The 144,179-nt window shown below is 38.9% G+C and overlaps 7 protein-coding genes across 15 annotated transcripts in view; 1 reads left to right on the top strand and 6 right to left on the bottom strand.

Moving 5' to 3' along the window:
* Positions 1-16,540, top strand: part of ackr4a (atypical chemokine receptor 4a) — a 21,433-nt gene extending 4,893 nt beyond the window's left edge. For 4 of the 7 annotated variants that reach the window (XM_038717642.1, XM_038717641.1, XM_038717640.1 and 1 more), the window contains 2 exons: positions 12,973-13,069; positions 15,212-16,540. In XM_038717642.1, coding sequence (XP_038573570.1) covers positions 15,227-16,324 — 1,098 coding nt within the window. In that variant the 5' untranslated portion in view covers positions 12,973-13,069; positions 15,212-15,226 and the 3' untranslated portion in view covers positions 16,325-16,540. Of the gene's footprint in view, positions 1-440; positions 1,304-6,821; positions 8,474-12,959; positions 13,070-15,211 lie in introns of those variants that run through there. The other 3 variants (XM_038717644.1, XM_038717643.1, XR_005444260.1) reach the window with 3 other exon arrangements.
* Positions 16,541-19,270: 2,730 nt separating this feature from the next.
* On the bottom strand, positions 19,271-28,721 carry e2f5 (E2F transcription factor 5). The gene is made up of 9 exons (XM_038717646.1): positions 28,610-28,721; positions 28,391-28,526; positions 26,363-26,472; positions 25,904-26,065; positions 25,185-25,293; positions 23,680-24,010; positions 21,782-21,919; positions 21,435-21,473; positions 19,271-20,329 (listed from the first exon to the last, which is right to left on the bottom strand). The coding sequence occupies exons 2-9, from the start codon at positions 28,517-28,519 to the stop codon at positions 20,253-20,255; spliced, it is 1,095 nt and encodes a 364-aa protein (XP_038573574.1). The 5' UTR covers positions 28,520-28,526; positions 28,610-28,721; the 3' UTR covers positions 19,271-20,252.
* Positions 28,722-29,383: 662 nt separating this feature from the next.
* On the bottom strand, positions 29,384-45,980 carry lrrcc1 (leucine rich repeat and coiled-coil centrosomal protein 1). The gene is made up of 20 exons (XM_038717639.1): positions 45,743-45,980; positions 45,529-45,639; positions 44,634-44,839; positions 44,428-44,493; positions 44,157-44,324; positions 41,589-41,755; positions 39,677-39,892; positions 39,001-39,200; positions 38,011-38,182; positions 36,778-36,926; positions 35,507-35,711; positions 35,077-35,216; positions 33,648-33,849; positions 32,948-33,133; positions 32,471-32,645; positions 31,780-31,943; positions 31,381-31,589; positions 30,998-31,135; positions 30,144-30,279; positions 29,384-29,654 (listed from the first exon to the last, which is right to left on the bottom strand). Exons 2-20 carry the CDS (start codon positions 45,570-45,572, stop codon positions 29,544-29,546), a joined length of 3,054 nt encoding a protein of 1,017 aa, XP_038573567.1. The 5' UTR covers positions 45,573-45,639; positions 45,743-45,980; the 3' UTR covers positions 29,384-29,543.
* A 7,150-nt stretch (positions 45,981-53,130) lies between these two features.
* On the bottom strand, positions 53,131-93,990 carry LOC119901886 (RNA-binding Raly-like protein). Of its 3 annotated transcripts, none has more exons than XM_038717637.1 (9): positions 93,779-93,990; positions 80,966-81,240; positions 62,905-62,980; positions 60,699-60,746; positions 59,716-59,909; positions 58,147-58,260; positions 57,739-57,896; positions 56,000-56,037; positions 53,131-53,768 (listed from the first exon to the last, which is right to left on the bottom strand). In XM_038717637.1, exons 2-8 carry the CDS (start codon positions 81,219-81,221, stop codon positions 56,005-56,007), a joined length of 879 nt encoding a protein of 292 aa, XP_038573565.1. In that variant the 5' UTR covers positions 81,222-81,240; positions 93,779-93,990; the 3' UTR covers positions 53,131-53,768; positions 56,000-56,004. The 3 variants fall into 3 exon arrangements, with proteins under 3 accessions (XP_038573565.1, XP_038573564.1, XP_038573563.1); XM_038717636.1 differs by having other exon boundaries at positions 53,131-53,935; positions 80,966-81,243; positions 93,779-93,989; XM_038717635.1 differs by having other exon boundaries at positions 53,131-53,935; positions 93,779-93,989.
* Positions 93,991-114,235: 20,245 nt separating this feature from the next.
* and2 (actinodin2) lies at positions 114,236-116,826 on the bottom strand. The gene is made up of 3 exons (XM_038717634.1): positions 116,667-116,826; positions 115,262-116,149; positions 114,236-115,045 (listed from the first exon to the last, which is right to left on the bottom strand). Exons 1-3 carry the CDS (start codon positions 116,808-116,810, stop codon positions 114,644-114,646), a joined length of 1,434 nt encoding a protein of 477 aa, XP_038573562.1. The 5' UTR covers positions 116,811-116,826; the 3' UTR covers positions 114,236-114,643.
* A 9,186-nt stretch (positions 116,827-126,012) lies between these two features.
* LOC119901884 (COP9 signalosome complex subunit 9-like) lies at positions 126,013-133,317 on the bottom strand. The gene is made up of 3 exons (XM_038717633.1): positions 133,106-133,317; positions 132,087-132,159; positions 126,013-126,569 (listed from the first exon to the last, which is right to left on the bottom strand). Exons 1-3 carry the CDS (start codon positions 133,199-133,201, stop codon positions 126,532-126,534), a joined length of 207 nt encoding a protein of 68 aa, XP_038573561.1. The 5' UTR covers positions 133,202-133,317; the 3' UTR covers positions 126,013-126,531.
* Positions 133,318-133,866: 549 nt separating this feature from the next.
* On the bottom strand, positions 133,867-136,784 carry apoda.1 (apolipoprotein Da, duplicate 1). Its single transcript, XM_038717632.1, has 5 exons — positions 136,697-136,784; positions 136,298-136,432; positions 135,011-135,132; positions 134,806-134,891; positions 133,867-134,682 (listed from the first exon to the last, which is right to left on the bottom strand). Exons 2-5 carry the CDS (start codon positions 136,412-136,414, stop codon positions 134,447-134,449), a joined length of 561 nt encoding a protein of 186 aa, XP_038573560.1. The 5' UTR covers positions 136,415-136,432; positions 136,697-136,784; the 3' UTR covers positions 133,867-134,446.
* Between the last annotated feature and the right edge of the window lie 7,395 nt (positions 136,785-144,179).

Here is a 144,179-nt window from a genome sequence, read left to right as displayed (position 1 = left end):
CAACCCGCTCTACCTCCTGAGCCACAGCCGCCCCAACGTTTACAAATCCAGATGTGAAAAATTTGTTGCATCTTTCCCAAAACGACTCATGGCTGTATTAGATCAAAAGGGTGCTTCTACTAAATACTGAGCAAAGGGTCTGAATACTTATGACCATGTGATATTTCAGTTTTTCTTTTTTAATAAATTTGCAAAAATTTCTATATTTCTGTTTTTTTCTGTCAAGATGGGGTGCTGAGTGTACATTACTGAGAAATAAAATGAACTTGCAATGAAACAAAGAGTGAAAAATTTAAAGGGGTCTGAATACTTTCCGTACCCACTGTATATATATTTTTTTACTTATCAACTGCTGGATTGGTTAGCTGAATGATTGATACTCCTATTTATTCTTGCCCTCCTTCTCATTGACTTTTCCTTTTTGTTTCTGTCACCATCAGAAGAAGAAAGATGAAGATGAGTGAGCTGAAGAAAGACATGAATTATTACATATTTTCTTTAAGCAAGTTTAAAAGTTTTTTTTCATTGCCATTTAGCGTTAACAAAATGTCCACATTTTAAAGGGTCAAAAGTATATTGCAAACAGCGGTGGAATGTAACTAAGTACATTTACTCAAATACTGTATTTTATGAGGTAATTGTATTTTGCTTGAGTATTTCCATTTTATGCTACTTTATATTTCTACTTCAATACAATTCAGAGACAAATATTGCACTTCATTCTCCTTGCTCCCCTTCATTTATTTGACCTCTTTTCAGATTAATTATACAAAATGTAATCAATAAACAAATTTGCTACTTATTATTATCGGATAAGATAAGACTCACAAGTAAAACTCACAAATAATTATAATCCAGTAATGTAATATACATTATGCTTTTTGTACTTTAAAGTATATTTTTATGCTAATATTTTGTACTTTTACTTATGGAAACGTTGAATGTGACAGAAAGGACTTTTACTTTTGTTTCTACTTGCTACTTAAGAAAAAGGAGTAGAGTACTTATTTCTGTGTTGCCAATAAGAAGGCATGACACAGACACAGTTCCAAAATGTGATGACAGTGCCTCGCCTGCCAGCTTCCCCTACTAGCTAAATTTCAAATGCTTTGCAGTAATGTTAGTTTACCTGTTCAACAGGATGAAAGACAACTTTGTGTCAATTTTGTCAGTTTCAGAACAAAGCGGAGGTCTCTCTGTGACTCAAGCTTTTCTGATGTTGAATGTGTTTTCACCCGAAGTCAATGTGATTATCGTTTGTCCAGACAAGATTCAGCAAATAAAACTTTATTGTTGTTTGTTACGTGGAGTCTGTGTTATGCTGGGATCTGGCGATTTTTTGGTTTTAGCTGACGCCATCTCATTAGCTGTTAACTACATAAGCTGTGTTTCGACCAAAGGAACTAGCTATACCCCGGAACTAGGAACCTTTGGAGGAACTCACTGTTTTTCCACCGGAGGGACCAGGATTTATATGTATTTTCTGAAAATACCGGTACTTTGGGGGGGTACTGCAGTAACTCAAGCCACCGAATGCAAAACCGTGGTCAGGTCAGCCGCCGCCATTTCTGTTGCGCCTAAAGCAGTGTTATTATGGTAAGGATGAGGTGCGAGCAAGCGGCAAACTTCCGGTCTCCCGCCTGAGGCCAATACGCAAGCATCTGAAACTGCAATTCATTGAGTGGCCACTTGAGGCTGGCTGCAGAAGGGAGTCAATCTCCATTGACCCCCAAGTTAAAATGTGGGTCAATGGAGAATTTTGCCCTTTGTGACTGTGAGGGTGGTGATTTTTTTTATTTTTTATAACTCACCTGTTTAAATTATATTAAGCCTTAAAGTTCTGCATTATTATGGGCGTGGCCGCTTTGTCTGACAGGCACCTTTAGCCGCTGCCACTGCTAGCATGCGGTCCGCCGTCTGTTAGCCACACTCAGCTACACAGAGCTCTGAGGCTCAGCCTGTCGGAGCTTTTTGGACATTTCTACATGCAGATACCGGATGAATAATGGCAGGCTGGCTGTGCAGTTCATTGGAGAGGGAACCTCCAGGAAATCAGTGTTCTACATGGTGAGTGAAATTCCTGTATTTTATTTATGTGTTAACATTTAACAGGTATCGCTGTCAGCATATCGCTTGTTAGCTTAACGTTAGCTCGTTACGCCAATTAGCCAGATACGAGCAGCCCCAAGCTGCTAAGTTAGTGTGTTCTAACTGTAGCTTTTAATGAGTCAAAGACAAGTCAGCAAGAAGAGAGAAGCCAAAATGTAAAGTTATTAGATTAACCGTAGTATTAGACATTAGGGTGATAATACTTTGAAGTAAAGGCGTCTGTGTGAAGTTGTAAGTAAAGTCTCGTCTCAGCTCTGAGTTAGCTGACATTATTTTAACGGTAACTTTTACTAACAGGCGATGTGAGATTTAACTACGTCCTGTAACGGAATCACTGTTCAGTTAGATACTAGTCAGATACTATTATAAGTGGCTGCACCTGATCCCGATGGACACAAAGGGTTTAAAGGCAGAGAGCCGAGGGGGGAGCGGCTGTGGAGTTCTGCCTGAAACTGTCACACTGAGGAGCACCGATGCAACTATTTGAGCTCGCCATAAGCCATCCACCTCCAAGTGTAACGTTACTGTTTAAAAACGATAACGTTATACTATTCTTTGCGGAGTTCATGTGGGGATGATTGATTCAAAGTACATATTAAAGGCAGTTTAGAGTCAATAAGTTTTTACACTTAGTAGATGTAGCATTCCTTGAGATTCAGCAAACAATCTGAGGTGATAACTGTGTTTGATCAGCGATGTTTCTGATAAGGAGCTTAAGAGGTGGATGCATAATTCGGCAGAACAGCTGCTGTAGGTTACATGCAGAGATTTTCATCCACCTTTAACTAGGGCAATGGTTTCGTTAAGGTGAGAAATTAGGTGTGTGAGAGCCGCCTCGGAGTTTGTTTGGTGGATTAGAATTTGCCAAAAAAGGTAGTACAGTTCAATAAGAAATGTAAAATAAGATCCTTATAATGAATGTTCAATAAGATCTGGCTTGAGTAGTTATTATTGCACAGTGTCCAGCAGAAAAACGTATATTGCACATATTAGTTAACAGTGTATTTCACATTGCCACCCCTAATTACTGTCACATGCCAGAGAGGTTATCATGCTGAGGTGATCTCAGAGTTCAGTAGCTTTATGGCTCTTTGGAAGAAGCTGCTTAAGTGTCTACCCATTGTTGTCTTTACAGGTGCCAGAGGAGCTGACTGCAGAACCCTCCAGATGTAGTTTAATTTATTAAACTATTGCTTTTGTATTGTTATAAAGTGTATTAAACTAATTATACATAATAAAATCATTCTTCATTCATCATCAGTTTCATATTTTAATTTTAAATAGTGTGATCTAAACTTAATATATTATAGTTAACATCTGTAAATGAAAATATCATTATACATATGTTAGTAGAAAGTAAAAAATGAAAGGTTGATGTTATGTATGTATGTTTCCTCGCCAGTCTTAAACACAGGACAAGAATCGTGGGGCAAATAAGAGTTTGCAGTAGTGAGGTTATACTTTACTCTATCTTTCCTACTCTTGATGTGCTATTTCTTTGCACTTTTACTGAGCAATCCACTAGAATCTGAAGGCCGGCTGAGCGAGATCAAACAACTGGGTGTGTGTCCCACCCACTGAAACCAAGCTTTTGTCTTGTTAATCCGGAGGGCGATCCAAAGCATTTAACAGAGTACTTGTACTTCTGTTGTACTCTTAAACTCAGGTCAAGAAGCTGACTTTATCACTGCTTATGCTAACACATTATCTCTTGGGATACTGGCGCTAACTGAGACCCTGATCAAAACAGAAAACTCTGCTACCCCCGCTGCGCTGTCCACCAACTACTCTTTCACCCACACCCCCCGACCGTCTGGGATGGGGGGTGGGACTGGGTTCACACAGCTGCTACCTCCGAATCAAAATGCCTCCTTCGAATACCATGCTGTCTCATGTGATAATACTGGCTTCAGGAACCTTCCCGACCACTTTCAAAAGGGCCCGGGTTACACCCTTGTTCAAAAAGCCCTCACTTGACCCAACTCAAGTTGAGAACTATCGACCAGTGTCTCTTCTACCATTTTTATCCAAAACTATTGAACGGGCAGTATTCAAACAAGTCTCAGAATTCCTCTCACGGAATGACCTCCTAGATCCATACCAGTCTGGTTTTAAGAGTGCCCACTCTACTGAAACGGCTCTTCTGTCTGTAACAGAAGCACTAAGGTCCGCTAAAGCTGTAGCCCAATCCTCGGTTCTTATCCTGCTTGACCTATCAGCTGCCTCTGACACAGTCAACCACAGGATCCTGCTATCCGCTCTCTCAGCAATGGGCTTCTCGAGTAAAGCACTCCTGTGGTTTGAATCCTACCTCTCGGGGTGTTCCTACAATGTTTTGTGGCAAGGACAATTATCCTCCTCCCACTGCCTCTCCACAGGGGTGCCCCAAGGCTCAGTGCTAGGGCCCCTTCTCTTTTCAATTTACACCACCTCACTGGGGCCGATCATTCACTCGCACGGCTTCTCTTACCACTGCTACGCAGATGATACGCAACTCTACCTATCCTTCCCGCCAGGCGATCCCACCGTCTCAGCACGGATCACAGACTGTCTCTCGGATATTTCTGCATGGATAAAGGCTTGCCACCTTCAACTAAACCTCTCTAAGACTACACTCTTGGTCATTCCATCTATCCACCATAACATCAAACTACAAATTGACTCCTCAACCATCACTCCAACCAAGGTGGTAAGAAACTTCGGTGTCATGATTGATGACCAGCTGTCCTTTTCAGACCATGTTGCTGCTGTCTCTCGGTCATGCCGCTTTGCTCTATACAACATAAGGAAAATCAGGCCCTACCTCACTCAGTACGCCACCCAGCTTCTGGTACAGGCCATGGTTATCTCTCGCCTCGACTATTGCAATGTCCTCCTAGCAGGTCTTCCAGCTTGTGCAGTGAAACCTTTACAAATGGTTCAGAACGCAGCAGCGCGTCTGTTTTTTGATCAGCCCAAAAGGACTCATGTCACTCCATTACTCAGTGACCTCCACTGGCTCCCCGTGGCCTCCAGAATCAAATTCAAGTCACTAATGCTTGCATACAGAGTGACTACTGGGTCCGCACCCATCTACCTAAACTCCATTATACAAACTTACGTTCCTTCTCGGCCGCGACGCTCCTCCAATGAACGCCGCCTGGCTCTGCCATTCCTTCACACAAAGCAATCCCAGTCCCGGCTATTCTCATCTGTGACACCAACGAGCTACCACACACCATCAGAGCAGGGGCGTCCCTCTCTAACTTCAAGAAGATCTTAAACTAATCTCTTCCGAGAACACTTCCTCTTATAACACCTCTAACTCCTAACCTCTAACATGCACTTTCTGTGTTCTTCTTCTATCCCCTACAATGATCTTGTATTGATTGCACCTTTTTGTTTTGATTGCACTTGGTTAACTCTTACTTCCTTCCCTAGGTATTTACCCCATTGATATGTACTATGAGCTCTTACTAGTACTTATTGCTGTTCTTACTAGTATGTATTGTCAGTTGTAGATCTGTATTTGATGCTCTGTTGATGCTTGTATGTTGTTCCTCAAATGTAAGTCGCTTGGATAAAAGCGTCTGCCAAATGAGTAAATGTACTGTTTTATTTTGACATTTCTTTAAGAGACAAATGTGACATTGACTGAGAAGTTACTCTGTTGTGAAAAACAAAGAATTATCTTCACGCTGAATAGTTTTGAAGCCCTGTAGGAGGTGTCATTTATTGCGACCTCTGAGAAGGTCTTGTGTGGGTTACATTGTATAGACTCACCTATTTACTACATGTGCATTCGGTCACCTCTGAGACCTCAGAGTTTGCAAGGTCACAATAAAAACCACCTATGGGGATTCATAATTACTCTGTGCAGCTCATTCTTTGTTTCAGCACTTACCCACAGGATGGTTTGGATGTGCCCACATTATTCTGTGTTTAAACTAGACTTATATCAGGGCAGCAAACAAGGCACTCTTCAGAAACTTCAGGCTCTGTTATACAGTATATGGGTACTGGGTGTATGGCTCTTTATTTATCTTAAAGTATAAGGTAGAAAGTAAAAATACTCCTGCACACACAGAAATACACTGCATAATTACTTTTCAACATTTCATGTGAAACATGTTGGGAGTATTTTCACTTTTCAACTTATCCTAGACTGATGTTCAGAGAGTTCAGCTTAAATGTTTCATGTTTTATCTGTGGTATACAATTGGCTTTTCAGTAAGTAGTAAAGACAGGAAATGCATATATATATATATATATATATATATAATGAGAGAGAATTTATTACAATGTGAACCATAAACTTTTTTTTTTTTTAAATGGACCTATAACACAAATATGGACAATATTTAAAACTCAAAGTAAACAAAAAGAGAGAACGCCTTTCCACGTCAGTCCACGCCAACAGATACAGACTTCCACGACAATAACAAGGCTTCCAGGTCTCTGCAGCTCTCTGGCACCAGGTGGTACATCTGGTCCACAGTGTGACTCTTGGAAGAGAATGTGTAATAAATGCTTCAGGTGATGAAAAATATAAAGTAAATAATATAATAGAAATATAATATAAATAGAATATTGTGGTGAAGTTAATTTTCTAACGTAATTCTATTCAAAAAGTGAATCTCTGATATATTCTAGATTCATTATGCAAAGTGAAGCATTTCAAACCCTTTTTTTGTTTTCATCTTGTTTACGGTTTACAGCTCATGGAAATAAAAACTCCAGTATCTCAAAATGTATAAACATTTTAGAATAAAAATACATTTCTGTATTATAAATTATACAGAAATGTCCACTGGAGAAGAGCTCTCTAATCAGCGAATTAACTCAAAACACCTGCGAAGGTTTCTGAGGCCTTTAATCTCTGTCTGGTTCTGATGTCCACAATGAACTTTTCCCTCAGTATTCTAATTTTTTGAGATGCTCTTCTAAAAGATGCCTCAGTGTTTTAATGTTGACAGCACTATTATGTCACATAAGTGGGAGAAATGGAACAAGGGAGACGGTCTTTAAATGTTTTTGTGTTGTCCTCTTAGAGACAATTTTATCAGCTGTCAAATGTCCAGTAGCCAAGTTGTTCTAGTAACATTACTTACACTTAAAGTAGGCGTGGAGGCATCAGATCCTCAACAAGAATCTTGTGACCAATATAAAAGGTACCTTTCTCTTGAACACAAATACATACAATATAAATATAATAATATTATAGTAATATAATATTATAATACCTATTAAGGAACTGTTTTGGTCAAAGGTCAAATTTCACAGAAATCTTAACTGTTTATTTAGTTTTCACTGTTGCAAGGGGTTTTTAGACTGTAATTTCCCCAAGTTGGTACAGTAAAATGTTGTGATGTATGTACCACTGATAGTAGAGGACACTGTGAAGCAGAAGATATGTAAATTGGTGGTGTCACCTATTAAGGAACTGTTTTGGTCAAAGAAATGTTAACTGTCTATTAAGTTTTTGCTGATGTAGGGGTTTTTAGAGTGCAATATCTCATAGTTGGTACAGTAAAATGTTATGATATATGTACCAGTAATAGTAGAGGACAATAGGAAGGAGATGATATGACAACGATCGTGTCACTTATTAAGGAACTGTTTTGGTAAAAGGCCAAAGTTCACAGAAAATGTTAACATGTTTACATATTGCTGTTGGAGGGAATTTTTAGAGTGCAATATCTCATAGCTGGTACAGTAAAACATTATATTTGTACCAGTGATAGTAAAGGACACTAGAAAGGAGAAGCCATGACAATGTTGAACTAGCTTAACTGCTGAGGAATTAGGCTGGTGAAAGGTCAAATTTCATATAAATTATGTTCACATAATAAAAAAGAAAAGGTTTTTTTTGTATTTGCATTAATAACAAATAATAATAAATTATACTACTATTATCATTATTGTTATTAGTAATATTATTATATTTATGTTGTATGTATTTGTGTTCGGATAATCACTAAGAACATCACAAAAAACGCGTACGTATCTTTCAGGACCTTCGGCTCACTCGCGTTTCGTCCTTACCATAATAACACTGCTTTCGGCGCAACAGAAATCAGACGGCGGCTGACCTGTCCACGGTTTTGCATTCGGCGGCTCACGTTATGCAGCCAGCGTCTCTTTTCCACCTTTGTTTGCAAACCAATAAATCAAAATCAACAGTCAAATAGTCACACAAGTCTCCCCGATGTCAGCCTGAGATCGTATGTTGACATTAAATATATTGGAAATAGCAGCCAGCGTGCAGCGGTGTGTTTACGCTAAATACTGAGTTGTTGTTTTTAGTTTATCAGTCAGGAGGTTTTTACACAGTCGAAGTCGGTCTCCACCTCTCCAAAACAAGCGGAACAGCTGATTACAGCAGGTAGGCCTAATTAAGCTCGTTAAACATCACGTTCCTCCGATGCTCAGGCGACACAGACGTGAGTGTGTATATTCCAGTCAAATCTGATGTACATTTATAATGTTGCTCATGGATAGTGGTTACAAATAATGATGTCTGTGCATCGCTTTGTATGGCTACAGCCTATGTCAGCTGCAGCAGGGGTTGTAGCCAATTCTGTGGTCTGGTCTCTGCCACACCGACCACTGGTCGCTACCACAGTCTCTAAGGGAAGGCTCCTTTCTGTTCCTTGTTACACAAACTGTGGCTGTACACAATAAAAAAGGTCAGTTTCAAGTTTTAATACAGTCTATGGTTCCAAAGTAGACCTAAAGTGACCTTAGATCATTTAAATGATCTCAACTGGCAGATGATACAATTTTTTTTTTTGTCTAATAGAGAGGAATGGATCAAAGCAATTAGATGTGTTGAGGAATTTTCTACTGTATCAGGCTTAAGAATGAACTTGAACAAATCTGTTTATTAGGCTACCACTTAAGGAATGTGAACTATCAGAAGTTAAAGATATCCCTGTGAAGAACCCAGTTACATACCTGGGTGTGATAAGAATGAAAAACTCTGCAATAACCTAAACTTCAGCCCTATGATTAAACAAATAATGAGAAAAGGTTCAACATGTGGTGGATGAGGCATTTTTCACTGAATGGTAGAGTTCTACTATCTAATACTGAGGGAATATCCAGATCTATGTATCCTTATGACTGGAAATGGCTACTGAAATATACAAAGAATTAGATAAGATATTATTTAATTTCATTTGGAGGAACAAATGTCATTATATAGGGAAAGAAAACCTATGCAACATAAAAAATTGAGGTTGAAGTTTTGAAACCTTAAACAATACTTTCCAGTTAGTTAGTTAAATGGCTAACTAAGTTGATGAAGAAAAAAGATATATATCCATAAATTACTGTGAAGTTATCAAACTTTTATTAACAAGCTCTAATGGCCTGGAAATTAATAGATAGTATTTTATTCACATGATTGCCATTATTCAATTCAAAAACACCAAAGTATGAAGAAGACATCGCAAAGCAGACTTAATCTTTTAAGTTGGCCAGAGAGGGCATGAGACGAGGCTCCACAGTCTTGGGTTGCTGCCACACAGACCAATCACTGCTGCCGCAATGGTCGGTGTGGTCACTGCCACTAGGGGCGCTGAGGATAGTGGTCGCTGCCACACTGACCACTGGTTACAGTTGGTTATATCTACTGTAATGCATCTTTATCATAATTCTTTGTTAAATATACTATGTTATCAATTATGCCTACTCTTATTGTTGCACTATATATTGCGGTCTTTAGCGCCCCTAGTGGCAGCAACATCACACCGACCAGTGTGGCAGCAACATCACACCGACCAGTGTGGCAGCAGTGTGGAGCCTCATCTCATGCCCACACGCACAAACACACACACAGCAGTCCACTACTTGCCTGTCATGTCTGCGATATTGCAACAAAGTTTGAGTTTCAATAGCGTGAAAAATGCCACCAAAGACTATTGCTCAAGGAGAGACGCAATTTCGCCCTTTATGGTAGGTATAATATTTAAGTGTTATTATTTTACGCACTGATGGCCGCCGGCACACAATAGCAAGCATATTATCATACGTAGTGCTGTACTAATTGGAGGATGCATCAAAAAGCCAATAATGCTAAACGAATAAGCAGCAGTCAATACAGAGTCTAATTCTTCGCGGCCTTAACCTGTTTGTTCAAAACTGTGAGCACGATAGTGGCTGATGGTGGAGAAGTGGATCCTGTCAGTCATGCGGTGCGCAGCGTAAGGTAGTTTATTAGGAAAGTATGCTCATTTAAGTCTGTTTATCTTTTTAATGTAAATAATAAACAGATTTGTTCAAGTTCATTCTTAAGCCTGATACAGTAGAAAATTCCTCAACACATCTAATTGCTTTGATCCATTCCTCTCTATTAGGAAAAAAAAAATTGTATCTGCCAGTTGAGATATTTAAATGACTTAAGGTCACTTTAGGTCTACTTTGGAACCATAGACTGTAAGAAAACTTGAAACTGACCTTTTTTAATGTGTACAGCCACAGTTTGTGTAACAAGGAACAGAAAGGAGCCTTCCCTTAGAGACTGTGGTAGCGATCAGTGGTCTGTGTGGCAGAGACCAGACCACAGAATTGGCTACAAGCCCCTCTCGTTAGCTGGTTAATTTGCCTAATTAATGAAATGAAAACGCACACAACAGTGTTGTGAGCTGAAGGAACCTTGTAGATCATTGAAAAGAGATCTGGGGACTTAAAAGTCCCCGGTACCTTTGGTCGAACAGCGGCTATAGAGCCTCCTTAGGGAAGAAAGGAAGGAAGACTTACCTTAATTATGCGTCACTCATTCACTCTCTCTGGGCCTTTCCACAAGTACTTGCTCTTCCCTACCCTTACCTACTTCCACACTGTTTGCTTGTCTATGCAGACGGTCCGACACATAATCAACTAACATGATTAATGCTGTCTCATTCCCACTTGCACTCAATCATTTACCAGGTGACATCTGTTAAGTCTGTGAGGGTTCAGGGCTGAGGGTTTAGGAGGGACATTGATATTGGGCCATTATATTTTCCATAGAAAATAAAGAGGTTCAACATACATGGCCTACTCTTTTACAATCAATATAAATCATTTCATAAAAATATAGAATGTCTCTTTTTCATAAATAAATAGCTGAGCTAGCCAACGTCTTAAAGAAATATTCAAAATCTAACCAAAATAATTTGGTACATATATTAAAATAAATGACAAATGTTCACACACTTTTCTTCAACATCAATCCTGAATTATAATCAGTCAACTGTTGTATGAAAGCAGTGAATGATAGTACTGCTCAAAAGTCAGATCCTATTTCTGCTAGAGAGAGGGAAGTTCATCCAAAACTTGGTTGTATTTATACCCTATGCGTTAAAGGAACTTGATATGGCTGTGAGGGTGATTCGGACCAGAGGACACTCCGTGAGGGAGAGGAAGTGGCAAGGGTCTACTTTCGGGAAAGCACTTTCTCTTATAAACACTCTTTCTCTTCCTGCCCCTATCAGCTGACTATGGGCCTTCTCACCTAGTTTTACAATCAGGTTTCACCGCAATCAGCTCAGCCAATCATGAAGTCACTATCACACTTTAAATCTGTTCTCTCCTCTGCTGACAGCTTTCATTTCAGTAGGCCTACGAATCACTGCGCCTCTCCTTCACCCCATTCACCTGCTGCTCAGCAGATCCAGGCTCACTTTAGCTCAGCAGAATCCTTCCCCTCTTCTCATCCTGATACCCAACATCTTCTTCACCTATTCATCTCACCGCCGCCAGTCTCTACACTCCACTGGGAGGAGGAGGATTTCTATGCCTCTGCAGCTCCACCCCTTTTTAAAATACTTCATCATCACGATGGGGTCTAATCGCTAAAAATGAAATTTCAAATTCTTATCCCAGTGTATCATATATTAGGAAATTATTGTTATTCACTCAATCAAGTCTCTGATTGAACTACAGTCTTTAGACAATTCACCTGACCTTCATGTCTTTGGACTGTGGGATGTCCCTTCATCACCAGTCTTCACCAGTAGATAAACCCTGCTGTGCCTCCTAACAGCTTAATTCAGCCATAGCCCCCCTCCCTGTAACCTTTACTGTCCAACATCCACATAATACATTTTGACAATCACGTTTACGTTCTTTCCAGTGATGGTAAACAACTTTATCCAAACCATTGAGTATAATCCCTCATGTTGACAATAGAAGGAGAATAACACTCACATTAACATGAGATACTTTACGTGTTTTTTCTCTACATGTGTATGTGATATTTTCAAAACATATGTGTGCTTTGTAGCCAATAAAAACCCAAACAAATTTTGTACTGAAAACAAGAATCCAGTGTGTATGTTTTCTCTCTCTTACTGGGCGGAGCAGCTGAGTAACAGCTGGCCTCAGAGGGAAACCAGAATAGAAGAGGGAAACATTTTTACAACAAAGAAACAACGTGCCAAATCTTGATGGACTACAAGTGAAACATTCCTTGTGGTTTTAGCTGCAGCGTGGTTATTAACACTGTGGGTGTGGGTGTAAAATAAACACACAAGCAAAGACACCACAGGTCTATGATTTAAGTGGTACTATCCTTTAAAACTGAGTAATGACTGTAATATCACATATTTAAGGTGCAAAATGTATTTTTGCATAATGTTCTGTTTTCACTGCCAAGTTAAACATCTTCTGTCAGTTTAAACTTTTATACTTATTGTTTGTGTTTATACTTATTTCCTTTTGTGATGAAATGCATTTGTTAACATATCAGCTCACGGTAGTTTAAACAATAAAAATGCTTTCCTCAATTACCACAGTAAACAGATAATGTGGTTGTGACTTGGTTTCTGTCTTTTGTCACTTGACTTCTTTCTCTCTCTCTTTCTTTCCGTCTCTCTCTCTCTGAGTCATCCTTCTCAGAAGTGTGTTCACAGTGTGCGGCGCTACAAGACTCAGCTGGATTTAAACTGGACTGATTCCCAACCCTCTGGCCAGAGGAGCAAAGTAGTGACTAACGGTAAGACTGGTTTCAGATTCTTAGGTGATTCTTGGGTGTATTTGCATTACAGACAAAGCCTGTACTGTACTATAATCCTGTAATGTTGTAAACATTTACAAGTAATTTGCAATTTTATATTTGATTGAATCGGATTTCTTCTATTTGTGCCAATCCGAGTATTCCCCGTAGATTTAAATTGAATCAAGAATGTATTTTAGCTGTAGGTTGCTTTATGTTTATCTTTTATGTTAGAGCTGATGCATAAGATACAAAGAATGACAGATCTAACTTGTATTTTTTGTTGAAAAAAATGAATGAATGAAAAAAGAGCTCAGTGTTCATTAGGGTATACGCGTAAGGCATAATTTCATAATGTTCCCCTCACATTTATTGTATTGAGATGATTTTCTTACTATTGTCTCTCTGCACATTGTTCTCTTACTGTCCTGTACTGTTATTCCTCCATCACTGCATGTTATACACCATCATATATTTGTATGTAGCCTATGCATATTTATTTGCAAGTAACTTGTAACTATCTAAAGATGTATTTATGTTTAAGGCAGAGCTAGGAAAAAGTTAATTAGTTACTCTACTGCATCTGTTAGATAAACACCATGGAGTAAAAAAGTACTTCCTTCTTACTTGTAGTCGAGTAGAACCATAAAGAAGCATATAATGAAAATACTCAAGTAAAGTAAATACCTCAAAATTGCAAAAGTACAATACTTGAGTAAATGTATTTAACTACTTTGCACCATTGCATTTATTATGTGGTCAACCAGTGCTAAGGTACTCAGTTACTAAATACTACTACTTTAATAATTGATGGCTGTGTTTGAAGAGGTGTCCTTGTTTCAACTAGCCATTACAAATCTTCAGCGTTTTAATTTACGCAGAGCAGAAATCTCATCTGGGGGATCTCCACGGGAATTGGATAGTTTATACAATCTGTACTACGTATCCTCCTCTGCACTTTGAACTTATCACGCTGCAGAGAGGCCAGATTAACTCACATTATTTATCTGGGCGAAGGCACAACAGGGAGGAACAGTTGAGGTCAGGACATGATGTCCAGATGTTGACGGTGATGTTATCACGGCACAATAATTAGCCCACAATCACAAAATCATTTGCAGACTTGAATGTCTCTTAAGATATATTTTCCCCAAACTACAGGTTTACTTTGTGTCCATGTACAGTATTTTCCTGTTTTGGAACAAATAAGCTAATTTCTGAAAGTTTTATTGTAACCGCAACATGAAATCCAGACTCTGGCTCCACAGTTGCTTGTGGCATTAAAGTAAATTATGATGACATTTGTGACTTTTGGCCCTTTAACATGTGTGTTCCCTCTTGGTTTAAGATGTTTTCTCTGTCAACTCTAAGTGTGAACACAGTATTGCTCAAGCTCAAAGATGTGTCAAAATGATCATTTTTGAATATTGTTACATAAAAATTCCTCTTTTTTTCTCCAGTCCTGCCATTTTTACAGACATGTCTGAGCTAGCCGCAATCCCTTGACATGCACATTACGTTTAGCCTGCAAAGGTCTATAGATTACGGTACGGGAAATGGTGTTTGTTAGAGTCCATTAAAAAACAGGAATCCTAGATAAGTAACCATATTAGGTCCTTATCTAAATATATGGAGTGAACTTCACAACATACGTTTGAGAAAGTCTGTATTTCAAGGCTGGATATTTAGTTAAGCGTTGTTACAAATTTCAGTGGGATTTTGAATGATTTTTTGTTACCTCTGGAACAGAATCCAAAAGTTCTGGTTCCACTTTGTCTCTCTATAAAACTGCATTTGACCTTTAAGCGCGGGTTGCTAGCAACGCAATATTAGAGTAGGTCTGGAGCTCACGTAGCTATATTCACGGTCACTTCTTTTCACAATCCAATCAAATTTCAGAGATTTCAGATCTTGTCAGTAAATCCTGCCCACATACCATTTGCCATTTACCGTTTCACTCAGACATTTCTCACATTGCAAAAGCTAAAGGTGGTCTAACTGCCATTTCACTGTGACTTAAAGTACAACAACTGAAGAAATGTACAAAGTTTCTCTCCAACATTTTATGTACATTGCTGCACCAGCAGAGCTGTGAATGTTTTAAAGCCAAAGATAAGTGATTGAAAATGTCCTCCCTTACAGCTTCATCTGAATAGCATGGATGTCTCAGAGGACGACTACTATTACCATGAAAACATCAGTTTCAACTTCAGCTATGATGACTACCCCACCCTCTGTGAGAAGGGTGATGTCCGTTCCTTCGCAGCCCTCTTCCTACCGATCATGTATACCGTGTGTCTGGTGGTGGGACTGGCTGGAAACACCTTAGTCGTGGCTGTCTACGCCTACCACAAACGCCTCAAGACCATGATGGACACCTTCCTGACCCACCTGGCTGTGGCCGACCTGCTCCTGCTCTTCACGCTGCCTTTCTGGGCTGCTGATGCGGCGAGGGGCTGGGAGCTGGGCGAGGCGGTATGTAAGATCGTGTCGGCCTGCTACACAGTCAATTTCACCTGCTGCATGCTGCTGCTGGCCTGCATCAGCATGGATCGCTACTTGGCATTAGCCAGGGCGCACGGTGAGGACCGAAGAGGGCGGCTGCAGAGGATATTCACCAGGAGACACTGTTGGAAGGTGTGTTTAGTTGTTTGGGCGACAGCTTTCATGCTCGGTCTTCCTGATTTAATACTCTCAGAAGTGAGATGGGCGTCTAATCGGAGCGTGTGTATGGCCATCTACCCTCCAACAATGGCTGGAGTGGGGAAAGCTGCACTGGAGATGACAGAGGTGCTGCTGGGATTCCTGCTTCCTCTCCTGGTTATGGTGATCTGTTACTGGAGCGTAGGCCGAGCACTAAAGGTGCTCCCCATCGAGAGCAGAGGCAAGAAGTGGAAGGCTCTACGTGTTCTCCTGATAGTAGTGGGGGTGTTTGTGGTCACTCAGCTGCCTTATAATGTGCTGAAGTTGTATCGAGCGATGGACTCAGTCTACGCCTTAGTGACCCACTGTGGTACGAGTAAATTGTTGGACCAGACGGCTCAGGTGACTGGGAGCTTGGCCCTCACTCACTGCTGCCTCAACCCGATCCTGTACGCCTTCATGGGGTCCTCCTTCAGGCAGCACATGCTGAAAGTGGCCAAGAAGTTTGGCGAGAAGAGGAGGAAGAGGAGGCCAAATCCTGCAGAGGAAGGCATGGATATGTCATTTAACTCCCACAGTGCATCCCAAGAGACAAACACATTCTCAATATGAGTTACCACTTGTGGCACTATGTTGGAAAGTCATTAAGTTGTACATATTTTTGACGTTTTAACTCTCAATTCCCTGCACACCATAAACAGGAGGTTGTTACTGTTAAGTCTTTTCCTCCTCCAGTTTATTAAAAATTAGTTCAAGCAATATATACATTTTTTTTGTCTCTGTCTGTACTTTCAAGCAATAAAGAACAGTATGTTTTTTTTCTCTCAAGTGAGTGATGAATACAATATGTTTGTTTTGATGTTTTTATACCCGGGTCCAAAAGGTGATTAAACAAGACTAAAAGTCTACAGACATGCCAGCAGCTCTGTGAAACTGTAGCCCACTTACAGCTGCGATGCTTTGAGCACGTTTAGCACGTATAATGTTTACCATCTTACTTACTTAACACAAATTAGACCACAGACCTATTTGAAACTTGCCTTTAGATGTTTTATTACAGAAAGTGTAGCAAACCTCTATGACCAAAATAGTCATACATGCTGTCATTATGTTACTAATGGATGGAAATAAAATGAAAACTTTTTAAAATAGTAGCCATAAGAATTAACTATTTGAACTTTGATACAGAAACAAGGTCTATAAAGTCAAAAAAAACCTTTGCAGGATGACTCACATGCTTGGATTTGGTTGTGTTTAGTTTTTTCGAGAGGTAACCTCCAGAATTCCACAAGAAATATTCAACACTCTTTCCCAGTTACCCACACGGTACAAAGTACAAATAAGATTAATGCTTGAATTTGATACTCTTCATTACACACTATACAGCTAGGAATGAAATCAAAGAAAAACGAGATCTATTTGTGAAACTATGAGTGAGCTGGAACTTTGCTCCTTTGGAGAAAAACAACTTTTTAACCTTTTAAATGTTGCTGTAATCAACTTAATACTCCTGATCCACTTGATGTTGCACTTCTGCACATGCTATAAACCAGATGTACTACACATGCACCACTGATATGTAGTGAGAAAGCATGATTTTGTTCCAGTTGAACTATGCGCTTTCTGATCATGTGTTTTATTTATAAGCTCAAGCACATATAAAATCATCTCCCAGAGAGCTTTTTTTGCACTGGTGGTAGTGCAGAGTCTTTAGCCAAATCTACATGTACATCCAGTGGGATTTAACTCCCTTTCATGAGGGAAAAACAGCTTTGTTGTTTCCTGAATTCCTGAGAACATCTGAGACACATTTGCTCCCCATGTGCTTTGCAGTTTACCTCTGAGCAGACAGACAATTCTGCACAACAGACTACACAACTTCAAGTAACCTTTTTATGAGTTGATGTTTTGGTTTAAAACTGGGGTGGCAAACATTCAAACATTTAGTCATACAAAGGTAAAAGGTCCAGTATTAGCAAACACTGTATAAACATTGTTTTTCTTTCCCTTGCCAACTTGTTGCAACATACCCTTGTTCAAAGGGTTGTTTGTATACCCCTTAAACAACAAGGCAGTTCAGAGTGCTTTACATAACACAGAAAGGTATGATAAAAATATATAAGATACACAACAATATAAAAAGATTATTTTGCTCTTATCTTTGTTAAACTGGAGGACATTTTGGCACATTTAATCATTGATTTGTTGAATGCACTTCATCAGTGTTTCTATACATACAATCTGTATACAAGTAAAGAGGTATCCTCATTTACAATGGCGTCGAGATGTAAAACAATGTTTGCAAACAAAATTGCTAACAATAAAAACAACAATGTATGATAGCTAAAAGTTACAATGCTGGATAATAAAACATGCTATAAAGTAATAAAATAGAAGAAATAAATACAATGAAGTTTAAAATAAAACAAATACAAGCGTAATAAACATTTATATATTTTATTTTTTATAATTGCAGTGCATTTACAATCCGTTAAAACTAGATCTAAAACAAGGTCCAGATTGTATAAGGTACACAGTTCTGATTTAATTGAATGTGGTGCAACATGCTATTCTGTGAGCAAGTACAAAGATTATGCGAGTACATAAAAAATTTGCATATAGGACCATAGTTACCTGTTGATTGATACCTGTCATTTTATAAATCTGTGTTTCGTCTGTATAATTATGGTAGGATTTCCCCATATGAGCTAGTGGGAGCATGTAGAGCAGAAGAGGCCTAAGAATGAAGCCTTACGAAGCTCCATGTTATTTTTGTACACTCAAATGTGTAATTACCAATACCCACAAAGTTGTAAAGTACTATATTGTGATAGACTGTGTTGAATACAGCACTGAGATCTAATAATACCAAGACTTCAGCCTTCAGTCTACTGTCTGTGTATAAGTGAATGTCTTTGAAGACCTTGATAAGAGCAATCACGTTGCTATAGTCGAAATCCTGACAGGAAAACATCAACACTATTGTTTACAGCCAAGAAGGTGCCAAGTGGGAGGTTTGATATGGGCCTGTAATTGTTCACAGCATTTTTTTCCGTCTTAGACATACGTATGCGCTGGTTTATGTTGTCATGTCAAACAAAACAGAATTTGAAAAATGAGAAGTTCCTCATAGATTATATTAGAAAAAAACAATGATCTTGAATGCTTTTAGTCATCTTCCCATCTGGTACAAATCAAGTGATGCTGCAGGTCATACTCTGGCATGTGTGCCGTCTCATGTGGAAACCATTTGACTGAGGTTTGCCACCAGTTAACTGAAAACATTTTAATTAGCCAAAAAATAAACTCTTAGCTAATGTGTGTCTTCTGAGTGGTTTAAGACAACCTTGATAAACAACTCTTACGCAACATAAAAGTTAAGTAAATGTTGAAGTAATGTGCGATTGTTTTCCCCTTTTCATTTTTAAATTAAACTACAAGCATTACTTGTCAGAAAAGAAACATTTCCAAGTTGAGATTGTATACATTTATTGAAAATGTACACATTAACAAAATGTATCCAAAAAAAAAAAAAAAAAAAAAAAAAAAAAGTACTTCTTGTAATCAAAGAACACTAAAAATACCAAACATTCCACTTAAGGCTCTTTAGCATCTGATATTTCAGATATGAAAAAATATGGCTAATTCACTTTTTAAATTACGATTAAGGCAGTTAACCAGTCTCAGTTTAAACAAACTAGAACCAAGAATTATTATTTTTTCTTAAATTAAGTACAAAATATTAGTTATTTAAATATACAATATAATTATAAAGACTTTTTTAAAACAAAACTCAAGAGGCCTAAAACGGCAGTGTCACAATAATTTAGAAGAGAAAATTTTGTGGCATTTTTACATGAGAACGAGGTTACAAAATGTAACAAAAACATTCACTCATTAAATACAATATGCCATTTCATGAAATACGACTATGGAATTGGTTAGGTTTCCACAAAATATGCTTTCCATGTAAAGAAAGTTACTTACATACCCTGAACTACGTCATGAACCCTGTATCAAATGTTAGAAAGAATCCAATACTTAATTGTTACGTTAAAGTAAATATCCACTAAAGCAAAACACTGTCACAATCCCAAGTGAAAGTAAAGAGGTTGTCTTCAAGTCTCAGGCTTTCCACTGGATGTGGAAAAATACAAAGATACAAAACACACAGAAGTGCAGTGAGAGGCTGAAGGATTTGTCCTGGCTTTCTTCCACTAACACACCTCATTTCTCTGGAATGAGATTGATATTTACCCAGTAAACCCCCAATGGACTCAGTTACAATAAATATCTTACAGTAGTTTAAATCAGGCACTTTGTTTTGTGCAGGCAGAGGGCAAAAGGCCAGTATAGTAAAGTGAAGTCTTCTGGCAGACAGTAGTGAAATCTAATGTGTGTAATATTTTTTTTGAAAGATGGTATGTTTAAGCACCAGCTGTGCAGTTAACAAAAACTGTGAACAACAAAAATTTCAAGAGGTATGTCTGAAGGATCTTTAGAGAGGGATTGTATAAGCAAACAGAGGCGATGTTTGCCATCAATAATTGAGGATCTGCACATCAAACAGGTCACACACTCCCTCATTGTCATCCAGGTTGAAGTTGTAATCTATACCTGCGTGAGGAGAGAGAAGCAAACAAACTGAATAGGATTCTTCCAGCTTGGAGTTCCCATCAGTCAAGGAAACTTGTGGATGAGACCTGTGTAATTGGCAACAGGTAGATTTGCAGTCGTCTTTTGAAGTAAATATGATACTTGGATTTTTTGACATTGAGAGTTAATTTGTTTAATTTGAAACCTTTGGAAATTCTTCCTAAATTAGTGTTAACTTTGGCCATCAGTACAGAGAAGTTAGTATGTGAGAGAAATAAATTGATTAGACAAAAAGTACTAGGAACATGGTGGATGATGCTACAGCCAGGGCATTCATATAAATAAGGAACAGGAGTGGTCCTAGAATAGATCGATGCAGGACCCCGCTTCTTATAATGGCCCTATCCGACGTCCATACAATAATGTTAACAGTTGTGTAAAACCATGTAGAAGTGATTCCAGTAAAACCATAATGTAACAATACTGGAGTAAGATGCCATGGTTAAGAGTGTCCATGTCAAAAGCTTTAGATAAGTCAAGAAATATTCCTAACCCATATTCATTGTTATTTAAAGCGGTGTGAATTCTGTGTTAAACAGTTAAAAGCACAGCTATTTCATTCCATTGTTGCAAAATCTATATTGGTGTTCATACAGGTTGTTCCACTCCTGCAGATGTTTGATTATTCTATTGTAAACCAACTTCTACAAAATCTTTGAAAAACATGGAAGGGCAGAAATTGGGTGGTAGTTTGTAAATTAACTTCGTCCGCCAGATTTAACCTGAAGGAAATACTTCAGCAATTTTAGGTGATTTCGTTTTACTCCAGTTTCTAGAGATTTGGCAAATGTTTCAGGTCAATGGCCTGAGAATTGAGGAAGTTTGATGACCCGACAGGACCTCTCTCTTTTTGGCAATGATGTCCATGGTTTCCTTCTCAATGTTAGCAGGCTAACATAAATAAACTAAGACTACACATTACACCTTCCAAATATCTGCATGTTAGCATTCTGACCTTTGCTCAAAGCACTGTTTAGTTTTTGTTGATTACCCTTCTAAATATATTGTAATAGCCAATTCTTCCTTAATAAAAAAGGTTAGTTAAGCCAGATTTTGGGACTCTTACCATCAGTAGACATTAGCTCATCAATCAGGTCAACAGCTCCTACAAGAGAATAAAATAAAAAAAAAAAAAGAGAGGTTTCTATAGTATAGTCAACCATTCATTATTAGAATACACAACAGCAATTCACAACCACCCAAGCTGGATGAAGCAGTGTATCACAACATTCAGCCATTCTCTCTCATCAGTCTGAGTAATAAATCTTGGGATCAAACCTCTGAAAAAAAAAAAAAAAAAAAAGCAAGCCAGAACCATAACTGAAACCAATGTGATGCAAACTTAAACTGCCCCCGAGCTTCACTGCTGGAAGCAATTGCAGAATAAACTCTGTTCACATCCCTCTGCTTTACCCTCTCTGTCGTCTTTCATGTGGTCTCCAGCAACACTGAGCTTCAGCAGGCTGCTCACGTCCAGCACAGACTGGAACTCTGGGCCCGCCAGGTCCATCTGCTGCTGCTCCAACACAGCTGCTGACTGATTGTGGCACTCTGCAGGTAGCATGGGAGGTGCAACAAGAATACTCCGTTAACAGTAATGCCACTTTTAGAAAAATTAAACCTGCATCATTACTACAAACAACATACAGGGCTGAATCAAAATGTGCACAAACTGGACTTGCAGCTTGTTTCTCATACCTTCTGCGACATGTTCAAATATGGTTCTTATTTTTTTTTTTTAATCATCATCATCATCATCCATATCCTTATGAATTGTCTGTAATTTTCTTAGTCAAGTGTGGTGAAGTTTTTATCCCCAGAAGACTCTCTGGAAGACTGCTTGATTGTGGATTTCCTATCAGCCCTCAGCAAGCGGGTTTGCCAAGTGTGCTGAAGTCCAGAAATTTGAATTCAGCAAGAGTTACAATTTGGGGAATGTGCATAATTACTTTTTTTCAGAGATTTAGATAAGAAGATTGACACTCTCATTTCTGTCATGTCTGTAAATATGAGGCTACAGCCAGCAGCTCATTAAACAGTAAACCACAGTAAAAATCATGTAGTAAATCTCTATTGTGTTACTGATTTTTTAAATTTTTTTTAAAAAGGAAGGTTTGAGGAGTGTTCTTCTTTCACAATGTGAGAGCAAGTTAGTTAACAGTTACAAATATAGTGACTAACCCTTTTCTCATAAACCTAGTTCCGGATAAGGAAGTGGTTTGTCTTCAAATGCAGTTCTCCTACCCAGGACAATTCCCATCACATGGTGTGGGAACAGATGCAAACGCAGTCAGGCTGTCATGTGATATAAAGACAGGATGCATCTTCCACATCATATTACAGAGATGCAATTCTGCCTGTTAACGTCATTGTCTGTGCAAGTAGAGAACAGTTTTGAAGTTTATCATATGCCAATCCACATCCGATTTCATTACAATCAGAATCTACTGTTGCAAACAGATTCAAAGATCACAGACAGATTACAGACATCAGTGGAAGAACTTTGCGGCCTTTCTTTTGCTTTACCTTAAGATGTTGTTTCTTTCTTACCACTAGAACTGTTGTGGAAGGTGTCTAGAAATCTTACTCACTGCCAAACTAGAATATTTTATACAAAAGAAATTAGACACACAACATTTACAAGTTAAGGTTGATGGAAAGGAAAGAAAATGCTTGTGAAAGGAGAGGTTGTAACCCTCCCCATTCCAATTTCAAGGAGAGTAAGTGTACCATGAGTGTAAAGAGTAAAAACGAAAGCTGGAAATTGCAAATTTGCTCTCTGATTTTCCTCTGCTCTCTTAATACTGAAACTTCCAGTGCATTCAGCCATTATGATATGACACAAAATAAAAGTGATAACTGTCAGCTACAAGTGTACCTGACTCATGGGGGAAGATGTTATTTCAGCCAGCCAGGATTTCAGAAAGAAAAATGAAACTGCCCCAGTGCAACAGTACTCTGGGGGTACTGTAAAGCAAGCTTCTTGGTATAGATGAATGATATATGTGAATGAATGGTTTATTTCGGTTTACAAAAGATGATTTATTCAATGTGTAAGAGATTTTTTGTGAGGCCTGTTTTATTTTTTATTTTTTTACTATTACTAGACATACTGTGTGGATTGAAAAGGTCAATTAATTAATTATCCTTTATTATATTTAAAGCTTTGACTGAATGTATAAACTATGTCTCTGCACAAAATATTATAATTGGAGTTTAAAGCTAAGCTTTTGTCCTAGAGAAGCCATTCGGTAACAATGGCCCGTGGTGGTTTTCAAGAGAAACTTAAATCTCCAAGTCCCTGTCCTTACCCATCTGTACATCAGGAGGGCTGGATGATGGCGTTAGTGCTTCATCATGTTCTGGCAACACCATCTGGTGGTCTGAGCAGAGAGAGTCCTGGCTGCAGTAGGAGGTGGTGGTGGTGGTGTTGGAAGTGGAGTACATGGACGTCGAGAGTGGGAACCTCTGCAGGCTAGCGGGGGTGCTGGGTGGAGTAGGCATTGGACAGATGTCATCAGTGGGCGGCACAGAGAAGACCACGGGTATTGTGGAGTCTGAATCCCTGTTGATGAGCATGACCTGGATGGGAGCTGAGTGGCTGCGTAGGTTCACCTGGTACTTCTTCTGATCACACTGGCCCTAAGGAGCAGCAGTATGGAGATACATTTACCAACTACAGCGGCTGTAATCAATTATTACTACATACACACAATGGATCACGTGTCTATTTCTGTGTGAAATTGTCTTAGTGACAAACAGAAAATTATCACATGATATTGCAGTTTGCCTCAGCTCTAAGACATAGATACAGTTAGCGACTACCTGGTGAACATGTTTGAGCATTTAGCAGCCAAAGGGCCTAATATTTCCCTCAAGAGGTTGGTAGACACCAGAAACAGAGCTAAAAGAGACTATTGGATTTACATTAATTAATGTGTCAAGAAACACAACTCCAAATAAATACATGTTACTCCATATCTGCTGGATGTTTAAATGGCCAACTGTTTGCTAACAAGTTTGCCAGATCAACTGAAAAGGAGAAACAGTGCGTAATGTTCACAGCTTGTTTCTGCTGCCCCCAAGTGGCCACAGGTGTAATTTCTTACAGAGGAGAGTAGTCATACAGACTGCGATGTTTATGAATCTGAGCCTCACTCCACAGACTGTAAGCAGGTATCACATGGAGCTGAACTTGGCACGTAAAAATTTCAGAGTGGCCTTTTATTGTGGCCAGCCTAAGGCACACCTGTGCAATACCCATGCCCACCTGTGAGGTGGATGGATTATCTCGGCAAAGGAGAAGTGCTCACTGATACAGATTTTGACGGATTTCTGAATAATATTTGAGAGAAATAGGCCTTTTGTGTACATAGAGAAAATCTTAGATCTTTGAGTTCAGCTTATGATGAATGGGGGCAAAACCAAAAGTGTTGCGTTTATAATTATGATCAGAGTATGTCTATTCTTGCAAAAGAAATACACACCAGCCTGTACAACCAAATGTGGTGAGAACCCTTTGCCTTATTGGCAAGACTGTTTTCCATTTCCAGCTAAACTTCACATGCCACAAGAAACGTATTGTTGCAACCGACTACATGTGGTTTACTTTGCCAAGTGGTAGGCAGTCTGCTGCAGCAGCTGTCTTGTTACTGTTAATATTCTTTATTTTATATACTTCTTATTATTTAGTTAACATGAATCTTTTTATCTGTACTTATTGTGCATTCTTGTCTTTCTGGTGACAATTACTATGAAACTACATCAATTTTCATTTATCCCAATTAATAAAGAAAGCTTGTGTGGAGAGACCAACCATTTCAGGTAGCGGTACCTCCAGCTGTGTCCCAGCAGGAGCCACTACAGCAAGAAGAGTGTCTCCACTGAAGGCACTGCAGATGTCTTCATGTGTGACAAACTTATAAGTGGAGAGGTGTTAAGGAAACAGGAGTAGGACCATATGAGAGCAAAATGGAGACAATAAGCTGGAAAAACAAGACTGAGCATTGTGCAAGTCAGGATTAGTCTGGCTGTGATTTCACAAGAGACTGACAGTGAATAGTAATTATGTTTATAATCCTCCCTTTATAGCATTTTCTCGCAAACAATGCTAAAAGGGTCAAGTGGGGATTCTTTTCTGTCTAAAATGAGTAAATGGGGCCCCAAGAGAACTAGAATTACAAACTGTAGAGAGAGACAAAAAGAATCAAGAATACAAAACACACCAAGTGACATTTCACTGGAATGACATCAAACAAGAAGTAGTAGTAAATTTGTAAGACTTCCAGTCCAGCAGTGAACTGCTTTTTGTAGGAATGGGGGGGGTGTCCAGTCCACTTTTAAACTTGCTTCAACCTGATGTGTTAAAAAAATGAAATTACAGTTTGTGCACCCAATATTACAGAACAGGCTGAGTGAAGAAAGGAGATCCAGAAAAATCCCTGACCTGAACTAAACAAAAACTGATCAACCTTTAAAAAAAACAAATACAAGCAAAACATCTCGATCTAATGCCAGACAGCATTACAAGGATATGTGCTGGTGATGGGATCCTGGTTAAGGTGTTTGATGTTCTCCTCTAGCCATGCCCTCTGGTTGTCCAGCTCTTTCTCTTGGGCCTCCAGCTCAGAGATTTGGGCCTTCAAAACCTTCACCTGACCTACTACCTCCTGAGTTTGGCTGCCCGAGCTCTCTCCCCTGGACACAAGAAAGATAACGAATTAGAAGAAACCATGAACATAAGTCATCTAGTCATGTTTTAACATTACATGTCAGTATTTGCTCTACAACATCCATTTTGGCATATTAACAGCCATCTTAAAATGCTTTTGATTAATCAGCTGCCGAGTCTAAGGTGAGGATGATGCTACTTTTCACGTACAGTAGAATATCAAGTGCTATAAAAACATTCACAATGACAATATTCAAAAGTGAAAAGATACTGAGAAGGCAACTAAAAATGTCAGTAAGAAAGTAAATAGTTTTTATTCAAACCTCCACTGGATTATGTTCTTGTTTTTCTTCTCAATTAACCCCACTCCTTCTAGTACGTTTGTGATGTCGTATATCCTCCTCTTCTGCTTCACTGCCAAGCTGTCCGCAGCCTGTTAATTCAGACATTTCCAGAAAGGGTCTTACTCTGTGGCAGCTTAATATGAACCCTTGTTGATAAGAGACATTACAGACACTTTTAAGAGGCATTATATGAAACCAAACATTTCTGTGGCAAACACTTCTTCAGGTGGAAAAAGAGAGAGAGAGACTCAAGCAAAGTCAATAAATGAAGGATTTGGTCAATTAAGCTGCACAAACAGCAAATTAAACCATTGGCAGAAGAGGACAGTTATACAATAGAAGAGGAAGGAGGGGGGGGAACAGGTCTGAGAAGCCCGCTGTGTAAACATTAACCAGCTTTGGCGCGCAAGAAGAGAGGGAAAACTACTTATCACTGTGATGAAAAGAAGGTAGATTTGTGGAAGACACTTCAGGTAGCTTTAGCAAAGCTACATCCACAAGTCCAAACACTAAAAGGCAGCTAGGTAGGCACAACAAAGTCTATCACAACCTTAATATCTGAGGAGAAGAAGGTTAAAAAAAAACAAAAAAAAACAACTCCTTGTATCTAGAGATTAGTAATAGCTGATAAAAAGACAGCAATAAGAAAAACAGAATGATTTAAAGGATGGCAGGAGACACAAAGGGACATGTACACTGCTGCTGCAACTAATGACTATTTTCATGATCAATTACTACATTGATCATCTTCAACATCATTGCTTAATCTATCAAAAAATTGTGAGAAATGTCCATTCCAGTTTCTCGAGTCTAAGGTGACGTCTTCAAATGTCTTGTTCAACCAATACCAAAGATATTCCCTTTACCTTAATAAAATCAGCAGCTCCTCACACTGGAGAAGCTGGAACCAGAGAATCTGGTTATTTTTTCTCTAAAAACAAAAAGATCAATTATCAAGATAGTTGCCAATTAATTTTCTGTCAGTTGACTTATTTTTGCCTCTCTAACTGGCATGACGACTTAGAAGAAGATTGTGCTGGACTACTGGTTTCCATTGTGGGTCAGGACACCCCACAGACACACAAGATAAATCTGATAGAAAAAAAAAAAACACATTATCACAATTTCTTCTCTTTCTCCCCCCCTTTTCTTTACATGACATTCCTCTTAATCTTTGTGCATTTTCCTATGTGAATTACTGGTTGTCAGTTTCATCTCCTCTGTGCCCTAAAATAAAAAACAAAACGATGTATCACTCTGTGGTTGTTATGGCCATAACCCATAGACATGTACTAGTGACACAGGGGTCAGAAGCAGACATTGTTTTGTTTCACAGTTAGAATCATGTCAGCCAAATGAGTAAATGAAAAAGATTGAGAGCCACTGTGCTTGACAGCCTGAGTGATGTCAAAGATGGTGTAATGTGGTGGTTCTCTAAATGCCCTCTGTGGACCTTCAGGGGACATTTAAGGGGGTTTCCGGGGAGTATGAATTTAAATGTGCAATTAAACTCAACTCTGATTTGATTAAATTAATTCCACTTAGGTAATTTCAACTTCTTCACAACTTTAAGTTTATTTTATTAGTTTACTTTATATCTACAAAAGGCGCGGGTGGGGGGTGTCAATAATCCATTTTGGTACCCTTAATCTCACTTTTATATAACGTTACAGTATAAAATGGGTTATTGCCATTTAACGTTACAACATGACTGCAAACTGGTAATTTAACGTAACTAACGTTACACACAGCCTCTGCAAAGCAGTTCAGCTTTTTGCTTCTTGGGAGTTGGTGTTAGTGAACCCACAAACGAGGAGGCCTGGGTAATGGCGGCCAGCTAACGTTACACCTGTTAAGCAAATCAATGCACCTGACAGGCTCAGTTTGTGATTGACAGCCCTTTGTTCTGGTATCTGGAAGGTGGCACTACAGAACACCGATTATTACCCTCACCAAACAAACAACCCACAAACAACACCGAGCCCTGCCCTCGTAGATTTTACTAACCACTTTCAAATCAAGGACGCCATCCTTAGCTTCTTGAAGCAGACTGACAAACTTCATCGTGAGGAGCCCCAAACTTTTCTCGTGGCGGCTCGGTGGCGAGCGTACAGTCTCCGTCGTCCCTAACTCCATCTTCTTTCTATAAAAGAGAGGGGCTACTTATTTTCTGTCAGCCGCCCGCGTTCAACTACAGAAAACGAACATCTCTTTCATGACTCTCACCTCTCGACGGGACGTGGCAGTTAGTTACCTGCAGGGTTTTTAAATCAACGGACGTTACGTTAGGTTACAGTTACCACAGCAACCCTTGTCCCATTGATGCCCCCCGCCCCCATTGGTGGCGCACTTCCCACCCATTTATGACCCCGCCCTCCCCGTTTCAACCGGACGGACCGCGGGACGGCCCAGTACCAGACCAAACCCTCCTCATTCTGAATTTGCATGGGAGCCGAAAAAGAAATGTTCATGAACAGTTAAGCAAATAAAATCTAAACACTCGTGGTAAGTTCAAATTCTGTTACTAAATCAAAATTATGACACTCTTGCATCAAAATGTTTAAGTCGAAATTATGAAAAAGTAAGTCTGATTCTAAGTATCATTTTATTTTGACAAATTATGTACTTTTTATTTGAATTTAGTCACGCCGTCTCATAGTTTTGACTCGAGAATAAAAGTTGACTTACATTCAGAACATATAACATTTTAGTTTATTAAAAGATGTATGTGTAAGACCCCTGCCAATGTAAAGTTATTAACTATGCTGTCATGTCTTCAGTTGTCTTCTATATGCTGATTTGACTTCTGAAGAGTAGATTTCTCATTGTATATATTTTTACAGTTCAAAAAGTAAACTGTCCATTTTGTAGATTCCTCATAACTGAAAACTATTTTATTCCTTTAGATTTTTGACAGGATGCATTGCATATTATTTCCCACTGAACCCTGCCTTCATCTTGTGTGACACAATTTTATCTATAATTTAAAAAAAGACAAAATATGCTCAAGAGAGATTTATTAGATAAATCATGATATACATAAACACAACTTATCATACAAGAATACAAGAATCAATTGCTTTATTAAAAAATAAATAAAACATAACTATCCTCTGGTGTTGAAATTCATACATTGCCATAGCTGCAAATATTTCCTGTATTAAAAGTCTTTTAGTACACTTGTGAGACGCTTCATTTTCTCTTCCATGATTCTCTTGTTAATTTCCGTCTCCTCCAGGAGCTGACGCATCTCCTCCTCCACTTCAAATACCTAAGAAGACACCCACAGACACAAACGGTCTCAGCTGCAGAAAACACATACAACTTGTTTTTAATAGTTCACGGCTTCTTTAGAGACTTTAAAAGTCTTGCTGGGTGAAATGCAAATAATCAAAATGGACACGATTAGAGTGAGACAAGAATCTGATTGAAACCACAGGATGGCCTCCTGTGGTTTCAACCAGTTTTACTCGTGATATTGTCATTTTATCACAGGGGTTTGTCCTACTTTCTTGCATTCATCATTTTCAAAATGTATTAGTTTGGTTTTTCTCAGATGCACAAAGGACCTGCAACATGATGATCTTTCCCATTATATAATAAATAGAGAATCAGTGCAGCAAGCAACAGAGGCCTGTAACCACTTTCAAAACGTCTTCTATTGAACATGGTGAATCAGGTAAAACACACAAAGCACCTGTTCTGCCATCCAACTTGGAGGAAAACTGGGCATTTCTGTGAAAAAGCGTCTATATTTTACCCTCTGATTAGCTTGTTCGATCTGTTTCTGCTTTTCATTCCCCAGTCGAAGTAGCTCAGCTTGATGGGCAACCTGGTCAGACTCCAGCTGTCGACGAAATGCATCATCCACACAGTGTAACTTCTCTACTGCAGCTCTGCAGGACAGACAACAGATAAAACATAATGTTTCATAAGTTAAGGCACCTGGACTGCCTTGGGTTCAATAAGCATGTGCATTTTTTTATGGTGGACAGCCCTAGATTATGAGTCTCCAAAGTTCTGTAGCTTTTGGGTTTGGGAGAGATATGGAAGAGGCACGTATTTAACAAATGCCCCAAAACATTTCAGAATGAGTCATACTGTATTTCTTCCTTTTAAGCTTTGGAGGGAAAGCATTTTGTTTTTATTCTTGACATAGACAATAACTTCCCTCTACTCTGGGATTACCTAAACTGCAGAGCTGTCCTAACCAGCTCCCAGCAGGTGGACAACGATAGGACAAACGTGAGAAAATTCTGGTAGATACTGAAATACAGAATGGAGAAAGCTTGATTTAAATTAAGTTTCTATGTTATTTTAAAAATGAACATAATTTAAAACAATTAAATAAAGCTATAAGCAATATCAATCATATGGGATATAAGAACTGTGACAGCTTTAATGGCAATTTAAAGCTACAATACTACTCAAAACAGACAACTTCCCTTCTAGTACATTTATCAATTTATGTATTTTGGTTATGTAAGTATGATCCCTAATTTTTCCATTCATACGAGGGATCCTGAGGTTCTTGATAACTGTGGTACCTACGGGCCCGAAATGTAACGGAACAGCACATAGGGAATTTGGCTCTGATGTGAAACTGTATCATACTTGTGTGCTTCTGTTGCTTTATCTCTTTCCTCCAGCAGCAAGCGTTCTTTGGAATCAAAGTTCTCTTTCATACGCTTCACCTGGCTCTCCAGCCGAGTGAGCAGGTCTGCCTTCTCCTGCCACTTCTTACTGGAATCACTAATAGGAAGAATAGATATAGAGACAAATATATAAAAGAGAACACAATGATGGTGAAGAAACAAAAGTATATGTTGGATGACATGTCTTAGGCTGTAGAGTAGTCTGTCCCTTTAAACATAAAGACTGGGGAGTTTGGGTTGAGTTTGGGCATAACAACATCAGGTATTCCTACTAAGTGATACTTCTAAATTACAATTTTTCAAATGCAGAATTTGTCTATGTGTTTGTGAAGGGATGCTTGCCTGTAAACTCTTTTGACTTCCTCAAGCTCTGCCTCCTTATCCTCCAGCTGCTGTTTCAGCTGCTCCTTGCGCAGGCTCAGATGTTCCAGACGCTCCCTGTGCTCAGCCTGCCGAGCAGTTTCCTCCTCCAGCTGCTGCTGGAGCTGCTTCTGGGCCTGACCCGCCTCCTCACGCAGCCTACGGATCTGATCATCACGCTCTTGCAAGGCCTTAGACAGCATGAAGGCAGAGGAGAAAGAGAAACTCCTTCAGTGCAGAGGATAAGACAGACAGATATATACATATACACAAATATACAACTCCCACGCAGCACTGATGATGAATTTAATGAATGTATTAGTAGTAGTGGCAGGTTTTAGTGTGAACACACCGATTTCAATAATCAAAGTATCCTCCTACCTCTTTGAGTTTGCGAATGGTCTCTGTCTGGTCATCAATGATTCTGGCTTTGATTTTTAGGGCATCATTGTCCCTCTCGTTCTGTTTCTTCTGAGTCTCCAGCTCAGCGCCCAGCACCTCTATCCTGGCCTCCAGGCGTCCACGATCCTGAGCCAAGGACGCTCCTAGTGTAGAGAAATACATCAAATTATCTCTCATGACAGCACTTAATGTTAAACTTTCCTACTTCAAAGTCTATCATTTTTTTTATCTATTTGTATTATTTCATTCCTTATTTTATTTTTCTTGTCTCTGCCTTTAAAATTTTGTTTTTGTGCATTTTAATGCTTTACATAAAGCTTTTTGAAAAAGTCCACTGTGAACAATTTACTTACTTAACCATGCCCAAGTGTGTAAGAATGTGTTTCTCTAAATAACCACTAGATGGCAGGCTTTACTTGATACAGATGAAATAAACCATCAGAATGTACAGCACAGTGTTAAGCCATACAGCTAATGTCTCCTTCATACTGAGTCTAAAGTAGAATCTCCAAAATGTCAAGAGTGACTCACTCACAATGAATTAATAATTAAGACAGACCGGCACTAGTGTTTGTTGATACATGAACTGGTTGTTAATGTGTGTCATGCCGCATAAAGTTCATTGAAATTGGACAACAAGTGCCTCCCCACCCTCTCAGACATCTCCCACCTTGCTGAGCGAGCTCCTGGCCCCAGATCCTCCTCTCTGCCCTGAGGCCGTCTATCACAGACTCCTGAGCTGTTAGCTGAGACAACAGTCGGGCCTTGTCTTTCTTGAGCAACTCGAGCTGCAGGCCGAGACGCCGGTCCTGCTCCACTTCTGCTTCCAAGGAATGCAGACGGCTCTGGCAGAGGGACAGTCAGAGAGACAGCATTAATGATCAACGGCCATCTGTCATGGCTGACAGATGGAAAGGCAGCAGGACCATTCAGTATTCATGACGTCTCAAAGTAGACTGTCTCCTTCAGGCTCAGGCTGAACAATTTTTAAAAAGGCAATGACTGATGCCCAGAACTGATCATCTAAGTTGTATTTTATATATAATGCAGTTTTTTAAAACCTGCTCAGACAAATTATTCTTAATTTCCTAGAAGCAATGAAGAAAAAAATTCAGTCATGTCTCACTCGTTTCCTTTCATGCTGTACCTTTAGATCAGTGACAGCGTCTCTCTTTGCTTTGATGAGTTCAGAGATGCGGCTCTTCTGTTCTTTGACCATAGATGTGAGCTCCTGCACCAGAGAGCCAGACTTCTTCTCCTTCTGCTGTGACTGGTCCAGGGTCGCCTTGAGCCCCAACATCTCTGCCGTCATCTGATCACAAACCTCCTTTAGCTACAGAAGCAGAGCGGGGATGTGCAATTGAGTGTGAATTAGACATTTAGGAGTTAAACCGAGTGAAGGACTTTTGATCTTTTGAAGAGTTTGGCTGGCAATCCGCATCTTATTCAGACTTTTCCACCGGTCAAAGGTTGGAGACTTCAAGTAGAAAATGGCAAGAGATAACTATCCAAATTAAGATTACATTTTGTGCAGAGGCTGAATGAAATCTCTAACCATAACGAGAAAGTACCGATTGATTCAAATCTAATCATTTGGTGTAGTTTTCTTCCTGTGGCAATCACTTCACTACTTGTCCAGAGTGATGATCCTAATTCAATCTCAGCTTTCACCATCAGACTGAAACATCCACTAAATCGATCTATATTGGGTTCAATTCCAGTTCAGTCATTTCACTTTTTTACAGTCATCAGCTGGACTGTACAGAGAGAGAGCTAGAGAAAAAGTTAGGACAATACTTCAGTGATTACAAGCCCTCTGTATGGCAGGTGTCGATCTTTTAGTATACCTCAGAAAAGCGAGCAGCCTCGATGGTTAGTGCCATGCGGAACTCGTCCTCCAGCGCAGCATACTGTTTCCTGCCCTCTGTCAGTTTTTCCTGCAGCTCCACCTCCCTCTGGGAGTGTCTCTGTTCCACGGATGCAACTTCTTTCGCCACTGCCTGACGGAAGTCTTCGCCCCCAGGCTGCAACCGCAAATCCAGCTGTTTTCTGTGAAACAATGCAAACAAGGATCGTACATTGACCTCTTTAAACACAAACATAAAATAAATGTTTAAAGTATTCAAAATAAATACTAGTACCAGTAAGTTGAGGACTCAACAAAGGAATTTTGTTACCATTACAAAACTTGATCTCAAATGTTAAAGATTTTCAAGTCAAAGTTAAAACAATAGTCTGGAGACCATAAACACTGAACTTCTTATTGTTCATATTGATCATACTGATCTCTAAGAGATCTTTTTGTGCAAAAAATATATTCAAAAGTTTATCTGAAATGAATGAGGCTTCAGCAGTCTGAGTTATACAAATCAAGTGGGTATCTTCCAAAGACTGCACAAAATGATTTTGTCCCCCATCACTTTTATTGAAAGTGCATTAGGAAGGGATATTTTAATGATCAGTATGAACAGGAGAAATTATTACAGCAAGCAAAAAACTTTAACAGACTTTGATAGCAGAAAAATAAAAAATAAATAAATTAATAGCGGCTGGTGTTGAAACAGATCTTAGTCATGACAGCTACAGTTACTCACATAATCACTTCCTCTTAAGTGATTGTGCCTACTAAATAAAAGCGCGAGCTGCAAAACGTTTTTTGCAGCAATGCTTCATGTTGAGTTTATTGAGAGCTTTACTTTGAAAAGTTCTGTAGGATATTCAAAAGAGTTTCTGGCTTGCATGACACACCTCTGAAACATGCGATTGGATTCCCCTGAATTTCCTCAGAGAAATGAAAATAAGGGTTTATGAATGCATTTCAAACGCCGGGACGCACACACTGCAGCACATGCTTTATTGTGAGCATGTGCAAAAGTGTCCTTACAATCAATTTGTTTAACAAGGGAGAAAAAAATATCCGCCATATGTTGGGATCAATCATAAAACCCTCCCAACGGGAGTCCCGCTCCTACCGACTGAGCTAAACATGCACATAGGCGTTTAAGGTTTTGAAAGAATTTGACTATGTTCTGGCCCACCATGTAACGGCTTGAAAAACATTTGGCCTGATGCCAGACTTATTTGCCGACCCCTGGTTTAAACAAATTACATCCTTAGGTTTAATTTCTCAAGAGTTGAACTCAAAAACTCCCCAGGAGCCCAGCACTCATATGAAGAACGTTGATTCAGAAAATACATGCTCAGGGCCTTTACAAAGGGTTTGTATTAATATACATTATCAATATCATTATTCAGAGTAAAATCCTTTGGTTCTACCTGTGTTCTTGTTCCCTGGATGCCAGCAGTTCATGCAAATGCTGCAGTTTGTCTTTATGCTGACGTTCCGAGGCTCTCTGGATGTCCAACTCTCTCTTCAGAGCTGCTGCCTTGTTTTCCAGCTCCCGATGCCGCTTCATCTGAGGAAGGTCAGCACTTGTTTAATACCAGCCTGTCACATACTGTGAGAGCCGACTGATCCTCTGCTGAATCCCTTCATCTGTATGCATTTATTCACTCTGCAACTGAACTGCTAAACTGGTATAATGAAAAGTGATAGTGACAGGGAGTGGTAGGTAATAGGCTGTAACATAAACAGCCAGACATTTTATATTTGGATGTTTTTAAATTTTTAAAAACTTGCTCTGTCTTCTTATTTATCAAAACGGTGATACAAGTGTTCCCGGGTATATTAAACCAGATACTCTACCTCCTCAGCCTGTTGGCGAGCCCTGAGTGCCTCTCCTTGGGAGATGCTTTCCTCCAGTCTGCACAGTGCAGTCTTGTGTTGTTCTTCACTGCTGCGGGCCTGCTCTAGCTGCTGGGTTAGGGACTGACACCTCCCCTCCAGCTCCTCAACACGAGTCTGCAGTTCCGAGCGCCCCGATCGCTCCTTTAGCAACAATTCTTTCAGTCTGGGTGGGGAGAAAGCACGATAAGAGCTAGAGAAATGTCTATTTTTACTGTGTATATAAACTGGTATAAGCTACCACTACCAATTATGTGATAACCTTCATTTGTTTTATGTCCCACTGTTAAAAATGTGATAGCCTGTGAAATTGAAGAAATCTGACATCATAGCATAGCCATATCTTATCTCAAGGGTGAGAAAATGGAAATGGAAAAAAAAAACATTATGCAAAAGGTCAGTCCGGTGAAAAGAAAAACAATTGGAGAATTCGGGACACACACTACAACTACAAAACTGTACGACCACCCATAGCAGTTCACTCTTTAAACTTGCCATGAAGAGTAATTTCACTGTAATCGTTCCCCTGATGAGCAAGGGAGTCAACAGTAGCAGCCGTGTTCAGTGTCATTAGAAAATGACAGTTAAGATTGATTCACGTAATACTGCTGACATATGCTTGTCACCAGGCTTCTAATTACCTCCATAATGCAGATATATCTAAGCAAGGTGTGACGCAAGCATGAGCAGCATGCAAGCATGAGCAGCATGCAAAATGCTGGCTCTATCTGTGCAGTGCAGGAGGAAGGACGCTCACAGCCAAATGGTCTCATATGTGTCTAGGCACAGAGATAGGAATATTTAAGTATAGATTATTATAGCCTCTGGAACTGAAATATAAAGGTATATATGCAGGATAATGATCTTTATACTAAATAGCTTTATTATCAACTGCAGTCATACTTCAAAGTTTTGTGGTAATGGAGCCAAAATGTGCTCGATTTCATGAGAGGCTACAGGACAATGATAGTGAGGAGTTTTAATGGTGGGATGTTCAAGAATGAGACAGGCAGCAGGCCCTGGTCTCAGGAGAGCTAATACAAAAGATGAAGAGGGTAGAAATGGATGAGAATCCATTATGCAGTTGACAAGTAAAATCCACAGAGATGGGAAGTTAAATGATCCCTTTTCAACATGTAATCTGCTTTAGAGATATTGCACGGATTCAGGTGGGAGTTTGAGTACGTAGTGCATAAATGTACATATGTGTGTCCAACCAGTTTTCCTCTTACCGGTCAGTGGTGTGCAAGGCCATGCTCTGCAGGTCCTTCTCCTCGCTGACCTTTGTCTGCAGGCACTTTAGATCCTCTGTTAGTTTCCTCACTGCCTGCTCAGCCTTCCAACGCCTCTCCCTTTCCTGGTCACGCTCTTCCACTATAGTCTAAGGGTACATACACAAAAACAGAAATACTAAGGGATAGACAATTTAACAATATTGAATGTTTCAAACGTTTTGTGAAGTATCAGTTAAGTTCCTGTAAAGAATGTTGTGAAGAATAAAGGGGAACTCCACAGATTTTACACATCAATGTCTGTTTATAGGTCTTGGAGAGTACTACTAGTAGTAACTTGTGCAAACCCTTAAGTGTCTCCAGTGGAAGCTGTGTGAAATCTGATAAACTTGAGTGATGTCACTTGAGTCAGTGTCAGTTGGGGCTGAAGCCTACAAGTCTAAAAATGAAAACATTGTGGAGGTGCAGAGTTTGAAAGAAGTGAGTCTGTAGCTCGCTCCTCATCCCCGCTTAGGTTAGCGGCTCGAGGCTACATTAGCCCCTACTAGCATAACCCATCCTAATCGCCATATGAACGGCGCTCAAGTTGCACTGTGGGTAATGAAGGCACCAGGTTTTAACAAGGAGTAATGTGTGGGATTAAAAAAATCTTTGGCCCTGCTGCATCTATTTGATCCTTTATTTAAAACCATCTATTGTGAGTCCAAAAATGTTATGAGTGCAATGCTAGGTGGGATGGTCTATGTCAGGTTAGTGACTAGAGTTAAATATCACAAGAAAAATGGTGACTGGTTTGTTAAATGAGATGGAAATATGCTATTTCTATGTATTTTCAATTAATTTATCATATGTAACACAAGTGAATTAAAACACAATGTTATTTTATGTATGTATTTATGGTTTTGGTTATCCTAAAACCAAACAGACGGTGGACTCCTGACTGTAACAATTACTTTGTGACTAAATGTCAAATAATATATATCATGGAGGTGATTCATCATTGGAACCCCTGGGACGTAGTCTATTAATCTGTATACCGTATGTGCATGTTTTTGTGTATTAGTTTTAGTGTAAAATAAGAAGAAATACGAACAACAGCATGCTTTCACACAGACAAATGTCCCAACGGTGTCTACTCTCCCTCTTTTTTATATTACATTCATTCATTAAAAATAGCATTTATTTAAAATAGAAGCTGCCAGTCATTCTGCTGGTGACCCATCTGTGTTGTACCCTGTAGGTTTCCTCCTCCTCGGTGGATTTGGTTTTCATGTCACCTGAGGCCTTAGCAGCTCTCAAAGGTGCCCTTCTTGCTGGACCTGCTGCATCTATACCCCCTGTGCCGGCCTTCCTCCTGGGCCCCACAGCAGACTTTGAACTCCTCTGTTTATGATTCTCCTGATCACTGCACATAAAACAAATCACAAATATTGAACCAGCTGTAAAATTGATTATAAACAGCCCTCAAGCTAATGTCTGGCTCAATAAAGGTCAAAGCAGATGACTTGCTCACTTTTACAGGTAGGCAAAGTTTGAACAACTCTGAATTGAATTTGGAGCGAATATTTTAAAATCCCCTTGCTTTTGATGAGGACAGTTGGGAGCGTACTTAAGTTAAATCACGGAATCCTAAGCAAATGTCATCAGTGGCTGATGAAGTAAGATGAGGGGGAAGACTATAGAAGCACGGTCGTTAATCATGGGAGTGAGATGACAGCTGTAATTTCCAACAACGAGGAGGAAAGTTCACCACATCGCTCAGAGAAGAAAATGAACCACCCCCTTTCAAGCGAGAGGTAAAAGGACTTCCTCTATCATCAGGAGACCAGATGATATTAGGTTTATGTATGCTGAATAAAATGAAAATATCCACTGCTGCATTATGTGTTTAATTATTATTAACTTAGACTTTGTAAATGACCACGTCATAAACACGTGTGTGTCACTTTGGCAAGTGTCTGAATGTGATTATCATTACTCAAAAGGTACACTCCTTGATTTTGTTATAGCATCTAATAGCGCTTCATCACACAATTGCATTTCAAAACATTAGGCAGTTGTGTGGAATCGGGCACTTTGTAGAGGTGGCAGTTAGCTACTATAACAAAATCAGGGAGTACACATGTCAACATGACAGCAAAGCAAATTATTTCCACTACACAGCAGTTAACTTGACAGATGAAGCATCTATTTCTGTGCGGAGGTATGCAGGTTCAGAATCACCTGTCTGATCTCCTGCCCTTGGTCTCCTTGGGGGTCATCCTCGATGTTACGTAGTTATGATGTTTGGGGATCCTGCAGCGCCTCCTGTTCTCCTTCCCGCTGTCACACTCGCTCTCTGACGTGCGGTCTGTGTCCCTCTTAGCTTTCCGTACCGTCACCACAGAATGAACAGTGCTACTGGATTTGTCACCTGCAGGGGCCTGAATACATATTGCACAAATACTGATAGTGTGTGAAGGGGATAAAATAAATATATGACAGACATATTTGGAAAAATGTAAACTAAATAATGAATCAATCAAATGTTAGGTATATTTGATAAACATAGCAGCAACATGATATGGAACACTTGACACTGTAAAGAAATCATTTCTGTAGTATCAAAGTTGAGATGTTGCTTGATTCCACAATTACTTAGCTTACTAGCCTAGAACTGACAAATTAAGTAGTCCCAATAGGCATCTTTAGGGAGTAATGTTCTCTTAAATTTGTAAAATACTCCTATTTTATTTTTTAATAGGATGTTTAGCTATGCAGGCTAAATAGTAGTGTGTTTTTATTTTTCATATAACCAATCTATACATTTATCTCTTCACCTACTCTCACCTGCTGTACACCTCACACAAAAACATCTAAATAAATGAATGAATGGCTGTCAGCAGTGTTAAATGAGCACCTGATGGATGAGCTGGGACACCTGGTGCTCCAGTTTCCTGATGCGCTGTTCATTAACCAGGTCTGCTGGATCAGCCGCAGCGGAACGAACCGGCTGGAAGCTCTGGCAATCCGGTTGTCCCACTTGCTCTACAACTGCTTCGGAGGAAATCCGCTGATGAAACTGGGTCAGCACCTCATCGATGCAGGGTTTGGTGAGAGGGACATCCCCTCTAACCTGCAATGGAAACTTAAATTTGCTTTTTTCATTTCACTGGGAACACTTTCTTACATCAGGGTTCCCACTGTGGCTGTGTTACACTCCACTGCAGCCGGTTTTGCTAATGAGAAAAACAGATGGATATTTCCATCTGGGGCAATGAATGTGTAAAGTAACTTACTGGTAAAGAGATCCGTAATTTTCACAATCCTGGAATACATTTTAAAAATGACATAATATTCCAGATATATAATAGTCAGTGACCACTGGGGATCTGCTATTTACAACGACTACTTGGGCTAAAGAATGGCACACTGGCTAATTGATCAGCACTGTCACTTCACATCAAGATGGACATTAATTTACTCTTCCAACCGTGTTCAATAATGTAACACTATCCTTTTTCTGTTGGCACTTTCGGGAAATGAGAGGACAGGCCCTGCAGTGGAAAATAACACATTTTTTCTGCATGTGTGAATGTGATCAAAATACACACAGGTATGGGGGAAAAAGTCCATCAATGTTGGAATATGGAGAAAACTATTTTGGATACATAATGCCACAACCACGAACATTTCTTTTATTTGCTTATCTGAGGTCTTTCTGATGCAAAATGTGGACACTTGAATTTTTTTTCATTATTATTAAAGTTCCTGTGTAATTATGATATTCTGCCATACGTTTATACACACAGTAGACATAAAGCAATGCACAAATTAAGGCGCAAGTGCAAAGGGGTTGTGTTTATTCTCTTAATTATTCATAAGTGTGTTTTGGGCATAACATGCCTACATCTGGTGCATTGCTATTTAAATTGCGGAATAATGGCACATAATAAAATCACAATAAAATATAAATAAATTTTAAAAAGTCTGATGCAGACTCGCAGCAGAGAGTGAGGGAGGGATGGAGCTCTTGTGGACGAGCAATAGAGTTTGCGTGACTGAAGTGTCAAAGTGATCTTTCTTTGATCATGAAGCCTAATGTTACTGTACAGTTTTGTGTTTTATAAGTGTCTGAATTACACTGCAAACCGGAGTCTCTGTTAATAGCGACAGACAGAACGATAGATCCACACTAGTCTGTATCCTCACTGTGCTGCACTGGCTTTAGACCAGGTTTTTGTTGGTCAAAGGCGCAATTGCGTTCTGCTGCCTCAAGACAGCATGTGTCAACAAGGCCTGACTGCACCATTTTACACCCCCATGTTACATTTGCTACTTAGACAATGTGGGCGCTGGGCATTAAAATGACAACTGTGTCAGATGGAAAATAGCAATGACACTTGGGCTGCAATTTACGCTGGCTGGAAGAAAGCGCCCATAGAGTCTGTTCTGAATTTGACAAAATTGCATTTTTGTACAATGCACCATTCACTTGAAATATTTTATAAGATAAACATACTTTTGAAATGTTGCCTTCCTATCAGGTAATCAATAGCCACATTCAAAAAACATTTTGTTAGGAATGTAACTGTTTCAAAGTAAGTTCTCTCTCTTATGGCCTATTTTATGTGCTATATATGAATGCAAAGCAATTGTGACTTTTTGTTAACACTTCTGTGTTGACATGTTGACCAGGTGCCTCTTGCTAAATAAGATAATTTATCTAAAGATACTTTCTGGTTAAATAAATATTTAATTAAGAAAAGATTTGACTGGACTATAATGTAATAACACAATACCACTAATGGTGGTATGGCACCAGAAATTACCGCTTCATTGTGACCGGTATCCGAGGACAGCAGGAGGTCCACATAGTCCTCCAGACCAGGGATGTCACAAGGACTACCTAGACCTAGATGTGAAGGATTTCCCAGCCGGTCCAGGCCATCCAGAACAGAGATTTGTGGCAACGACTGCATAACAATCTCCCTGTAACCTGCAGTAGGACAGTCACACACATACATTTGAAAAAACCTGGCCAGGCTAGAGCTGCGTGACTGTCTACAAACACCATTATTCAGTGTAGTCACATCAGTGGTTTATGGCCTGGATAAAAGATCAGGTGTTTTGGTGTTTATGTTGCATATAATCAAATAATCTATATCTAAACGAATAACCTCTCTTCTCTGTGCTATCCGCATATGCTCTATTGATGCGGCTCACTTACTGAGTACTCCTATAAGTGTATCTAAGCATTGGATTGTAAGAAGGGTTGTGAGAAGTTTTAAGTATGCCCTCTTGGATTTAAACGCATACTTTCAACAGCTGATGCTCTGAATTAATCATAAACAGGAAGACATGCATAAAGGGTGCACAGCATAACTTAAGGGGAAACAATCAATACAATAATAAAAAGACAAAGAAATAAGATGCATAGAGAGATAAAAAAGCATTACTATTAGTGGCTGCATATTTGAATACCACCGATTTCCATTGTGCTTTCATTACAGACCATACAGTCCAAGTTGTGTCAAAAACTAACAATTATCTTCTGGATTAGAGAGTGATTCATCAAAAACAAGAGACACAGAAGGAAAGAATCTGCTGTTAATAGCACATACTGATGAGGTCTATTGTTCCTATACACCCACTAGCCAGTTTATTCTATACGCCTAGCTTAAACAAATGCAGTCTAAAACACTACTGTAATAAATCCTACCACCGTGATACTTATAGTGTTGTGTTTGATTTTGGAGGCTGTAGTTTGTGGTGCTGCTGAATTGTCTTACATTATACTGAGAGGCGTTTCTATCATGTACTCTATGCTCACTGATATAAATGTGGTGGACAGCATCGAAAAATATACAGCTTCCAAAAGGGCCATAAAGTTTTTTCAGATGCTTTTGTGCAAATAATAAATAAATAAATAATAAGTGAATTCAGAACCCTGACGTATTCAAAATTTAGAAATGCATCCATCCCAAACAAACAACCATGAGCATGTTTGGTGGTGCAAGTATATACTGTAAAGTGCTTTTTGGGTAATTGTTGTTGTTTTTTTTAATGGAGGTGATTAAGTGCTAGCATGGGGTGTCTAATTGTAGTCTAAAAAAGATGAGTTTCCACCCTGCAGTGGAAAATTCCTGACTGGATTTGCTAAAGCTAAACTTCGAACTGAGCGTATTTAACTGGATGTATTAGGGCTGAACCCAATAGTCAAAGATTCGATGGAGGGAGCCTTATTCGACTGTCAAACAAGGATCATGCCATTTTGGCGATATGGGGGTGCTCAATGTCTGATTTTACATAGAACTACCAGTTTTCTCCCAATAAGTTAATATACTGCATATTGCAGTATACATTTCAACATTTAATCCTGTAAATAAACATGTAAAAAGAATAAAACTCTCATTAAATGTTTTTAAAAGTGCCTTAGAGGTAGCGTGCGTGCGTGCGTGCGTGTGTGTGTGTGGTGGCGGAAGAGGAACACTTGCTGAAGAGATGGAGCCCCAGCTTTATTGGTGTTGTGCCAAGTTGTCCGCACCTCTCAGGACTTTCGGATAATTTATCACCGTTGATGAACCACACAAAGAATATTTTATCGTTTTTAAATAGAACCACGATGTGCATGTAGTTCTCGGCAGCACAGCATGCACGCAAAACTCACACAAGACCGGTGAATGGCACAGAGAGGCTGAGAGAGAGAGAGAGAGAGAGAGGAAAGGGTCTTCAAAAACCCTCAGTTTAGCTGGACTTGCCCCCACGCGCGCTCGCAATCACCGTACTATCAGTCGACTATAGGTAGGACTTGACAATTCTGATTCGACTATGTCCTATGTCGACTATCCTTAGCCCTAGTATGTCACAATTTCAACAAGAATCATGTAAATGTAAATGCTCCGTACTTGTATAGCGCCTTTCTAGTCTTTTCGACCACTCAAAGCGCTTTTACACTACATCTGCATTCACCATTCACTCACATTCATACACGGAGCCTAAGTGCTCAAACGGAAACTAACATTCACACTCACTCATACACTGGCGGAATAGCCGCCAGGGGCAATTCGGGATTCAGTATCTTGCCCAAGGACACTTCGACACGCAATCCCTGGCTCCCGTCGACCTTCTGATTAACGGCCAACCCGCTCTAACTCCTGAGCCACAGCTGCCCCATCATTCGCCTGTCATTCAACCTTTGTGACAAAATTATATAACAATCTCTGCACCAGAAATTACTTTAACCTGTTCTGAACCATGTTAACTTTGTTTTAGATATTTTGCGTATCAGCTAACATGTATTGATACAGTATATCTGCGAGAGGCCAATATTTACAGGTAATATCTTGGTCCAACCACTAGTTAAAACTGTACTCCAAAATAATATTTGCATGTCCTACCTGCTGACCTACACACAGGGTTGTCTCTGCCATGCTGGCTCAAAGTGACCTCTCTTAATCCTTGCAATCCCAGCAAGCACTGCAGGAGGTGATCAATGCTGTCCAGGTGGTTGCTATGGAGACTGAGGTGTTTCAGCTTGTATTCCGGGCCATGAAGATACAACAAACCTAATTAGGACGTCAGGAATCAAAAGCATTGACATGTCAATCACTTGTTTCTGACATTTGAGTGTAGAAAAAGAAAACTCTGTTTAGTCTGTGTTCAACTCACCAGTGAGGTTGTTTATCTGATTGTAGGACAAGTTTAATCTTGTGAGGTTCACTAGACCATTCAGTCCTGAAGTAAAAAGAAGGGGACATTTACAACACGGTGATTTTACAGCCCATCCGACTCTGTACTGATTTAAATATTACTCGGAGAACACCCACAAAGTTGAAACATTTATTGTCTGAGAAAAATAGTGACTAAAGACTCACCTTCAACCTTGGTGATTAAGTTACAGGATAAATTTAAAGTCCTCAGGGAGGTGAGGGAAGTTAGACCCTCAATCTTAGAAATGCAATTGGAAGAAAGGTCTAAGTGCCGCAGATGCCAAGCTGAGGTCAGGCCCTCGATCCTTGGGATGCGATTGCAGTGCAAATTGAGTGATGTTAGAGTGGGACTCAGGGGGAAATCTAGCAAACTAGACAGAAAGCAACAAAGTGAAACAGATTGTATTTATTTGCTCTGCCAGGAAAAGGTTCAAAAATTGATATTGAAATTGATAACTTTGTGTGAATGTGTGTGAATGTGTGTGTGTGTGGGGGGGGGGGGGTTCAGGAATGGAGAAGAGGATCCTTCATCAGTGATGGGATGTAACTAAGTAAATTTACTCAAATAAACTTAGTACAGTTTACATCTATCTGACAGCTATAATTACTGGTCACTTTGCAGAGAATTGTACATACAAAGATGTGAAGAATTGCTGTTGATTAAACTACAGATTATTTAACAGTTAAAATTAGCTTGCCCTTGATCTGTCACAATATTAAACTGCTAACGTTACTTACAAATTAATGCAATCAAATAACATAGCTAACATACTGTGTATAGTTTAATATTAAGCCATGTTGTTGCATACCTGCAGTACTTTTACTTAGATATTTTACATTATTTTAAGTACATTTTGCTTATAATACTTTTGCACATTTACTAAGTTAGCTAACGTTAATATAAAAAAGGATATTTACTTCAGTATTCTTCATTGTGTACTAAGCTAACGTTAGCAAGTCGGGAATTATTTCAACGTGTAATACAATTCAGGACACGATAACTATTTAGTAAACGATCGAACAAAGCTATAATAAAAAGGCTGTAATTACTTAACGTTACCTTGTTATATTCCTGTCAATAAGGCACAGCTCCTTGTCTCCCATAACGACGACACGCAGCTAGCCTTAACGTTAACCGTTAACTTCGTGTTTGTGTCGTCAAGCACCAAGTCTGCAAGGTAATAATAATAACAAACAAATTGACCACCGCGGACATGTCAAGTTAAATGTCCAGACAACTTGCAAGGAACAAATATATTACGTTAACAAGTTACCTAGGTTGGCAGCCTAGCAAAAGTTCACTAGCGATCGAGACAAGCTCAGGAGGCAAACTCATTCTGAGCATTTATTAAGCTCAGCCACAAAGACTGGAAAACTGGAAAAACACGTGTAGCTGGTGTTTTCACAACCAAAGCAGTATTTGTGATTTCGTTAAAACATGTGTTGTTGTTTTTTAGCCTCTGCTCTGTCCTCTGTCGAATTGAACTAGCCGCTTCTGGCGGCTTACTTCCTGTTTACATGACGTCGTTAACGGTAACATCCGGGAAATCTTGACTTTATTCCGCCCACCAAAGACTGTATGGGGAAACCAAACAGTCTATGAGTAAACACCATAGACTGTAGGGGTAAACGCAGATCGTCAAAGTGTATTAAATGTCATTTTAGAGGTTAGTTATGTGATATATAGCATTCTAACAATATTTGTTAATCATTTGTAGCCTACCTGTGTTGAAACAGAGGGGAAAGTAAGAAATCATGATGTTCTAAATTTTTAGAGGCTATTTGAACAGTTAGGCTACTAGTTATGTGGTTATATGTTTTTATTATATCATAGACTGTATGAAAGGTTGTTTTTTTTTGTTTTTTATACATTCCCTTTCTGAAGTTTGATACTATAATACCACATAGAAGATGTGATCTAGCTTGTGCTCTTCTAACCAAGAGATGTCCAGTAGATCTCTCTCCAAATACAAAAATATGTTAAAACATGAAAATATGTGTTGGCTTTTGTTACTTTGATTAAAGGGTTGTCCCAGCGAGAGACAAATAAAGTGAACAGGTCAATAAGCAAAACATCTTGGCTGAGATTCCCTGTGTGTCAGTTCCAAGTATGTGAGGAGATCCATAAACCCTGGATCCTACATTTCCCATAATGCAACTACCGGAACTAAATACCATTTTTCTTTAGACTCTCCCTGCCTTGTACATACTATCCTCTTTCAAACCCAACACTCCCAGTTTTTCATTATTAACATGAAGTCTCAAGTTGACAAGCAATCAACAAAACAATGCCAGTCCAGTGGCTGGTCTGGACTATTCCTTCGTATCACATGATCTTCATAAGCATAAGAAGCTACAAAATGTACTTTGAGATGAGATTGTTTTTTTCAAGGCCAAGAGGGAATTTTGAACCTTATTGATGGGGTTATAAACCAATACAGACTAAATTCAGAACATAATATACAAACATTGTTTGTCCAAACAATATACATTTCACATGTTACAGCATATATAATTCATATAGATTTGTTTATCTCACCAGCCCTGTGGTGTTAGTCACTCACACATCATTACTGATTGTATGTGTGTCTGCATCTATCACACCCTGTGTTTAACTGTCATTACTCTTTTTTGTTTTTTTGATTGTTTACTTCTCTTGAAGTGAGTTAAAAGATGGAAATCTAGTCAACACTGTTAGGTTACGGTTTTAGTGCCAGCTGCTTCAATCAGAACTTACTAGATCTTTGCACTAATCTCATGCATGACAAACACAATACTTATGCCTGCCAAAACAAAGACTTTTTGGTGATAATAAAAATGACACATTTAATACAAAGCAACCATAGAATTATTGTCTTTTCTCTTCTTTTTGACATCAGAGTTTGGGGAAGAACAAAAATCAGTATGTTTTTCAGCCATATTCATCAGGTGCATAGAATCTTTCTAAGTTTCACTGTCTGTCTCTTTAACTCCCCTCACGCAACATTCCCTATTCCCCAACTTCATTTCCATTTTGCATCCATCCACGAGATGCCCTCTCCTCGAACTTTCCCTCATTTCCCCATCACCTGACTGCCCCCATTGTACACGTGTTCCCACTTCCTTCATCTGTTCGTCCACCTGCAACTCATTCCCTCATGAGCCTCCCAGTTCACAAAGCAGCCCAGTTCCATTCATAGACTAAAGTTGCCATGTACTATCTGTGTACCTCATGCTTTTGCTTTCAAGCCAGACCCGGAAGCGGCCTGGGCCTCTACTCCAAATGTATTAAAAAAAAGTTGGGCTGTATTTGGACATGAATTGCAGAAGAAGAATCTGACACTTCACAAAGATTTTAAACTCTTGAATGTGCCATGCATACTAGCAAATATATTCTATCCAGTAAATAGTGTGTGAATGGAAAAAATGTAACAAACTGTGGGGTGTGTATCATTAAAGTCAAAGTTTAAAATCTGAAGCATGGAGAACACAGTTAGAAAAACATAAATCTGATAAAGACTTTACAATTTTGGAACTATTTATAGAGCATAATATTAAATGTAAATGGCTGCTTTTATGCTTGTTCCCTAAGATATAATTCATAAAACCTACTACATAGCTCTGTCTTTGACTTACAGGCCAGTGAAACAATGCTTGCGAGTTGGGCATCCTCGCTCAACTATGGCTAATCACAGATGTATTATAAAGATCCTGACCCCTATTATACTCATAATTCCTCCAGCAGCTTCATGCTGGTGATTGATTTAGTTCATCACACACTGAACATTGTCCATATTAGAGGAGCTGCATGACTGATCATTGTACTCACTGGCTCCTAGCCAGCGATAATAGAACCAATTATACCTGCAACACAGCCAGTGGCCCTCCTTAACCTGTGAAAATGATGATCTGGTGCTAATGAAGTGAGTGAATTAGAAGTGCCATCTGCCTCACCACTACTGATCTCTCATCGGCTGTAGTTTTCAAGGGCACTGTGCTAAAAAAAAAAGATGATATTCTCTTAGCCAATTAGAGAACAGAACTAATGTATAGGGATGCTATAAATAAACCTGAGCAGAAAATTTTAACATTTAGCATAGTTCTGTGTCTTTATTTTCACCTTTCTACTCCTATTTGCTTTGAAAATGAGGGTGGTAGGGGAAGTTACACAAAAGTAACACAGAACTTTAGTTTGAGTCAGGCAGTAGATTTGCAGTTCTATTTCTGATGTTATACAAAGTTAGTAACAAGATAAAGTGCCTGCAGCAATGATATTTGTGATGTACTTACAGTGGACATAGCAGTGCTTTGAGGTAAATGCTAACATCAGCATGCTAACATTTTAAAATAAGCCAACTTAACACTGCTTGTTTAATCAATTTATTAAAATAATCACATTAAAAAGCATCAGATTATATTTGAAAATACACTAATCATTTCAGCTGTAACTGTTGTAATAAACTTTTATTGTTAAAGATTTTAAGGCAGCATAACATTGCCACCAACTTTGTTTAACCTGTCTCCTTTGTTTAACCTGTCTCCAGTGTCAGAGGCAAAAGAATGGCACTACACTGACTCAATATAGTACAGAATGTAACCTTTATTAAAAATACAAATTAATTTAAAAATATGGTGCAAGGTGCAAGGAATCCTGATCATGAAGGATTCCCAGAAGTGAACAATCCCATCCAACTACCGGCTAATAACCTGTCAGGCATCATAGCAGCTAAGATGAGTAGGTACATGGGCAGTAATACCAGCCCCAAGCACCGGTCGATAGAGCAGTCACTCAAGACTGCATGACCAGACAGACCAACCTGTGCACCGCTTGGATTGACTACAAGAAAGCCTACGACTCAATGCCACATACATGGATACTAGAATGCTTGGAAATGTACAAGATCAAAAAGCCACTAATAACCTTCATCAATAACTTAATTGGGCTGTGGAAAACAAGAAAGTAAGCCAACTCAAAGCCAATTGCACAAGTCACCATCAAGTGCTGCATATACCAAGGTGATGCACTATCCCCACTGCTGTTCTGCATAGGCCTGAACCCCCTCAGCAAGATCATCACAAAGAGTGGCTATGGATACCGGTTCCAAAGAGAAACAACCATCAGTCACCTCCTCTACATGGATGACATCAAGCTGTATGCCAGAAATGAGCTTGACATCGGCTCACTGATAAACTGGCCAACGGAAGAGATAGAGGCCACTGACATCAAGACAAGAAAGATCCTCACAATGCATGGAGGGGTTCAGCCCAAATCCAGCACCCTGAGACTGTACACTAAGCGGAGCAGTGGAGGCAAATGGCTAGTGAGTCTCAAGACCACTGTCAAGCATGAAACAACAAAGATCCAGGAGTACATCAGGAAGATGGCCCCCAAAGATGAAGGACTAAGTGAATACCATCAGGCAGTAGAAACCCAAGGATGAGGACAAGGAGGAGGATGAACCCTCACAGAGAGACAAGCCGCTGCAAGGCAGATAGAAGAAGTGGCTAATATCAAGAAACCCTATCAGTGGCTAGAAAAGGCTGGACTAAAGGACAGCACAGAATTACTAATCATGGCGGCACAAGAACAGGCACTCAGTATGAGATCAATTGAGGCTGGGGTCTACCACACCAGGCATGAACCCGGGTGCAGACAGTGCAAGGACATAACAGCAGGGTGTGAGATGTAGGCAGGAACAGCGTACATGGAACACCATAACCAAATAGTTGTATTTGCCAGGAGTATGTGCTGGAAGTTCCAAAGTCAAAATGGAAGACACCATCAAAGGTAGTTGAGAATGACCAAGCTAAGGTTCTGTGGGATCCAGTCTGACAAACTGGTGATGGCTAACCAACCAGACATCGCGTTGATCGACAAACAACAGAAGAAAGCAGTAGTGATAGTTGTAGCAATCCCAAGCGACAGTAACATCAACTGCTCGTGCTGTTACTTTTACATTTTACTCCTTGGCGTACTGGCACCTGTAATCTTCTCTGCCCTTAACAGGTTTTCTGGGCCCTACCTCACCTATTCCCGTTCTCTCCTGCCTGCTAAGAGATCGGGAGCCTTTTATGCAGCGGTGTGCATAGTTGCTCGTCAGTTTTCGCGAACCAACCTATCACAGCCTGGAGGAGGCGGGACATTAAAAAAAGGTTGAAGCACTACAGCAAACGGTAGAAATGTTGAACTCGTTGTTTGCTGTGTGCACAGTTTTTATTATTGACATGTTAGTAATTTGCATAAACAAATGAGAGACTAACCACCATGTAGTACACAATAACTTACTGACTGAAAACAACCCACAAAAATGAAATTGCCGTTTTGTCCAGCTGGAATTAATATTTTAGAGTACCAGTGGTAAGCTATAGTAGCCTATACTATTATCTGAAATTATAATGAATACACAAACATTAGCACTAATCAAACCTTAACCACAGTGTGTAGGCTAATATCAGAAAATGGGTTTTGAGTGAAAAAGCTGAATCTCAACTAATAAACTATCTGTAGGCAGACTATCCAAATAACCTGTAAACATATAAAGCTTACATTACACTTTCTATTAATGTTATAATATTTATTAATACACTTATTTATACTTTTATTCCTCCAATTAAATATGTTTTTAGATGAGAATAAGATACACAATACATTTCAGTCTGGTTTCAGAAAGGGACATAGCACAGAAACAGAAGGTTGTCAATGACCTCAGGGTGAGCTCTGATTGTAAAAATGTTTCCATTCTTGTACTTCTTGATCTGACAGCTGCCTTTGATAGAGTGGACCACAATATTCTTTTAGATTGTTTTGAGAACTGGGTTGGTATCTGGCACTGCCCTATTATGGTTCCATACCTATCTGACTGGCAGAAGTTATTTTGTCAGTCTTGCTGACCATGTCTCAGATAATTTCGATATCCTCTCAGGTATTCCACAAGGTTTCATTCTTGGTCCTTTACTGTTTTGTCTACATTTTACCACTTGGAAAAATTATTAGTGATCATGGAGTGAATTTTCATTTTTATGCAGACTACACACAGCTATATTTATCTGTTGCACCAGACAACCCCAAAGCTCTCAACCCCTTAGTGGAATGTCTGTCTTCCATTACGCACTGGATGAGTCAAAAATTTCTAAATCTAAATGAGGACAAGACAGAAATTCTTGTGGTAGGCTCTAAGACACAGAAACAAATTATTTCTAATAGATTGCAATGTCTGGCTGTGCAGGAAAAGAGTGTTGTCAAAAACCTGGGTGTCCTGGTTAAAGGTCGCATTTTTTTATTTAAGAAACATTGCCAAAGTCAGACCCCACCTTGCCTTGGAAGATGCCAAAAAGTTGTTACATGCTTTTGTTTTTTCACGATTGGATTATTGTAATGCACTTTTTACTGGTATACCCAAAAAATATATTAATATGCTTCAACTAATTGCGGCAGCAAGTGTTTGATCTAAAACGGAATGAGACAACACATCACTCCAGTTTTAGCTTCTCTCCACTGGCTTCCTGTAGAATTTAGAACTGATTGAACTCTTGATAGTTTTAAGAAGCTTTTATCTGATTACACATATTGTATTTATTTCATATTGTAGCCCTGACTGGTACTTAGCATGTATTTATACTAAAGGAATACAAAAATGACTTGTAGTTTTTCTAGATTTCATGAATCATCACCCAAATGTCTCCCATCACATTTTTGGTATACGGTCCTTGATAGCAGTGTTCAAAGTCTAGTATATCCTTGTGGAAGCACTTACCTTGCTCCACTGAGTGTTCTCCTTGAATTTATCAAGATGAGCATCAAGGATAAAGACTTCCTACATCCCGTTGTGCCGTAGTTCTTCACCAGAGTCTCAACCAGCTCCACAGAGTTTTCAGCCTTGTGATAGCCCAGGAAACCCTGAACCACTGCGACAAAGCTGTTCCAAGCTTTTTCTTTACTAGTGAATTTACTGTGATTTTACTGTATAATCTAGATCTTGAAAAACTACTCACTTCTGTTACATAGAACACTGCCTATAGATAAAGTATATATTAAGTCTTTAGAAGTCATTTTTGTATTACTTTAGTATAAATACATCTTTATTTGGATTCATAGGTTGTTTTTTCTGACTTTATGTGAACGAAAAGATAGATTCATTGGAAATATACATTTCAAAACATCATTGTCCTAGTCACAAAAGCAAAATTTGCAGGGAATAATAGCCATTTTCTTTACTTTTGAGGCTTAAGCAATTAGGAAAGAACACTTACTACCAAGGACCAAAAATCGTGTTACACAGCGTAATACTTAAGTAAAATATACAGTACTTTATTATCCATCCAAGGTTTGACACATTCAATGAAAACCAAAAATCTGTGGAAAATCACCAAAGTCAGCAGGATTCATCCTGTGGCGACCAATGTCCAACACAATCGCATGACAATCCATCCAGTAGCTAAGATATTTCAATCTGGAACGAAGTGGTGGACAGAGTGATGTTGCAAGCATGGCCGGAGGAAAAAGTTACCTTTAAGTTTAGTCAGGTAGTAACTTTCCAGTGCTATTTCTCATGTCATACAAGGTTAATAAAAAAGATTGTTGAAGTTGTTTTGGAAGCCTAAGTAAAAATGAAGTTTGTGTACAGAGCAGAAGACCCCCACAGAAATAGAAACAGTTTGTGAAAATGAAAGCACTCAGACAGGCATTTTATTTTTCATTTGGGAGGAACGGGTTTATTTCAAAAAACTGTTATCATCCATAGCTGTACAACAGATGCAATGAATACAAATGATCCATAATAGCCACATTTTTAACATGCTGATAGTAAAAAATAGTCATCTTTTGTTTACCGTAAACAGAATGTAAACAGAATTCAAAATGCATCTTATCATGTATAACAAATGAAGAACATGAGATGCATACATTACTGTGTGGAGACGTTGGTGAATAAATTACATACTGTACATTTTAACAAAATGTACGAAGAAAACAAATCACATAATTATCAAGTGTCAAAGAAAATGTGTTCCTCTTACATTCAGATTTAGCTCTCTGCCAGCGTCGTGGCTCGTCACAGTTTTCACAGAAACAGAACAAAAGGTACATTTGCAGTACAACAAAAGGAGGGCATTTCATGGTTCATCTGACTGATCACGTAAACCGTATTTTTATGCACAATACAGACCATAATATATTAAGCACACAATATATTGTCCATATTTTGTCAGAGGCAATTGGCTTGAAGGGAAATTATTGATTGCCCTCTGCAGTTGATCTTGGAGTAGTCTGGAGAATATTCATAACCAGCATTTCCATGAAGTACACATCAGGAGTGTCATGTTCTAATGAGGCAAACAAGCAACAAACAAGTCTGAAAAACTCTCCCTCTGCAGTCAGTCACTCCAGTCACTGCTTTCCTTTAATTTCAAATACACCCTCTTGATCAAGAAGGTTTTGCTGGTATCTGTTCTCCCAACTTCTTGCACTATGGACTTCCTTTTCCCCCCAACTTGAAGAAAAGCAGACACACCACAATGAACATTCATTATTATTGCCAGACTGTCTTTTAACAGTACACTTATGTAAGTAAAAGTTGGCTACATTTTTAGGAGCTTTATCTGTAAGATTTTCTCATGAGGTGGGTGGAAAAAACTGGAGGCGTGGGGGCTGTGACTAAAGTTAAAATAAAGCAATGCTCCTGATATTACCTGCAACCTCTGAGATATACACCTGAGGACAAAAGGTTCATTATGCTGTTATTTTAACGATCGATCATCTTCAGAGCGGCTGAAAAAGATTTCCGTTATCAGGCACTTGAGGATAGCAGGGAGGAAATGTCAGCCAAGAGACAAATTAAATCTCTTAGCCATTTGTTCATACAAAGAAAATTAAGGGATTTAAATGTCGTCTGATGGAAAGTGCGGACAGTCATCAGTGATAACTGCAGAGAGACTGCCTTTCCTTACGCTCCCAGACGGAGAGAATTACAGGCCATTTAGAAAAGCAGTGTTTCTCACTCTCTCACTCGGCTTACTTACAGGTACTGTGCATATGTTGTCCATACACGGTTACATTTCTTTTGTGGTGTCCGAACAATAATGCTGCAATGATGTGTTGAGAGGAAACCCGCTTGACACTGTTCTTGATCATAAAAGTTTATTAAATCAAGGAGTTCAGCATCAATTACAAGCTCTGCAGTAGCTTGGAGAGTGACCCAGCCCGATGACCACTCTGTCTCTCTGTACATCAAACATTGCTTATATAGGATATGTTTAGGTATCTGTTAGGTACCACAGAGGGGTTTGAGTCTGCAAAATAAAAGGTCAAACCCATAGAAGGGTATAGTACTATTTTGAGGTAACAAAACAAGGGGTTAGAAGTCAAATTCTATAGAAGGGTTCAGTCCCTACATAACCACCAATCACTGCTCTCCCCGTAGAAGGACACTGACCCTCTGTCCTGCTGCTACAGTGCTATTTTGAACTGTTATGAGTCAAATGCATAAGTATTGGATACTACACTTTCTTTTTATACAGTGTATATATACTGATATATAAATGCAACACTTTTGTGTTTACTATTACTCACAAATATTGTTCACAAATCCGTCAACATCCACCTCACAGGTGTGGCATATCAAGATGCTGACAGCACGGGTATTGCACATGTGTGCCTTAGGCTTGTCGCAATAAAATGCCACCCGAAAATGTGCAATTCCATCACACAGCACAATGCCACAGACGTCGCAAGTTGTGAGGAAGCGTGCATGCTGACTGCAGGAATGTCCACCAGAGCTGTTGCCCGTGAATTGAATGCTCATTTCTCTACCATAGGCCATCTCCAAAGGCGTTTCAGAGAATTTGGCAGTTCATCCAACAAGCCTCACAACAGCAGACCACATGTAACCACACCAGCCCAGGACCTCCACATCCAGCATCTTCACCTCCAAGATCGTCTGAGACCAGTCACCTGGACAGCTGCTGCAACAATCGCTTTGCATAACCAAAGAATTTCTGCACAAACTGTCAGGAACCGTCTTTGGGAAGCTCATCTGCATGCTCGTGGTCCTCATCGGGTTCTCGACCTGACTGCAATTTCGCAAAGCCACTGAAGAGGAGTGGACCAAACATTCCACAGGCCACAATCAATAACCTGATCAACTCTATGCAAAGGAGATGTGTTGCACTGCGTGAGGCAAATGGTGGTCACACCAGATACTGACTGGTTTAGGGATGCCCCCGAACTACCCCAGTACACAGTGTAACTGCACATTTTTGAGTGGTCTTTTATTGTGACCAGCCTAAGGAAAACCTGTGAGGTGGATGGATTATCTCGGCAAAGGGGAAGTGCTCACTAACACAGATTTTGACAGATTTGTGAACGATATTCGAGAGAAATAGGCCTTTTGTGTACATAGAGAAAGTCTTACATCTTTGAGTTCAGCTCACGATGTATGGGGGCAAAAACAAAAGTGTTGCGTTTATAATTTTGTTCAGTATACATAGAAAGAGAAAGAGAAACATCCCATATAAATAAAGAATTATGCCCTTTCAAGCAGAGATTAAATACTGACCTTACTCAGTTGTCAATGTCCGATATGTGGTTCTCCATCTGCAATTACAAGAAGAAAAAAATCTGTCATGATATCAATAGAGAGATCAGTGAGATGGACATAGTCATCCATTCTTTAACTGGTCCTTTTTCAATTCCTAATCATTTTAAGTTAAATAATAAAAATAGTGAGTTTGTTGTTTAAAATGTCACATGGATGGCTTTTTCATTAAGTACCAATTGAATCAGAATAAAATAATTTGTCTTTTAGAACTGCTTTTAAGGCTGCTAAAAACTATTTTTTTCCAACAGGACTTGGCACCTGCACACAGTGCCAAAGCTACCAGTACCTGGTTTAAGGACCATGGTATCCCTTTTCTTATTTGGCCAGCAAACTCGCCTGACCTTAACCCTATAGTAAATCTATGGGGTATTGTGAAGAGGAAGATGCGATACGCCAAACCTAACAATGCAGAAGAGCTGAGGGCCACTATCAGAGCAACCTGGGCTCTCATAACACCTGAGCAGTGCCACAGACTGATCGACTCCATGCCACGTCGCATTGCTGCAGTAATTCAGGCAAAAGGAGCCCGGACTAAGTATTGAGTGCTGTACATGCTCATACTTTTCATGTTCATACTTTTCAGTTGGCCAATATTTCTAAAAATACTTTTTTTGTATTGGTCTTAAGTAATATTCTAATTTTCGGGAAATACTGAATTCATTAGTTGTCAGTTTTAATCATCACAATTAAATAAACACTTCATAAAATATATCAGTCTGTGTGTAATGAATGAATATAATATCCAAGTTTCACTTTTTGAATGGAATTAGTGTAAGTAAATCAACTTTTTGATATTCTAATTTTATGACCAGCACCTGTAGTTGTTGACAGTGTATCTAGTCTACTGAAATTAATAAAAAATTGTGGAACGGGGCACAACTGGCTAGATCGTGTATGGTCAATGTGTTATATTGTGGCCAAATTGTTATACAGATAGTTTCAATTCATGAATATCTGCAATTTTCTATAGAGGTCCCAGTAATATTTGTTTTTAAAGTGTACTGAAGTAGATTATCACATGGCAAGGTTAAGCTATATTTGAGTAAAAAAAATGTCAAATGTAGTTGCAAAACAATACTTTCCACTCATATCTTAAGAAACTATTCTAATATTCTGTTGACTCCCCTGCTCTTCCATTCATTTCTAGAGGCCAGAGGGTGTGGATGACAAGGGGAAAACAATGGAGTGGAACTAAGATGTGTGTGGGGAAATTACAAAAAACTAAACACTACTAAAGTTTGCTAATGTTGTCTTTTTAGAAGTTGGACGGCAGATTTAGTCAGATTTAGTCAGATTTAGGCGGAGCCAGGCTGGCTCTTTCTAGTCTTTGTGCTAAGCTTAGCTAACTGGGTCCTGACTATAGCTTCATATTTGCCATGCAGATATGAGAGTGATATCAATCTTTTCATCTGACTCTCTACAAAAAAGCAAATAAGTTAACTGCCCAAAATGTCAGACTATTCCTTTAACACCTCAGCCTATGACTTTAATCTTGTTAAATGAAAACATGTAGGCCTACAGCTAATGCAAATAAACACACTCAGAGACTCATACAAACACTTTCACACACACACACACACACACACACACACACACACACAGAAAGATCCTGATGAACACATTATCCTCTCACAGGAGGACTCAGTTAGACCACTTGCTTCTTGTTGAGACTGTAAAAGGCTACTTGGCGGTCTTACCATATCGCTGGTGCCTTCATCTTCATAGTCGTCTTCGCCGCCGTCCGTCATCTCCCCCGCCTCCACCTCGATTGTCCCTTCTGCTTCCTCTCCACCAGAGTGGCCTGCTGCATCACCATGGAGACACTCACACACCTCCTCTTGTTTCCTCTGCATCTCTAGCAAAAACAGAACGAGAGAAACAGAGGAAGCCTGGCGGTTAACATCATAATAGATCTATTGAATTGATATTTTATTTCTACTAATAGAAGAATTTAGCTTTCAGACAAGCCGCTTTATAAATCCTTAATATGTTCACTTTGCCCTGCGTGTGTCTTTCATTTCCATATAGTGAGGACTCTGTCTCTTCCCCATGTAATGTTTATATGCATGCAGACAGGTCCTCCCCTCCCCTCCGTCAAATCTTACCAGCATCAGAGCGATGTTGCCTCTCAATCTTCTCCAGCCTTCCCAGCAGTGAGTCGATCTTGGTCTTAATCTGTGACAGCTCCTTTTTGATTGTTACGAGCTGGTCTGTCTTCACTGGGAGCATACGTTAATAAAGTTAAAAAGCATAATTCATGTGATGTTTGACAAGGAGACAGACAGCAACTGCACCGCTCCGATGTATCTCAGCAGCCGAGTTCATTGGCAGAAATGTGGCTGAGGCTTAATTAGTGAAAGAGCATGGTTATGGAAGCCAAAGTTTAAGACATTTCAATGTAGTAATTCATGGGGAGAATACTGATTAAAATCTGTGAGAGTATGAGCAATGCAAAGGCAAGTATTGAGCAGTTTTCTTTCGCAGTTTGGGCCATCATTTATATCACTAATAATAAAACTGTATTCACCAACCAATTCACTTTCTGACTGAGAGTTAAATGCTAAAGGTAGGTGACCTTGCTTTCAGTATTTGTGCTAAGCTAACCAGCTACTGGCTGTAGCCATTTATGTAACAGACAAATATGAGAATGACAACCAAGCCAATAAGCACTTTTCCCTTAAACCAGCATGGATTGATTTTTTGGGCCACAGCAACAACGACGCTGTAAACACATTGACCAAGTTGACACAGCAAATGTGTTTGCAAACAACTGTCTATTTAAAAATCCAGCAGCAGTAGCAATAATTTGGAGTCATGTTTCTGGCAACCTGATGAATGTAAGTCTAATTCTCACTCTCCCTTTAGCTTTGTTCTTGGTCTCTACCAACCCATGAGGGAAATATCCCTCTTTAGCAGCTAAAAGCTCCACTATGCTCACCAGTTACTTGGTAACCCACTGCAGTGGGCTGTGACTGAAAATTATGCCATGAGAGTGAAAAAACAAAGTTGCAGGCCATGAAAGCAAAACAATGAGCTGACAGACTGTAAAACTTTCCATAGTGCTGAGGAAAATAGCAGAGTCGGGTGATTATACTACATGGGTTCATTACTACGAGTGATACCTTTTACATTACACATATTCAGTTGTACCTTTGTTAATATAAAAATATTTACTAGTGCAGCTTTCATTGCTGAGATCTGCAAAAGTTAAAAATAAGTACCTGCAAATAAGGTGATTTAAATATAATTTACAACCTTTCTAAAGCTGAAAGAATTAGTCGATTAATTGATAAACAGAAAATTAATCAGTAATAATTTTGATAACTATTGAATCAACCAAGTTATTAATAAATAAATAAAAACAATGAAAGCTGTTCAAGCTACTTAAATGTGTAGATTTGCTGCTTCACTTTGACTTATATGATTGTAAACTACATTTTTCAGGGGTTGCACTGTTAGTTGGATACAACAACACATTTGAGGATGTGAACTCAGGGAAAGTATGATAGGTATTTTTCACTATTTTCAGACATCTTACAGACCAAACAATTAAGCACTTGGTGGCAAAAATAATCTATAATAACTACACAAATAAGACCCAAGTTGTAATAAACTGAAATTTTCATTTAAACAGAGCCGGACAAAGTGACTTATAAGAACAAAAAGGGACATACATTTAGGGGCTGTGATGGAAGAGCTGACATTGAGCGCTCGGGAGGAGGTAGAGGAGGAGGAGGAAGAGGAAGAACAGGTCCTGACTGGAAAGGAGGTTTTGGCTCTGCGTGTGGACGGAACAACTAGCCGCGAACGTTTGATGGGGATCACAGCCCGGGTTGGCGGCACGACACGACCGTGGTACTCAAAGAGTCTGAAGAGACATGAAAAATAAAGTTGCAGCACCTTGGCAACAATAGAAAGGTTACAAATGCATTACAGAGCAGAAAAAAAACACATTTTTAAAAAGGAGGGAGAGGTATTTCTGGAACTATTATGGGCATTGAACAGCAAAGTGTGTCAGCAAGTTGTTGTCCCCCCCCCCCTAGGAGTCACTTGTGATCCCTAGATGTTGTTACTTGAGCAACAAGAGGTACTTTCAAAGCACCTAATAGACAAACTGCAAAAGATGTTTGAACGATAGTGGTATATATTGAACAATGTCACAGCCATTCAATCAAATCCTGTTCCCCATTGCCTACAACACATCAAATTGCCAAAATAGCAATAATGACTCAAAACTGAAGGATTCAACTCTCAGGGATATTGCAAAGGAGAGCAAGTAAACAAACCAATGAAAATGTCAGAAGGAAGATACATTTTCTGCCTTGCCAGCGCAAACGACCAGCCGGGGGACTATCTGACATTCAGTACTCGCCTGTGCGGATAAAAGCATCATTAGTAAGCCCAACGGAGAGGAATAAAAACCTCCCCAATATGACATTCATTATGCCTATGATAATGTAGTTACTTTGCCTCAGATGGAAATGGGGCTATTCTACTCAAAACTCATCTTTATGGAAGTATCTGACTCGAAAATGGGCATAAAGGACGGTGTACACTGAAGGGCAAAATATCAGGGGATAAACGATACGGAAAATTAAAAAGGACAAAGCAAGCCAGACTGTGCTGATATTTACTACTACAAATCTTTTTTACATACCTGCTGTAAAAATCATCTCTGTAGTAGTCATAGTCAAACTCGTAGCCACTGTGAAGATAAAAGAGACCCCTTTTTATTTTTCTGTTACAGTGTAAAATGCATTTTTTTTCCAGTCAAGTTTGAAATTAAATTATCACAGGTACACACACACACACACACACACACACACACCTAAAATGAATAATCTGTTATGTGTTTTCTTTGTGCCAAGCTAACTGGCTACTGGGTGTAGCAGCCTTATATTGAACATACAGACATGAGAGTGGTATCTTCTCATCTAACTCTGACAAAACGTGAATAAATGTATTTCCCAAAATGTTTAATTATTGAATCAAAGGCTACAGCTAGAAGCCAGTTAGCTAGCTTAGTGTATAGATTAACAGGGAGAATCAGCGAACCTAAGGTGACCAGATTTCTGAAAAGAAAACTGGGGATATTTTTGGTTTGGTGGTCAGTATGTCATTAAAAAATCTAAGGTTATTATCTATGAAAGGAAAAAGGGGGACAATTTTGGTTTTATAATCCGTCAAATATAAGTCTTTTTGAGGCAGAAACTACCTTTCAGTCAATAGGTAGAGGCTGCAATCACTTTCTGGCAAGCGGAATACTGCATTTTATGTGTTGTTTTGCCCATAAAGGTATTTTAAGAGGCAAAAAGTACTAGGTGAGTTATAATATGTCAAACATCAACTCTCATGAATATAATCAAGTCATTTCAGGGCAGATATAACCTTTCAGTCAATAAGTAGAGGCTGCAATCACTTTCTGGCAAGTAGAATACTGCATTTTATGTGTTCTTTTGGCTATTTAAAGGTATTTTAAGAGGTAAAAAGTACTAGGTGAGTTATAATCTGTGAAATATAACTTCTGACTGAAATCAAGTCATTTTGAGGCAGAATCTAGGCCTACTGCAGAGTAGAAGCTGCAATAACTTTCTAGTAAGTGGAATACTGCATTACATGGGTTGTATTTGCCATTTAAAAGGTATTTCAACAGGTAAAAAGGACTGGATTGGTTGATACACAGCGTGTTAAATAATGTAGAGTCATAAGGATAATTGCAAAAGAGGTCATGTTTTTATTTTATATATAACTTAGCAGCAAGTCATGTTAATTATAGGCTACATTCCGTTTTCTATATATAAGCAAGGATATTAGACACAGGCCTACCAAACACATAATCTATTGGCAACAACAGGCTTCTATTATTACCTATAATTACATAAATGTCAGGCCTGGTTACCCACTTATTTGGCCACAATTGTGATGATTCTGCTGAAAGAAACGTTAAAGAAGCCTATCACTTTGCTGTCACCACGGACATGAATTGATTTTTGTTTTCAAGTTATGTCTGTTTGATCTAGATAAAAGCATCTGCAGACGTAAAGAGACTGGGCGAAAGAAATTTAACATGCTGCACGTGCTCCCGTGGAAGGCAATCAGTTTTCGGCGGACGATAACTTTTCAGCACACCTGTATTCTCTGCTGTCCAGTCTTTCTGGCCAAGTAAAATCTGATTTCAGGTCTGTTAACACCTTATACAGTCTATGTTTAACATAAAGTTAAAAATGGGGACAGCACCAGACTGTCCCCATTTTTAACTTTGCAGAAAATGGGTATGTCTGGTCACCCTAAGCTCACCTGGCTCTGTAACTTCAGAGGTCATTGTCCATTGCACTTAACTGCCCATAAAAACAACAACTCATAATTTTTACACTTTTTGATTTTGTACAGATTAAACTAACAAGATATATTGTGACATGTTTGTTGGTGCGCTTTAACAGTGCTGGTAGGCTAGCTAGGTTTCATCCTGTTTCCAGTCTTTATGCTAAGCTAACCATCTCCAGCTTCATATTTAGCGTACAAACACAGGTTACGACCATCTCATCTAACTTGCAGCAAGAAAGTGAATAAGCAAATTTCCCAAGTTTTGTTTTTCTTAGGCTGTTAGGATGTTAGCCATATAGTGCATTTGTTTTTCTTTGCTTCCAACAGGACTTTTAAAATGTCGAGAATATGTAATAGCAACAATCAGAAAAGGGGCACTGATGGCAGGGAAATGACTGTTCTCCAGAAGTACCCAGCCTGCCAATGAGGATCGTGAGCACATATTTTACAGACAGCAGAATGTAAGTGCGGCAAGAAAAGTAGGTCAGCCAAGCAATATGCGAATGATAACAGTAAAATAAAACACATTTCTAACAGACCTGTAGAGGGATGAGAGAGGCCTCTTGGAACCCATCTTAGGCCTGTATGGTTTTGGCTCTCCTGCCATGTTGATATCTGGAAACAAAAGGAAAATCACTGTCATGATGTGATACAGTAGAGGCTACAATGAAATTCTGTGTAAAATATAGCGGTAAAAATCTGTGTTTTTAAAACAAAACATATTCTCCTGCACTGTTTTTTCTTTTGGGAAAATATTACTGGATATTTATATGTGCTTTAATGAGGCTTTAATAGGTTCCAAGCTGTTTAACTGTCACTAAATTTAGTGGGAACTTGTGATGGGCTTTTTTTTTTTACTATTTTCTTACATGTTACAGAGTAATTAATCCGTTTTTACTTTAATGAAAGATTAATCAAAAATTAAATGTGTTAATTGCAGCTGTACATTTTTGTATTGTATGTATAGTTTGTACTCCCTGTAATCACAGTCTCAGGTCAAAACAATCTGAACTTGAATTTCATAGCTTGAGCACCACACATTTTTCACATACTACATTAAACCCAAAATCAAACCCCAAACTCACCATCACTGAGTTACATGTTTTTTAGACTAACATGAAGCATGTAGAGCAACCTTCAATATCCTAATTAGAGGATTTTCTTTTGAGAAAAAAAAGTGCAAGGTGTGATTAGAGGAAGAGCGTCACTGACAAATGCTGGAGGGCTGATTCCCCTAAATCACTTCTCCGACACGGACACATCAGACATACTTCTTTCTGTCTGTCTTCTAAATTTCACCCCTTGGGTAACCTGGCAGATTTTTCATCTTAGAGAAATGTATTTCATGTGGCAAACTTTTCTGAAGACTGAATCTTTGCAGGGAAACCCCGCAGATTCAGAGTCACTGTTTTAAGAAAGTGCCCTATAGACAAAAAGAGGCATACTTTTTATTTTATGTTATGTTTTAACTACTGATTTTCTACTACTGTAACATAACGCACATAGCATAATATACATTAAACCCACAATATATTTCTCTAACTGCATCAACAACACCCTTATACAGTACAAAAAACAAAACATGACCTACATTAAATCATGGCACCAAACAACCCTCATAAAAACAGGGTTAGCAATGGTGATTTCAGCACTGAGCAAAATATTCAACCTTAAACTTTTTGATGTTTTAGAAATGATATACAGCAGCCATTCACAGTGATATCAAAGCCCTTTATACTCCTATAAAGGACATGGCTACATTGGCCTTCATCATTATGCAAAGACACAAAGTCAGTCTATGAAACACAAAAGCATAATAGAAGTAAACATATTCAGACTGTATAGTCTCTACACTCTGTTCTGACCTTACTTAATACTGGGCCTGACTGTTTTTATGCAACACAGAAAAACATTATGTATTTTGTTAAAAGAGCTGTAATGAAGTTCAATGTAATCACTGAAGATGAATAAATGTAATAATACTGTAACAGAGGTTTTCAAAATGTAGAAGAGCTGAAGGGAAGGCACAGAGGAAGAGAGTCCAAGATACCACCTGAGGTAAAAGGGACAAGCATATAGCAGTGCAGTCCTTAAAGGGTAACTTCGGTATTTCTCAACCTTTTCCAATGTTTTTGTGTCTGTGTGACTAATTGGGACAAAATCTTTTTAAAATTGGTCTAGCACTGAGCAAGTGCGCTTCAGTAGCAGCAAATCAGCTCTGCAATGTACTCCTCGTAAGCGGTGCAATTGCGCCCCGTCAAAGCATATCCACTAAAGTGCTTGTTTTTGCCACTGACAGGATCAGATTGTTATTACAAGTGTCAGACAACATTATGGAAAGGACCCATACAGAGATAGACCTTTTTTAATGAGTAATATCCTTTTTGTTTAACCAGAAACAGTCACTATATTGCTCTCGTCAAAGCCAGAGTCCATTGCTGAAAACCTCTAGTTAGTAGCATATAAAATAATTCTGAATACATGTCTATGAAAAGTTATTTTACAAATGAAACTATTGAATTTTTTTCTCCCGTAGCTAGATAATAAAACAAATTGTGGGGTGAAACATGCTTAAAAATGGTCATACATTATGTTAAAAATGTCCTTAATTGACCTGTTTTCCATCTTTATGTCAAAAACATAATAATCTTGCTTGATATTTGAGTTAATCAATGTAAAAATCTATTATAATTTGTTAGTGTAAGTAAGCACTTTTATCTACTATTAAGTAGACAAATCTATACATTCATCAAATTGTAAATTTAGATGAAACAGCAAGTAGAAGAATTATTCACAAATGGCCAAGGCTGAAATAAATACCAGATTCAGAAATGAATATAAAATAATTAATTATCAAGTTGTAAAGGAAAAATCTAAAAATGTTCTGGTTATGGCTTCTCAAATGTGAGAGGTTGCTTTGTTTAATATTGTTTTTGACTCAGACAAAGCATTACTTTAGGTTATGGTAACTTGAGGTATTAATTGATCAATCAATTAATCAAAACTTAAGTCTAGAGATTCTTTTTTATTGAAAGTATCACTGACGCCCTCAAAGAGACATAGATAAAGACAAGCAGAGAGGCTGATTTTAGGGCCTTGGGACAAATGAGACATTGATTATGCAAGAAAATGACTAGTCAATGTAAGGATAGTATTCTTAACACTTTGTTCACTTTTTAAATTTAAATTAAATCCCCCTCAAATGCATTAGCAAACTAGTGAGACTCATCTGTACACACCGCATGTGACTCTTGTCATGATTGACAGATCCTTCTACCTGCCAAGAGCCCTACTGCACTAAACCAGGCTGGTATCACTGCATTTACTCTGTCGGCTTGTCGCTGCTTCTTCTCAAACTCAGCTCAATCAGCCTTGAATGTTGCTCAAGGTCATACACAAAAACACCAACAAATACACACACACACACAGACAAAGCAGGAGATATCCCTGTCTGACGGATGAGTCACCCTTGACAGCTTCAACAAGTTGCACAGATAAAACATCAGTGCCTTGGGGATCATGCAGCAACAAATATCATGGCAGGAGCTGAAGTCAAATCATTTCGCCAAAAGCATTGCAGTCTTAATCTTTTTTTTGATGATCATGAAATCCAAAGCTGCAATGTTTGTGCACTGAGCTTATGAATTAAAGAATGGAAGATATCTCAGCATACAAGATCTATGTTTTCCTCTGTCACACCTTTTCTCTCTGGCTCACAACAGCTGCACCTGGGTCTGGATCTTCCAACACATTGTCTACAGATTAACCATGGTGCTATATATGGAGCCCAGACTTTACCTCCCTCTCTGTTTTCTCTTTATTCCCTGCTTGCTCTCCCTAATGGACATTTGGGATGTATGTGTAGCCCAAGGACAGCAGTACCATTATCATTAGGCTCCAGGAAGACGTGAGGGATGGTTCACATTGTTCACAAGTGCGCTCTCCTCCAGTCTCCTGCTAGGGTCATTAAAGATAGAGCAGAGCACTAAAAAGCACTCTCAAACGAACGCCGCCACCTCACAACACCCCCAACCCTCCATACCCCCAACAGACACACTGAGCCTCTGATTAATTACAGTCATTATGCTAATCATATACAAAAAATGGAACGAATGTGTGTGCGTCCATAAAACGTAGAGACTGCAGATAGCAGAGATAGAGATTGTGTTGCTAAGCAATAGCCAGATAGGACTTAATTGATACTGTAAACTGTATGCAGCATCACACTAATGGGGTATATAAAAAGTTACTTTATGTTGAAGCCATTATAAGTAAGTTGGCCGCAGCAGAGACAAATTCATTGACTACAGTCAGACCAAAGTCAGACACAGATAATGTGAAACTGCTGCTCATCCTCCAGACTTGTGAGAGGCTATTCTTCTTGTTCCACACTGGTAAAACGTTAAATGTACTGCTTTCAGACAGTGTTGTAAAGAGGGTGGGTGATGAGACCAACATCTTCTGTAATTTTATATCACACTGCCGATTTGCTTCAGAAAACGATGGGCAAGTGTACTTAGAAGAATTTATGCTGTTTTGAAGGCAAAGGGTGGTCACGCCAAATATTGATAAATGTAATCTATTAACATGTCCATGTGCCTGGTTGATCTTACTTTATAGCATTATATATGTATATATTTACTAACTAAAACTGGAGTAAAGAGGCATCAATAAAATTTGAGAATAAATACATTTTGAGATTTAGAGATTTCGCTTGCATGTTACAAACTGGTATCGGGAAAAATCGTTTTTATTAACATTGTGAAATTGATGTCAGCCATATCACCCAGCCATAAGCAGGTCTTAACGTGGACCTCTAACAACATTTAGAGGCACAGTTTTTAAATCACACACCCTGGAGGCCAAAGGGGTGTTTTCACACTGTCTCCACTCACAGTGTATGTGTACAAGATGAAAGGATCAATCTCAGACTTTACTAGACTTCATATTAATTGAGCATCTCCTAAGGCAAGGATGTAGCTGAGCTCAGTAACAGTTTTATCCTGGATCCTTCAAGAATACAATCATCACGACCTCAGGGCCCTCTGACACAGTTGGGGTTCATTCATATTAATGAAGCTAAATTACCTGCGAGTGTGTTGCTGAGTTAGTACACGTGTGTCTATTTTAGTTAGATATAGACCCCTCATCTTAGCGTGCCCTTGAGCTCGTTGTCCCCAGAGGTGTGGACGAGTCATAGCAGGACTGGGAGCAGAGAGACACACACACACACACACACAAATCTGAACTAGTCCACTGGGATGAGCATCATTTAAAAAGGAAAAAGGAGCTTTAATAACTAGCCTTTGTGCTGCTTCCATTTAGCCAAGCACAAGCCAAATGACCGTGTAGTAGCAATTTTCCTCTTGATTGGGGTTATTCTCATAGGTAACAATTCATTTGAAGACACTTTACAAAGCAACCTAGCCTTTAAACTCTGTCTTTTTTGATTTATGGCTCTTAGGAAATGTGTAAATGGGTAATAATTTCAATTATTAAACTAAGAATTAAACTAGTGCTCTATGTCCAATTACGACAGAAGAGGTAAGGGACATGATAATATATATAATTAGAAAAGAAATGAGAGAATACATTTCCTCCCTGAACTAATGCCTAAACATAATCTTTGGCAGGCAAAGGATCAATCCTGGCACTGAACAAACTCCATCTCTGCTGTAACACGCATCCTGAGAGCCGGTGAGCAGTGTTTGATTAAGAGATCACACAGGCACCTGTGTGAATACAAATGTGCGACTAAGAGACATCCTGCGTGACAGCTGTCGCAGATTCAATCTATGTGGTGTTCTCACACCCTGTAAGTCTGACAGGATTTGAATAATCTCCGATCTCGGCTCAAGGGCAAAGCCAGCTTCAGCTTTTTATTACACCTAACTGTTTCCTCTAGCAGGGCAGAGTGAGTGACAGGGTGAGGAAGCAGACACTGTGAATGTGTGTGGGGATATGCATATACACTGTGTATGCATTAGTGTGTGTGTGTGTGTGTGTGTGTGTGTGTGTGTGTGTGTGTGTGTGTGTGTGTGTGTGTGTGTGTGTGTGTGTGTTGGTGGGGGGGGCAAGGACCTTCTGTTCACATGCTCTTCTGGTCACATTGTAATTATAAATAGTCATGATGTCTTTGTAAATATATGATATTTTGTATAATTATGGATAGTATAACATTTTCATGTTAGTTTCACAAAGATAGACTGACTATGGCATAGATAATAATAATAATAGTCAGACTCAATATAAATGTCAAAGTTCTCTAGTGCTATTGTGATTAAATGTTGATCTTTCACTCTTGATACTCTGGCATGACAATTTGACAGCTAGGCCTATTCTACTTTTGTTCATCCTTTTTCCTTGTTACCGAACCAATTCACTCTTTGGTCTAGGCTAACTCTTGTGTAACGTTGTTGTTTCTCATCTTTTTCTGATTTGTAATCACTATCATTGAATTCCACTGTTTTATAATTGCTTCCCATATGCTTCCCAAATGCCACCTTCTGTCTTCAACGTTTATTGGATTGAACAGTCAGAACTACATCAAAGATGTGCTGAATTTTAGATTTAACTAGTCATAATCTAATTGGAGATTAGAGCTGAAAGAAGTTGTTAATTGTTGATAGAAAATATACAGTCAACTACTTTGATGATCATCATGTGTTTTCTGCGTTTGCCTTGTCTTCCATTCTAAATCAACTGAATATCTGTTGGCCAGATGAAAAGAAAGCCATTTGAAAACATCACCTTTAGGATACTGACATTCTGACATCATTAAACCAAACATGAATTGATTAAATAAGAACATAATTGGCTGATTAATCAACAGTGAAAATAATTGTTAGCTGCAGTCCTAATGGAGATATCACATTCACATAATCAGATAATCAAAACTCAATTGAATATCTTTAATTCGATTCTCCATACGACTCAATGACTTATTCTTCCTAGTAAGAATGCAATAAGAAAAATATCTTTAAGTCTATTCAAATTACTATGCTACCAACTCTCTCTGAGCTACATACACTGATCTAGGGCGTATTAGATCCTGACGGATTTCAATCAGAATGGGAACCTCAAGGCTTTAACAGTTTTTGCTATGGTTGGAAGGGGACACATGGATTAATTGCTTATCGGCCTGTCCTTCCTTAATGAATTCCTTGTAGTTTGCTCTTTCGCCCTCTTAAGCAAAATGGTTATTTGGCGGCACATACATTTGGCAGCCTGTCCCAAAGGCTCCCAAGCATCTAATAAAAATGTTTTCATTAGACCTGCTGAGCTCTGGTCCATTAAGGAGAATGTAATGTGGTATTGCAAAATTTTTGGGGTGACTGCTCAATATTTTGCATTAGGAATACAATTTATTAGTAGGTGAAAGTTCTTATATCCAAAGACACAGACCAGAAGTACAGAAGGTAATCTTTTCACACAGCTGTGGTAGATCACAACATTGGTATGTTGATGATGATTTTTGCATTAAATCATAATGAGCACACTGCCATAGCCTGGGGTAAAGATAATTTATTCTTTCATCTCTCCTGAGCTGTTAATGCACTTTTCCTCCTTTTCCGTTTTTTATTATGATGTAACTATGTGGCTCTTAAGTGCAACACTTTCAAACATTTAAACCCCTCAAGCCGGTCCACCACTTCAACCAGAACCAGATTCAAACAGCGAGAGAATAAACCAGCAGCTGCCACCTGCTTGAATCTACTTGTACATCTGCTCTGAAACTTGGCCTTCTCATTCATGAGTCGTTGAAACATTGAGCAGCATAAATGGTGTACAGTTACAACTAGAGCCCGACCGATATGGGATTTTTAAGTCCGATACCGATTTCGATATTTGAGATTTTTAAAATCCGATAGCCGATATTGTTTTTTCCCCCTTGTTTTAAGCATGACATAAACAAAGATTATCCCTAAAATGTTATGTAGGCCATACCGAGATACCACAACATAATGCAGTATAAAAATAAACTTTTTTTGTTATAAATAGTACTTTGAACAAAAGTACAACAAAATATATCAAAGTTTTGATGAATGAGTCAAATAAAAGTACAGAAAAAAATTATAAATATCTGATTTGTTATAAATTATGGAATACTACTACTAATGAACATTAAAGTAAATAGTGTATGTATTGTGGGGCCAGGAAAACAGAAACTATAAAATTACCCATATACTACTACTGCTGCTACTACGAATAATACCATATATCATATCTAATGTCATTGCTATAATAATAATGACCAACAGGGCTCTCCTACATAGGCAAATTATATATATAACAACTTTCTAAAACATATCATCTCTGGTACAGTGACACAGAGGAAACGCTACTGTTTAATTAATCTAATACTAAATGACTACAAGGAGGACCTGAAACTTGAGATTTCACATTAATGTTTCACATTCAAAAGAGGTAACTTTAGAGAACTTTGTTAGGCAGAAAGCCTGTTAGATTCTTGTACAGCTCAGGTTTATTCAAAAGTCGGCTCTGGATTAATCATTTCTGACCAGCCGATTGTAACTAGAGACAAGCAGCTCGCAGATATATTTATTTAGAATACGTCAAACACTATAGTTTAATCGCTCATTAGGGTTAGCGCTCCTCCACTGATGGCTTTGTGGCTAACTTAGCAACGGGCAGCGTTAGCTGCTGTACGTTACCTTAAATAAAAAATGGGAGGATTAGCAAGTCTGGTATGAATGTATTGAGGAGAGCAGAACTGATAAGGGGATGTGTTTATAATTATTTAAGTCCTGTAATTGACGTGACAAGTGAACAGCTCACCATCACCAATGAACCTGAGCGCTACCAGGAGCTAGGGAGCTCCTCACCGTAGCTCCAGCAGAGCCGCACTGAGTTCCAGTAGACTGAGGTCAGCTGATGTTTTGTTCAGCGGTGCTGGTGGTGGTGCTGCAGGGTTGTAAACAGAGGAGCTGCAGCGCGCCCTCTGGTGGGCAAACTATGCAACATGCATGACCTGAGGGAAGGATCTGAATGGCTGTCTTTATTAATTGTCATGTCGGCTGTTATAAACGACGATATCTGCAAGTATCTTATATCGGCCGATAATATCTGCAAAACGATGAATCGGTCGGGGTCTAGTTACAACTGGAACATCACACATCTGTCCTGCAATATGCATCACTGACAGGCTATTTTATGTAGAGCTTATAAGGTCATTAATCGTTTAATTTTGACATTTGATTAATCATTTAAGTCAGCAGTTCCCAACCTGTGGGTCGAGACCCCCACAAAGGGTTATTATTTTATTCAGATGTACCTTTTATCTTTTGTGAAGATATGGTGCTTTTCTTTGTCTTCTGTGGTGGTCAATTGGACTATGGAAAGTCGGTAGGACAAAACAACCAGTCACCTTGAGTACTGGGAAATCACAATGGTAATTTCCCCTTTTCTCACATTCTATTTCCCAGATGATTAATCAATTAATTGTGAAAATAAGGAAACAGGTGTAAGCACTGGTGTATACAGTACATTTAATGATGACTGTATTCCGTTTAGCTGCTTCAGTTTCAGGGCCCAGGTGTTGTGCATGCTGGCTTACGGTCACACTGTCATGTCTTACTGGTACATTTGAACTGAACAGAGCCGTCGTTAATGAACAGAGCTTCGTTAATGTTATCAGTAACACCAGTCAAAATATCTGTTGTGAAAAAGGCCTACTGATAATTAAAATAATTGTTAGTTGCAGGCTGAACTTTATGAATTCCAATAAATAATAGAAGGTTTGAAATGCAAAACACACTGGCTGTTTAAATAATTGAGAATGATCACAAATCAGTACATATATATATGTTAATATATGAGCTTCATTAATATTATAAGTTATTCATTTACCCACAGATCTGCTAAGCAAGCATGAATATTTTCTCAGCACATAGCCTCTTTGATACACAGGTGCACACCACACCTGAACAGCTCCACTAAAAGCAATCAGGAGCGAAGGACATTGCTCACAGGGCACTTTTGCAGTCTTTTCTGATCATCATCAGACCACCGCTATAGTTTTTTTAAGACTGCAGTCACCAAGTAGATTAAAATAAATGTTATGCCCTTTAGGCAGCAATCTCCCGCCTGTGATCAAGTCACTAAGAAAAATTAGTCTTTCACACAAAAAAACAGATGAAAAGGGATTTATGTTTTCTGATTTGGTCAATTATTATCAAATTAGCCTTGGTGTATAATAGTATGATTTGCATCAGTACCCATTTAATTTTCATGCACGATAAAAGCTCCAGCTCAATATTTGAAAGTGCATTTTAAGATACCATAAGGATTACTTTTGTTCCCTAGAATTTTCAAATGTGCATGCAAATGCACATTTGAATCACATGCTGAGCAATAGAAAAAGAAGCACGGTGCACTGGATACAGATTTCAATCTACTGGCAGACAACAGGAAAAAAACACTGCAAAGTAGCCTGCACACATGTATTTTAACAATAATTATCAACAAGTTTCTCAAAAAATAATGCCCCAAAAAGAAGACATTTTGTAGAAGAGCTATTTCAATACAAAGCAAGTGAAACTGACCACAAGAAACAACTGAATTAATTAAGTTTATGTCAAAACTGGCAGCATTAACTTCAGCTACATAAACTCCTTTGTTATTGAGCTGTCAGTGACTGACAGCTCATACTCACATCTCTGGTTGCGACGCCTGCCTTTGTACATGGTCATGACGAGCGGGAAAACACGGGTGATAACTCTACAGTGGCCGAGCCGACCTTGCTTCCTTTTCTCTCCTCCAAAAACAGACAGACTGCAGGTGCACTTCCAGCTCCAGACTCACAGCTGAGCCGCCTCAGACCATACCATTTGTCAAACTATTCCAGGGGGAACTCCCGCCTCAAATACTCCACTCTGCTCCAAAAGCAAGAACACAACCTGAACTACATATCCCCCTTTTTGCTTCCATGTTTCCACAGATTAGATAAGGTGGTAAAAAATTACAAGAGCTTTAATTATATTCTTTATGGAGGATAGTTTTACACTATTTGACTTCCAAAAAGTCCCAATCTCTCCCCTTACATTTGTGTTGCCAGAGACGTGATTGCAAAATGTAGCAATTTAAAGTAAAGCAGAGAAAGCAAAAGAAAATAATCATCAAAATGCTCTACAATAGTTTGTTTATACAATATTTTGTACATATAACAAGTAGTATCCAAGGATGTAGCCAGCATTTTAGCCCATAAATCCAACCACCACTATCCTTTGATTCGGCACCAAAGAAAAGCTCTTGGAAATGTTTTCAGTTACTGGATTCTTTTTATATTTAATACAAAATACAGAATATTTAAATTATTTAAATTATTCAAATGATTATTGAATGATTCAAATTCAAACATAGAGTCCTAACATACTGGAAATCAGCCTGTAAAATACCCACCATGTGCAGGGCTGTTCATTAATCTATTTTCTCATTTCATTCTTTGGTCTATAAAATGTCAGCAAATAATGTAAAATCACAAGTTACTGTAGCAGAGCCCATGGAAACGCCTTCAAATGTCTTTTTTTTATCTGACCAGGAATCCAAAACCCAAAGTTATGAATTTAACATCATATAAGATTTGGAAATAAACAATTGATAAATTTGTGTCAGTTGACTCATCAATTAATTGAGTAATGGTTTCAGCTTTAATCATGTATGTTTTTAAAATGTAAACTCCTCTTTGCTAAAGACATGACCTCAGTGTCTTGCCCTGGATGTATCTGTTGGTTGTGTAATGTTTGAAAATGCCTGAAAGTTTTATTGTTACACTTTCACACACAGACTTTTGCACCTACATATATGTCAGATCCATGCATAATCATGTGCACACATTGTATTTTGTCTCTTACCAGCGTGTTTTTATTCTGAGTCCGTTTCATCCATATGTTTATTCAGTTGTTTAACAAGGAACTGGGGTCTACACATTAGCTCAGGTGTATACATTTACATCTATTGCATTTGTTCCTACATACAATGTTTTTCTATATTGCCCTTGTCAAAATATTTAATGAGCAATTATTTTCTTTATATAGGACAACAAAGCTTTATTGGCATGATGTTTTGATTTTTTTAAAAAACACACCAACAGAGTATGGTAAATAAATAGAGGACACATTATTCATTCAACATTCATATAGAACATTGACAACCTAATAAAGAGTAAGTGAAGGACTGATGTACAAGCCATGTTTTAGAAAACACAGCTTACTTTTAATCCCCTTAAAACTGCAAAGAAATACAGGTGACCTCACCAGTCAAACATCATGCTTTCATCCATTGGAATGGCAAATCAGCCTCCTATTGCCACTGTCTCCCACTCAACTCTGGGTTTTAAAAAAAATTTAATTTAAAGTGGATGGGCTGTGGACTTAAGAGACAGATTGAAAAAAGCAGAGCGCCCAGGGGGGAGGCTGCCTACTGATTCCCCAGCTGTTGCAGCATTTGGGCTCTGCGGTAGATGAAGCCTTGTAATTGTAACATCTAATTACACTGACATGGGGTTTGCAGCTGTCTCGTGCACAACCAGACGTCTTAATAGTCCCCCAGCTTCTTTGTTCTCAGTAAGAAAAGACAAGAAAATAAAAGCATTGTGAAAGATAGAGGCTGAGTGTGACAGATTCGTTTCAATACCAGTCACTGGAATCAAATGGCAATGTCCTCAACTAATTTTAAAAAGACATCTCTAATTTGTGATGTGAGATGAGAAAAATAACTAAACCATGTTCTATGTGCTTCTTCTTTAGGATTTCATTCAAGAAGGTTATTCCATGCTCCAGACTCCTTATCCTCATCTTTACCACCACAAGTGGCAACATAATCATACAGTTTCCAAGCTGCTTAACACTATATGGAAACAGCAGACACAACCATTAAAAATGCTACTTTTCACAGCAGAAAATGACTCATAAACAGGAAAATGTGGTTGAATACTCTGCTGTCGCTGCATGAGGTTGACTGCTGAGGATACTGATGAATCATACATGCTGAGGGACGGTATAAAATGTCCCAGTTTTGGTGGTGTCGCCCTCACTGCTATTCTCTCAGCACCATCTAGTGTTCATGCAGATGAAACATTCATGAATGCAGAAAAAACAGCCTGGTAGACGGAGCGCAAAGCCATAGTCCAGAGTAAACAGGGTAACTTTTACATTAAAATGTAATGTTTAACATTTAATACTAAAAATGAACAATACCTATTCAAATGAACAAAAAAGGTAGCATCTTTTAATCATAATTCATTTCTGTATTGGTTAGACGTCTATCTTGTTATGTTTATTGTAACTAGTGTTTTAGGCTTACTGTGTTCCCTTAATTTACTTTTGGTTTATACAAAAACAAAAACATAAAAGCTAAAACTGGATCTATCTCTGAAAAATGTTTATGTTTTCCCCCCAAATTTTTAGATTGAGGTTGTGACGGACAGATCTGCAAACATATGGTTCGCTGTTGTGTGAAATACAGACATCTGTCCAAACAACTGTCTCAAACTCCAAATGTTTTAAATTTTTTTAACTTTACCACCCATGTTCTCAGAATTCATCACAGAACAGATCAGCTTTATGTAACCTATAGTGCCAAACATTATAAAAAGACCTTGTACCTTAGATTCATCACGGTCTTCTGCAGTAAATTTTTCAACCACAGAGGGACGCACAAAGACTACCAGACAGCAGCCACGCAGGAAATCTCTCACACACTTGAGCCAAAGGCGACAGGAAAGCAGATATGATCCCACCAAGTTATAAAAAAAATTAACCTTACGAACATTAATGCATCTATGTCCAGATTTAATCCACAAACGCAGAAAGCAAAAGGAGGAATGCTGAGTTAGTGAAACAAGAATGAAACCCTCCCCTGCGTGCTCTTCATCACCAGCAGATATCTTCCTCAGGATCTAAGTAGCTACTGTCTGAGGCCAGTGTGATTGAATGTCACTTTTATTTGCATAAACCACTTAACGTCATTGTCTCGGCAATCCAGTCTTGTCCAAAGGAATTAAATTGAGTACAGCAAATGCTGGGGCTTCAGTATCTTGCGGCTATTAAATCTACTCATGCGTGGGACGCTGATTTCGTTTACGTAATTTGGCAGACCGAGCTGCATTCTGTGTACTCAGGACTTTACAGTTTTGATTCTGACCTTCCTGTCACATATCATACCTTTGCACAACTGTCCTTCTTGTGTGTTATTTAATAGAAGAGGAATGTGCTCAAGAAAATATCAAGAATTCTTCCACTTCCACTTCTGGCAATATTATATAATATAGTTCCAGAGTCTAATCAAATATAAAGTTCATGTTTAAAAGATAAGGCGTGATGACCGTAAGGGTTCAATTTCACAGGGGCGGCAGGGTAAAGGCAGAAGAGATGATTTCCAAAGCAGAGGCAGACATTACTGTAGGCGCCTTTGTATACCTCTGACACTTATGGTGCATTGCAAATACACTGGATTTATTGTGTGCGCACGTGTCCACAGATGCCCACTGTTATAAACATTATAAAGTGCAGCCAGTGGATCGGCAAGATGCCACGCTATGCGAAGGAATACTTCACAAAGATTTCTGTATGCAGCCGTTCTCTATGTGATTTCAGCTCTCACTGCCTTTGTTCAGGAGACACATGTTCACCTGAGATCTTCTCAGCTTCACGCCCTTTCCTCTCTCTCTGTCTGGTTGTTGTGTTTCTCAGGAAATATAAATGTGTGGTGTGGTTTGTCAGTGTGCATAACAATGAGAAGAGCATCTTTAAGTGGATGCAATGATGCAGACAGGACAAGACAGATGGGACATGGAATGTGGGTTGACAGCAGTGTGAATATTTCTGTAGTGTGGCAACATAAAACACTGTTGTTTTTTTTACAATTGCGTTTGTCTTGTCAGTAATCAGGCCCTATGAACACCCTTAATGTACAGCTTTTATCAGTGGTCCTATCATACCCCAAATTTCTGGCCATCGTTTATACTTTATTGACACTGTTGTGAAGACACTACAATGCTTTAATGCTTAAAAATGATTAAGCATGCATTGTATAAAATGAAATAAAGAAACCAGTGAGGTTTCCAGGATTACAAACTTTGCCCTGTGATGCTTTTTTAACATGCTAGCTGTTTCCCCTTTGCTTCCAGGCTTTATGCTAATCCAAGCTAATCACCTCCTGGCTTTAGCTCCATACTGATATCAATTTTCAAAACGGTCGCAAATAAGCGTGTCTCCCAAAATATTGAATTATTATTTTAAAGCATAGTTGCACTTTATTAGAACTTGGGTCTAATTTTTTCACTTTTAGACATTATTTCTATCAGCTATGTTAACATGTACTCATCAAAGTAAATACTGACATCTGGGAACATGGCACTAATTATAATGAAATCTGACAGTCTCACTTTGACATCCTTGGAGAAATATCAAAAAGACAACTATTTGCTATGAGAAGGGGAAAAAGTTTCAAATGAACAAATGTGCTTTTCTGAGATTTGCTCAGAAAAAGTTATTCCAGTCTCATTTTAAGAAATCTTCCTCCTCATAAGGTTTCACTTCAGCCAGATTATCTAAACCCCTTTATTTGAAGGAAACACCCAAACTTAGCACACCTAAAACCTGTCTGATTATAAGACTGCTCGTATTGTTAGCCACATCAGGGAAATTTTTAATAATGTTGCCAGGTTCCCAGATTTCATCAAATAACATGACGAGTACAATATTATTATTTTTACCAATAACAGAAACTTCCAAGGAAGGTTAAAATCAAGGGCAACTGGATTTGGTTGAAGATACTTGAAAACGTTTGCCTCTTATCTTCAGTTCTGACTGACGGACAGGGAGTCCCAGCCATTTAACCTTTCATCTCTTCCCAAGAGAGTGAACAAACTCTCACATTTGACTTCATGTGACATTGCCAGTGACGGTCATACACTCTTGGCCTCACGTGACGGGTAAGAGGTGAAACATCTTCCAGTATCTTCAACCAAGTCCAGTTACCCATGATTTTGACCTTCCATGGACTATGACCTGCATGACTGTGAATCTTCACAGACAAATTAAACAAAGAAATTATTTCCAAAACTACCAACATAACAACATAACACCCGAGTTAGCTCAGACCAGACACTTGAGTCCAGTTTCACTCACGGCACATTGTATCCGTCATAAAGTGCTACAATAATGCAGTAATAGTTCTTCATCTTCATCCATCGTCAACTGCTTTTCCTGCATACAGGGTCACAGGGGGCTGGAGCCAATCCCAGCTGACATAGGGCAAAAGGCGGGGTACACCCTGGACAGGTCGCCAGTCCATTCCAAGGCCAGTAATAGTTCTTGAGCCACATAATTATACCGCAAATCACTGTAAATACAACTCCGCCTTGCAGTTTTACCGCTCCCTTATGTAATTTCACACACCAAAAATGCATGAAACTGGGCAAACACGGGGTGGAATTACAGATGTGACTCTGCAGCGCTCATTTATATTTAATGACAGAGAGCAGGGCTTGAGGAGGACTTTCATTTTCCACGGAGAAGGCTATAAACTAATCAATAAGTAATATAAGGATGATTTACAGGGATCCACTGAATACCCCTGAGGACTGGGCCCTAAGGCCTTGTTCAGACTGTCATTCCACATGTGTGTTTTTTTTCTACAGGTGCTCAGTCCGGACCATAGACTGGAAACTCATACGTTTCTGAGCAGTTTTTGACACTTCCTAAATTTCCACTGCCTAAACCTAACAAATCTGGAACCGTTTAGAGGGTATGTCGTGTAGTACTGTGCACTCGCAGAAAGACCTACTTCGGACATGGTGTGACAGAGGAGTTGACAACGCGATTGTTTGGAGGGCGAGATGATAGATCTCCATTTCTCTTACTTTTGCGTTGGAAAGCCACGTCACCAGGGTACCTAGTTACTGACACCTATGTGGTTATCACAGCAAGTCATGCAGAGAGGCTGGTGATTGCCATCAAGATCACAGAACCTTCGTCTATAAACACTATGAACCAGATGACAGCTTCAGATCTTCAGGCAATATTGATTAAAAATCAGAGTTAATCATTTGCAGTTTGGAATAACATGTCTGAAGGTCTCAGACTGACTAAATCTGTATCATATTTCCAATCTTCAACCTTTTTATATGGACTTGCTTTCAAGAAATTATCTTTTATTATTGGTATCGACCCTTCTTTTATGACTCCTGCCTTTCGTTTTTATTGCTTTCGCATTAAATTGAATGCATTTTATATACAGTTCTTTGTGTTCTGTTATTAAAACAATAAGATTACATAGGTTTGAATGAAACATGCTGGGTACCTATACTGGGACAAATATTTAAGTGCAAGAGAACAAAACAAAGGGTTTAGTCGAATTAAGGGGTAACACCTTTGTTTTAAGGGTCACTAGAAACTCACTGGGTACCTATTTAGGGATTAGAGTACATTAATATTTTTACTGGCAAAATTGAGAATGTCTGAAAGTTCCTCCAATCAACTTCACACTTGTCGGGTGTATCACTGAGGACCCAAGGAATACAGTGTCTCTCTTGAGATTTATGTTTAGATGTAGTGCGTTACTACCACCGGAAGTACCACCATGTAGTGTATTGAGAGGGGACTTCTATAAACTGTTACACCAGCACATTCAAGAATGTATGAAGAAAGAGAAACTGGAGAGACCAGATTCCAGCAAAGTCTTGTATGTTTGCTATTTTGTCTGGCTAAATATTTTAAGCATGATCTTTGTAACTTGGTGGCCTTGGTGGTAAGCCTGGTTCCAAAATGTAGCTGTAAGTAATAACAGCAGACAGTTGATTATTACACGTTCAATATTAAGTTGAACGGATACTGCGCTAGTAATAAAAAACATGAACTTTTTCAGCAAAATTTTGTCCAGCTTTAACAGAAACTTCAGCGTCTTTTCTGCTTTGCTCTGCTCAGCTGCTGCAAAATAAACGTAAACTATGGGGGAAAGAATCCCCAGGCCACTGCTACATTAAATAATTCTGACCCTTATTCATCCCCCCTAAATGTTCTGCTTGCCAGCTGAACAGCAGGCCAACAAAGGACCAACCAGAGGCCCCTAAGCGATCTGCCTAGACAGGGCTGATGGTGAGCCGCCACCCTGCAGATCTCTTGCTGGCTTTGTACTCCTTTATATTATAATTTATAAATTTGTTCAGTTTAACTGTGCCACTGCAGTAATGGTGGTGTCACTTGAGAGCGCAGCACTTGAATCAGCCAGCAGATTAATATGTGCATGTTTTAATAATGATGTTAAAATGGCGGGGAACAGTGATATACTTTTGGGATGCATCGAACAATCAAAACTGATATTGAAGAACAACCTACAACAGCTTTACCATGTCCTGCTAGGTAATGACCATTACTTTTAAGAGAAAGTGCATTGAAAATGTGGAAGCGAGCTCCCCTATTGTAGAGTAAGTCCAGGGTGTGTGGGCTGCAGAATAAAGCATCTCCCCGTTTGCCCCTTTTTACACATAAGTAGTGTAGTTTCCACTTTGGTACCTCTTCTGTACAAAATATTTACACTGTCACTGACGGGCCTTAATCAGAAAACAATGCACATTACCTAGTGATTGTCCGGCAATGACCCTGGTGTTCTCCCCTCCCACGGCTGCCCTGGCGTTCCTCTCACTGGCGTACTGAACGAAGGCGTAGCCCTTGTGCACCGAGCAGCCCACAATCTTGCCGTACTTGGCAAAGATGGCCTCGATGTCGGCCTTGGTTACCACGGCCGTGTTGAGGTTGCCAATGAAGACGCGGGAGTTGAGGGAGCGCGGGTCATTCTTGTTGGTCACGTTGCTGGTCTGGGTCTTCCCAGTCATCCTAGTCCTGCAGCAATGCCTGCTGGAAGACACATTTGCACACTGCTCAGAAAGCCAGGAAGGTTAGACTGTAGAGGTTACACACTGAAAGCCAAACAGTGAGCACCAGTGGGATGTGGTCACAGCTGAAAGCATATGTTGTAGATAATTGCACGGTTTTTCTTTTTTATAAATCCATTTTAAACCCCACTGGATGGTCAGAACAAATTGCAGGAAAAGCATTTTGAAGATATGGTACAATATTTTTACCAAACATCTTCGATGTGCTGGTCACAGCAGAGGCTTGATTTATGGGATCATATTTTCTTAATTGTTTATAAGTGAAGTGAAAACTAAAAACTAGAAAGCTACAATTACAGAGAATTATTTAGAGCTGCAAGTAATGATTTTTTCATTTATGTGTCATAGATTTTTCGATTAATCGTCAGAAAATAGTGTCCACAATAATTTTCTAAAGCACAACCTGATGCCTTCTAGTCATAGCTGGAACTAATGATTATTTTTTTAATGAACAATCTGGAAATTACTCTCTTGATTAATTGATGAATTGTTTATATAGTCAAGAAAACATCAGACAATAGTGAATAATGTTTATTTGAGTTTTCAGGTGTCTTGTTTTGTCTGACCAAAAATCCAAAACCCAAATATAAGTCAACTTTGATGTAAAACAGAGAAAAGTAGAAAATCCATACATTGGAAAAGCGAACACTTTTGAAATGTTGACAATTTTTCCTTAAAAACTTACTCAAAATGATGAATCAATTATGAAAATAGTTATTAGTCAAGCTGTCAATCGACAAATTGATTCATCAGCTAATCATTCAGCTCTACTTCAAATAGCTCGTTTTGTCTGAACAACAATCTAAAACCCTAAGAAATTAAATTTACTATCATAGAGGACTAAGAAATCCAACATATATTCACATTTGAGAAGCCAGAACCAGTAAATTTTGGACATTTTTGCTTAAAAATTTGTAATATTTTTCTCGACTAATTTATTAATTAACTAGTCGTTTCAGCTCTAGAAACATCACACCACTACTACAGGCGTGGATGTCCCATTGTCTCCAACTGTACTCTATATCCAAAGCCAATGTCTATATTCATTGAGGTCCAGAGAGCATGGAGGCTGACACATATTGCTGTCTGCAGAAGGTGAGAGATATTCTGACATGGCACCTATGATTCAGACGTGTGAATCTGATAAACCACACTATATATAAGAACTGTATTCCCACGTGTGAAAATAGCACATCACACTCACTGTTTCTCCTCTGTTGTTTGCTTTTTTTTTTGTTCTCTCCATGTAAAATGCTAGTCCAGCTGTTCCAAGTATCAACTGGTGGAGGACAGTAACTAAGTAGATTTACTCTACTGTACTAAAATACAATTTTAAGGTACCATTTTATGCTCTTTATACTTCTCCTTTACTACATTTTGTAGGGAAATATTATACTTCTTACTCCACTACATTTATTGTGTACCACTACAGGTATTAGTTACTTTACAGATTAAGATTTTACACACAAAAACATATTATAAGCTTATAAAATACAATGCATCATTGAAGATTAAACCAGTGTTTAGCTTGTGACCCCATACAAAGAGCAGTGTGTTGCTGTAGTACTTTGTCATGTTTAAATCCAATAATTCACAAAAAAGATTAGAGAAAAGTCCAATAGATGATTACAGACTTGTGTGGCAGAACTTTGTTTGTTTCTTCTTTCCTCTCCCATTAATCATCTCATCAGCCCCTAGGATTCATCCTGTGACCCTTTAGAGGGAGTCGACCACTGGGCTGAACTACCTACAACGTCTGTATATAAAGTAGTTAAAACTAGCTCTACCTCAACCAGCTTCAAAAGTAAGAAGGTGTTGTATATTACTGTAACAATCCAAAAATGTCATATATACACATGAGGCACAGGGACATATTACTGCAAATTGAGTACTTTTACTTTAGATACTTTAAGCACATTTTACTAGTAATACTTCCAGTAGGAGTTTGGAATGAAGGCTTACGTAAAGGAGTATTTTGGCATTGTTGTATTGGTTCTTTTACTTAAGTAAAAGACCTGAATATTTCTTCCACCGCTGGTACTAACAACACAGATTGTAAATGAACCAACAACAGCTTCATTACTGTCAAACAGAGAGAAAAAAAGATTTAGCTGGACACTTCAAATACACTACAACCCCCTGCAGCCTGCACTGTTTGTTACCATAATGCTACAGTCCTCTGGGGGAATCAGGAATTGTCACCATGGCAATACATCCACTCAAAGATGCTGGCTGTTGCCTCTTGGGATTCTCACTCTGTGTGTGTGTGTGTTTGTGTGTGTTTATGTTTGTGTGTGTGTGTGTGTGTGTGTGTGTGTTGTGTGTGTGTGTGTGTGTGTGTGTGTGTGTGTGTCATTCCACAATGAGGCTTTTAAACCCAGATTTCACAAACTGTACAAACATTATTCTCACAGGAGAAGCTTTTATGAGGCTGAAAGAGCAAGAAAACTATAAGTAGCATTAATACTCAGTGGTTTACTTTAGAGTTGAAACTATTAATCGATTAGAGGATCAAATTAAAATCAAGATGCTATCTATGTTAATCTATTACTTAATTAAGTCATTTTTAAAGCAACAGTTTTATTCTTCCTCTGGTTCCAGGATCTCAGTTATGAGTATTTGCTCCTTTTTGGTTTTATGTGGTTATAAACTGTTTAGATTTGGGTTTTGGAATGATGGTCGGACAAACAAGCAATTTGTAGATGTCACCTATTGATGTTTATTCTGGTTTACGTTATCTCCCCGTGTTCTCTAAGGTCTTCCTTAGATTAGGGCTGCAGTTTATGATAATTTCATTATCAATTAATCTGTTAGTTCTTTTGTGGATTAATCGATTAAAATGTCAGAAAAAATGAAAAATGCTCATTAGTATATCACAGAGTTGAATAGAATCATGGTTACGCAAGTTTTGCCCGACCAACCGTCCAATACCCAAAACTATTCAGCACATAATCAACTTCTTGTTTAGACAAAATCATATAGGGTCTATTCTAATTTCCTCATTTGATCCAAAGACATGCTGCTCAGGTGAACGGGAGACTCTATTTGTGAATGTCTTTTAATCTGTTAATATTTCATGGCTCCGTCTCAAACCCATCAGGGGCTTGAATAGAAATGAGTAAGTATAGGGAAAGGATGGAAAAGTGTAATAATATGTACAGGTATTTTCTAAAAATATTCTCACACACATACACAAACACTCTCTGCAGTCAATCGTCTCTTGGGCACACTTCCCATCACAATTTTCCCCCATCCTACATGTTCCTTACTTCCATCCTTTACCTCTTCCCACACATAATCCACTCTAAATCTCCTCTGCCGTTCTACAAAAAAAATAAAAAATCCCCTTTTGCACCTCACAGAATGGAAGATAATTTATCACTGCTACGCTTTCTATAATGTGGCTATGCTGTCATTGAGTTTTCTGGAGTTGATTAACTTAATTATCAACAGAGCCAGGGACTAAAAAGCCCACCAGTCAATCTAATCCAATCCAATCCCATTCACTCCATTTCTACCTTTGAATAACCTCAGCCTCGGTGCCTAACCCAACCAACTAAGTGACTGATGGATGTGAAGTGCATTGAATGGCCTCTTTAAGGCGAATGTACAGAGGTGAGGCCATTAGACGGTTGATTAAGCAAGCAATAGCACATTTTTAAGCAGATTTAATTGGAGTCAGTGTGAGTCCACTAATTCAAGACCATACTGAGCTGGGATATAGTGCCAAATGAAAGCACTGATTGGCTTTTTCTGATGAAATGCTAGTTGAACTGGTTGAATGAAGTGTTTGGTGAGAAAGACTGCAGTAGCCAGTCAGGAAGAAGTGACCAAAGGAAAAATGTTATTTTATTTGTAGAGTCAAAAGTGGAGAAATGTGGCAAGCCTATGAGAAGAGCAACAAAATAAGAATGTAATACAGAAATAAAAAAATACTAAAACTACAACGTGTCACACTTCGACTTGTTCACATTGAATCCGTCTAAAAACCAAAGTGTAAAAATAACAAGTTGGTAGTGTTATTTTTTGTAGGATGATTTCTTTGGGTGCAGATTTTGTGTTACATTAAACACACAGTACCAAACATGTTCAGTGATCTTTAGAGGTGCTGGTAGGCAGATTGTTGTCACCTTCAGCCAGAGCCAGGCTAGCTGTTTTCCCCTGTTTCTAGTGTTTGTGCTAAGCTAAGCTAAGCGTGTCCTGGCTGCAGTCTCATACTCAACGCACAGACATAAGCGTGGTATCGATCTTCTCATCTAAGTCATTGCAAGACAGCAAAGATGCATTTTTTTTTTTTAAATGTCTAACAATTGCATTAATGTGGCAAGCAGGTGTAAATTTTTATTCAAAATTTTCACTTTTAGCAATGTGTTGAATAACGCATGGGGTGATGGAGCAAAAACTTTCTTGATTTAAAAAGAAAACTTCAGGCTTCTCAAAGCCTGAGGGCACAGTCTCATAAAAAGCAAATGCAGCTATGGACCAGAAGAAACAGTTTTTTAAATGTCTGCATCTGTTTTGAATTTCAAGCCTGATGCAAACCTCCTTATGGACACGAGACACTGGTTTGACTAATGGTTGTAGTTTTCTGCAAAGTCTGTAAACTTGTCAAACTTCTGTTAGCAGATGACAGCACTGAATGGTCATTGAGCAACTACTGAACTCGTGCTTTAAACAACCGCAGGCTGCAGCTGGTAAAAATATCCAACTATAAGCAATCTATGGCCTATTGAGGCATTCTCTCTTTCTCCACATGCATCACCTAACACCCCAAAGCTGCGCGACCATTATTTAGTCAATTATACGTTTTAAATTAAAATGGTCACAAGAAAGAGCGCGTTACATTATACCTCTAGCTGATTCAAAACGGAAAAAAGACATCAAAGATGGTTCTTTTACAATATTCATGAGTCTCTGAGATCCTCAAAGCCTTTTAAGAAGAACATGTGGCATAACTGCTGGCAAATGCTGGTGGAAACGTCCCAGGCCAAAAAAAAACACACTCACGCTGAAATTCAAAGCAGTCTGATGGGCAAGACAGGAGGCGAGAGCTGGGTTTAGATTCATCTTGGCACTCAAGGAATTCATGCTAAATAACAATCAGTAGAGCTGTGAACACATCCCAACTCATAACTTGCATGTTTTTCCACGCAATGACTTTTTGTTTGTTTCCTGAAAGTCTTTCTTAAAACAGAGAAGTGAGTGCTTGTCAGTGATGTTTTTTTTCTACAGCATCCTCCCATGATGCAGAGGTTCCAAGTGTAAGTATTTCATAGATCCTCTTTGGTCCTTTCACACCGACTGTCAGGGGCTTCGGAGTCTGAATTCTCCGGAGATAAAGAAGCGAGGAACTGGTGAAAGTAATCATTTTAGCACTTCCTCTCCCTGATCTCTCCTCACTGACTCACACTCGCGTCAGAGGAGAAAAGATGAAAACTCCTCATCCAGTATGACAAATACATACAGTACGAAATGTGAAAGATGCATTCAGGCCGCACTCACTCTCTGCTGTTGCATTGCAGCATTTTATCTTTTGCGAGATGACAGTGTACGACTGAAAGCATCTAACCTCAACTGTCGTCAACAGAGGAAAATAAGGCTGTTTAATTTGTAGATGTCTTCATAGTCTGCTTGCAGAGAGGCATCGTCACGTCACCTCATGCCTTATCAGGCTCAGGACACTGACATCTCAGCTTTTAGTGGCTCCCTGGAAAAGAATATGTCTGCATAAGAGAATGAAATATGGGTCTATAATAAGGCAGGTTTTCCTTATTTTTGCCTCATTCTTTTGAATGACAGCCAAACGCATTACAAGGGAATAAATGTGGACTGAAATCTAATTACCTTTTCATACAGTCTAAATTTATGAACTACGCTGCAGTGCAGGTATGGGTTATTTTCCCTATTTCTGCTGCTTTGTGAGAACAGATGCAGCATAAAATGTGAGGATTTATCAAAATGCTGCTGTGACTAATATGAAAGCTGAAAATAGTGCTAAAATCACAAATGACAGAGCCACGGGGAGATTTTATAGCAGGAACAATGAGTGTAGCTGACCTGACTGCTACAATTTTTCCAATTGTCATTTGTAGACAAGGAAAGAAACATTTTTTGTTCTAAAAAATTTTGAACTTCCACAAAGGCATAATATGCTTAATCAAAAAATATTAAATTAAAATTGCATGAGGAGTGGAGAGCCAAACTGCATGGCACGGCTAAATGGTATTTAATCATAGAACCTAATGAATTAAACTCAACAATTGTTGAAAATCAGCTATAATAAAGAGCATTGTACAGACTTTTGAGAGTTAACATAAGGTAGCCGTGTTATAACAACGCCGTGCAGGCACCAATGTCCTTTTTAATAAGGCTTTCTCGCCCTTGTTCATTTTTCCCCCTGCTCCCTTACAGCCATAAATTACTCAGCTAATGCCCTAACACCAGCAGCTATTGCTGAATCATTGAAAGACCTCAATTAGCAATTAAGGGCTTAATGAATAGAGGTCCTTGCTGGGCCATTCTGCTCCCAGCCCAGAGGAGCCCAGTGGAATCTAATCTCTCCTGCAGGACTTGTACAGTAAATACTGGCTAACGGTGCAGACAGGATAGCGAATAGCCTGTTACTGCCCAAATATAATGAGCAACTTGCCTTGCAGTTTTTAATGCCTGTTTGCTATATGTACCTGGATTTTCTTTGAAGCACTTTTAGCTGTGGCTCTTAACAGGGGAAGATGACTGTAAACCTCTATTCTTATTTTCTTCCCCTGCATTCCTACACCCCATTACGTTCTGCATAATACCTTTCTTGAGTGTGAATTGAAGAAGCAGAGGGGGGAAATGGCAACAAAAGGAGAGAGATAGAAAAGCAGAGAAGGGAAATAAAAATGGAGGAAGGGAATGAGAGAACTTGAAAAAAAGGGGGGGCAGGTGGGGAACATTTGCAATGCCAATCATCTTCAAGGAGCTTAGAACTGGGCCTCAGACCAGAATATCAAAGATGGAAAATGCAGGCATACATCACGCGGTAGGTAGGCAGTGCTGGCTTATAAATTATTACTATGACTCTATCCTTTTATATTACCATTCTTTTATCATTTACATATTTTTCATACCTTTAATGAACTAACTTTTTTTGTTTCACCGTGTGAAAGCCCACAGCAATATGGTCATTCAGAGCGCCTGTATAGAAAATACATTTCCATCACCTTTATCCCCCTCCCCATGGGAATTTATGGGGGATCTCTGAAGCGTGCTGGCTGAGGGCAGACGATCACGCGCCTAAAATGAGTTGTACCATAATCTGATTTGAGCTACCTATAGCCTCAAACAGCAATGACAGCAGGGAGATAAAAGCACAATGTGACCTATACGGTGAGATGGGATGAAGCCATATCTCTGGAAGACATTTTATCTTGCATCGTATAATAATAGCGGGGCTGATTATCTCTGTAATCAGAGCATTTGTGTGTGCTTTTATTACACATCACAAACCTGATCTTTGAGGTCAGTGTGCATCATTTGGACAACTTAAAACAGTTTGCACAGCTGTTAACAGTTTCAGAAGTGATACACAGAGCAGCCTGTTGGGTGACTTTGAAGGCAAACAGCTTCTTGGATTAATTCCACAGGGGCATATTGTTTTTAAGGGAACATTTTTAACCCTGTTTTTCTTTTTACCAGCTTCCTTTGCCAATTATTCTGCTTCAAAAATTTTCTCTTGCATCACTGTGTATCATGCCGCTGCCTTTATGAGTGTTCTCAGCGTTTTATTTTTTATTTTGTTTGGAGACTTTCCCATTCTCACACTTAGGAAAACGCTCAGAACGAAGGATTACTCTCACAACAATATGTGCATTTGAAGGAAAGAGGGAGAAAAAGACTCAACCTGCTGTTGTAGCAGGTGGAGTCCACTGCGCCGCTCGGGGGCATATAAACATTGGCCATGCTTTCCCATATCTCTTGGCATGGACATGTTTCTCCATTTCCTTAATTCTCCACTTGTGTGACTGCCAAATATAGCTTACGCTCCACTGGGCTAAAGTAACTGGGTCACTAGAGCTGTGAGTAATTAGCTGGTTTCTGCTTTATGGCACCAGAAGGCTGTAGAGTGACGTGCAAAGTCATACAGAGGTAATGATTTGACCAAATGTGAGAGCGAAAGGTCAAAGGTGAAAGTGGGCAAGTGGAGGAGCAGGTTTGATTAAATGAATTAAATATATGCATGAAGCCGAGCTGGATGTGTATGAAATAGTTTCCTCACTGTGGACACTAAAAACAACATGACTAAGAACTGATTATAATTTCATTTCAGGAACAATTTGCAATTTAAATAGAAACATGTTATGTTACAAGCTGCTAATGTTTTACGTTTACTGTATAATGGATAAGTAACAGATTTTGTAGACACAGTGACAGCAGGGTGAATACATGCCACACACAAAGCTAGTAAACACTAAATAATGCTTTTTGAATACAAATAAACATCCACTGTGGTAGGATCAGTAAATATCGAGAAAAAAAAGGAAACAAGCATTAAGGCAGCTGCCAGTTTTCTGTCTTATGGATCCATCGGCTCCCTGATTTCTATATTTATTCACAAGCATTTCATAACAAGTACACCTGACAATATAATGCAAGCCAATACTATATTCAAGCAATAAATGCCACATCTGTAAACCTCACAGTGTCTAATTTTTGTTGGGGCCGCTTCAGTGAGGTGTTCATTCAACTCTGTTAATGTTAAATTTGGGGCCATGTGTTTTTTACACAAATACAAATACATGTTGTATATCTTACTATCAAAAACATACTGCAGTTTTGGTTTAAAAAATATTAAACTGAAGGATAAGATAACCAAAATAGTGTATTTTTGTCACCGTCAATAAATCCCTTGAAAGACCAACCAGCATGATCCATTGGTTCCTATTAATGACATACTTCTTCACAAATAGGTCTGACTATATAGCTTCGCTTTTAAAAAAGGCTAAGTTCCTAAAACAGCACTGTAGTTACATTACTCAAACTTGCATTTGTGGGGGGACTGTTTTCAGCTGTGTGGGACTGGCTCAAGATAAATGTGAGATTGACTCATCAAGGAAAATGTGACCCAGTGCAACAATGTGGCTTGTTGTTGGAAGTCAATAGCAGCACCGCCCACCATTTTCCAAATGTGTTCTTTTAAATTGGAAGTGTTTAACACTTTTTTATTATATAAAAGTGGATATTGTTCTTTTCTTTTCATACAAGAACTAATTACCCTGGAGTGGTTGATTGGTCTCTTTTTTAATTCTCTGCTCACTTGTTAACTAGCAGGTGGTGTTCAAGTGCTACAACTGGCTCGGTTAGTGGGAAGCTGAGGTGTGTCCTGTGCAGTCGGTCTATCATAGCTGGCAGTTTACTGGTTATTGAGACAGGAAATAACACTATAGATACACACACCAATGTGTAATCCTTTTATGTGCTTATTTACACCATAAACACAAACATTCATTTTTTTCAAATTAGCTATATAACTCAATATTTCCACGTACCCCCTGGCAACCACAAAAGTCACCCATGGAGTATACGTCCCCTGATTGTGAATCACTGATCTATAAGACTGAGGGTTAAGCTAAATCAGTCTTTGATTTCTGTATAAACAGACAATACTTGTTAGTAAGATAAAATCATTGTTGTTTTTCCGCCTCATGGGATTGGTTTTTGGTAAGGAAAATGTAGAATATATTTTTTTCAGCAAGTTCAAAACCTACAGGAACCCTGTCTGAGAAAGTATTATTGTTTTGTTTATCTAAGGTGAAACCTCTTTTCATCAACTGGTAAACCTGAAAGTTTAACGCAATACAATAGCTAGAGCTCACTGTGTTTATTTTTTGTTGGGGATGATTCAGAGATGTGGTCGTCTTGGTCAGTTTGGCTACTGTACATTGTCTGTCACAGTTATTTTCTCAAAGAACAACACCTATAAAGTATTCCCTATAAAGCTTCCCTTTACAACATATGGTGTATTCCAGTTTTGGTTTGAAAAAGATTAAATTAAGCTTTTTCAACAAGTTTAAAACACACAGGAACTGGTTCTGAGAAAGCATTACCATTAAGTTTTGATTCTTATCGAGGGTGCAACCTCTTCTTTGGTGGTGGCGGGGTACAAAGCTTGAAACTGCTCAGAATAAGACGTGTGCGGTGGAGAGGGCAGGAGTTGGTGAGCAGACACTCCAGACTTCCAGGCAAGACTCTGCTCGCTCCAGCTGCCAGAGTAATAAAGTGTTGGCAGCTGTCCATGGTGCTGAAATCAAGCTCTATCTCTTTGAATGAACTATAAAAGGAGGAGCTGGCCGTGGTGCTGAGATACTGATGCTGCTAGGCTAATGGCACGTCTCACAACAGAACAGAGCATCAGGTGCATGCACACACCGTGGTTGTTGTTTATCCACACTGCTGCTTTCCAGTGAATGAAAAGACAGTACTGAAAAATGTGTTGAATATGACTGATGCAGGCGTGGAACATAGCGTATAGATCCAAGAATAGGAGATCTAATAGGGAGCAGTGGGTATTACCAAATAAATGATGTAGTACAGAAATAGTCTATGTTCTATGTGCATGTGTGTGGATTTGACACAAGCATGCCATAATCTTTCTTTTTTGTTTGTCTGACTTCCTCATCTGTTATCTTTCGAATGCAGGGATATAAAAAGAGACGGAGAGAGGCAGCTCCCCTAATCTGTTCTTTGACCTATAGCCAGAAAGCTGGAGCAGCTGTAAAATGTTTTTCATCCGTATCTCGCAGAAGATGGAGTCTGTGGTGCGTGGCTTTGAGGCAGCCCACGTCGCACTCCTGCTAAGGGTCAATGATCATCCCGGCCCATGGGTGCAGAAACGTAAAGATAGGCCTGGACTGAACAGGGACAGATTACTGACCGGTCCAGAAATGCTTGGCTAAACTTTATTCCTTCCTTCCTTCCTCTCTGGGCTCATAGTGATTCAGTGCATGCGTATATAGGCTGGCCATTCCAGAGCCAGCCTCCCACTTCATCCCTAGTGAGAGATAAGTATTGTTTGTGTATAGCAGCACATTTCATGCTCGGCTTCCCCCACCTGTTCCCTGACCTGCAAAGTCTGAAGGCTGGAATAGCTGTCAAATGCCTTCACCCGTATCTTTCGAGGATGATTGAAAGGAGCTTTTGTCTTGAGCCTCTTTTGAAAGCTTTTTTTTTAAAACACAGCTCAAAAACAAACTTTGGTCAAGGATTTTAAAGAGATGATTTTAAAAGGGTAATGTCACTTTTTTTTTCCTTTTTTTTGCTGTTAATTACAGGAGATTTTGTGCGTTTTTTAATTTGTCTCCTGCAGGTTTGCGAAAGAGTCCTGGCTGCATGTCAAGGTCAAACTATTAATCAAATCTATACTAGCTGGATTTGCATAATGAAGCTGCAAAAATTTGCCTGGGCCTTAAAACCCCTCCAACCCTCTCCTCGCCACCCTTTCTCCATTGGCTCATCCTGCTGGTTTAAGTTTCCAAGCTTCTCTGTGTGATGTCTGACTCTGTCCACCAGTTATTACTCCCAAACACAATGAGGTTTTGTGTGTGTAGCAAGAGAAACAGGGCGGAGGAGCCCAGCTGTGTCTGGTTCAACTAGCAAAAATCAGTTGTTGCTGTTGTTTTGTTTTGCACAGTGGTGATTTGCATTCATTCATGAGACTGAAATTAGCCAAATTGTGGTCGCTGAAAAGCAACTTTTAAGAGCAAACATCATGCATTCTGTGACATTTTAATCACTTTTCATTAGTCCTTCAACAGGAATATGGATTCAAAATGCAAAATATTTTTAATTGTGGCATGCTGTTTTATATGTGTTTCTGTGGAGTTTTGAAGACATATCTGCTATATTAAGAAATCTAAAACTATCTCACAATCCAACACAAATCCAGCTCTGTCAGAGATATTCGGTTAGAAACACAAAAAAAGTTCCCATTTGCTTGTTAAGGCTGCATAAAGAAGTACAAAGAAAATGCCAAAACAAACTCCAGCAAAGTTAAATTCCTCACCTATTAGAAAAGCAAAATCCTCAAAGATGAAAATCAAAACTGTTATTTTTGCGCCCTCGGAGACGTACAGCCTCCAACACCAGCGAAACACTGCAAGATCAGAGGAAAGCACCAAAACCAAAACCACACCAAAACAAGCCATGATAAGGGGGAAAAAGCCTGAAAATAAGCCAAAGGTGGTGGATTATAACATGTGAGGTCGTAAAGAAACTGCTTCTGGAAGAGAAGAGGAAGAGAGAGAGGAGGGGGAAAAAATACCAAGAGCGTCCGCAAGCACGTAGGGATATTTCTCAGTGGATGTCGCCGGAGCAACAACACTCAGTATCCAAGATTTAAATCATTTCATGCAGAAAACGAGAAAACATGTTCCCCGTGTCGCAACACCAAGACAAGAAAAGGAAGAAAAAGAGGATAAAAATATGCTTAAGAAAATGGCAGTGGAAGATGTACTCACCGAGCGAGTAAAAGGGTTCAATTAAAAAGAAATTGGGCGTATAGCGGTGGAGGATTGGTGGTGTGCGGGCTCGCAAATACCGAGGCTCTGCGTCCCTTTTGCGCTCTCTATCGCTGCCGGTGGCGGAGTCATGTGACTCGGGATTGGCCAGAGTTTTTGAGTCAGTCCAAGCTTTTCTCTTGTAGCTACACACGAAGGCATTCAGTGCTGTAATGGATAGGAGCTTTTCTGGTAATGTCATTGATTTTTCTGGCCAGCACTATTCGAGTTTCTCAAAATAAGGTCCGGGTGTCCCAGGAGGGTCCCTATTGGGGGGAATATGTGGGTTATTTAATCTGAGTGTGATTATTTTGATGACAGGTTTCTTCACACATGCAGCTATAGACAATGATACACGATGACAGCAAACTCTCCTTAGATGACTTCTTTCCTATATGCACTCTTATCAAAAGGGATCTGTGATTTCTGCTAATGTGAATTTATTTGGTTTGGTGTGCGATTTGCCCGGGGGATGCGTGGGATTTCCCCCTTTCTGGAATCATTTTTATTTAAATACAATTATTTAAAGTGTATCCCCCCCTCCCCTCAGAGTGATCAATGCTACTTTAGTAGTGACGTAACCGAACACAAAACTCACGTAAAATGCGCTACTTTGGCTCTGATCCAGCTCCGTCTCTCTGTCTGTAGGTAATCACCTATTGTAGGCCTAATCACCACTCTAGAGTCTTGCTCCATGTCCCGCCCACGGCACTATCTGATTAGTAACAACAAGTTGCGAATAATAGCCTATCAATAGTCAGGAGATATTTGCTCCGGTGAGCAGCGGAGCTGTGTGTCGAAGCGAACGCGGCTACTTAAGCTGTAATAAACATAACCATCTGACGATCTGTCTCTGTGATGACAAGCAGCCCAGTGTCCCTGTTATACCAGTGAACTTGCCCGAACAAATAGCTACGGATTTAAATGTTACCTCTAATTACTGAATAAGCCTAATTCATAAATGAAGAGGATAATATCACTAGCCCTGTCTCCATCTAATTGTCAAAAAAGAAAATGTGAATTAGAAGGTGTTTTTTCATCAGTTGTTTGGGAGCAAATGAACCAGCCTACAGTGTAGTTTCATCAGAAGTTGGCGGTATAGTCTAAGTTACACATGGTGGTATTAAACAGAGAAGAAGAAGTAGAAGTTGCAAACCAGAAAAAAAAAACAGTTGTTTGCCAGCTGTCAGTATGTTTTTGTCATGGATGACACCCAGAAATAATTCAAGATGGTTCACCTGCATCACCTCAGACCTTCCTCCTCAGGCCCCTTAGATCTCTTTCCTCAGGCCTCAAGCAATGCATGCACAATCAGTGATCAGCTATAGCACTGATCAGCACTGATCACAGCCAATAGACCAACAATTCCTCTAAATTAGCATTGCTATGTGACCATTCTTTGGTTTGGTTAAGATAGGATTAGGCACAAAAAGACTTGGTTAGGTGTATGGGAAACATTGTGGTTTTAAAATTTCTAGCTATAATGCTACTTCCTTAACGTTATTGGAGCTTCATTGTCATGGTTACAAACACGCCCAACTGTCGATTGGAAACAGGAAACAAACAGGGAATTTAAAGTTGTAAAGATGTTCTCTGGTTTAAAGGCACTTGCTGGTTCCCCTGTGTGGGATAAATGTGCTTTTTTCATTCACATTCACATCTCCATGCTCCCCTGGTGACTGGCTGCAGTATAGGTCATGAATCCCGCCCTCTCCATGTTAGCTGATTGGTCATGGGCAAAACTAAAAGTTTACAGATGATATCTGTCATTCTAGGTAGTTCTTATCACACTGATGTACGTAAATTTTTGTGGCATGATAAGCTTGGCTTTAATTAGCTATTTGATGCTATAAAAAGGTGCTTACATAAGCACTGTAGCGCTCAGACACTTAAGTGTAGTTTAAAAGTTTGCTGCTCCTATTATCCTATGCTTGCTAGTATTGTTTTGTTTTCTGTTTCTTTGTATTGCACTATGGTGCCAGGGACATTGTATTTTTGTTCTTGCTTTTCGCATAACCTATAAAAAGAGGAATGATAATAAACTAAACTAAAGGGTAATTCTAGTTTAAACCCTAACCAGAAAGTCTGGCTGGAAATTGATGAATGTTTACAACAGACAGTTTGAAAAAAAAATTTACCTTTTTTTTTTTCAATTCCAAAATAAGTCTTTCTGTCTTTCTGAACAGGGGGTTTCTTTAAAACCTGTCTGATCAACCTACTGCTTGTTTCTTCCCCCATCTGACCTTTTTTGAGTTGTCGCATTCCCATATGTCATAAATTAACTTGGGCTCAGTGGTATCACAGGTAAACTGAATTATCTGCTATGCCACCACTACATTTACTACCTAAAAAGAAATACTTTTCATCATTATCAGAATTTTTCATTTTATCAAGCGCATTACGTTATTTACATAAATTAAGTCTAATTGCTAATTATCATCATTGCTGAAGGCTGTTATCGTCCACTGAATGGTTGAAAAAGATTTCCATATATCATCGGTCTCACATCTCCAGCCTCTTCGTGCTCTCTCATTTAAAACTACTTAAAGGATTAATCAACCGAGTTTCAATTGAGTCTTATGAGAATATTGATCATGATCATCACTGAGGATGTAAATGCTCCGGGCAGCTCCTAACACAGTTTAAAGCTCAGTTAATGTCAAGAAGTGAGTTCACCTACGGCCCGGTGAGAAGCAGTATCGATTGAGCATCTTCCAAAACATTAAGGTAACTCCAGGACGTTAAAGGTGCAGTGTAGTTTTAGTCTGGAAAGATTCCAGCCTGGCTTGTCATCATGTTTCATTTGATCCCACTCTGCAAGGTTGACAGCTCCAGGCCTCCTACCCGTTCTTGACGGAAACAGGAGTGGTCATGCTGTCAGAGAGGAACAGAAGTCTTTGCTGTTGCTGCAGCTTCTGCCGGGCATATGAGCAAAGGGTCTGTATGGATCAATGACTTCTCAAGGGGCCGATAGGCACAGAGAGACAGATGCAAGGGCAGCCCGCTTTCTACCATGCCTCTTTGTTTTCTTTTTACAAGGACGGATTGCTTGATAGATTTTGGCAAACATCACGGGAGCAGCATGTATCAAGCATGTTCTTGTTCTCTTGTGAGTTTGTGAGGTGTGATTTGGGATGGTGTTAAAATCTCGCCGTGTGTTAAAAGGCTGTGGTGTTTTGTTGTTACACACAAATTGCTTGCTGTTTGAATCACCAGGAGCTGGTTGCACTTGTTATTTGTAACCTGATTACGTCACTAGTTTGAAACTAGTTAGTAGTTACTAAAAATGCACACACAAACTAAGTGATGGAGCAACTCAATCCAAAAAATTATGTATAGGCTGGGTCTTCAGCTAAAACCTTAAAAGCAAAAAAAAAGAAATAAAGAAAAAGAATCCCACCACTCCTCTCTGCTCAGTGTCACACACATGTCTCTGAGCAAATGCCATTCCTGCACAGTATTTCACAGAATTTCTGTATCTATTCATCTCTATCCACTTTCCTCCACCCCGATACACATGGCGATTCTCTGGCTGGGATCCCAAGCTCTGTGTGGATAGTCCAACAGTATCTGGCATGCAGCTCATCTTAGCTGATACTCTGGCTCCGACTCCCAGCTCCGAGCCATGCATCTGCAGGCCCGAGACTCTTCCTCATAACACCTGATAGGCTGGATTTATTCGGTGCCTCAGGTTGAGTCATGAGTGTCTGCACTCTGGCAGTGCAAGAGCTATAATTATAGCGGGGGAATAGGACATGTAATGCAACGTTAATGGCAAAGGGACTGATGCTTCGCCCACAACGTCGCCTTGTCTAGCACAAATAGTGCATTAGCAGCAGGGATTCACTATCCCCGCACTGATTGGAGCTATTAAATTCAATTTAGGATATGTAGAAAGGGAAGTGAAAGCGGGTGGCTGAGTGGTGGATACACAAACCAAATAAGCTGTGTCCGGGTATAATGCTGCCAGTATTATTCAAGGTCCTCTGGGGGGAAAAATTGCCCTTAAATGGTGTCTAAGTTACAGCTCTGAAGAATTTTGAATGCTTGTCCTCTCTTGCCTTTTTTTTCTTCTGTTGCTCTTTTTGTGTTCTGTTCTGCTCTGCCCCATTTTTCAGACATTTCTTTGAATACACCGCCATTTCTCAGAAATTACGCAAAAAGAAAGTCAATTGAGTGCCTGCAAGATTCATGAAAATGTCTTTTATGCTGCTTACTCAAAAATAATGATGAGATAAAAGGTCATTTATGGATGCAGTCAGTATGTGTGTTTGTGTGGGTGGACCAGTGGGTGTTCATGTGTTTCTGTGCATTCTTTTTATTTATTTTTTTGCTCACATGTCTGAGAGTGAGAGTCTGAGCCTGTGCGTGAGCAGATCATGTGTATGTGTGCATCTGCCGGCGAGCACGCAACTGATGAAGCGTAACCTTTTAATATGTTTACACATTGACATTTCCCAAGATCCGTTGTGTTCTGTGAAACTAAAGCCCTTGACATTCTTTAGACTCACATTTCCCTAAGCTGCTGGCCCTGTCAGCTCTCATATCATGCAAAGGCGGCATCAACAACATAATTACATCAACTTCACTACCTCATCTGCCCCCTGTCAAATATGAATTCAAGTTAATGTTTTTGCTTAAAAACAAAGTGTTCCTCCAACTGTCTGTGTGTGATATAATTTGGACATCTCATGATCTTACGTCCACGTGGGAGGAATATTTGATATCCTGGTCATCTTCTCCATTCATGACCTAAAGTACTTATAGTACACAGTGTCCAATATTTTAAGTCTTTCAAAAACAGACCTGATGATTCAGTCTCTGTATGTCCATCAAACTTCAGTGACTGCATCTCACTGAAATTAAAAGGCAAGGCTGACTTCTTTTTTTAATTTTTTTTAGCCCCGGACACCTAATGACTGTGTGGGTTTTATTCCATCTGTTCATTTGGCTTCTCAATATGGCCACCCATATGTTGTTCGTATCATACTGTGAATTAATCTGGCAAACTCAGTGTTTCACCTCGTGATATTATTATTCTGTGTGAAGATCAAAAGTGAAGTTATAACTGTTGCAAATGTAACTCAGACTTTGAAACACACATACTTCAGCTGACAGTAATATACTGTATACAGTTTTAGATTTTAAAGCTGTTCTGATCAATGTCCTTATATTAACAATAGATCAAATCACTTCATGTATCTCAAAAAGTGATACATTCGCATTCTACAGTTCCTCTCAGCATTTTAGCATCTTTCAGCTAATTGTTTTAGTTTAAACCCACTGTACACTACCTGCCCAGCGTCAAAAGACAGACAGACAACATTAGCGAGTAGCTGGTGAACATAGCGGAGCATTTAGTAGATAAAGAGCCAGATGTTTCCATCAAGAGTGGGTGGAGACCAAAAACAGAGGTAAAAGAACTGTGAACATGTGTACATTTGTCAGGTGACCAGAAACATGACTCCAAATGAATAATAACATTGCTCAGTGTCTACTGGGCATGTTTAGGCAGCTGGTTGCTATACATATCAGCCATAAAAACCTTATAAGGTGATAACAATGTGTTATTGTTGTATTTACAGCCTGTTCTGCTCCCCAAGTGGCCAAAAATGTTGTCTTAACTTCACATTTTAAGAATTAGTTTGATTGTTATATTGTTATTGTACATGTCAATCCGACCACTTGCACCTAAGCACCGAAAGAGACCTGAAACATATTTTCAGTTTAAGTTTCAGGAAATAAAGTCTTGCTAGTAGCTCCTGTGTGTACACAACATACTCCTCTCCCTCGTTTCCACCATCATCTTCCGGCAACAACTTGCCTCTCGTGAGATTTTAGAGTGAGAATTGACCTTGAGCAAGACTTCTGTTTCTTGTTAAAGAAGTGTCACTGGGACCGTGTACTACTTTTATTCCAAATTTTTTTGTACCTACTATTACATGAGAACACAACTTCTTTAAAGTGACCACCGCCTCTGAAGGAATTAGCCAGAAAAGTGGCCAAGTCAGCCCTCAGCCCACAGAATTCAATCCAAACGTCAGCATTTACCTACCCAGCTGTCTGTTTGCAGAGCAACGTGTCCCTTGTGTATCCAATTTGTAAAACATGCTTACTTTCATTTGGACCCCAACGCTCTTGTCAATGTAAATCAGGTAGGACTCTAGGTCGGATCGATACAGACATGAGAACAGATTCACTCTATACACCCCAGGGACTCATCAGTGACAGGAGCCTTTTACTCCAGAGAGTGAACAGACATGTGGGGGATGCTGCTATGAATTGCAAATGGGAAACTACTGACTTTCCTGCTATGCAAACTCCATGATGTATTAGCACACTTGGGAAATATGTGCCTATTGCACAAAGCAAGGTCTCACTGCATGATGAGTACTTGCTCCCTGAAATGCCCATTCAGTAAGAGTAGACTCAAAACACTGCATCTGCTCTAAAAACAGAGACGTGATCTGCAGACCCTGAGAATTTGAAGTGACTCTCATTTCTGCGGAAATCTGTTTGCACCTTTAACCCGAAAAGGGAACTCGTATCTTTGCATCCCACGGAGAATTCAGCCTGAACTTTCACTATGCTGTGTAGAGAGTAATGGGTACACAGTGTTGTTTTTGTCTGCTCACTTATTGTCTTTCTCAAGTGTTTAAAGTTCAATTAGGGACACTCTGTGCTCCGACTTGGAGCCATTAGATTTGATGCAAGTCTGTGCTCTGAAGAGATTAATTCAGCTGAAGGACAAATTTGACACTTTCACTCATTTCCCTCCTCTCTTAATTTAAACTCAAATGGTGATTATTAAGCTTCCTGTGGGGATTTAAAATGTTCAGAAGTTGTTAAACCTTCCAGTGCATCCTTGTGCTCACTTGTAGTTAGGGTATTGAATTTGATTCTGACCCAAATAGCTGGATCAGTTATCGGTGTCAACGGGCTGATCTATAGGCTGTTCTGTTCACTTCAATAATGTGCATACTACGCATGCTACAGTGCGTTGGTAGACCGTAACATTCTGCTAGGAGAGCTAAAGTAGCATTTTTAGCAAGCAAGCTATATGAAGAAGCAAAAAGTATAATAGCTAGCTTCTCAGTATCATTCTCAGTATGGATATCATGGAAGAGGCTGCATACAGCATAACCGGACTCAGTAGCCTCTATAGCAGAGGTAAAGAGACCGAAAACAGATGTTTGAGATGCTAAAACATACAGACGGAGAGCTGGCATTCTTTCTGTATACACAGTCCGACTAGTCAGTAATATTGCTGTGTCTTGTCTTGTAACTTAAGAGGTAGCATCTCTCTCTGTTTTTCTCTGAAAAATGTTAAAATGGGTTGCCAAACATACTTGGCCGGCCTGTCCAAGTAAAATCTATGTGTGGTAAACACTGCACAGCTTATTCATTTTACACTGGTATCGGATCGGTATCGGTATCAGACATGAAAAAGTAGTATCGAGCCATCTGTAGTTGTAGTGACCGTTGCCAGTAGAAGCTCTGACTTCATGTGTTTAGTAAATTTCCTCATCAGTAATTGAAGGGTGCTTGGCATAATACTCGCACACTTTAGGTAATTTCTTTGAATGCAACAACAGCGAACAGCAGCTGAAATAAAGAATTAGTTTATGCTAAGATAACTGACTACTTGTGTAGTTTCATATTTACTGTACATACATGAGAGTGGCATCAATCTTCTAATCTGATGCTGAGTAAGAAAGCGAATAAGCTTATTTCTCAAAATGTCTAACTTTTCCTTCAAATGATGGAGTATTATATAAACATTAAATATGAATAAAGGTGCCAGCTTAAACCTCGATATCCTCTGTGCATGCTCTCCGGTTCCACAGCACTTCATTTATCTCTCTCTGCTCATGTCAGGTCATTTAGGTTCATTACCCGTCAGCGGCTGATGATGAGCTGTGAGTGCCTGGCTGGAGTTTAGTGTCGTGTGCTACCTCATTGTGTGTGACATGTGGGTCCCAGCCCTCCGGTCCAGCGCTTGAATTATTGAACAGGTTCTGTTGGACTGACCTGACGGTGACCTGGAGCAGTTGCACAGTGTGAGAGGTGCACAGAGTGCGACTGAATCCTTCTCCCTGTGGGCTGTACGATACAGGGGCATGATTGGAGGGTATTACTGAGAACATATTAATAAATCATTAGTTACAACTAGTAGCAGAGCTGGGTTGGCTGAGAATAAGAATTGAAAGGGATTTGGAGGCATATTTATTGCATGCACTGTGCACTCAGGGGGCCCACATTTCAATGGCTGCTTGTTTCTCATTCTTCATTGTTGCTGCCGCTGATTATCAAATACTGAAAGAGCAAAGCAATTCCCTGTACATGTGTGGCGTGTACTGCAAGCATCAGGTGGGTAATTTTGCAGTATTGTCCCGACCCTGCCTCATCCTAACAAAAACTCCTTGTTAATTGTCAGAAATTCGGTTTGTGTTAATGCAAGTTTCAATGGCAAGCAACACAAAAACAAAAGAAGCAAAATAAATAAATAAATAGAAGCTAACCCTACCTACATAAAGACATGAGATGGAAACGTAAACAGAAATGCAAGGCTACAGAGCTCACTCTCCTCCGAATGAGCTGTGAAGACCAGTTTGTGCATGTAAGGATAGCTGAGAGGTAATGGTAGTCCTTGAGTTAATGGGAGGGCTGATCTGCTGAGAGGTTGTTACTGTCAAAGATGAAAAAGTAGCTGAAGCCACCCCTCTCCACGGTGCCATAAATCTCAAAACTTCACTCACATTACCGTCCCAAAGAGATGAAATTGGGGATGAAATTGTTTCCGCAGAATGTTGCTTAGTCCCCTTTAAATGGCCGTCTTTCTTAAACAAAAGTGACAAAAATCTGTAATGTATGTGAACAAATATGTTCTATGTGTCAAAAATTTGGAACAAAGCAGCAGGAAGAGTTCAGCTTCACTGAAATAATCCCACATGGTTTACTTGTAGCACTGACAACTTCAGACGAGAAATCTTCCTTTTCTTCATTCCCTGTTGGTATTTCTCTCCCACATGTTGCCTGTGAAAAGACGAGTGTTTCAAAATGCAGCAGGGATCCATCTTAAGTTGAATCTTTAAAAAAATAATCATCTTCGTGGCTGGCAGCTGCCTTCAATTGAAGCGCGAGAGAGAAAGTGTCATCTCAATTCACGACGTTGTGTACTTTGTCACCTTTCCCTCGAGGCGCAGGTTTTTCAATTTCCTGTTCAACCTCAAAACCCAAAGACAAATGGAGAGCTTTGATAGCAAACACATACATAGAAAGGTTGGGGTGTTATGTGCCTTCTTAGGTCAGTTGTTATTCTCACAATCTACCACCAAATACACATACATGCTGTCCAACAAACAATTTTCTACTTCCACAGGCTATAGCTGAAAGGCATCTTCTCAAGAGCCTGTTAAACGGAAAGGGAATTCCTCCAAGCAAGTTTTAACCTTGACATCTGCCAAACATCTGTTTCATTACGTTCGTCTCTGCAGACTGGTCAGCTCCGTGCTTCAGAGATAGACCAAATTAAAAGCACATAAAGTCCAAGATAAAAAGCCCTACTACCGTGATAATGATCGGTTCTGCAATTTTCCAGGGTTTTTAAGATCGCTGTATACCAAGACACCACAGTGCACTGATTTTTAAGAAAAGTAAATATTAAGCAAACAAGAACGAGAGAAACAAAAATGGGCGTATGAGAGAACGGAAAGCACAGAGTAAATTAGATACGGTGTCAAGGTGTTTCTCTGCAGGAGAGAGTGATGGAGAGTAAAAATAAAGCATTTTGAAGTCATTTTCTGTTCTGTTGCAGTTTCCAGTGGATTAATAAAGGAGTTAATGACATTTTGGGAAATACTATTATTTACTTTTTTGTCTGAAGGTTAGATGGGAAGATCAGTACCACTCTGTTATCTATTCGTCGAGTATAAAGGCTACAGGCCAGCAGCCGGCTGCACCTAATAGTTACAAAATCCAGCAACCAGCACCCCTAAAGCTCGGTAATTGTTTTCTCAATCAATTAGTTGTTTTAGAGTTAGCTTTAGAGACGCTGGTAGGTGGATTTTGTTACCTTTAGACAGTTAGGTTAGCTGTTTCCCCCATGGTTTCAGTCTTTATGCTATGCTATGCTTACTGGCTGCTGGCTATAGAATAGTTTGATATTTATTAAAATACTTGTATAAAAGTATATACAAGTAAGTTTATACTTTATAAATGTCTTTCTTGCTGAGAGTACAAAATTGTAAAAACTTCCATTTGTGGTTTTACAAGTAGTTTAATGCTGGACAATATCTTGGCCAGACGCAGGCATTTTTACACTGTGTTTTCTGTGCTAAGCTAAGCTAACCGGCTGCTGGCTGCAGTTTCATATTTAACTGACAAATATGAGGTTGATATCGATCTAACTCTCGCCATGAAAGCAAATTAGGGTATATCCCAAAATGTTGATCCAAACAAGTTCGCAATCGGCAAATAACTATTTTGTAGTTTAGTCTTCCGTCTACCTAATCCTGCATCCTCCACTATGAATTATTGAAGAATATTATATTGGTGTAACAGTGAAACCTTTCATAATAGAAAATCAAATCAGGCAATTAACATGATATGGAGGGACCTCAGGTGCATTGAATAAGTCATCAAGTGCGTGAAATAAAGAAAAAAACGCTGTGAGTTTATACTTCCAAGGTTGCTGCTGGTGAAATGAAGACGGTAAAACATGATGGTTTTGCCACTTATCGCAAAGACAGTGGTGTCCTGCTTTCACAGACAAAAGGATATGTCATCTTGCCACTGTTCTCCTTTCTCTTCCACTGTGTCGCAGAACACTATTGACCTTCAGTAAAAGTATCTTCAAAAGGCAGAAGAGGTACATGGGACAGTACCCATACAGTACGTGAGTAATGTACTTTCTGCTTGTGCTGGCCATAATCCTGCAGTAGAAACACACTCTTTGCCTCCTATTTCTTTTTTATCATCTTATTATAAAAGCAACATCCAAGGCAAATGCAATCATGTTTTTTCTTCCTCACATGCAGTAGAATCAACCACGCCTGTGATTATGATGGTTTCACTACACAAGGCTGTGTTCAGCATAAATGTGTGGCATGTTTGACAGCAGTCTGAGAGTATTAGGTCAAAGAGATGTGGAGAGTCTGACCTGTGAAGTCTGCTTCCATCCAACATCAAGAGCTCAAGAGTTAAAGATGTAGCAACTATAAGAAATTCATACTGAGGGGAATATTCTGGGCAGCAGATGCTTCAAAGCAAATGCTCAGTTTGTGTGTGTGTGTGTGTGTGTGTGTGTGTGTGTGTGTGTGTGTCTGTGTGTGTGTGTGCGTGCGTGCGTGCGTGTGTGTGTGCTTTTCCCTTCCATAATATGGTCAATACCATTAAACCCCACGATGCGGCAAGGTATCCTCACATGTTTTTAAAAATGAATAATGCACTCATAGGGAAATGAAGAAGTGGCCTTAAAACAAGCTTTAAAAAGCTAAAAAATTACATGAAATAAAATAAAATCAACACATTCTCTCAAAAAGATACAGTGAGATACAGTTGAAAATGTGCAGATTATTTTCTGCGGTCTACTTTAAATTATGTATTTATTGAAAGTCCATACCATCTATGAGTTTTTAGGTATGTGATTTTTTTTTTGTTTAAATTATAAATAAACCCTGAGGCAAAGAAGCACTTGACACTGCATCAAAACATTTGTATCCAAAGGACATAAAAAAGAAAAGCCTACACACTTGAAAGAAGTGTGCCATATTTCCATTAAATGTTTTAAAGGTGCCATCTGATATTTATCTTTACTATGTTTTATGTTTTAAAGGACTGTTTTGATGTCTTCATGCTTTCCCACAGGACTCCCTAAAAAAATCTTGACAACATCCCTACTGAGGCTAGAAACACAACTCCTTGTTGCCCTTTAAATTAGGTGAATTTAGTTGCATGCGATGGGAGCAACATCGTTAATTTACAAGCTCCAGTACATCTACTTTTTTCCCTACAGAAGAAGTCTGTCAGCAAACAAGCTCTCTGTTCTTAACTGGAGCTCACTCAACAAGCAGCACATTAAATGCAACAGCAATGCACTGCGAAGACTGTGTTTGCTGTCTTTGGTGAATGTCTTTACTTCATATTTGCAGATTTTATCTGTTGGGATCCTTGTCTAAACAATGTAAAATGTAGCCGATTTCATATAGACAGTGAATATCTGAAAACTTTACTTTGCAACAGCAGCACTGAAGCTTTTTCACTTTTAAACTTTTGATGAACAGACTGCAGACGCCCTCTCCGTGTGCTGAATCCAAAATGTGCTGCACAGACTCGGGCAGTGCTACAGTGTGGCACTGCTGCGCCCAGAGTGTACTGAATATACAGAGGAGCTAATTTCAGTTAGCTTATTCACTGGCTTTTTTTTTTCTTTCCCTCATTCCCATTCATAGACTGTAGGTTTGATTGGAGGTAATGATATTCCTCTTGCTCTCTGGAGGTGCAGTGTGCTGAGGCCTCGCTGAGCCACAGTCAGCACAAACCTCACCCGTGCTGACTCAAGCAGCGAGGGAAAGCTCCCACAGCGCCCGGGTCTCCCTCGCAGCTTCCGAGGCCAAGACTTAGTGAGGGGCTGTGTCTGTAGCAAGTCGGCTGAAATCGTTGTCCACACGGAGGAATGCCAGCTGAATAACAAAAAGAGTTCAGTTGTTAGTTGTTTTTTTATCATTGCTTTCCACCAACACCCCAGGGCTGTCTCTGACTTATTCACCCCACACTCCTACAGTTTGTTTGTCCATACATCTGTCAATTTCCTTCCTTCATTTTCCCTTTCACTCTCCGTGTCAGTCTCTCTCTAAGTCTCCATCTGTCCGTGTGTGTTTGTCTGCCTCTGTTTCTCTGTCTGTAGTCTGGGCTGGATCTCTGTGCAAATATCTGACACAAACCACAGCTTTCTTTCATTCCCACTCCGTCTACTTCGCCCTCCACCGCCATCCTCGTTCATCCTGGTGTGAGTCAATGCTGACAAACGGCAGGCATCTCCAGGTTTACCCATGGGTCTGATCTCTGCTGGCAGAGCCGCCGAGCTGCGACAGATCGATGACAAATCCTGTCAGGCTAGCTCGCTGTTATTCAAGGCTAGATTGCATCTGAAAGACCATGCGCCGTGCAGTTAATGAATTAAAGAAGTGGCCAGCCAACCTTGATCAGATCAGCTGACAACCATCAATATCTTCTTTTTTTATGGAGGTTTATGGAAAGAAAGAGTGATTGTTGAGAGAAGAGTAACCAGTGCTTGTGTTGTTATTGTGCTGGCCTGGCTCACTGTTTATTTATTTAATGTCAATCAACTCCAGAGCTACAAAACATAGAAGAATATAGCTATTTTTATACTATGCTCTAAGCTCAAAGATACACCATATACTTTCTTGACCTTGGAAACAGCAGCTTGACAAAAAAAGAAGAGAAAAGAAGAAAAGAACACAAGCTCCAACGTACGCCTGCATGATATTTTTGTCTGTGCCACCCAACTACAATGTAAGTGGTTGCCAGCTAGCCCTGTGTGTGATTTTAAAGAGGAAACAATAACCCTTCATTAACGGGAAAGGATAATGGGCTAATACATTATAAAACTACACCAGTAGGCTATTAGCACACGTGCCAAGTAAGGCTGTAGCAGGCAAAACCTCTGTGTGTGTTGAAATGAGCAAAAGTGTGTTTTATAGCTAATTAATTCAACATTTTTATTGCAATAGGGATTTTTCTTCTTTAATAAGTTATCTATATAATTTGATATCAATAGTCCAATCAAAGTTTGGACATAGATCGTTCAATAATCTTTCAAAGTATGGTACAGCAGCTGAAAACTGTTGCTTCTTTCTCCCCCTCTGGTCCCTCAAACATGGCAAACTGAAGCAGCAATGGCATAAAGAGTAATAAACTTAAATGCATTTGATGAAACAAAATTACCCTCTGCTTTATAATTTGAAAAATAAAACAGCCTCATATAGCCTTGGCATGGGAAGATGCTCTTAAAATGTCTTGGTGTAATTACTCCCCTACAAAGCTGCAGGCTTTTCTTTTTCTGGTTAAAAATACAGAAGGCTTGAATTTTTAGGGGGAGTGTTTATGCCGGAAAATAGATTTTTAGGAACAGAAGCAGCAGTGTTTCTACAGCTGAGAATCTCTGTGGGGTTTCTCGCCATGCTCGTGGTCTTACTGTGACCAACCGCTGGCTTGAAACACAATGAATGTTGATAGGCGTTAACAGAGGTGCAGCTACTATTGGTTCACTTCCACTTGTTCATTAACAGCACTGCAGCAAAAAAAACACCATAACTGTCATATAAAAGTAACATTTAAAAGCATAAACTTCTTAACTTTACCAAAATAAATTGGAATTACATAAATTAAGCAAACTATGCCATTTAAACAGCATTTTTTGGCCGTTATTTCAAACCGAAACCAGCACAAACTAAATAACCCTTAAGCCACCTCTCTGTTACAGCTGAAAAACACATCTATATGCAAAAAGTTCATTAGATGACTTAATTCAAAAACATACTGTGAGCTTATTCAGCACTGACCTTTGAAATGACTCACTCTCACTTTCTCACACAACTTTTAGTCTCCCACTCTTTTAATCATTTGCATTTTCCATCATCTCTCTGAAATAGCAAAAATAATGCAGAGAGCACAGACCGGTCCACAAAACTAATTATCATCTGTAGCACAAGAGCAGGGGGGTCCCTACAGACAGCCCCTGACAATTTCTAGCTTTAGTGTACCTTTTCACTGTATTGCTTCGCTCATAGAAAAAGCAATACCGAGGACGAGGCAAAGAAAATGAAATATTATTATATTGCTACTTTAGGATCAGACAGAGAAGAATTTTCACTCAGGCCACCAACCTCAACCAGCTGGCAGCACAAACCACGCTCAGCTTCCCTCAAGGATCCATTTCTGTACCACTTCAATTCTGGTCAAATTATATTCCCCAGTATATTACTAATACATGGAGGATAAGGATTAAAATCCATAAGGATGTATTCATCTATCTATCTATCTATCGATCTATCTATCTAACTATCTATCGATTTATCGATTGATCGATTTATCTATCTATCTATCTATCTATCTATCTATCTATCTATCTATCTATCTATCGATTTATCTATCTATCTATCTATCTATCTATCTATCTATCGATTTATCTATCTATCTATCTATCTATCTATCTATCTATCTATCTATCTATCTATCTATCTATCTATCTATCTATCTATCTATCTATCTATCGATCTATCGATCTATCTATCTAACTATCTATCGATTTATCGATTGATCGATTTATCTATCTATCTATCTATCTATCTATCTATCTATCTATCTATCTATCTGAATTTATCGATTTATCTATCGATCTATCGATCTATCTATCTATCTATCTATCTATCTATCTATCTATCTATCTATCTATCTATCGATTTATCTATCTTTCTATCTATCTATCTATATCTATCTATCTATCTAACTATCTATCGATTTATCGATTTATCTATCTATCTATCGATCTATCTATCTATCTATCTATCGATCGATCGATCGATCTATCTATCGATCTATCTATCTATATCTTTCTATCTATCTATCTATCTATCTATCTATCTATCTATCGATTTATCTATCTATTGATCTATCTATCTATCTATCGATCTATCGATCTATCGATCTATCGATCTATCTATCTATATCTATCTATCTATCTAACTATCTATCGATTTATCGATTTATCTATCTATCTATCGATCTATCTATCTATCTATCGATCGATCTATCTATCTATCTATATCTATCGATCTATCTATCTATCTATCTATTGATCTATCTATCGATCTATCTATCAATCTATATATCTATCTATCTATCTATCTATCTGTCTGTGTTGCACAGTCGCAGACAGGAGCAGGAGGGAAGAGGGTTTTCACGGCAGATAAATTCATCAGTTATTTAGTAATTAACACAAAACAGGCAGCCGTGATAAACCAGTAGACTAAATGTGTTCCGCTGTGACAAGCTGAAAGGCGCTTATCTTAATATCATAATGTTTAAAATCCACAGCAATTATTCTTCACAGAGGCGTGAAATTGATTCCAAACATTTTTCTTTTTCTCCTCCTCACACGGTTTGATCTCAGCTCCCCCTAGACAACCTTTGATGAAATTCAATTTTGAACAACGACACATTATGCAGCTTTTACATGTCTCACCTAAAGATATCAAACTTTAATCTTGGATAAATTGATCTGTATAGTCTGGATTAAAAAAAAATTTTATACTTGTATGGCACAGGATACAGTCCGACTGACACAATCAAGGTTGCTTAGATGGCTCAATTAAAATGAATTGTGTACTTCATGTTTTACGGGTTTTACAAGCTAAAATGTTTTGTCTTCAAACAACATTTCTGTGTGTCTAACTTTTATTCAAATGGCTACGAAAGCCAGAGTGTGATGGAGACAGACATTCATGTACTGACAGTTGTGACAGCAGGTACAGACTGAAAAAACTGAAGCACTGATAGCCTCACAATATGGAGCTCTGGGAGATCAGCGCCACCTGGTGGAAGGTGCATGTAAACATGAGGTCTACCACCCCGAGCAAAGTGGAAACATTTCTAACTTTATCTTGTTTCCAGCTGATTTTTACTTGGTTTAAGACATTTTCAAGAAATTCGCTCATTGGATCGAGGCAGAGTGAAGACATAAAAAAATGTGAGACTTGATTGGAAAGTTTCCTTTAAAAATGGAATATATTCTGACATTATCTTATTCAAATAGCAGATTTGACTGTATTTTCTTCAAAATTGACACTTTCACTTTCTCATACTCCTCATTATGTGCCTCTTTTATCTGTCCGTAGCTAACCTCGCATGCTACTGGACCCATCAGCCTAATGTTTATGTCCACATTTGTGATTGTGTGCTCAAGGACCTCTTGTGGTTGCAGTGATTCACATTTGAAGAAAAAAAACAATAGTTTTTTAATGACTGACCCTATTGTCAAGTTTTCAGCAGTATTCACCATTTTACATTATGCATTACAACATAGCAAAAGGCCACATTTTGGCCTTTGTCATGAAAAGTTTGGTCTCATCTTGAACCGGCGCATCTGCAGTTTGATTCCATACCCAAAGATACATTAAAGTTAGGCAAATTACCATATGAATAAATCCCTGTTCTTATTATATTTGTCACCATCTTAACTGTAAGGGAGCTGGGAGGGAAAATTGAGTGAGATTCAACTCTTTTGTGTTTGGGAGGGAAGAAGGAGGGGGTTCATTTTGTGTGGTGTGTTAGAAGAAAATGTTCTAAATAAATAATTATGTTTAAATTCATAAGTTTAAACTTACCATTCAATTTATTGTTTACTTATTAAGTTCATACACTTGGGCGAACTGCTCAGTTACAATAGCATTACACTATTCTATGCCTCTTAAAATAAAAAAACACTTTATTACAGTCGCTTTGGTACATTTCTCTAATAATCCTTAACATTTGGAAAACATTAAGAGGATTTCTCAAAACAGAATGCACAAACAGCACAACACAGTGGATTACCTGCAAAAGCCTGTAACTTGCTCTAAATCCTTAGGCTATCTCTCAAAGGTAAATATTTCTGTTAGTAAATATTTCTGTGCGATCAGAATGACAAGTCCTTGTGTCATTGCTTGCAAGATACTCCAAATGTTTCACCATGTTGTCCATATAACAGTGTACTCTGTAAGTATTTTCTTATGCAAAATATGGCAAAGGTTTGGATGACAATGATTGAAAATGCACACAGCTGCACTTTTCTGTATGGAACTATCAATTTTGACAGTACAAAGATACACATTACTGCATGTGGGAGATTGATTGCAAATGACTGGACAGGATTCACAGTTGCGCCTTTACTGTTTGTACTGTAATTTGTTGACAGAGCATGTCTTTGTAATACAGAAAAGAAAAAACACTGTTTTACAGCACTGCATAGCACGACAGGAAAAAATTACAAAATTAGAAATGCAAACTTGGGAAACAGCCCCGGGTTACAGATTGTCATCCACACTATAACGGATATCTTCATCAATTCAGGAAATATTTATAAAAAAAGGTAATACATTGTGATTAACTTGACATAAGCAATTGATAATGCAGAAAAAAGCAGACAATTCTACATAACCACTTTCATGAATGTGTCAGAATCATTTGCAATTTGCTCAAAAGAATGAGCAATTGCTTTTATGACGTGTGACTAGATGATGAGGAGGTTGAACAAGTAGTTTTGAGAATTTCACTTCTGATCTGAGAAATGTACCAAAGAAACTGTTAAAACTTTGCCTGCATTTATATCTGTAACAACTTGCTTTACTTGTAGGCTATAGTATTAGTAACTATCTAATAAACAAACGAGGCAAAAATTGATAAATCGTAACAACAAAGATTTACTCAAAGTGACTTTTACTCAGGTTTTACTCAAATCAAACCATGTCTCAAGTTCATGGGGTGAAGGGTCAATAATTCACTCAAGCATCAAACCGATAAATAACATACCCAGCTATTTAGCAAACTCTGTACAACCATTAGGACGCAAATGTTGCTTGGATTGTTATAATAACATGTAAAAAGGAGTTACAACCAAGTTCATTTTGTTCATAAGGACCAGGGCAATTATTATGTTGATTGACAGCAAGACAGACCAATTGGTTCGTTTGCAAGCCTCACTTAAACAGTGGGTGGGATGCCGGCGTTCTGCTGGGACTGATATGGTTAGAAGACTTGCTTAAGATGCTTAAGAGCCTACGCGCACCTCAGAACTGTCAGTGTAAAATGCTCTGCATGATAATCCTGACTGTCTGTCTTGCTTCATACAGTTTTTATTCTAGGATGACAGGAGAACTCAGCACAAGTCCAAACTTTACAAGACAACAGCTGCAATTAGGAACATACCTCCATGGGGCTTTCTTGAGTGCATGTTGTGTCCAAGTAGTCATTACTGGGCCCGGCTGTGTGTTATCTGCCTTTAAAACTGTCAGCAGCAGCAGCGTTCATCTCCTTGAGGCGACTGCTGTGCGTTGGAGCTGCTGGAAAGTTGGTTATTGAAAAGCAGACTGCAGTCCACAGCCGATGGCTGCAGTTCATTTCTAAAATACAACATTTCAGCTTTGGCAGAGAACATACCACAGTTCAACATTCAGGATTTTTTTTAATAAAGGTTGTAAAAAGTACCTTTATTCATCAACCAAAGACTGAACTGTGTACACTCTGTTTCATCTTTGTTGTAATCAGCTTTTAAACTGAGATTCAGCACTGACAGAGAATCCTCCTACTCATACACGACTGTGCTTACCATAAACATCTCTAGTGTGTGAACTGCACTGTGTGTTTGAGACTGTACTGACTCACAGTCACTTTGTAGGGCCTTGAATCTGGATTACCATTTATTTTAGGGATAACACTTGGTTTTTAATCAAGGTTAGCGGTTAGTTTTAGCTTCCAGAAAATCACAACTCACAACTTACAAAAACAGGTGTGTGTAAGTCTGTGTGAGGGCGGGAGGTGACAATCCTGTACAGAAAACCTTTACCATGTTCCCTGAGTATGCCTTTGCTATTAAATAAAAAAATAAATAATTCAACTGAATCTCTCTGCGTGGCTAGATAGCAGTAGGGTTTTAGTGATTTGGTGTACTAGCCCTTGAAGTTACCCTTTATCCAAGGAAAAATAAAATGTTTGGTAAAAGTCAATTGGGCGCAACAGGTAGCCAGGTGGTTAAGACACACATACAACCACAATGTCCCCATCTCGACTCTGACCAGGTAACCTCATAACGTGTCATCCCTCTCTCTCTACCTGCTTTTCCTGTCTATAGCTCTACTACCACTGCTCCTTTAAATAAAGGCAAAATGCTGAAAATTAGAAGGGTTGCCTTAAAAAACTTTATCAATGCATCTTTAATTGATTAGGGGTCTTGTAGTGGGACATACTGAAAACAGATATTTCTGGTAATTATGACTATAAAATGTGCAGTTTTAGCAACAATAAGCTATTTTCATAATGGTGGAGCATAAACTGGTGCAGGTAAAACATAATAACTGGCACAGTGAGACTCATCTACATGTTGCACGTTACAGCAACAGCTGGGGACTGGTGGGCTGAAGTGCTGTGTGCACTCACAGAGAAGGCTCCCTATGAGATGGTAACAAAAACATTCAAAATATGTGTTGGATACTTACAGACTTTTTATCTTCAAATAGCCAGCAGATGTGTCTGTGATCTCAGTGTGAGGATGTTTTAACTTCTAGAAAGTAAAGTTTTTCAAAATCGTTTTTTTTATTTAGGACTTTATAAAACCTAAAGAGATGAAGCATTACTAGGTTTAGAGTTACAGAAAAACAAATGTGAAAAACAACATTAAATACACTTAGGGTAACTCAAATGGAAAAAGAGAATGTACAACAGAGAGAAATTCTTGCCCACACAAATTCAAACTACCCCTACTCTATTACACATCTATACATACGACTCTTTTCTACAAAAAAACACGCATGAAGTGTTTAATCCACAAATTTCACATATATATCTATGTTGCTTGGTCCTTTAGGAGACCCTTAGGTTATCTAAGAAAATCAGATTCACTATTTAAAAGCAGAGATTTTTTCTGAATGTTTTTGTGTGTGATTGTTTTGTGGTCAATGAAGTCCATGAAGATTAGGCATATACAGAGTGAGCTCTGCCAGGTAGATTATCTGGCAGGTGTTGATTCGGTTGTCATGTTATTTCTGAAATCTACTTGTGCTGGCTCATGACACCCCTGAGGAAGTCTTCAAAGCGTGGAACAGAGGCCTCCTTGGCGGGCTCATCAGCAGCTTTCTCCTCGGCAGCGGCGGGCTCATCAGCTACAGCGGCGGGCTGAGCGCGTCGCAGGCGGCAGTTGTAGTCGAACTCTGGGTCGCAGTCGGGGTCGGGCAGGATTATGCCATCCTTGCTGGTCCCTGGAGCCACTACACCACCGGGGGAAGAAAACTTGCCGCAGTTGGGGTCGAACGGATGGCAGAAGGTCTTTGCTGGCGCCTTGATGTCGGCCTTGGCCTCAGGGCCAGACTTCACCGGGGTGCAGTCTTTGTCATAGTGCACATAGCAGTCGTAGCCCTCCTTGGTCTTGCCACGGACGCCAAGTTTGTAGCGGACCTGGTTGATTGATTGATTTGTGTTTTTGTTCAAAACAGATGCAAAGCAGAACGAAGTGAAAGCATTATGCAACACCCATTTAATTTCACTACATCATTTAATAAACCAAATGGAAAGGAACAGACGAGTAATAAAACAATTCAACAAGCAAGATTAAACTAGATTAGTCAAAACAATGAACAATTTAATCCTAGTAGCAGGACTTCAAATTCAGACCTGGTGTTCGGGGATCTGTGGTGCGGGCCTGCGCAGGGCAGCGGCGGCTGCCAGTATGCAGTATGGGTCATAGGCAGGGTCGCAGGTCAGAGGAGCAGCAGGAGGTGAAGGCTCATCCTTGGGGGAGTACTCCAGCACGGGCTTGGTGAGGCCGGACAGCTTGGTGGCAGTCAGAGGGTTGCAGTCAGCGTCAAAGAGAGGGTTGCAGTGTTGCTCTTTAGGGGCCCCCACTGCAGCAGGAGCAGCGACATTGGTCACACACAGAGGATCAACTGCTGGGTCACAGCTGGGGTAGAGCAGGTGGTAGAAGCCGGTGGGGGCTTTCTGGACCAGAGGGGGCATGCAGTAGGGGTCCTTGGGGTCACATTTGAGGGCGGCGTAGGATGGGGCTGGGCCAGGGGCTGGGCGATAGCCATAAGCTGCCCTCAGGTGATACTGCAGACACTCCACATCTTCAGGGTTGCAGATCCTGAGCAGCTCAGTCCTCTGCTCAGGACTCAGGAAGGGCTCCAGGATGGGGGCATAGTAGTAGAAGCCAGTGGGGCTCTTCATAGGCATGGGTAGCATGGGGGTGAAAATAGGGGCTGGCACCTTGGCTGGAGCTGGCTCAGGCTCCGGGGCAGCAGCCCTAGGGACAAGGGGGAAGAGGCAATAGGGGTCGATGTAAGGGTTGCACATCCTGACAGCAGCCGACTTGATGGGGGCGGGCATCACCACTGCAGCCTTTGGCTTGCTGGTGAACTCCGAGATGCACTCTGGATCATCAGAATTGGCACAAGTCTTGTAGATTTCACTGAGGTGCTTGAGGTAGTGGTTGAAGGTCGGGCCCTCCTCTGACCTGTGCTTGTTCTGCAGGTAGGCCAAGTACAGACGATCCATATCCTCAACCTGAAATACAGGGTGAAAAGGGGACAAAATGAATAAATGTACTCTAATTCAGTATGATTTATGTGCCGCACAGATTAATACTAAACTAAAAACAAGAGAATTTGAACAATGAACTGGTTAAATGAACACATTCACACAAATCCTCTGAGCAGGAATGCATGTACTTTTGTCAGTCTTGTTACTCAAACCAAACAGCCTCACTCTTAAACCCCAGAGCTCTCACTGGTGCTAAGAATACATGCTGGAAAATAATTTGCATTGAAGAGTGACTTAGCATATTAAGATGCATATTAATACTTTTATATCATCATGGTCTGTGCATTAAAGAATTAATTGCTGTGAAATACTTAAAGAACCAGATAAAATTACATCAAAAAGCTGCTTAAATGTGTCTTTTTAGGCCTAAAATGTTCAGTGCATCTAAGATTAAAAAGCCTCAAATTGTGGCCTCATTTATAAAAGTTGCACTTCTGACTGGGAGAAACTGAGTAATCAATGTGAAACAAACTCCACTCACTCCCTCCTGGTTGTGGGTCTCCGTGAAGTACTTGTACCATCCCCAGAAGTCCGGCAGGCGTTTGAACTGCGGCACATGCAAGACGGGGAGGTTCCTTCTGTTGCGAACCAGATTCTTCAGGCTCGCCGTGGCCTCGGCTTTCATGTTGTCAGACACTGCAGGCACTGAGGGGGGAGAAAGTGACCTAAATGAAGAGTGTGCTGGTGCCAGAATTTTACAAGTGATGTTGGAAGACTGAATAGAAATGTTTCCATTTGTTGAGTGTATAAGATGTGTATTTTTTATCCTCAGACAGACTTTTATTTATGTGTTGACAGAATTGTATTTTATACGGAATATTGTTTAGAATTAATGTTTTTATTTGGTCACGTTATTTTACATGTTTCAATAGTTATTTTTACTGTAAGTCAATAAACCTTCTGTAAAAATCAACTGCAACATCCTATAATTAGTAAATATTTTTTAAGTTATTAAAGGACTAGTTCTAACATTTTTAGAAATGCATTTACATGCTTTCCTGTCAGCAATTAGATGCCTCTGTCCAGAGGTAACATAATCTACACCTCTAAAGCTCACTGACTAAAAACGTGTAATGGAGTGTAAAAGGGTCAATTAGCAATTTTGATAGATATAATCTTTTGATGTTAAAGATAAATGGGCTGAGCTTGTTTGTGTTTAGCTTTATATACAGTATGTGTTCAGAACATTGCCTTGCAGTTTTTGTTCCTGTTCTAGTTTTTGTTCGTGGATAAGTTGGACAAGATGTTCCTTGATATTTGATTTAAATAGATGAACAACAGGAACAAGTTAAAAATCATATAAAGCAATCCAATACTACAACACCACAAACTGAAGCCAAAACGGATCAACTCCTCTCTGAGACACAGCCAATAAAAAAATAACAATATAGCATTCACAAACCTACTCCCGGCAGAGTTATTGGATTGGATTAGTGCTGCAACTAGTGATTATAACGAAGCTCTTTTATTGACCGAGTAGCGCGGTAGCTTCCACACGCGCTACATTTTCCCCAGCATTTCTGAAGGATCAGTAAGTGACGCCACCGTCACACACGGACCTGTACGTGCAGCCGGCAGAAGCGCTTCCGTGTGACGGTGACATCACGTACTGATCCTTGGGCTGATGTTTGCGACTTTGCTGCAGGGAATAAAGACACGCGCGACTGAGTTTACTTTCTATTGTGATAGTTATTGTAACACCTCCTGTAAGAAGGATCAGGGTCCAGCCTGGACACCTCTTCCTCTAGTGAGGAGGAAACTTTGATATGTAGTGACAGAAACTTGTTTCCATGTATGAGATCTCTCTCTCTCTCTCTCTCTCTGTCTCTCTCTCTGTCTCTCTCTCTCTTTCTCGCCCATTGCCATGAATGTTTAGGTTGCAATGTTGCCAGAGCACAAATTCACATATAAACAATAAAAAAATATATAATTAATTAATGATGTGATAATTAAGTAACTTTATACAAACAACAATGGTTATTTTGTTTGTTGCATGAGGAAATACATTTAGCTGCAATGATATGGCAATAAGTAGGAGAGTTTCTGTGTGTGTCTGATGTAGCTCCTCTCCCGCACGCACACACACACACACACACAGGTTTTTAGTCTGCTATTGCTACTGTGGAATGAAGTTAGTTCAATATAAACCTATATATATATATATATATATATATATATATATATGACCTAACTATAAAATATAAAAAAATTTAAAGTAGCTTAGATGTAACTAAGCTACTTTAGCCATGTTGCTGTAGCTTAGCTTACTACATCTCACTGGGGGGTAGCTTCTGTGTAGTGAAGCTTCATTTAATGTAGAGCAGCTAGTAGCTTAGCTCTATACATTTTCCAAGTAGCTTGCCCAATATGTCAAAAAAGTAGGAAATTTCCCCATTTGAGAGACTGGATCCAGCTAATTATCCATTTCCCATGAAAACTTATTTAAATGATTAATCAATTATGTTCATGTAAATAGTCAATAATCCCTTTTAAATGTCTGTGATTTAAGTTTTTAATGTGATATAAGTTTTTTTTTTTTTTTTTTGACCTCAGTGACTGAAAAGCCAACATGTCACATAACTGGTCCTCACCTCCCTCCTCCCTGTGCTGCTCCACTGGAACGGCCCCCAGAAACTCTGTAAAACACAAGGAGCAGCCACATTAGCAGCAGCAGGGACATTAGCTGACTAGGACCAGATGTTGAGCTTTCTCTCAACATCAGGGAAAACGCTATCCTGCTAATAAGCCCCTGGGTGAAACACTGCAGGTGCTGGGGCTCTGGCGCCCCAGTACAGGCAGCATCCTGCAGATTAAACACTCCCTCCTCCTCCTCCAGCCCCCCACCCAGCCCCATGTACACTCAGTTTGGCTTTGAACCAGACCCGTAGAGTTTGTGCAACTACTGGGGGCCTCCTTAAAGCTAACCTGTAAAACTACAAAGAGTGGGCCCGCACACAAACCAATTACCGATATACTGTAAAAGTAGGTGGAAGAGAGGGAACACGTCTGTGTACATCTCTGTTTCCACATGTGGACTGTCTTCTGTTCCACCAGGAGTTTTCTTAAGAAGTTTATGACTATGAGAAAACAGCCAAGTCAGCTTATTATGGCAGAAACTTCCGGTCCGTCTAGTTTACTAATTTGGAAAATCTCCCAGAGGAGCAGGCATAGATGTCTTTTTATGACTCTGGAAAGAGTGTGAAGTAGTTCAATCAACATGGCAGGCTATTAAAATACAGTATCAAAAATAAATGTATTTGTAATGCAAACATCACATGTGATTTTTAAATTGTTGCATAATTTATTATTTTAAATTATTATTATATTGTTCCTGATGCATTTAGGTGAATGTAGCATTTTAATGTTGTAGTTGTTCAAAATTATTTTACTTAATTAGGCTAGTTTAGCCTAATCTGTGTCAAAATTTATAAACTGATCGTGCATTTTCTGTGTAAAATCCCAACCATAAGCGTAACTAGAAACTATATCTGTCAGATAAATGTAGTGAGGTAAAATGTTCAATATCTTCCTCTGAATTTTACTGCATTAGAAGTAGAAGGTCACACTCAACTCAAGTATATAATACTTGAGCAAGTGTACATCTCAGTAAATGAACTGATCACTGTCAAAAACGAACACATTTAACTAAAGTGTTCTGTAAGGCAAAGGAATTAGGATGATTAAATGTATTAAATGTATTCTTTTACACAAAATAATGGTTATTTTTCTGCCGTTTTCAAATGTTTTCTGTTTTTCTTCTGTGAAATATTTATTTACCCTCCTCTGGCTTCTAAAATCCCTTCAAATGAAGAAAGAAACATCTTGCTTTGGACTTTTAAAGTGAAAGGCATAACCTGTGACCAGGGGTTGCAAGTAGACACGGATTTGTTTTAAGGGCTTAAAAACTGGAGAGGTCGGGAACCACTAGTCTAAATGGTATTTTCAAGTTGTGTGACTGCTGCATTATTGTTATTGTGGAGAAACTCTAAATGCAACACATTTCAGCCTAAAACAAGTAAATCAAGTCTCACCAGGTAATAAAACAATAGATAACAGGAATCCCGTGTGGATCAGGGAAAGCGATGGTCGTCCAACCCGTGCCATTTTCTGTTTTATGTGCTTCCTGAGGTAAAAGACAGAAACAATGTTCACTGATCATGTTGGAGCTGGATTTCAGAATGGTTAACACAGTATGAACTTTTGGCATTATACTGTCATATTACAATGCATCCAGACTTGGATTGATGACTATGTCTTGTTTTTCAGCAAATTGTTAGATACAGAACTGAGAAGACAATGCACTTGGAACAAAGAGAGAGCTTTTATTTAACTGGCTGCTGCCAAGACAATAGAGAGGATTGGGAACATGCTGTGATAGAGCTTTTCAGGGATTACTGAGAAAAATAAGTCTTTAGTTGGGAATTTCAGAATATAAAGTAAAGCGACTGAGCTGAACAATCACACAGCCAAAAGCTTGTTCGTCTCCATTACTACACGGATGGCTGTTAAATTTCAGCTGCTACGCTCAGAAAGAGAGATTGTCTTCTACAGTTTCACACTTGTGAATAAATCAGAGGACTTTTCATCCGAAGACAATTACATTGGAGTTGCAGGCATAAATTTTAGCACATGCAGCATCAGATCAGCATCAGATCAGTCCTTACCTGCAAAGGTGTTGAAGTTCTGGCCTCCTGTGATCAGGAGCAGCTCTCTGGATCGAGCTTCGTGAAGGGGAGAGGGGGCTTGCTGCACTGTGGCTGTCTGAACTGTCTAAACCCTCTACCTCTCTGCTCCCCTGTATGGGACGGACAGGCAGGGAAACATTTTTAAGGAGCCCACTTGATCATTAAAAACAAAAAGGCATGTCAAACTGCTCCATCGTGCTGGTAGGCACTCCAGGATTGGCTCCTGCGCTGCCATCCATCCAACCAACAGGGGTCCTGTAATTAGGAGGGGTGAGCAACTCAACTCAGTTGAGAAACAAGGTGCCATTTAGGCCCAGCTTCTTTCCTCACAGGTTTGGAATTTGGGGTCAACATGCAATCTGAAATTGTATCATATCACCAGTTGATTTTGAGATTTACATAAATGGCTCAGTTGGCATGAACTTAAAAACTGTAAGCTGTTAAATCCACACAGCTTGAGGAGAGCAGATTTTTAAAGAAGTGCCTGCAGCTAATGCAGAGGTGGTGCTCATAAAACATTCGGTGGAAACTGTATACCAAGAGGTAGTTCTGGCATTCATGGTGCTTTCCTGATGATACACAAGGAGAAAAAGATGCATAAACAGGAACCTAGTGGTACATAACAAGCAGTAAGTAACAATAAACGCCTCTACTACTGGGAGGAAACTAAAGACATCAGTTAAATAAACCTCCTGTTTTTATTCCAGTGCTTCATCTCCATAAGAAGAGTCTCTCTGTAGAAATTGACTTGTAGAAAGAATGAAAACTATTTCTGAAATAATTAATGTGTTGCATCAGTATATTGACAAATGTGTGAGCAACATTGTCCAGGATGACAGGAACGTGACACATTTCAGTGGTGCAGTATTTCATGCAAGAAGCAGTCGCACCAGCCTTTGTTCCAAAGTTGGAGTCATCCTTAAATGTCAGAAGTCTGTAGTTATTTTCTATCCTCTGAATACAATTAATCAGCTGTTTTAAATAGGAACTAAGGATTTACATAAGGCCCCGCAACCTTGTACGCAGGAAAAGTGTTTGACGATGGATGGATGGAGTCATTTGCTTACTCAGATTGAGGATTTTTTTCTTTGTCATTGGCTAGACCCATAAAACTTAATCAGTAAAATTAGATTCACATTTTCAAAAATATACAACTGTCAGTGAGAAGTATTCTTTTCCTCACTACTAAAAGAGCTTACTTTCTCGCACATAAATGTTTTTTATCCAGCAAAATGGAGGAAGCTGGAGTCATTACGGGAAACAGGCCTCATACAGAGGGCCACTAATGAAGCTGCTGCTGTCGGACTGCATAGCCATGAAGACCAGCATGCCAACACCACTGTTTGTTTGGTACACTCTCCTGATGCTTGGATTGTGCAACGTAGCCTGTCTCAGTGGAATATATATATATAAAAGTATACAAAAAACACAATAGGTAATCTTTTATACCTAAGTATCCACTCATCGACATGTCATGTTCCAAATGTGTTCTTCTGAATTGATTTTAAACTGGATGTTATTGAACACTTTTTACTATGTAAAAGTGGATATCGTTACAATAATGTTTCACACAATTCAAGTGTTTGGGTTTGTTTGGTCAGGTTAACATTTGTGCTAACAACATTACCATTTATCTATCTATGTTTTAGCTATTTAAACCATTTATACATAACTTTTAGCTAACATTATGAACGTTTATCCATAACATTAAGCTAATTATTTCACCATTTTATCCGTAACTTTGTGCTATTGTTAACAATTTAACCATTGATCCATTACTTGATCCATTACATTTACTAAGGTGTTTCAACCATTTATCAGTAACTTTTAGCTAACTATTTAACCACTGACGCATTACTTTTAGCATACGTACGGTATTTCAACCTTTTATCCATTACTTTTAGCTAACTAGCTAAGCAAAAGCTGTTGATATCTAACTTTAGCTGAAGATAGATGTCACCATATTTTGATTCCTATTATCTTAAATTAAAAACACAACTAAATGATTTTATTGTGCCTCATGCCTCATCTTCCACTCATTTCCTAATTGCTGATTTTCTACAGTCATACAGTTTGTCCCCTAGGACTGTGTCCCTCTTGCATGAATGATGATAACTCAGCCTCGGCTATGATCCCTGCAATTTACACATTTCAAAATAACTGGGGCTGTCACAGAAGGAGACAAATGGTTGTCTTCTTTGGCTTAAAGCAGCATAGCCATCAGGAAAGATGTCTGTCTCTTTCTGTGCATGGAAAATTCATGGCAATTTAACAAAAATTTGGGTTAAGAACCCATAAAGCGTCTCATGCTACTTGTGAAAGAAAAGCTCATTAAAAACACAGACCCTTGTAAAAATGACTACGCCTGTCAAACGCTTTTATGTAAGCATTTCAGCTGTGGATCAAGTTTCACATCACATACTGAAAAACAAAAAACAAATCAGCAACAGATTACTCTGATAATTAATAATTAAAAGTTGTGTTGTTAAGTTAGATAAGGAAGAAAAAGATATCAAGAAAAAAAAGATCTGGCAACAACTTTTAAACTTACTTTATTGGCATTTTCACTGCAAGAAAATAATGCATGTTGTGGCAATACGCCAGATAGTTAAATTTTCTCAGAGAGATCAGTGCTTAAAATAAGCTCTCTCATGACATGTGTTAGTCTCCATAGAGGCTCACTTCGAATGATTTTGGAGATCCCATCAGTTCATCGCTTTCAATTTTCAATACTTTGGTTTATGGACCAAATACCTGCAAAATTTCCAGCTTCAGCTGTACTTTGTGTTTAGTGCTAATTAGACAATGTTAGCATGCTAACACACTAAACTTAGATGGTGGACTGACTAAACATTATGCCAAGTTAGCATTTAGTTCAAGGCCCTGCTGTGCCTTAACACAGCCTCATAGACTTGTTAATGTAAAATAAATAATAACCTAATCTGTCTAATCTCTACATTGTCCTGCACACTAAGAATTTGGTATTCATAATAATTTGATCAAAGTATTTTTTCTGTTCCTTTAGAGATGGAAAGTTATACTGCGCCATGTCTGGACAGGCTAATCATGACTTCCCAACGCATCTTTAATAAAGTTGATGATTTCCTGCCTATACATATCGTGTGGTTCCTTTAGCAAATCCCAAACAGATAGTACTTTGTGTGTACTGCTGTTTTTTTGAGTGTAATTAATACCATTGTCTTGTACACAACTGATTTTCAATGCTGACCCCACAGTTCTCTGTTTTGCTGATTCTGTACAGCGAGCTTTTTAAAAACCTGTAGTTTGCATTTTGTGCTCTTCAGAAGCCTCTTATCAGTCTTCAACTTGTGCTGAATAGTAATAAAACCTCAATATGCTGTTCCCCGAAACACACATTTTGACCTTCAGATCAGCATTCTCATTGGTGCTGATATTGAGGGAGTCTCTCATTATACAGTAAGTACTATTCAGTTTTGGAAATGATCAAATTTGCATGCCGACAAACTCTTCTGTACACAACATTTTTCAAGCAGGCTGTGTGCTGTTGACCTATAGGCTGACAGCTGCAGATGCCCATAGCACTCACATTTTATCACAAACACTGTCTTGGCTCTTTCATATTCGAGGCAGGTATAGGTTTCTGTTTATAAAGCTCCTCTGTTAAAGTTGCCATATCTTATTTTGTTTATTGGCTGCGGTATTGGAGTTGATCACACTTGCTCTGAGTGTGGGCTGATCTCTCTAGCTTTTACATTCTGCACTTCATATTCATGGAATAAACTGCAATACATCCTGTAGTTTAAGAGTTGGCATAGATGGGACAATTCAATGATCTTATAACTAATCTTATTAATTATCAGCTCGGTAAAGGGCTGGGCAATATGGCCGAAAGAAATATCACAATATAAATAAATTTCCCATATGATGACGCAGCAAGGGTAGGCTAAATCTGAGGTTCAAAGCTCATTCTCGACATTCACGAGCAGTTAAGAAATCAACTTTTATTTTGTGATCTTTTAATTTAATATTAACTAATATTGTTTTCTTGCACTAGCTGTATCTGTTTTAATATCTTGTATTGACTTGCTCGCTGTTTTGGCCTCTTGGCCACTTATCTGGTTAAATAAAGTAAAATTAAATAAAAAAACTAAAGATTATTTTCATTATCGATTTAATGTGCAGACTACTTCCTTGATTGATCAGTTAATTGTTTGTCTTTTAAAATGTCGGCACCTAGTGAGAAAATTACATTTTTTTTAAATCCAAGGTTATGTCTTTAAATGTCTTCATTGTCCAAACAACAGTGAACAACCCAAATATATTTTTTTGTGGTCACATACAGTAAGGCAGCAAATCTTCACATTTAAGAGGCTTGATCAAAGTAAGTCGTTTATCAAAACAGTTGTCAATTCATTTTCAGTCAGTCAACCGTGTTGATCAGTGAGCTAATAGTTTCCACACTTTCCATATCACATGATCTTCACCAGCAGGTGGAGTTGGATACGTCAATTTCTGAGAACTTTAAGGTAAATTTTACGGTGGTTCTTTGAGTGCTCGGTAAAACAGAAATTCAATCTACAATTCCAACTACATTTGCTGATGAAGATCATGTGATATGATCAAAAATTCTGGAAGAGCGGTGAGAGGGTTTTATCAACACACAGAAATGAATGAAACTGATGTTCAATACAATGAAATGTGTTCCACTGTAATGCATCAGAAAACATTTATGTCTCATTGTGTTAGTTTTAATATCAAACTGTGAGTGTTCTCACATGCACATTATTATCCTGGTTTTATTCCACAGATGTTTCTGAACATGAGAAATCTGGTTATTCATATCCTTGTATACATAATTTTAACAGTATCCTGGTTTCTGATCCTTTGTGCACAATTATGTATTGATTTATCACCATGCCATTCTGTACCAACAAAGACTAATCAGAAACCTGGATAAACCTGGGCAAATCAATTTGGTATGAAAGTATTAAGTGCAAGGTATATTGAAAATATAGAAACATGTCAGCCATGTTCTCAATTTCAGTCTTTAAAATCCTGTAAAACGTTTCTAAATTCTGTAAAATACTGCGTTTGACTGTCTACCTGGCTTCTATGAAAGACAAATATTAGTGAATGAAAAAATCTTATCAGAGTCACACATAATTCCTACCTCATACATAAAATATACTATTTATTGATTTTTGTCACATATAGAATCCATCACCAAAATACAACTGTAGCATAACTTCTGTACACATAAGTACAAATTCATGATGTAACATGATGCACTGCCGATATAAAACTTTTCCATTTGCAGCATGTTTAAGGGAGACTGCATATGGAGCCTCTGCCCACCATAAGTATAATTACGCTCCTAACAGGTGTTCTCCAGCACACTGAAACCTGCAATCCGTTTTCGAAGCAGTCGAAGACATGAGCACAATACAAGCTCATAATTTTAACATACCATATATGAAGGAATCCTTGGGATCTTAAGAATTTCACAACATCTGGAGCTGGGGATGACTTTTTAAGGATGTTTTAAAAAAGCCTGAACCTAGGACAACTATGAAAGTAAATTGTATGTCATTAGACAGTAAATGGTTGGTTTGCTCTCCACAAAAAAAAAAAGTTGAGGAGAAGAAAAAAGGGCGGTGTGAATATCGTCCATCATCTCTGTCAGTGGATGTCATCATCATCAAACAGATCCTCAAAATCTGTTGAAGGAAAAATACAATTATTATATTAAAGTTACATAACAGCTGGAAAACGAAACACTGGCCATATTTCAAGTGTTTCTGCAAGCAAGGCATTTTCTCATAAAGCATCGTGCTGGGTGGAGGGGCGCAGGTGATAAAAGGATCTGGGAGTGCTTGCGGAGTGCCCTTCCTGTGGGTCTGATAGTTTGTGAGGTCAGAGGTCAGCAAGAGAACTGTATGAACAGGCACGGGAATATGTGCCACATCCTCTGTTACTGCAGGTAATCTTCATTTAACACTCACTAAGATCCAGCTTAAAGGAAAATAAGCTTGCATTTTTTAGTGAATGTAGGAATTGCTTCTCCTATATAGCCACATGAAGGGCCATGTGTATGTTTGTACTTTGTTTTGCTGCGACTTCAACTGTTTTCATTGACTTTGCCTTTTTAGAAATAGCACTTTTTATATTCTTTGTGATAGACAGAAAATTTATCTGCAACTATTCCGATAATGGATTCATCGTTTTAGTCATTTCTGAAGCAAAAATGCCAACAGTTTGTTATGTACAGCTTCACAAAAGGAAGAATTTGATGTTTTCCTTTTGCACATATGATAGTAAATTAAGTATATGCGGTTTTTGGACTGTTGGTCAAATAATACAAGACATTTTAATACATCACCTTGGGCTAACAATTACCAGCACTATTTCTTTTTTGGACAGGAAACCACAACAGCATGATCATTGCAATTTATTTAGTAAACAAGTTGAACTTGAACTGAGAATTCAGTTAGTGTTTTAAAATAACTCACAATACTGCACCTGCACCACTGAAAAGCTCCCACATAGCTTGAAAACAAAATGTGTATTTTTTTTCAGTGATGTCAACAAATGGATTTTAAGAAACCAGTCTTGTCTACACAAATTTGACACAATGTCTGTATCTTCTGTCTGTATTTCATCCTATCTATGACTGTTTACATTAAGTACTGTAGATGATGGTTGGGGAGGAAGTCGGGGGGGGTTTCTGTATGTGTGTTTGGAGCTACGGATTTAGTATGTATTGTCATTTTGAACTTGTATTTTTAACAATGAATACAATTACCTGCCCAGGGACAGCAGACAGAAATCCACTGTCACTAGTAGCTAAATCTAGTACAAAACGTTTATTCTCCTTGTGTGAGATTTTTGTACATAGTCCCTGACAAATAAATGTAATAAACTTTTAGGCACGAAAATTAATTGAGAAAATATTCAGCAGAATAATTTTTGATGAAATAATAATCATCAGTTGCAGCCTTATTGTTTACCTAGTAAAATAAGAACAAAGACTGCAACGGAATATTATTTTTCATTTTCCCCCCCGATACATTTTTTGATCTGAAAATCACAATCACATTAGACAAAAGGGCAGCAATCCATCACAATTGAGAAGTTGGAACTAGAGTATTAATCAATTAATCAGCGAATCATTACAGTGCTAATAAAAACTTGAAAAAGTGAACAAAATAAATAAAGGAATAAGGGTGCTACCAACCAGGTATTCACATGCAATGACCGACCCACACAAAACATCCAGACCCTGACTTTTCCTGAGATTTAATAAGAAAAATGTAAAAAGAAATTTTGAGTGATTGCCCTATGCTTTTAAGTAAACTTTACATAGTGTTCTATTGTAGTGTATAAATAAAGCTTGCTTACTTTTGTACTGTTTGCAGTCTACATACAGTACATTGTGTGCAGACTTCACACAAGAATTTGCACCTGAGTTTGTTATCCAGACAGTCACTGACTGCGGTTTTAAAAGGTGTCATCAAACACACAGAACATAGAAATCAGACAGCACATGACAGAAAAACAACATTTGGCTCTAATTAAAGCCTTCCCCAAAAAACAAAACACATTATCTAAAATGAAAGACAGGTATGCTTGGGTGACAGAATTCCTTCTGTCATGTTCCATTCTGTCATATGGCCGACAATATGCAGACGCCCAAACCCTTGGCATTAATATCCTGCTTTAACAGCATTAGCTCAACTGATACGGGATTTTTGAGGCAGACACCAATATCAACATCTAAGATTTTGATATGTTGGCAATATTTATCAACAAATAACATACACAAACATTTTAATAAGGAGCCCTTAAATTCATGCTTTAAAGACCACAAGATATGTATCAAGTGGGACATTTTACATAAAAAAAATAAACTTGACAGTGCCTCAAAGACTGTACTATAATTTCTTGTAACTAATCAGCAGACATATCGGCTGGTACCAATATCCCTGCTTTAAGTCATCTCAAAGGTGTTGGGTGGGGATGAGGTCAGGCCTCTAGACGTGCAGGTCAGTCATGTTGTTCCACACTGAACTCAGAAAACGATATATTTTTATGTACCTGCTTTGTGTATGATGAAACAAACTGTTGCCACAAAGTTGGAAGAAACTCATGGTCTAAAATATCAGTGTATGCACTATGGCATTTCGACTTCCCTAAATAGAACTAAGGAGCCACAGCACCACACCTGTATAAGGTTGGTGGCATCCACATACCTTTGGCCAATAATGTATGAGTTATTAAATGTCCAGTCTGGTGTTTCTGTACACTGACAACCCATATAACCTCTAAAACCTTCAGATTTCAACTTGCCTTGGTTAACTTAACTGTGAATAAACTAGAGCAGCAAAAATTGATTATTTTACTCAATTTTAACTTTACAATAATTCAAATTTAAAACACCATGCAGGCAAATTGAAAGTGATTACGAACGTGAGGTGGTAGTGTTTATGCTGTAATTTAAACCAAACAAACATTTCCAAAGAGATGAATTTGTGTTTGACTTGCAGTAACAGTTCAGTTTTGTGTCAGCATGGTGAGTAAAAGTTTTGTAAACAGCATGAGGACTACACCTAAACAATCGAGAGGGATCCAACTACAGACCTCCACTGTCAGGCCGGTCAGTTTTTTACGTCCCCACAGGACGTAACGTGATGCATTCACGGTTGTTTTGCCACTCTACACATCGCGACAGCAGTAGGTGACTGGTTAGCATTATCCAAAACATTGAGTAAAGTCTGAATGCATTGCTCTTGGTATATGTTCACCGTCAATAACTACCGCTGTCAATATTGTACATCTAAATCACACAAATTACAGAATGTACACGTGTGTAAGTTAGGTTATTTGTCATTCTACAAAGGTAACGTTAGGCTTCAATGTTAAGAGCTAAGTAGAATAGGATCAAATAAATTTTAGGAATTAGCTGCTAGTTTCCCGTTACAATGTTGTAATATGTAAATAATTAAATATAAATCAACGACAAAAACCCTCCCCCTATGTCTACGTGATTAAACTTTATAATATTTGTAGTTTTTGCGTGCATTTCCTTTCCTGACTGGCCTGACAGTGGAGGTGGCCTGAAAGAGGAGGTCTGTAGCGGAAGTGGCCTGACAGTGGAGGTCTGCAGTTGGACCCTCTTGAAACAATCACAAAACACTAAAGTTATTTTTCCCACAGATCTGCTGTAGCCTGAATATTTCTAAGCAGTGTGAAACAACACAAATTAGCACAAGCAGCTTTACTTTTGTGACTGTGAATGAAGTGAGCCAGTGTTTAAATGAATGAGCATTAAAAATCCCTTTAAAAATGTAGGCCAGGGGGATTGGAAGCTGCGTTCAATTTTGCCTAGAGACAGTTAAGTGGTACACATCTCAATCAGAAGGGAATAAAGCCTGCCACCCTAAATGAGCCTCATACAAAGCACATCCCAAGAGCTCCTGCTGAGAAGCCTGCGTGGAATCTGTGTCGCATATGGCGAGAAGTTGCTGCCGTTTGATGTAGCAGCGCCTCGGGACAGGGTTCACACTACATTATAAAACACAGTGTGTAAAAGGGGGGCGGGGGTACAAGGAATGTTTTGGGGCCAGTAAAGAGATTCCCTGCTGTGGAACCAGCAGTACTCTGACGCACAGAGGTGAAACAACATTATGTGCTAATAGATTGAATCTGCTCTGACTGACAATTTCCTACTTGAAGATGACGGACTCTTCCTCAGTTAACTCCAGATTACCTGTGTAGAAAAATAATTTGCATCGGTACACATATTGGTGAAATCCTGTACTAGCATCATTACAACCAAAAGGTGTTTTAGGGCTCTGTCGAGAGGCGAAAGGGTGAATCAACACCTTTCAGAAAATCAATACAAACGTCAGCGACTGCACACTGTGTCAAGTCCACAGATCAGATTTAAATTCTGGTCTCTGTGGTCTTTTGTTTATATGTGGGGGGTTTGTGTGTGACACGACCTTCTCCTGCTGAGTCCCTCCAAACAAATACCTACTACAAGACATCCATTTCCTGAAAACATTTTTCCAGCCAAATGAAAATGTCTCCATGAAAAAGACTCCATTGTATAAAATCTGCTGAGCAGTCTGAAGTCCAAAGTTTGGAAGAATTAATTTAGCAGAAAAAGGACAACTCAACAGAGAAATTCAAATTATATATTCAATGGTGGTATAAAATGAGCAGTGGTACCACCGACCTTGCTACTTATTAGACTGTATGGCATCCAAATAGAAGAATAGAGCACTGATAGTAACAAAGCAGTAAAAACAAGGCAAAGTAACAACAACCCTAACCTCTCCCAGATGAAGGCAATAACTGGAGTGATAAGCTTCTTCATCTCCAGACACATGAAGCATTGATGAAATGCAGGATAAGCTCCCAGCCTGCAGTGTTTCAATCAATCATTTGTCTTTGGGGGCTGCCCCAAATATTGCCCTGCTGTGTATCACTAGCCATTGTTTAGTACTATTGGTGTGATAGAACATTTGGCTCATAATATTTTAAAGCTGGGGTAGGCAATGTTAGAGAAACCAGCTCCAAGTGAAAATTTCAGACGGAATAAAATAATCAGCCAAGCTTATTACAGTCCTGCAATAGCCACTTATGCCGGACAATTTGTGTGTGTGTGCGTGCGTGTCAGAGCATTTGATTTATTGATTGCTGTCTTGATGTAAAGAGAATAACTTTAAATAGCTGACTTAAATATGGTTTGCTTTTATTTTGTGACCACCATCACATACAATTAAATAAATAAAATTATGTCAAATCTGATATAAAAGGTAACTGAATCTTAGCTTAAATTAGCTTTACACTACAGTACATCAGATTTTTACAAATGTATGTGTCTTTTTTTTAATTTAATCAAAGACCATATGTATATGTATAATTCATACTCACAGGAACACTGAGTGGAGCGGAGGGGTCGTCACATATAGCCTGACAAATATAAAGTATATACACAGCCCTAGCCCTATTAAAAAGGGGTATATTTTCTTTGAAATAGATTACTGTATAGATAAGGCCAGTGGTATATACAATATCTGCAGATACTATGGACTAACAATAACAATAAAATCAGTATTTCCTCAACATTTTATTAGGGGTTCAAGTAGACGGTTTGGTTTTGGTGTTGAGAATGACAGCTTGTCCGGTGCAAAGGTAAGGCATGTATATGCATATAAATAAATCGTTACCATTGAAGAAGTCAGAATGAACTGCCTTTTCATTGGCAGCCAGGTCCATCAGCAGTCCTGTGCTTCCCCCAGCCTGCCAGACAACAAACATGCAGCTCAGAGGCACAAATTTAAGCCACTAAAGACAAAACCAGCCTATGACCAAGTTTAGATCAATAAGTCATTATAGTTTAGTTGTGGTCAAACATAAATCTGCAGACAGTTTCTTTTGTACTCCTTTATGATGGTCTACAAACTACAAAATGAGAAATCTTATTTTTGAATCACCACTTTTTAATTTTGCTGTTAATCTCCCTGTTTTCATCCCAACCAGCATACAGCTTGTTCATCCAAAAAGTCTGCCTTTTGTTGAACTTTGTTCAGTTTATCATCCATTTTGTTAGGCTCTTCCTAATTACTTAAGAATTGTTAATTTTGCACTTGGTAAAGTGAAGTTGTTAGGTCAGGGATATACTACAAAATATCTGCTTACTTTACACTGTGATGTGTCTTACTTAGGATAACTTATAAATAAACAGTGGAGGTAAAAATAGTCAAGTCTTTTACTTAAATATAAATAGTAATACCACAGTGTAAAAGTTTTACAAATAAAAGTCCTGCATTCAAACTCTTTCTGAGGTAAGAAAACTCATCTCAGAATAATGTTAAATTTCTAGATTCTAATTATTTTTTGAAGCATTGTGTTTAATGTTTAAGCTAATTTTATATTGTTTTAAATATTGCTTAACCTATAGGCTAATTTTTGATTTATATTTTGTATTAATCTAAATCTGCAACGTAGCTAATAACTGAATCAATCAAAAACATTAATATGTAATGCAGCAAAAAGTACTACTTCGGTACAGTATTTGAGTAAAGGTAGCATACGTTAGCGTTTGAAGAATTAGCTCTTATTCAGCAGTTGAAGTTATTTATGAAGGTAAAAACCTTAAAAAAAAATAATAAAAAAAGAGTAAATTTAATTTAAAGGCTGATTGTTGCGTAGGCTAAAGCGTTAGCTAGCTACTTAGCTAACACACCTCATCCAGATCAACGTACGGCCCCGCGCCCTCCGGAAACATCTCATCCACTGCTGGTTTCATGGCGGCCGAGTTTGACAGATCCTTTAGTGGCATGGATGAACCAACCCACGAGGTATTATCGTCAGATTATCATCAAATTCTTAGCTAGAGAAACTAGAGAGACAGCCAAGAGACTGAAGTGCCGAGTGAAAATAAATCCGACGAGAAAGTCAAGTCAAGACACAAAGGTTCCGCAGCACGTTTGAGGTAAGTCAGGCTTTCACTAATAAAACTGTGTCATCAATAATATAATGTACAAACGTGTTCATATTTACGTAGTCCAGAAGTAATCATTGTTTACCGAGGCAACCGGTTTGTTTACATGTAAACATTAATTATTAACATAGGATACTTATTAAGTATTTTCATTGTTTTGTTTTTCCAAAGGGGATTTGAGCTGTTGGAAAATGCTACCAAAAGAAAAAAACATAGGCCTACATTGTTGGGAAGTTAAAATATATGTACTTTGCACCACAAGATCTTTCTTTCTTACATAATTATGACATGTCCCATACACTACGACTATATATGGCTTGCAGTTTAGTATAGCCTACCATATGTTTTGTATATGACATACTAAAACCTTAATGGCAAACTGACTCCAAAGCTTTGACTCTAAAGCTACTTATGGGTAAAACTGAAGGAAAAATCATGGTTCAAAAGATTAACATTACATCACTTAAAAAAACACTATATAAATAATGTATAAAATAAAAAGATTGATAGCAACATATTTTAATACATTAAATAGTAAACTGGATCGTTTTACAGGAGAAGTTAAAGAAGAAAGAATACTTTTTTTATTTTTGACTTTATATAAGTGTGCATCCCAGGGTCTATAGAAATCCTGAGCTACACACTGATGTTGATACAATATGTTTCCATGAAAAAGGTGCAGCGACAGAATCAATGAAGATTGCATGAAATAAGTTTCACTGACTCTTAATTAGATGCTTTATGTTTCCAGTTTGTTATAAACATCAAATTTATTAATATCTTATGATTCCAGTATGATTCTATTGTTTTATACTATAAATGAACAGCTTAAATGGCTAAAACTTTGCAGAACATTTCTGCTATACTCAAAACACCCTCACATCCCACTACTTAATGTAATGCACATTATAAGCATACAGTTATTTTGTGCTATAAACATTTTTATTGTCTGATACATATAAACAAGCTAAGATTAGTCTACCCTCTTGGCCACAATCACCATATTTCTCGGAAACAGATGATAAAACACCTTTTCCCTCCCATCAACTACAGCGCCATCTTGTGTTGCATTTCCATTGCTGCTCAGAGAGTTTTGTCACACCCTTGCTGTTTGCTGGCAATCATCCTGCTCACATCGATGTTGTTGTTGGCGAAGATCTCCCTGGCTTTCTCGATGGTGGAGTCCGGCAAGGTTCGTGTTCGGCCCAGGATCCAGGCAAAGTCAACGTGGAAGAGCCTCAGGACATCCGTGCAGGAATACACCAGGGCGGAGTTCACGTAGTCAGTGGACAGTATCCAATAAGGGGAGTAGGGCAGGACTGTGGTGTTCAGGAGCACAGAACAAGATCAAAAGCAGATCACCTACAATGTTTTCTCCTGATGTGATACAAGGAGAACTCTGTCTAATGTAGCAGTTATTGTGTATCAAATGTCTCACTCACCGTATGAATAACTTATTCCCAGCTTGGCCGGATTCTTCAGATCCTCTATGACTCCAGTCCCTTCGATTTTCCTCAGCTCTCCTTTTCTGTTTCATTCCAGACAATCACATTTCATGTTTATTTCATGGAAATATAAAACATGCAAATATTATCTCCTGACTGCACATTTGAAAAGAATTTGAAAGAAAATGCAGATAGGACTCACAGTATTTCAGAGCTGACCACTCGAATGGAGTTGTCTGTCGTCAAAGTGAAATTGGTTTCGATGCAGCGTCCCTTCTCAAACTGGGCCGGCAGTTTGCCAATTTCAAACCATCTCCCCATGAACTGTGAGGGCAAAAAACACACACGAGTTCAAAGACAATTCAGAACACTGTCAGGAGAAAGTATGAATAAATTTACATGCATTAAGTGGCTTCAGTAAAATGTACAGTGGGTGTCCTATCAAACATACAAACATTCTTTACCACTGGTGGAAAGTAACATTTCCTCATTTAAGTACTCATTTAAGTATTGTACTTTACTTGAGTAATTCCATTTTATGCCACTTTACACTTAGGCTCCAAAACATTTCAGAGGGAAATAATGTACTTGTTCTGCTCCACTGCAAACCAAGCCCTGCACCACTTTTTTAAAAGCTTTATTTACTAGTTACTTTGCATGTTTGTTTGTTATGAACTAAACTACCTATCAGTATAGTACTTAAAACTAATTCCACCTTGACCAACTTCAACAGTGAAATGCTGCTCAGACATTAATGCATCAGGAATGTTTACACCCCATTTTATAAATAGTATATAAACATTTAGTAAATGTTTTGTAACACACTTTAATGTAGGAGTAAACAGATATAAGGACATGTTATGTGTTTATTAATGTACAATGAACTATTAACTTATCTTATGAAGACATCATTTAAATTATACAACTGCATTTTACTATGTTAACTTATCTGTTTATACACCAACCTCCACTTATGGGTGCCCACAAACTTAATAGATACATTAATAAATGCTGATAGCTGCTTACTACTACATTATAATGTGTTATAAGCCAGTTCTTAAATGTTTATATAATGCTTGTAAATGCTAAATCCTTTAACTTACTCTCAGATCATCATTAAACGATGGTAACATGATAATATGTGAAGTTGTCATCTATGCTAAAGTATAATTATTAGAGGCTACTTGCTTTGGCATAAAATGAAATAAAATATGAAGCTATATACTTTACATTTTTTACACATTTTGTAAAAAAAAAAATCTAATTAAATAATTACCAATAAAAACGTGTAATCTTGTGATCTTACTGGCAGCAAGACATTCAAAGCAGAGGTTCACATGAAAAAACATTGTCTAAATTTTTCCTTTTGAAATGGTACAGAAAGTAGAGAGGGCACCATTTTGTCATCCACACACCATCATGAGACAGTGCTGGACTCTGGACTCTCTATTTATTCAATATATTCTGTGCAAACTAACTTTCCTGGTACCTGTTTAAGGTTGAAGGCCGGTTGAACGTCTGGTTCTGGACATGGTCCCCAGTGGGGCACCTGAGCTCTGATGAGCGGGAGGATGAATGCAAAAACCAGAACAAAAGATAACTTCATGGTCGAGGCCCTTGTTACCTGCAGTAGTTTGTCAACCAAAACATTCAAATGAGCCACTATGGAAACAAATAAGAGAAATCTGACATAACAAATAAGCTATAAGCAAAGGTAACTGATGAAAAGCAAAAAAGTTATTTTAAATTTAAATTACAAGACAGATGTTTTTACACAAGAAAATACTCAATATAGGCTAATGAACAGCATTTATCCTCACAAAAAACTTATAAAATTAATTAGTGAGTGAACCATTTTATCATTTACATACTAAATATCTTTTCCTACCTCTGTGACCTGTTGGTTTAGATATATGTTCTCTCCCTCAGAAAAACTGGTAAATGAATTGGAGACGTTGCTCTCTGGGAGATTTTGCAGCACTGCGGCTCTGTGTCATCAATGGCTGTCTTTGTGTAGAGCCAGCTTTATTTCAGACATGAAGTGAACAATTAGCAAAGTGGAGTCATGGGGGACATATCAGTAGGAATGTTATAAAACAATCCGGATGTTCTCTCTACCTTAGAGGAGATGGATTGTGTTATTTATACGTTTTTTATTTCTGAGGATTTATTTAAAAATATTAATTAGTCCAATAATATTATATCTCGTTCACATCACAGTAGCTTACTTTCACATTTGACAGTTCAGGCTTTAACCTTTTTAGCCACGTTACCAATGCGGCTCTAGAGATAGCAATGCAAGTTTGTAACCATTTTGGACCAGACTGAAATACTGTATCTACCATTGGATGGTTCGCCAGGACATTTTGTACAGATGTTCATGATCCTCAGAGGATGACTCCTAATAATTTTGGTGATCCTCTGACTTTTCCATCTAGCACCACCATGAGGTTGACATCAATGGTTCAGAGGGAAATGTCTGAACAACTATTGGACAGATAACCCCTTACCATGCAATTTGTTGCAAACATTCATTTTTGGACCTTTCCATATAGCGCCATCATACGGTAAGGGAGTGGCAGTTGCAGAGAAATGGGCTTGTGACCAGAAGGTTCCCGCTTTAATCCCCAATTAATCTGGGTTGGGGAAAGTAAAAGAGCAGTGCTTGTCCCTCCTTTATAATTTGGGCAAATGCAAAACAGGAGAGCTGCTCAGTGACCACCAGATCAGACTGTGGTTGGGCAGCTTCAAGATGTGAATGTGTGTAACAGTGTGAGTGTGATCAGGCTTTCTGAAAAAGACATCATTGCTACTAAATTGAGGTAAGAAAAAATAAATGTAGTTGACCAATACTGGCTTATGTATTTGAGTTGTATTCCAACGAGCATTACATGTGGTTGTAGACTTATAACACGTTTTATGGCATTGGTTTTTACACATGTAACACAAACACTCATTTTCATATTTCTACCCTTGTTTAACATTTTTTTCTTAGTGTGCTGTGAGGAGAATCCCTCTCTGTTGGTTTTCAGCCAGTCTGACTGGTGACTCTCCTCCTGTCAGTCATCATGCTGCTGGAAACGGAATACATGGAATAAACTGCAAAAGCTGGTGTAGGAGCGTTCAAGAGCATCATTTTCACACAATCAAGTGTTTAGCCAGTGTTGATTTGTTAGTGGCATGTTTCTGGAGAGGGATGGACTGTTTTTTATTTGTTGAGCTGAAATGTGTAAAGTTTTTGAATTAGCTTTGGTGGACTAATGCACAGTGTTTACATATTCATACACACAAAGAGCTATGCAGGAGTACTATTGCGGCTACTGTTGATTACATGTCATGTAGTTACAGTGAGTAACTTGGTCAGTAAGTGCTTACCATGTGCCAACCTAATAATTTAATTAAAAATAAAGCTGGTGAAACATGGTCATGATCCAAATATATATAAACCAAACAGTACTAACATGTCAATATCTCCTATAGTCCGACTGTTGCTGTTGAACACTCAAAACTGTTTAAACCAAACACTGTCAATTAAATGCAAATAGCATTAAATGTTGTCTGCTTACAGACAAAGCGCCACAGCTACAAACAAGGTTAAATTAAAGAAGAGAAAGATCAAAAGGCTAAATTTCCAGCTAATACACTTCAGAGAGGAACATCAAAGCCTGGTTAAATCAGAGACGCTGGGTTTTTCGCTGGATGGAGGCAATGAGCCTTTCTGGTCAGTATGATCAAGAAAACAACCAACCACGCTGGCATACTCGCTCAAAGATGGAGAAAAAATATCAAAAGAGGAAGGAATATGAAAGAAGCATATAAGGCTGCAGCATTTCAGCAAAATATCTGGCCCATACTAGTTTTGATCACATGCCTGAAGTTTATAGTTTATGTATCCATATTCTACCACATGGAGGGCTAATTCAGGGGTCAGTTATTCAGTTCAGCCAACAGGCTCAGTACTGTGATGTTTGTGTTTGTGATTTTCATCTATAGTTTGAGTTTTTGTAAATTGCACTCTCTTTGCCTTTTCAGTTATGATTGCCATCACTACTTGTGCTCATAGCTCATGTAGCCTGTTTTTAAGCTTATTTAATAAAGTTGAAATGGCTAACAAGTTAGCATACAGTCAATTTACACATGTACACAGTGATTTTTCTGGCCACCTGGTGAATCTAAGTCCAATATTCACTCTGCTTTGAGCTATATTTTGGTCATCTTGAAGAAAATATCTATATCTTTAGCTGCTAAATGTTGCAATATCCTCTCCGGTGAATCGCTATGGCCTCCCTGTTGGGCAGGTAGTGTACAATTGGCTTATGTGGGCTGAAAACAACGGCTGATAATGATTGATGAGAGTGGTGAGAAGTCAACTTTATGGACAACAGTAAAGTTGTGGGTCAGAAAACTAAAAAAAAGCTGAAAGATTCTAAAATGCTCCATAAAGCTGTGATGAACTGCAGAGTCAGCTGATACTTCTCTGTAGGTTTCCCTTTCATACTGCACGTAGTCATTTAATCCACTGATCAAAAATATCTATTAGAGCAGCTTTCATTCTTACCACCAGTGGGGTAAAAATTGTTGTTGGGTTTAGCCTGAGGGTGGTGCCAGAGGGCTGTCCATGTTACTTATGTCAAATTAGCGACTTTGTCAAACTCAGCTGTGCTTTGAGCATTAACAGTAACATGACAGTAAGAGTTAGTCTATTCAACTCTCTGTGACTAATATAAAAGATTTTGTGTGTATGTACACAAAAACAGCAAACTGTAGACCTTCCACATGGCAGACATTCAGACTTGTCAAACACAGGCGTAACTAGAAGAGTGCAGATCTCCGGCGGGTATGTCTGAGAGTATGTGGGTGGGAAGCAGGGAGTGCAGGGCACGCTGTGTGTCCAGCGTGTATGCATAAGAGTAGTGGAATAAAGGAGATACATTTCAGTTTTAAAAATACAAAGTGTTCTTGTATAGTAAAGTCTTATTTTCTTTAGGATGCTTAGAATTGTGTAATGGGTATTGTAACTGAACATCCTGGGTTCACCTAACTGTATAAACCTAATAAGAACACAATAAATGATGTGGTAAGTCCACTTCTGAATTTAAACATTGTTATTTATTTAGAACATTTTGTTGGAACACACCACACAATTAATAAACTAAACGCATGATTTTTTTTTTTTTTACTATTTACATTCGGTTCTGGGACACTTGTGTTGTTCATGCCAGCTTATTGGGTCACCTAAATTAATCTGAGCCCTTGTTAATGTTAAAAGTTAAACCGCTGTTTGTCCTTTTATGAGACAAGTCTAATTGGTAGTACACATATCACTTAGTTCAATCAGTCAGCCAACCAGTGTTTCTCAAACTTATGTCAGATCCAAAACACAGTGCAGAGTTCTTAAACATATGTTTGTGGGATTAAAGATGTGCTACAGGAACATGAACATATAAGCCTGAGAGGGGGTTATGTAACAGCTGCCGTAAAGACTCGTGCCACCACACCTGGGGTCACATTGGGGCCCCTGGCACCTGTGTACACACGCACACACACACACACACAAACACAAACACACACACTTACACTGAAAGTTAAACATCGTAGTGAAAATGCCTAAACATGTTACATTATGCTGTAACAGACACACAGAGCCTGAGAATATTTCCTGCTGCTGAGGGACACCGGAGGTCACAACACCATCTGTGATGGATGTGCACGAGCCTTAACTTTTCACCTAAACTGAATTGACAGCTTGTCATAGAATTGGTACAGCATTACTGACAGGGGTCCAGAAAGTCAGCAAAGATCATAATCACAATCAGGTTTATTGCCAAGTAGGTTTTCACATACTAGGATGCTGTGGTATTTTTTTTACAACAAACATAAAGTAAGAGAATGAAAACCTACTGCTAAAGTCAACAATCATAAAATAGAAAAGGGTACAATATAGAGTATGTAAAATATGACTACGTTAACATAATGTGTAGAGTCCATGGGGATGAATAGGAGTTTGAGGCAAGCTGCAGGTGGGAAGAAATTGTTCTGGTGGCGGATTATTTTTTAGCTGAAAATTAACTATTACACAACAAATGACAAAGAAATTAGAGCAAATAATAAGTTATTAATTTACCATTATAATAACATAATAATTTGTAATATGGTATTAGGTTATGACGTTTAGTTTGCTGTCTATGTAGAGTGAAGTAGATTAATTAGGAAAGTTATTTATTAGCAGTAGGCCTATTTATTAGCAGTATTTTTTTGTGGTTTCAGGTAATGTACTGGTGCAGTAACAGCTCTGGGACCAAAAATAATTTTGTAATAGAAAGCTTTAAACTGTGTCAGCAGAGTTGAATGACAATGATAATGCTAATTCAAATCAGAACACACATCTGCCTCTGAATGTTTTGGACTGTGCTTTTAAAAACAGGTTTCCTCTTAGGAGGTAAACATAATTTTTTCCTGTGAAACCACTTTATGAAAACAGACTTGGATTATCATGAGACAACAGTTTTATATTGCCAGACCTGAAGCATTACAAAACCGATGATGTAGATAATGCTTTGAACGTAATAGTACCAGTTGTATCACAAAAATGCAGTTCTGGCAATGTTTTCAATGTCTCTATTGCTGCCTATAATGGTATTTAAATGTAAAATGTTTTTAATAAGCATTTTGTGTCCTACAACTCTTTTTCTGTTGTCTCCATCTCTTCTGTTGATAAACCACCAAAGTCTGCTTCAGCTTCCCATTTCCAGTGCAAATGATTTTCCAATACCCTTAAAGCTCTCTGTAAAAGCAGGGCAGGGATTAAAAGTGAATCCAGAGAGAGCCGATGTGGAGGCGGTGAATCAAGAAAACCAGATGCACCTGTGCCCAGTTAATCTTTCTTCACACCTGTGTGTGCTTTAGTAAATACGAAGAGGAGAACCTGAGGTCTGTAAAAGCAGGAAGACGTAATAAATGAAAGACTGCACTTATGTTTGAAGAGCAAAAGACTGGTAACAGTAGCGTCAAATGTGTATATTGTCTTTTCAGTATGGCTGTGATGGCCTGCAAAATCCGAAAGAAAATTGTTCTTCAATTAAAAGCTGATGGGAAATACCCTTATTTACTACTTGCTGAGATTTAAATTAAAAGATACCACTCATGTGGTGCGAAGCTACAGCTAGAAGGCGATTAGCTTAGCTTAGCTTAACTTGAAGACTGGAAATGCTCTGGTGTGGTCTCAAGGTCACAAAATCTGGTTACCAGCATATCTGAAGCTCACTAATTAATGCTGCATTCCAGGCAACTCAGAGCTAGGAAATTTCCGACCTCCAACTAGAAAAAGTACTATGGAACGCCACTTGAAGTCAGGTTTCCTAGAAAAAATATGCTTCCCATGGAAGCACATGTTGCAAAGTAAAGTGTTATTAAAAATAATACATACTAGTATCAAATAGTACACTTACATTTATTCATTTAGCTTTTATCCAAAGCGACTTACAATTGCCATTTATGTTGCACGCCTCTGGAGCAACTAGAGGATAAGTGTCTTGCTCAGGGACACATTGGTGGGCACAGTGGGGAGTTCAACCCGGGTCTCTCACACCAAAGGCTGCGTTCCAGGCAACTGGGAACTTGGAAATTTCCGACCTCCAACTAGAAAAAGTACCATGGAACGCTACCTGAAGTCAGATTTCCCACTCGTGAACTCGGATAAAAAAATATGTATCCCAACTTCACGAGTAGCAGCTGAATGACGTCACACAACAATGGCAGCTCCCATGGAAGCACATATTATAAATGGTAAACCGCAGTAAAGTATTAAAATAAAATAATTCATACTAGTATCAAATAGTAAAACTTATTGTGTGTGTAAATTGATGTAGAAATATGTTATTAGGTACAGTAAACAATCTCTGAAAGTCATCTTCTCTACCCAAAAGTTATTCAGGAAAATGTAAAAAATTGCCCAGAAATGTGAAAACAAATATAGCCCCTGACTTTTACGGATTACCATGGATACGCAGTTAAACGAGTAACGTATATTTATCACCGTGGGCGTAAATTTCATCTAACAGTTGCGGGGGGTCTTACTACTATCCAAAGAAGGTTAAAGTCAAGGGCAACTGGACTTGGTTGAAGATACTAGAAGACATTTCGTCCTTCATCCAAAGGACTACTTCAGTTCTGACTGACTGGTGGGGAAACTAAGCCATTTATCCTCAGTGGGTTTGTGTGACAGGATCATCGATACCGCTGGTTCGTTAGTGTTCCTGGCTGTTGTAACGCCAGTACAACGGAGGATTCTACAGACAGAAGCATGGCTGTGCCATGGGTTCACCGGTATCCCAGATTGTGGCGAACATCTATATGGAAGAAGTGGAGGGAAAAGCCCTCAACTCCTTCAGAGGAACAGCACCGAGCCACTGGTACAGATATGTGGGCGACACCTGGGTCAAAATTAAAAGCCAGGAAGTGCAAGCCTTCACAGAAAACATCAACTCTGTGGACAGTAACATCAAGCTCACACGAGAAGATGTCCACAACAACAGTTTGACCTTCCTGGACTGCGCTGTACACATTGAAGAGGACAGGAGCCTGCAAATTGGCGTTTACAGAAAACCCACACACACAGACCAGTACCTACTCTTCGATTCCCACCACCCACTGGAGCACAAGCTCGGGGTCATGAGAAGACTGCACCACAGAGCGGAAAACATGCAAACAAGCGCCCAAGCCAGAGAGAAGGAACAGAACCACCTGAAGGGGGCACTTCCAGCCTGTGGATACCCTAAATGGACCTTTGTGAAAACAGCCACAAGATCCAGGAAGAACAAAATAATAATAATAATAATAATCCTTATTTGTAGAGCACTTTTCAAAAACAAGTTACAAAGTGCTTTAACAAGTGTAAAGAATAATACAAAAAAGAGAGGATGAGGAAAAGACGCAACAACATTGTGATTCCATACGTGACTGGAGTATCAGAGAAACTCAGGAGGATTTTCAACAAACACAACATCCCTGTGTTTTTTAAACCCAAGAACAAGCTAAGACAGATGCTGGTACACCTCAAAAACCGCACACCCAAACACAAGATTAGCAAGGCAAGGCAAGTTTATTTGTATAGCACATTTCAACAACAAGGTCATTCAAAATGCTTTAGATAAAACATAAAAGAAACAGGGAAATATAAAAAAGTTTAAAAGCAATATAGGGAAATTGGAAAAAAATACACATTAAAAAATAAAAGTTACAGTGCAGTGTAAAATATTTAATTAAAAGCAATGGTAAAAAGCTAAAAACAAAGAAAAAGAAAACAATACAGTAAATGTTACAGTGCAGTGTAAGTTATCAATCTACTAGATAAAGGCAGTGGTAAAAAGAAA

The sequence above is a fragment of the Micropterus salmoides genome, unplaced genomic scaffold (assembly GCF_014851395.1).
Source record: "Micropterus salmoides isolate LMB-PRFRI ecotype aquatic unplaced genomic scaffold, ASM1485139v1 Ms_hic_scaffold_14, whole genome shotgun sequence".
NCBI classification, from domain to species: Eukaryota; Metazoa; Chordata; class Actinopteri; order Centrarchiformes; family Centrarchidae; genus Micropterus; species Micropterus salmoides.
This window is presented reverse-complemented; position numbering and strand designations above follow the sequence as displayed.

Bases quoted from the DNA above. Each gene is read 5' to 3' on its own strand.
- e2f5 (XM_038717646.1), bottom strand. From the start codon at position 28,519: ATGGAGTTAGGGACGACGGAGACTGTACGCTCGCCACCGAGCCGCCAC. The intron at 26,473-28,390 runs GTTAGTAAAATC...CTGAATTAACAG, and splicing joins GCGTCCTTGATTTGAAAGTG to GCTGCGGACAGCTTGGCAGT. The intron at 21,474-21,781 runs GTAAAGCAGAGG...ATTCTCTTGTAG, and splicing joins CATGAAAGACGACAGAGAGG to GAGCTGTTGACCTGATTGAT.
- lrrcc1 (XM_038717639.1), bottom strand. From the start codon at position 45,572: ATGGGAGACAAGGAGCTGTGCCTTATTGACAGGAATATAACAAG. The intron at 41,756-44,156 runs GTAGGACATGCA...GTCCTACTGCAG, and splicing joins CCCTGTGTGTAGGTCAGCAG to GTTACAGGGAGATTGTTATG. The intron at 31,944-32,470 runs GTGGGAGATGTC...TCTCTACACTAG, and splicing joins CCAGGAGCTCGCTCAGCAAG to GAGCGTCCTTGGCTCAGGAT.
- LOC119901886 (XM_038717637.1), bottom strand. From the start codon at position 81,221: ATGACTGGGAAGACCCAGACCAGCAACGTGACCAACAAGAATGACCCG. The intron at 62,981-80,965 runs GTAATGTGCATT...TTTTGTTTCCAG, and splicing joins CATTGCCGGACAATCACTAG to ATATCAACATGGCAGGAGAG. The intron at 59,910-60,698 runs GTATGTAAAAAA...ATGTCTCTTCAG, and splicing joins AGAGATGATTTTTACAGCAG to ACTCTTTGAGTACCACGGTC.
- and2 (XM_038717634.1), bottom strand. From the start codon at position 116,810: ATGAAAGCCGAGGCCACGGCGAGCCTGAAGAATCTGGTTCGCAACAGA. The intron at 116,150-116,666 runs GTGAGTGGAGTT...CCTGTATTTCAG, and splicing joins AGACCCACAACCAGGAGGGA to GTTGAGGATATGGATCGTCT. The intron at 115,046-115,261 runs GTCTGAATTTGA...TCAATCAACCAG, and splicing joins CACAGATCCCCGAACACCAG to GTCCGCTACAAACTTGGCGT.
- LOC119901884 (XM_038717633.1), bottom strand. From the start codon at position 133,201: ATGCCACTAAAGGATCTGTCAAACTCGGCCGCCATGAAACCAGCAGTG. The intron at 132,160-133,105 runs GTGTGTTAGCTA...GTTGTCTGGCAG, and splicing joins CGTACGTTGATCTGGATGAG to GCTGGGGGAAGCACAGGACT. The intron at 126,570-132,086 runs GTAACGATTTAT...TTCCTTCAACAG, and splicing joins TCATTCTGACTTCTTCAATG to ATTTTGAGGATCTGTTTGAT.
- apoda.1 (XM_038717632.1), bottom strand. From the start codon at position 136,414: ATGAAGTTATCTTTTGTTCTGGTTTTTGCATTCATCCTCCCGCTCATC. The intron at 135,133-136,297 runs GTACCAGGAAAG...TTGCCCTCACAG, and splicing joins CGGCCTTCAACCTTAAACAG to TTCATGGGGAGATGGTTTGA. The intron at 134,683-134,805 runs GTGAGTGAGACA...TGAACACCACAG, and splicing joins GGGAATAAGTTATTCATACG to TCCTGCCCTACTCCCCTTAT.